The following is a 144,179-nucleotide window of genomic DNA, read 5'->3' as shown; positions in this document are numbered from 1 at the left end:
AATCAACATCATCAGAGGTCAGAACTACCTGGTGAAAGAAGACACCCTGAAGAAGGATCCACAATTATTCAAAGGCATCGACAAAGTGAAAAACAAGAAAATCGATGAGTCAATGCAAGCCAAACAACAGAAACACTAAGGAATTCCATTCCATTCCAGTCCAGAACCCAGTCCTGTTGTTTCTGGAGTCAGGTCACAATTACAGCAACAACTTTATTTTCCCACTTGGCTATCTGTTCATTTAGTTAATTACAATTTTGTCGACAAGCTCTTTGAATCCAGTTGTCTGGTCCTCAAGCCAGCTCCGGATGGAAGTCAATTCCACCTTCTGCAAGGCTGAAACCAATAAATAACCTTAATCTAAAAATGCCAGCAGACCAGGGCTCGTCCAGGACTTGAACCCGGGATCTCTCGCATGTTAATTAACCATACTCCCAAAGCGAGAATCATACCCCGAGACCAACGAGCCACTGACAGGTCAAGCTTTATTAGCTGCTGTGGAATTTCACTGGAACCCCCCAGCCAATCATCCATTTTTTTTCAGATCAAAGCAACATCCTGCAAATGCTGAAATAAAAACAGAAAGTGCTGGAAATGTTCAGCAGCTCTGGCAGCATCTGTGCTGTGAGAAACACAGTTAACGTTTCAGGGCACTCGCCTTTTGTTTCAGCCATCCTTTCAGACTGCTTCTGTCCATCCAATCTCACTTTCTGTTCTATCCACATTCTAACCATTCACTACGTTGCTACATTTTTCATGAATTCCTCATTTCTTTTATTAATGACAATTTTGTATTTCTGGCCTTTGCTTCAGACACCACCACAAGTGGAATCATGTCTCCATCTACCCAATCAAACCACTTCGCTGCATCCTCACATTGCAATGTTTCTTTAACCCTGACAGACTGTGGAGTTTCTGCTGCTTGATTGCAGTTCTTGCTTCCCGCCAGTAGATGTCACCTCACTCCAATACTGTGAAGTTTACAAATCTGAGAGAGACACAACAGGAAATAATTGTTCACATTATAATGAATGTGTGGGATTTAGAAATACTAGGAGTGGAGACGAGTTATTATTGCACTCTGCTATTACATCTTTTATAATGGACTCCAGCATTTTCCCCACGACTGATGTCAGGCTTACCGGTATATAATTCGCTGTTTTCGTTCTGCCTCTTTTTTTAAATAGTGGAGTTACATTAACTACCGTCCAATCCATTGGAACTGTTCCAGAGTCGAGAGAATTTTGAAAAAAGACCAGAAATGCATCTGCTATTTCAAGGGCCACTTCCTTAAGTACTCTGGGATGTAGATTATCAGGCCCTGGGGATTTATCGGCCTTCAATCCCATCAATTTCCCAAACATTCCCTCCTAATACTGATTTCATACAGTTCCTCCTTCTCACTAGACCCTATGTTCCCCAACATTTCTGGGAGATAATTTGTATCCTCCTTTGTGAAGACAGATCAAAAGTATGTATTTAATTGGTCTGCCATTTCTTTGTTCCCCATTATAAATTCCCCCGTTTCTGACTGTCAGGGGCCCACATTTGTCTTCACTAATCTTTTTCTCTACACATATCTATAGAAGCTTTTGCAGTCAGTTTTTATGTTCTCTGCTAGCTTACTCTCATACTCTATTTCCCCCTTCTTAATCAATCCTTTTGTCCTCCTCTGCTAAATTCCAAACTGCTCACAATCTTCAGGTTTGCTGCTTGTTCTGGCCATTTTATATTTCTCCTCCTTGGATCTAATACTTTCCTTAATTTCTTTTGTAAGCCACAGTTGAGCCACCCTTCCTGTTTTACTTTTGCACAGACAGGAATGAACAATTGTTGTAATTCATCCATGCGCTCTTTAAATGCTAGCCATTGCCTATCCACTGTCAACCCTTTAAGTAACGTTCCCCAATCTATCATAGCCAACTCCCGCCTCATACCTTCATAGTTTTCTTTGTTTAGATTCAGGACCCGAGTCTCGGAATCAACTCTCTCACTCTCCATCTTAATGAAGAATTTTATCATATTATGGGCGCACTTCCCCAAGGGACCCCACACAACAAGATTGTTAACTAATCCTTTCTCATTACACAATATCCACTCCAGGATGGCCTGTTCTCTAGAGGTGTTATACACCTCTATCAATTCTCCACTCAATCTCCTTTGAGAAAGGCAGAATAATCCTAGCTTTTCCAACCTAACCTTGTAACTAAAATCCCCCATCCCTGGATCCATTCTGGTAAATCGCCTCTGCGTCCTCTCAAGGACCCTCACATTCTTTCTAAAGTCTGCTGAGCAGAACTGGAAGCCACACTCCAATTGGGGCCTAACCAGAGTTTTATAATGGTTCAGCATAACTTCCCTGCTTTTGTACTCAATGCCTCTATTTATAAAGCCCAAGATCCCATATGCTTTGCGAACCACTCTCGCAATATGACTTGCCTCCTTCAAAGATTGATGCACATGAACCCCAAGTCCCTCTATTCCAGAACACTCTTTAGAACTGTGCCATTAAGTATATATTGCCTCTCCCTATTCCTTATGCCAAAATACATCACCTCACACTTGTCACTATTAAATTCCATCTGCCACCTGTCTGCCCATTCTGCTAGCCTATCACTGTCCTGTTGCAGGCAGTTCATATCATCTTCACTGTTTGCCGCTCCTCCAGGTTTGGTGTCATCGGCATATTTTGAGATTCTACTCTGTATTCCAAGATCCAAGTCACTTACCTTGAGCAAAAAAAGCAGTGGTTCTAACACTGACCCTTGGGGAACACCACTGTCGACTATCCTCCAGTCTGACAAAGAACCATTTAGTAAGACTCGCTGTTTTCTGTCCTTAAACCAATTTTCTATCCAATTGGATACTGACCCTCCTATACCACGAACCTCAATTTTGTTAACCGCCCTTTTATGTGGTACCTTGTCAAACGCTTCCTTAAAATCCATATAAACAACATCCACTGCATTCCCTTCATCAAGCTGCTCTGTTAGTTCATCAAAGAATGCAGTTAGATTAGTCAAGCATGAACTCCCATTTATAAATCCATGCTCACTCTCCTTAATTAACTCGAACCTCTCCAAGTGACTGTTGATTTTTTACCCTGATTATTCTTTCTAAAACCTTACCCACCGCTGCTGTTAATCTAACTAGCCTGTCGTTACCCGGACTGTCCTTACACCCTTTCTTGAATAAGGGTGTCGTATTTGCCACTGTTTAATCCTCTGGCACCTCCCCCGTATCCAGGGAAGATTGGAAGATTATAGCAAGCCCTTCCGTTATCTGCATCCGCATTTCCTTTCGCAACCTGGGATGTGAGCCATCCGGACCAGGTGATTTATCTTCCCTAAGCACAGCCAGCCTTTTTAGTACCTCCCTCTCCTAATTTGTACTCTCTCCATTGCCTCTACTTTCTTCACTTCAACTGATATTTTGTCAAATTCCACTTCCTTAGTGATCACTGATACAAAGTACTCATTAAGTAGATTAACATTGCCCTGCACCTCTAAGCTGATATTATCCTTTTTGTCCCTAATAGGCCCGACTCAACCTCTTACTACCCACTTATCATTTACATGCTGCTCGAAGATTTTTGGGTTTCCTTTCATGTTGACTGGCAGTCTATTCTCATAGAAATAGAGAATAAGCAAATATAGAAGATGTAAGTATTTCCCATCCTTGATGAGGTGGAATTTTTTATGTTGTGGGTGGTAATGTCTTGGCCCACGAGTGTGGTGGAAGCAGAGACAATCAATGATTTGAAAAGTAAATTGGATGGATACTTGAAGGAAAGAAACTTGCAGAAGGAAAGGGATCGAGCTGGTGAGTGGAACTGACTAGATTGCTCCTGGGAGAGCCAGCATGGACGTGATAGGCCAAATGACCACCTTCCAAGTTGCAAATGACTCTGTGTTGTTTCTCAAATTCAATCCACTGGTGCTTGGGAAATAATCTCAAAGTAAATTGTGCAATTGGAAAATCAGAACCAAGGCAAGGGACGCATAAGGAAGTGAAATTGCTGAAACCCGGGATTGAACCAGGGACCTTTAGATCTTCAGTCTAATGCTCTCCCAACTGAACTATTTCAGCCCTACATTAACGGAGGCTTGGTGTCCTTGTTTTGGAAGAAAATACATACATTCAAGTTTTCCAAAAAATTAAAGAACACAACATGTGAGTAACATTCCCCATTGCTTTCTCAGTACTGATGGATTGTGAAGCGGGAGACAGCCAGAAGTGCCACTGAGCCGCACAGACCCCGAGCTGAGAATGAAACGAGATCAAATTCAATCTTTCATAGTGAGATGCTGCTGAGAGGTAAGAGTCCTGAATCAAAGCGAGACTTGCTCATTTGAAACACTCCCTGTACTCTCTGCTCATGAAGCCTTACAAAAGGGAAAAACAGAATGGCACTCAAACTCACAACCCTGCCATTAAAAGTCTCATGTTCGACTGACAGAACTGTCACTTCTACTCGGTCTCTTATTGGATGGATGCACCTCCAACGCAGGGATGGCATTCAAATCCTCCCATGGGTCCACATGTCAGACTGAGTTCCATGTTGTCGACTCAAGCAAAGGAAATCTGCTCACTTCCAAAACTATCAGCGAATTGAAGCTGATTACAATCAACATCATCAGAGGTCAGAACTACCTGGTGAAAGAAGACACCCTGAAGAAGGATCCACAATTATTCAAAGGCATCGACAAAGTGAAAAACAAGAAAATCGATGAGTCAATGCAAGCCAAACAACAGAAACACTGAAGAATTCCATTCCATTCCAGAACCCAGACCTGTTGTTTTTGGAGTCAGGTCTCAATTACTGCAACAACTTTATATTCCCACTTGGCTACCTGTACATCCAGTTAATTACAATTTTGTCAACAAGCTCTTTGAATCCAGTTGTCTGGTCCTCAAGCCAGCTCCGGATGGAATTCAATTCCACCTTCTGCAAGGCTGAAACCAATAGATAACCTTAATCTAAAAATGCCAGCAGGCCAGAGCTCATCTGGGATTAGAACCTTGGATTTCTTACATGTTAATCAACCACTTTCCCTAAGCGAGAATCATACTCCTAGACCAACGAGCCACTGATCAGTCAGGTTTCTTTTGCTGCTGTGGAATTTCACTGGAACCCCCCAGCCAATCATCCATTTTTTTTTCAGATCAAAGCAACATCCTGCAAATGCTGAAATAAAAACAGAAAGTGCTGGAAATGTTCAGCAGCTCTGGCAGCATCTGTGCTGAGAGAAACACAGTTAACGTTTCAGGGCACTCACCTTTTGTTTCAGCCATCCTTTCAGACTGCTTCTGTCCATCCAATCTCACTTTCTATTCTATTCACATTCTAACCATTCACTACTTTACTACATTTTTCATGAATTCCTCATTTCTTTTATTAATGACAATGTTGTATTTCTGGCCTTTGCTTCAGATACCACCACAAGCAGGATTTTAAAGGATAAGATGTAGTTTTTAAAAGTCACTTCAATCTTACTCGAGTCTATACAAAGAAGCCAAGTAAATCTTGATAAAAAGTCATATACATTTAGAGATCTTTTAAAAGCACTTCAATCTTGTTAATAAAAAGTCAGATGTAAATTTAAGAACTCTGATCAGGCCATGCTAAAAACTTACATACAATTAAGAAATAAAATACAACATTTAAAATGTCTGAACTCCTTTCTGAAAGTTGACCCCTGCTGCTGCCGGTGTCTTCCTGGAATAGTGGAGCTGTTGTGTCAACAGAAAAGTCCTTCCCGAGCGGCCCTGAGCCTGTTGGTACCGGCTTTAATCCAACCCAGGTAAAAATCAGGATACATTGTGGGCAATGAGCCCAAATTGCTGAACTACAGGTCCCTGTCACTTTAAAGAGTGGGCTGGTGCGATTATGATCAGAGGCTCCTTCTAAGCACATTTCTCACCACCACAACTTCCAGATGCTTGTGTTAGTGTGTGCATGTACCGGCAGTTGCAGTGCTGTTCAGACCCTCAATAGCAGTGAAAGTCTCAGAGTTCACCGCTATTGGGGCTGTAAAATCCAGGCCAATATCTCACAGTCCTGTTAGATCTGCTCTCCCTCTGTACAAAATCAAACTCCACACATTGTCTTTCACTCACTCCTGTTTCCAGCCCTGATGGTGCAGAAATCCCCTCTCAAAGGTACACAATCCAGTTGATTTCTGATCAAATACCTCCTTCCTCATTCAATAGAGGAAACAGAGACATGAACAGGAGTCAGGTGCAAGAAAGTTTCACCAACAGAGCAAAGAAAGGCACCAACAAAAGTCACACCTACTTTCCAAATCATTTCACTGGAATATTCTTTCACTTGTTTTGTCGGATGACTGCAATAAATCTGAAAATGAGCACCATGAGGTTTGTGTTCACTAGTCATTTGTTCTCCTGTGTTTGTCTGTCAGGTTTGCAATTCAATTTGTATTGGATTTTGAAGAGAATCTCTTTTCAGATGATTGCACATCGTACTGTGTTTGAAGCAACCAAATTGTAAAATGGAAGAGAATGAATGTTTCAATACCTGTGTGACCAGATTCTTCCAATGCTTTTCAACAGCTAGATTGATGATGCTTGCAATCTGTATCCTGTGGAGAATGGGAGTGGAGAATAAAAACATGGTGCATGAACAGGACAGACTGTGTAAAATGGGAGCACAGAAATACTGCCACCTCATTGAAGGTTAATGAGATTTATTCTAAGTCAGACACCTGTCCACAATGAACAAGTGAATACATTAATTGTCCACTTTCAATCTAAATGGGACTGAGGTTCCAACAGAGAAGTTTTCTGGAAAATTCCTGCTTCAGTTTTAAAATTGATGAACTGGAACATCTTATACTAACTTTCAAATAACTGTAGTGATTGTATAGTTCTCATAGTGGAGAGGAGTTGTTTATAAATATAAGCAGAAAAACACATTTGTGGATTGGTGAATGAGCTTTATCTTTCTGAAATGTATTTGTCCATTGGTTGCAGGTCACTGGAAATTCTTTTTTACATTTCAATTGTAGCAGCAGCAGTTAGCAGCAAAATGTCTGATTAATCAGAATAGTGGGCCTGAGAAACACTTAAACAGCCGAGACCCTGTAAAACAGAACTCCAAGTAATAGTTTAAATAAGGCACTGAACTGACAGAGCGGTAAAGGCCGGCTCAGGTCAGGAAAAAATACCCAACCCGAACCCGACAGAACCACATTGGACCCAAGCCCGACCCGGCCCGAGTATCTCCATTTATTCCCTCGCCCGAACCGAGCCGCGCCTTACCCGACCACCGGAATGTTCACTTTATCTACCTCCCAATTACGAATCTGCAGGAAGCTGCAGCATGAGCGCAATGACATCATAGAGATGCTCACTTGCTCACTGAGCAGACTCAGAGTTTCCCTCCTTAATGACCCGGACTCCCGGCTTTGGTTGGCTTTTCAACTTTTGACACTTATTAAACTCAACTTCCCAGCAGAGTTAAATGTAATACTTACTGTGTGTGTCACACCCGGACTCAGTCCAACCTGGACCCAGCCTGACCTGAACCTGGCCTGACCCTACCCGAGTCCAAAAGCCAGACCCGGAAGAGCGACCCGACATGACCCGAACCCGACACAGGTCGTCGGGTCACGTCGGGTTCAGGTCGGGTGGCAGGCCTTTACAGAGTGGAGGTCAGATGAGGATTGAATTAATTTCAATCACTGAATTTAAACAAGAAGTAAATCTGCCAGGAATGGAACCCTTTGCTTGATTTGTGAGCTTGTGGCACAACGGTAGCGCGTCTGACTCTGGATCAGAAGATTGCGTGTTCAAATCACATCAGGCTCAGTTACGTTTTACAGCAGCTCAAGTTCCTGGATTTGATATCAGAAAAGAGTTCAATCTGTTGGAATGTTCAGTGATTGGTTGAATTTCAAGATCAACTTTAATAGATTAAAGTCCTGATTTCTGGTTCCGTTCCATTTCCATGCTCAGTTCTTATTTCACACTGTTTTATATCAGAACAATGTTTCAGGGATGTGATGTGTCCATTGTTTGTACAATTGCTCTGTCACCCAGTGTGAGAAATAAAACACAAATCGCACAGCGTGCGGCTCAAACCCATACCTGGCTCTGTCTATAGGCCACTTAGTTCTGTTGGTTAGGACGCAGTGTTGATAACAACAAGGCTGTGGATTTGATCCCCATGTGCGCTGTCACATGGTCAGTCATTAATTTGACACATTTTTGTAACACTTAAAATCCAACTTTTAGATGCAAACAAGTTTACATAAAATGTCAGAGGAAACTTATTTTGAATAACATCCATTGTATCTTTGTCACTGGTCTGGAGTAACACAGAATTCTTTCCAATTATCTTCCATTTGCTGATAAACGTTGAACTCGTGGCCTGTTCTCGTTAATGGTCACGAGCAGCAAAAACAGACAGAGTGAGTCTGACCACCCAGAGATGTGGAAAAGGCTTCAGTTTGCAACATGTGCAGCAAATCAAATGTTCACCCTGCCCCGAGAGAGTGAAAAACTGGGGAAAAGGACACATGGAGATAGAGAATAAGCTGCAGCAGACAATGTAAATATTTCCCATCCTTGATATCTCTCTATTCCAATCCAACCTTCAGAGTTGGGTAAATAAGATCAGTGTAAATTGTGCAGCTCAAGAGTCAAAACCAAATGGCGATGCAGAATAAAGGAGAACTGCCAAAACCCCAGATTGAACCAGGGATCTTCAGTCTAACACTCTCCCAACTGAGCTATTTCAGTCACACTGACTTGGGATGATAAGTGGCAAGTAACATTCGCACCACACAAGTACCAGGCAATGAATATCTCCAACAAGAGAGAATCTAACTATCTCCCCTTGACATTCAATAGCATTACAATCACTGAATCCAGCACTATCAACATTATAGGGGTTACCATGGGGAGCCATACAAATAACGTAGCTACAAGAGCAGGTCAGAGGCTTGGAATCCTGAGGTGAGTAATTACAGTGCAGCTGTTGGCTCCACCCCAGGGGCTGAATTTGTTCTGTAAACCATGAAGCAGCTTCCTCTCAAATCCCAGGTTTATCAATAAATCCTCTTACAAAAGCCCCAAAGTGTGATATATTCCTCTCACTCATCCATGACTCTTGACTCCCCAAAGCCTGTCCACCATCCACAAGGCACAAGTCAAGAGTGTGATGGAATACTTTCCACTTGCCTGGATGGGTGCAATTCCAACTCAAGAATCTCAACATCGCCAGGCCAAAGCAGCCCGCATGATTGGCACCCCATCTGCAAACATTCACTCCCTCCACCATCGACGCACAGTTGCAGAGTGTGTACCGTCTACAAGATGCACTGCAGCAATGCACCACGACTCCTTAGACAGCACCTTCCAAACCAGTGACCTTTACCACCTAGAAGGGTAAGGGCAGCAAATGCAGGGGATACCACCACATGCAAGTTCCCCTCCAAGCCACACACCATCCTGACTTGGAACTATATCGCCGTTCCTTCACTGTCGCTGGGTCAAAATCCTGGAACTCCCTTTCTCACAGCACTGTGGGTGTACCTACCCCACATGGACTGTAATGGTTCAAGAAGGCAGCTCACCACCACTTTCTCATGGGCAATAAATGCTGGCCGAGCCAGCGATGCCCACATCGCATGAATGAATGAATGAAATCGTGAAGTATCCCTTGTGTCATTGTTTTGGTAGAAAATATAACCCTGGTGGAATTGCCCCTCCCAATCACACCTCACTTCATAGAACATAGAAAATGGAGAAAATTTATGGCACAGAATGAGACCATTTAGCAATCGTGTCTGTGCCAGCTGAAAAAGAGCGATCCAGCCCAATCCCACTTTCCAGGTCTTGGGAATGGGATCTGAACAGATCTCAGAGCTCACATTATGTGAATGTTCTGTTGAAGTATTGGTGAGCTGATATACCAGGGGAGATTCACACTGTTAGACACAGTGTGAAATACATTCAAGTATTTATAAAACATTGTAACATGTGAGTAATATTCCCCATTGATTTCTCAGCACTGATGGATTGTGAAGTGGGAGACAGCCAGAAGTCTCACTGATTCACACTGACCATGAGCTGAAAATGAAATGAGATAAAGTTCAATCTTCAGCAGCGAGTTGCTGCAGAGAGGTAAGAGTCCTGAATCAAGGAGAGACTTTCTCATACTGCTGTTGAATTTCATTTCAAACACTCCTTGAACTCTCTGCCGAGGAATTCAGAGCTGGAGGATGCCTGTAAAATCAGCCTAAAAAGGAAATAAAAAACACCCATCGTGGGGCTCAAACTCAAAAACTTGTGATTCAGAGTTTCATGCTTTCATCGACTGAGCTCACCAGGCCTGAGACAGTGTCCCCGTCCTGTCTTTTATTGGACGGTGCAGCTGTTGCCTCCACCCCAGGGACTGAATTTGTTCTGTAAACCATGAACCAGCTTCCTCTCAAATCGCAGGTTTATCAGTAAATCCTCTTAAAAAGCCCCAAAGTGTGATATATTCCTCTCACTCAACCAGAATAAAAGTTGCATCTTTTGCTCTTTTTACCTTCCAAACATTGACTTCTATTTTTCTCAGCATTTATTTCTCTCTCTTTTTTATATTGGGCATTTCCTAATAAACATTTCATTTCAATTATTTATGAAGGATGAAATGAACAGAAGAGATTTTCTGCAATGGTACCAGGGGTGTGGGACAGAGTGAGTGGTTCGGATCTGGATTACACTGCCTGAGAGTGCTGGAGGCAGATTCAATCGTGGTTTTCAAAAGGGAATTGGATAAACACCTGAATAGAGAAAATTTGCAGGGTTACAATGAAAGGGCAGAGGAGTGGAATTAGCTGATTTGCTCTTGCAAAGAGCTGTCATGGACATGATGGACTGAATGGTCTCCTTCTGTCCTGTAACCATTTGATTCCTTGATTCTAACTCTGTCAAAGTTGTTCTGAACTTGCTCTGCTCCAAGGAGAACAACCCCAGCTTTTCCAGTCTGAAGTTATGAGCAACCATGGGGAACCCACTGTAAACCTTCCTCCAGACAGAAATACAACTGTTCACCACTACACTGTGACCCAGCTGTTCACAAAATACACCAATGATTCGGATGTGGGGACCAAATGTAGTATTTCCAAGTTCGCAGATGACACAAAACTAGGTGGGAATGTGTGTTGTGAGGAAGATGCAAAGCGGCTTCAAGCGGATTTGGACAGACTTAGTGAGTGGACAAGAAAGTGGCACATGGAATATAATGTGTAAAAATGTGAGGTTATCCACTTTGGTAGGAGGAACAGATGTGCAGATTATTTCTTAAATGGTAAGAGATTAGAAAGTGTAGATGTACAAAGGGGCCTGGGTGTCCTTGTCAATAAGTGACTGAAAGCTAACATGCAGGTGCAGCAAGCAATTAGGAAGGCTAATGATATGTTAGCCTCTATCACAAGAGGATTTGAGTACAGGAGTAGTGAAGTCTTGCTTCAATTGTATATAACCTTGGTTGGTCTGCAGTTTGGAATACTGTGTGCAATTTTGGTCCCCTTACCTTAGGAAGGATATCATTGCCATAGAGGGAGTGCAATGAAGGTTCACCAGACTTGTTCCCGGGATGGCAGGACTGTCCTATGAAGAGAGATTGGAGAAACTGGGCCTGTATTCTCAGGAGTTTCATAAGAATGAGAGGTGATATCATTGAAACTTACAAAATATTTAAAGGGATAGACAGGGTAGATGAAGTTTTTCCTCCGGTTGAGGAGTCTAGAACCAGGGGACACAATTTCAACAGAAGGGGACAGCCACTTAGGACAGAGAGCAGGAGAAATTTCTTTACTCAGAGGGTTGTGAATCTTTGGAATTCTCTACCCCAGAGAGTTGTGGAAGCTCAGTCATTGAGTATGTTTAAAGCAGAGATTGACAGATTTCTAAATACAAATGACATAGGGGATATGGAGATAGTGTGGGAAAAAGGCATTGAAGTGGATGATCAATCATCATCATATTGAATGGCGGGGTGATCTCAATGGGCTGAATGGCCTACTCCTGCTTCTATGTTCCTATCAGTCTGCTAATTTCATATCCATGCTGTCATTGTCCCTTTTATTCCATGGGCTTCAGTTTTACTCGCAGTCTAGTATGTGACATCATCAAGAAGGTTTTCAATAAATTAAATAAGGAGAAATTGTTTCCAGTGGCAAAAGGGTCAGTAACCAGAGGATGTATTTATCAGGTGATTGAGAAAAGAACCAGAGGCGAAATGAGGAATGATTTTTTATACAGTGATGTGTTGTGATCTGGAATGCACTGTCTGATCAGGACTTGAAAGCAGATTCAGTAGTAACTTTGAAAAGCAATTGGGATAAATACTGGAAGGGAAAATGTACGGATTACAGGAAAAAGCTAAGCAGCAGGACTAATTGGATAGCACAACCAAAGAGACAGCACTGACACAATGGACCAAATGGTCTCCTTCTTTGGGTATCAGTCTGTGGTTTTATGAACATCATGTTGATACAATTCGCTGAGTTGGAAGGGAAGTGAACCCAGATTCCGGGTATTCTAAACACCAGACCCAAACCAACTGAACAAGCCTGTTGTTTAATCTCTGTTTTTCACACCAGCTTCTCCTCGCTCTTTCTGTGTTTCCAGCCTGGTCTGTTCCTCTGACCTTCATTCCTGACACTTTATTGAGAACGGCCAATTGGAATGGAATACATTGAAATGGATTTTTCTGTCGGCGGCTGACATGGAGGGCAGTCTTCGCACATCCACACGGCAAGAAGGCATTTAAGTATTTATGAGTCCAATTGTCAGCAATTTTATTCACTGGATCCAATTGAACTAATAGCACACGGGAACCACGGGGCTTCAGAGCCACGCCTGGTTAAAGGAGGTGACTGGGAGGTGGGAGCTGAGTGTTGGCTTCACTGGGAAGCTGTCGGGTGAGGTAGCATAACTTGGCAGCAAGGGTGGAGGGGGAAAGGGCATCCGGAATCACTGTCAGGAGTGGGAGCCAATGTGCCAGCTCTGCAGGGGGAGCTACACCAGGGTGCCATTGAGGCAGTGCCACCTCAATGAGGGTAAATGTGAGTGGGTAAAGAGTGAGGTAAATGTGGCTGGGTGTTGTTTACTGTGAAGGCCTTGCACTCAGGGAGGGGCAACCTGTCATGGGCCTCATTCACCCTGGATTCGAGGCTCCCATTGAGGAGGAGTAGAGAGGGAGGGAGGGAAGGGCAGGCACCAGCAGGGACACCACAGCAGCTTGGGTGCCCACAGGAAGGCCAGCCTCGAACAGGAGGCTGGAGAAGGAGGCAGAGGAACACGTCAGCCAAGGTTCAACTACCTACAGATGTCCGAGTGACAGTGTCTCCACAGACTGCACCTCTCCACGGAGGTTGTCACTGATCTCTCTGCCATGATGCAGCTGTGCCCCATTGGACTTGGTGGGCACCTGATGCCGGTGTCACTGAAGGTCACTGTGCCACTGAACTTCTGGATGACCAGATCATTGCGGGGATCCACTGGAGATATGTGTGGAATCTCACAGTCTGTGGTGAATCAGTGCATCAAGGAGGTCACCAATGTCCTCTTCAGCAGGGCCGGTGAATATGTGCACATCGATCCAAACAGTCACGCTAAGAGTGCTATAGGATTCAGGGCCATCGCTGGATTTCCCCAGGTGTAGGGTGTCATTGACTGCACCCATGTGACCATCAAGGCTCCTGCAGACCAGCCAGCACCCTTCAACAGGAAGGGCTTCCATTTGCTCAGTGTGTAACTGGTCTGTGACCATCACAAATGGATCCTATAGGTGTGTGCACAAATCCCGGGAAGCAGCCACAACGCCTGCATACCAAGGCAGTCGCAGGTGCCAGAACTTTTCCGTGGCCCCATGCGCTTTCTGAGATGGATCCTTGGAGACAAGGGCAACCCAGTGAGAACATGAGTACTGACGTCTGTGAGGAACCCACACAACGATTCAGAGGAGAGGTACAAAACCTGCTGCGGGTCAACCCGAGTGACCATCAAGGAGGCCATTGGTCTCCTGAAGATGAGATTGAAGCGCCTGGATTGTTCCAGTGGAGTCCTTCAGTATGTCCCGGCGAGGTTCTCGTATATTGCGGTGGTTTGCTGTGCACAGCACAATCTGGCATTACAGAGGGGTGAGGTGTTGACTCGTGAGGAGATCATGGAGTGTGATGTCTCCTCTGATGATGAGGATGTGGAGGAGGACGCTGCTCAGGCAGTGCCAGATGAAGGACCTCAGGCACAGCAGGAAAGCCACCATGAGATACACACAAGGGAGACATGAGACACCCTTATACATTCACGTTTCCTTTGAGCCTTACCACCTTCTGGAACCAAGTCAATAAAGTCTTAGCTTTGATCATCCCTGTTGTCACCTCCTTCCTTCTGCACTACAGCGCCCAGGTACACATCGCACAGTGGCAAGGCCGAAGCTTTGTGAACTCAGGGCTTGGTCCCTCACTTCCAGCCCCTTGGGAGGAAGGGTTTAAATGAAGTCCCAAAGGGCATCAACAATTAGAAGGAGACAGAGTGAGAGAACATCATTTCTTTATTCTGTGTGACACCAAACACAACCCTATCCATCTGGAATGTACATTCACCCGTGAACCCCTCAGTGAATCTAGGTGCTCTTCTTAAATCTTTTCCGGGTGCTCCTACGTGGTGCTCCCCCTGCTCTGGCAGCTGAGGTGGAGACAGGCTGCTGACCTTGCTGCCCCATGGCTTGGGATGACATTGGTGGCCGTCCTCTGGCTGCCTGAGGCCTGGAGGGCCCCGGCACACTAAGGGCCTCCTGCACAGGTACAGGGACCCCCCTCTGTCATCGAGGATGATGGAGGCACTTGCATCACTGGTGTGACTGGCAGAGGGACTTTCGAGCTACTGTCCACACCAGGAGCACCCTGAGAGGAGACCCCAGATGTAGCAGCCAGCTGCTCCTCCCCCTTATAAGACACACTTGTACCTCCCTGCTGACCTGAGAGGGACGTGGACCTGGTGGAGAATTCAGGTGCCTCGTCCCCCCTCTCACCTTGTCACCGCTGGATGGAGCTCATGGACAAAGTGATGGAGTGCAGGTCTGCGAACATCTCTGGCAGCCACTGATTGATCGGCTGGATCTAGCTCTACATGAGAGTCACCAATCTCTCAATGGAGGAAGCCAGACACACCCCCATCAGAGACAGTGCAGCACCCAAGGCCTGGATGGACTCCTCCACCATCCTTGTTTGGGTACACATAGCCTCTGGCAACTCTGCCAGATGTTACCTGACCTCTCGCTGCAGCTGCGGTATTTCCCGTGTTGCTGGTGACACCAGAGGCATGTCATCAGCCTGAGGCTCAGTGTGGGCCTGGCCTCCCACAGACCACCAACTGTCAGTGGCCTCGGCTGTCACAGCCTCCGTCAGCTGCCCGGGCCTGTCTGTGATGTGCTCATCAGTTTGCGTGAGCGTTTCTGTTCTGGTGGAGGGTGCAGGGGAATTATGTGACGTGTCCGGCTGTCTCCCAGTCTCTCCAGCGCTTTGCTTTTGTCGTTCATCCGGGCCTTCATGAGAAAACAGGGACATTGAAGGGTTACGGTCTGCCCATCGTGACATTCCAACCACCCCTACTGTGCAGCTCCATTGATGCAGTGGTGAACAGATGAGCAGTGTGGCTCCTTTGCAGCGGATGCTCCCTTGTGCCCCAGGAGATGTTCACTCACTCTCTTGGGTAGATGCCCCTGTCTCTCCATCAGCTATGGAGCTGCTGCTTTGCTGCCCTGCCTGTTCCATGGCCTCCTCCTCCATCGGGATGAGGACACGGAGATAAGGCACTCCACCGCCAGTCTTGACACGCTCTTTCCAATTGTGGGATGTCTTCTCCTGCAGACACAATGATGAACAAAGTTAGTCTCCCAGCGGGGACAAGCCCAACATCTCTCATGGTGATAGTCCAGCAGTCCATGATGTGGACACACATATGCCTCCTGCATGCGGCCCCTCTCGAGGGACTGTGTGAGGTTATATAATGACTGACGTGTGCCTCTCCTGCTGCCCTTCCCCAATACACATGACTGGGTGGTCACTCCCTTTCCACTAAACATTCCCTCTCACTCTGCCACATGCAATGTCCAAAGGGTCCAAAGTGTTTTGAGTTGTCGCATGAGCAACCTGGATCAGGTCATTGACCCACTTCCTGCACTGGATCCATGTCCTGGGTGTGAACCCATGGCTGCTGACCTCACCTACTATCTCCAGCCAGCTTTGCTTGGTCAGGTGGACAGGTCTCCACCTCCCATCCCTGGGGAAGAGGATCTTGCACCTTTCTCTTGCCACCTGGAGGAGAACCTGCAGGGAGGCATCGCTAAACCGTGGCACCATGGTCACTGCAGGCTCGCATTCAGCTCCTTACCCATCAGGCAACAGAGGCAGCACAGCGGGTCCTGGGGCATCAGAGGCAGCAGAACTGGTCCTGGGACAGCAGAGGGCTCTCAGGAAGACACTCCTTTAAACCAGGCAGCAGTGAATGCAGGGCTGGCAGCCCTTTAAATATGGTGCCAGCACCTGCCGTTGTGTCAGATGTCAGTGCCATCGGCACCTCGTTCCCTGCCTCTGGTCCTTGTTTACATAGGCCCCACGCCTCCCCTTCATTAATTTGTCGGCTGCTCCGTGATCGGAGTCGGTCGGCCACATTTCACTCGTGTGGTGACGACACCCGCTTCCGGTGCCTCTGCCGAGAGCCGCACCGTTAGTTTAAAATTCAGCCCATGGGGTCAAGAGTGGAAAATCTCCCCTCTGATTCTCTCTACTTAAACTGATGGAGACACCAAATTAAAACTGATGAAACCAGGGATTGTATCCTGGTTCTTCAATCTAGTGTTCTCCCAACTGAGCTATTCCATCCTCACTGTGAGCTCATCTTCATTGGAGACAAATATAACTCCAGGCGGAATTTCCCCACCCGTTCATTCCTCACTTCAGGGGAATGGGACCCGACCAGATCGCGGAACTCAGATTATGTTAATGTTCTGCTCTTGATATCTTCATATTATTTTGCATTTCAGCCACTTTTAATCAGGTTCACGGACAAATTCTTCTATCATCCCTTCTCCCACATTCTCTCTCTCTCATTCATTCTTTATTCCTCACAATCCAGAAAGGGTTAGGAATCAGAGCTCACGCCCAAACCCTCTGCACACAGACCTCTGTCTGTCACCCTGTTTGCTCCAAGATCCAAGAGACCAGTCAATAAATTATACTCTTCACAAACACAGTGTTGGACACAGTTAAATACACTGAAGTCTTTTGAAAAAGTTCATCTTACAGGCTGTGTTACTGAGCCCACAGAGCAGGACAGGCCCAGGCTCCAGCCCCAGCCCCACCTGGGCTGTGTTAGCTGATGTCACCTGGTGTGATACTGAGCCACATGGAGCAGGAAAGGGCCTGGTTGTATTCATGGCCTGTGTTGAGTTAACTGAACCCACCCGATGTTGTAGGAGCCACACAGAACAGAATGGGCCCAGGCTCCTTCCTCAGCCTGAGGGATGATAGTTCATCTCACACGGTGTTGTACAGAGCCCCACACAGAACAGAAAAATCCCAGGCTCCATCCCCGGCCTGTGGTATTTTACTTCATCACACCTGGTATGGTACGGAGCCCCCAGAGCAGGAAAGATCCAGCTTCCATCTCCGGCCTGTGCTGAATTAGCTGATCTGACCTGGTTGGCACTGAACCACAATCAGGGGAGGATGGGCCGAGGCTCCCTGGCCTGTGGTGTGTTAGTTATTCTCATTTGGTGAGGTACTGAGCACTATATAGAGCAGGAAGGGCCTGTGCTCAGTGAGCTGATCTCACCTTGTGCCTTCCTGAGACCCACACACAGAGCAGGACAGGCTTAGGCCTCATCCCCGGCCTGTGCTCAATTAGCGGATCTCAGCCAAAAGATTTTGATAAGGTTCCACACAAGAGGCTTCTCTATAAGATTAAAGTCCCTGGTATCAGTGGTAATATATTGATCTGGATTGGGAACTGACTGGCACGACGTAGGCAGAAAGTAGTTACAGATGGATCTGGATCTGTTTGGAGACCAGTTGCCAGTGGGGTCCCACAGGGATCGGTGTTGGGTCTGTTGCTCTTTATTATTTTTATTAATGATCTGGATGTAGGTGTAGGGGGCACCATCTGTAAATTTACAGATGATTTGAAGATCTGTGCGAGTGTTCAGACTGTAGACGATGCTCGACTGTTTCAGGCTGATCTTAATGTGTTGGGAGATTGGGTTCATGACTGGTAAATGATGTTTAATTTGGGTAAGTGCAGTGTTATTCATGTGGACAGGGCGAATGCTCAACATTCATACACCCTTCAGGGAAAAACATTAAAGCAGGTGGAGAAAGAAAATAATTTTGAGCAGAGATCTGGATGTTCTAGTGCACAGATCTCTAAAGTTACAGCAGCAATGCTGTGAAGTGATAGTTGGAGCAAATAGAGGGTTGGGCTGCATTCAGAGGATAATTGCATATAAGATGGGGCATATTCTTTCATGGGATGTGAGCGACACTGGCAAGGCCAGAATTTGTTACCCATCCCTAATTGTCCTTGACAAGGTGGCGGTGAGCTGCCTTCTTGAATTGCTGCACTCCATGTGGTGTAGGTACACCCACAGTGCTGTTAGGAAGGGAGATCCAGGATTTTGACCCAACATCAGTGAATGAACAGCGATATTGTTGCAGATCAGATGGTGTGTGACTTGAAGGGGAACTTGCAGATGGTGGTGTTTCCATGCATCTGCAGCCCTTGTCCTTCAAGGTGGTGGAGGTCTTCGGTTTGGAAGGTGTTTTTGAAGGAGCCTTGGTGAGTTGCAGCAGTGCATCTGATAGATGGTACACACTACTGCCACTGTGCGTCAGTGGTGAAGGGAGTGAATGTTTAAGGTGGTAAATGGGGTGACAATCAAGGCAGCTGCTTTGTCCTGAACAGTGTCGAGTTTCTAGAGTATTGTTGGAGCTGCACTCATCCTGGCTTGTGCCTTGTAGATGGTGGACAAGTTTTGGAGAGTCAAAAATCACAAAATTATTACAGTGCAGAAGGAGGCTATTCGGCCCATTGTGTCTGCATAGAATCATTGAACATAGAAAGTTTACAGCACAGGCAGGCCAAAAATCGGGCAACCCAGCGGAATCCCATTGTCCAGCATTTGGACCGTAGCCCTGCAGGTTCAGGTACTTGAGGTGCACATCCAGACTCCTCTTAAATGAGTTGAGGGTTTCTGCCTCAACTACCCTTATAGGCAGTGAGTTTCAGACACCTCGCACCCTCTGGGTGAAAAAACGGTTCCTCATCTCCCCTCTAATCGTTCAACGAATCACTTTAAACCTATGCCCCTTAGTCATTGACCTCCCTGCTAAGGTAAATAGACCCTTCCCATCCACTCTATCCAGACCCCTCACAATTTTATACATTTCAATCAAATCTCCCCTCAAAAAATTGGATTAAGGGCAGAAACAAGCAAGTTGTAGTAAATGGTTTCTTTTCAGAGAGGGGATGGTAGACAGTGGTGTTCCCCGAGGGTCAGTGCTGGGATCACTGCTTTTCTTGCTATGTATAAAATATGTGGATCTTGGAATACGGAACAGAATCTCAAAATTTGCTGACGATACCAAACTTGGAGGTGAGGCAAACAGTGAGGATGATATGAACCGCCTGCAATAGGACATAGATAGGCTAGCAGAATGAGCAGAGAGGTGACGGATGGAATTTAATACTGTTAAGTGTGAGGTGATGCATTTTGACAGAAGGAATAGGGAGAGGCAATGTATCCTGAATGGCACAGTTCTAAAGAGTGTTCAGGGACAGAGGGACCTGGGGATGCATGTGCATTGATATTTGCAGGTAGCAGGGCATATTGAGAGAGTAGTAGTAAAATATATGGCATCTTGGGCTTTATACAAACATACAAGCATATGAACATATGAATTAGGAGCAGGAGTAGGCCACTCGGCCCTTCCAGCCTGCTCCGCCATTCAATAATTTCATAGCTGAACTGATGACCCACATTTCCAGCTACCCCTGACCACCCCCTTGTTTATCAAGAATCTATCTACATCTGCCTTAAAAATATTCAAAGACTCTGCTTCCACTGCGTTTTGAGGAAGAGAACTGCAAAGACTCACAACCCTCTAAGAGAAAAAAATTCTCCTCATCTCTGTCTTAAATGGGCGACCCCATATTTTTAAACAGTGACCCCGAATTTTAGATTCTCCCACAAGAGGAAACATCCTTTGTACATCCACCCTGTCAAGACCCTCAGGATCTTATGTGTTTCAATCAAGTTGCCTCTTACTCTTCTAAACTCTTGCGGATACAAGCCAAGCCTGTCCAATTTTTCCTTGTAAGACAACCCACCATTCCAGGTATTTGTCCAGTAAACCTTCTCTGAACTGCCTCCAATGCATTCACATCCTTCCTTCAATAAGGAGACCAGTTCTGTAGACAGTACTCCAGATGTGGTCTTACCAATGCCCTGTATAGCTGAAGCATAACCTCCCTACTTTTGTATTCAATTCCCCTCGCGATAAACACGAGCATTCTATTAGCTTTCCTAATTACGTGCTGTACCTGCATACTAACCTTGTGCGATTCATACACGAGGACACCCAGATCCCTCTGCATCTCAGGGCTCTGCAATCTCTCACCATTTAGATAATATGCTTCTTTTTTATTCTTCCCGCCAAAGTGGACAATTTCACACTTTCCCACATTTTACTCCATTTGCCAGGTTGTTGCCCACTCACTTAACCGATCTACATCTCTTTGTAGCCCCCTTATAAGAACATAAGAAATAGGAGCAGGAGTAGGCCATTCAGTCCCCAAAGCCTGCCCCACCATTTAATAAGATCAGGGATGATTTGCCCCAGACCTCAACTCCTGTTTCGTGCCAACTCCTCATAGCCCTCAACTCCCCAATATTTCAAAAATCTATCTACCTCCTCTTTAAATGCTTTCAGTGATTTAGCCTCTCTGGGTAGAGAATTCCAGACATTCACTACCCTCTGAGAGAAGAAATTCCTTTGCATCTCAGTTTTAAATGACTGTCCCCTTATTCTGTAACTATGTCACCTAGTTTGAGATTCCCCCACTAGTGGAAACATCTACCCTGTCAAGCCCCCTCAGAATCTTATACATTTCAATAAGATCACCCTTATTCTTCTAAACTTTAATGTATAAAGGCCTAACTTGTTAGCCATTCTTGATAAGTCAACCCCTTTCTCCCAGGAATCAGCCGAGTGAATCTCTTTTGACTGTATCCAATGCCAATATATCCTTTCTTAAATACGGGGACCAAAACTGTACACAGCACTCCAGGTGTGGCCTCACCAACACCCTGTACAGCTTTAACAAGACTTCCCTATTTTTAAACTCCAGCCCCCTAGCAATAAAGGCCAAAATTCCATTTGCCCTCTTAATTACTTGCTGCACCTGCATGCTAACTTTTTGTGTTTCAATCACAAGAACACCCAGATCCCTCTTTTTTGGAGTCTCTGTCCATTTATATAATAGTCTGCATTTTGATTCTTCATACCAAAGTGTATGACCTCACACTTTCCGACATTAAACTCCATCTGCCAAGTTTTTGCCCACTCACTCAACCTATCTATATCCCCTTGGAGATTCCTTATGTCTTCATGACAACATGCCCTACCTATTTTTGTATCATCAGCAAATTTGGATATATTACACTCTGCCCCCTCCTCCATGTCATTAATATAGATAGTAAATAATTGAACCCCAAGCACTGATCCTTGTGGCACTCCACCAGTCACATCCTGCCAATGAGAAAATGGCCCATTTATGCCTACTCTTTGTTTCAAGGAATTGGTAACTCGTGTGTGCATCATCACTTCAGGAAGTGATGTCATACAGTATGTGACAGAGTAGGAGATGGGATGATCCCCGGTAAGATGTGCCTGTAATACTCTCCTGTAAATTGTATATAGTATTGTCAGTCTTCAATAAAAAAGTCAAATTATTTGTTGGCGTTGATCAGTGTGTGATTGGTAAGTCTGTGTGAAGAACGAGGGTTGGCAACATGTCTGTACATGGACACCAGTGTCCACGTTAAAACAGTTCGGTCCGTGACTGATAATTTCAGGGATGAGAAATTTCCCATTGGCTTCTTCTTCCAGACCAGTCTGACTTTCAATCAAATCGCAGCCGTCAGTTTCACAGCTGACAGGTCCTGAGAGCAGAGACAACGTTTCAGAACCTCGGACAAGTTCGGAGCTTTCCGGCAGTTCTGATTTCATTTAAAAGCCCTCCAGAAAAACCCGAGCTTGTCCGAGTTTCGGAAGTGCTGTCTCTGCTCAAAGCACCTGTCAGCTGTGAAACTGACGGCTGCGATTTTTAAAAAAAGACTAACCATAAAGCTGAGAGTTCTCGCTCTCTGCAACTGTCCGAGAGAGGGAGAGAGAGAGAGAGGAGAGTAAGAGGGAGAGAGGAGACCGGGGGTGGGTGTCGGCAGAGAGAGAGGGGCAGAGAGAGAAAGGACAACCTGAAAGGTTTACCCCGTATCCTTAGATTCTGATCCATGGTTCTGGACTCACACCCAAATCCCATGAACGAATAAAAAAAGTCACAACTGTGATTGGCTCTTGTAGCGGACTCTGGTTAATAGACAATATTCGGAGCGCCGGCCCCAGACTGTTTAACACTGACTGAGCTGAGAAAATACAACTCACCCCCGAGAATCCGCAGCACAGACTGAGCGGAAAGGAAAACCTATCCTGGGAACTCTACATTCAGGGAACAGTTTGTCCTGTGAATATGCAGAATTGAATATTGTGGAAGAGAGATTGTATTAAAGGGGAGGGCGGGTTAGTCTGAAGCCACTGTGTTTGTGGGTCCGCTCTCATCGCCGGATTTCAGAGTCATTCTTGTGTAAAATCAAATGATTTTCCAGTCAAAGAACCGCCCTGCTCCCTGCTCAGCCCCAAAGTGGGAATTCGGGATCATTTTTTTTTATTTCAAGATTTCAGTTGAAAAGTAGAGAACATGTCAGCGAGGGGTGAGAGAGGGCGGTCAGTGCAGCAATAAAACCAGGTGAAATGGAAAATGGAGTCCTCAATCCTAGTGAAAGCTTTTCCACAGCAAACATACTGGAGTGAGAGACAGGAAAGATCTAGTCTGGAAGTCTGGAGTGTCTGAATTTCAATGGAATTGGAGAGTTTGTGAGGAGAGAGAAACACAGAGAGACAGCAGGAGCCGGGAGCTGACAGCAGCTTGTCTCCGCCCTGTCCTCTCTCTGCCTTTAAGTTGCTCTGTGCCGCCATCACCGGCTTCATTTCTGACCCAGTTCACATTGACAGAGAGAATTTGTGCAGAGTCCCGGACATGACCGATCGTGCAGCCGCCCAAACGGCTCCTCCAGCCGCCGCCCAAGTCAAGACCCCCAAGAAGAAGGCGGCGGCTCCCCGGAAAAAGCCAGCCGGTCTCCCGTTGGGCGAACAGATCCTCAAGATTGTGCCGGCTTTCAGCGATCGCAAGGGGATGTCCCTGGCCGCCATAAAGAAGGCTCTGGGTAGCAGCGGTGTCGATGTGGAGAAGCTCAGGACCCAGATCAAGCAAAGTATCAAGAGGAATGTGAACAAAGGCTCCCTGGTGCAGAGCAAGGGACAGGGAGCCCCAGCTCCTTCAAAATCAGCAAGAAGGAAAACCCAGGGAAAAGTGGGAAAGAAGGTGAAGAAACCAGCAGACAAGAAATCTTTAGTGAAGAAACCAGCAGACAAGAAATCTTTAGCGAAGAAACCAGGCGACAAGAAATCTTTAGTGAAGAAACCAGCAGACAAGAAATCTTTAGTGAAGAAACCAGCAACCAAGAAATCTTTAGCGAAGAAACCAGCAGACAAGAAATCTTTAGTGAAGAAACCAGCAGCTCAGAAATCTTTCGTGAAGACACCAGTAGACAAGAAATCTTTAGTGAAGAAATCAGCAGACAAGAAATCCTTCGTTAGAAACCAGCAGACAAGAAATCATTGGTGAAGAAACCAGCAGCCAAGAAAGTGACAACAAAGAAAGTAACAGCCAAGAAAACGAGCAGCAAGGGGCGGCAACGCCAAATAAGGCGGTGAAGAAAGCAGCGCTTCAGAAAAAGTCTGCTGCGAAGAAGGTCAAAAAAGGCAAGAGTGCGGCGGGCGGAAAGGCGCTGAAGAAAGTGCAGACATGGAAGAGCAAGGTCAAGCCGAAAGCAGCGAAGGCTCAGAAAGCAGGGTCTGGAAAGAAGTGAAAGAGCGCGGGAAACTTGTAAACATCTGAACACAAAGGCTCTTCTCAGAGCCACCCACATCTCTCAGGAAAGAGCTGATCCCCTGATCAAATAATCCCTGTCCCGGCCCCGCCTGCAGATTCCACATGGAAATGATTTGGAGTAAATCCAGGATCCCTGGTGACTCGCTGACATCCCCTCCACCCAGCCCTATCCCCACTCTCTGTAATAAAACAGAAGGATGTCCGGCCCTCACTCGAACTGGAGATGTGTTCGGTGTAGTCTCAGTTCACAAATTCAGGGGGAGAGTCCTGTAAGGTAGCTCGGTCACTCTGACTGAAACCGCCAGTTCCCCGGGGCTGCAGCCACTGACACTGCGGGGAGAGAATCCCCGACTCTATCCCGTCGCCGGGGGAACAAACAACTTTGTGTCCGGAGAAGAGGGAGGGCCGGGGAGAAGGTACATCTTAAAGCGCTGCAGTGGACTCAGCTCCTGTGTGTGCACAACTCTCACTGATTCCGTCCTCTGGGAACATTGCGGTCGAAACAGATCTGGTTAGGAGAGAAACACACAGTCCGAGAATGGCCTCTTTCTTCCTGCATTTACTCTGTTCTGGGAGCAGATTCTCATTGAGAAGCGGTGCTCAGATCACCAGAGAGAAAAAAAACACAATTCAAACTGTCCAAATGAAAAACAGAGAATTAACACGGACACTTCCATTATTAAATTAATTCATCAGCTCCGAACCAGTTCCCGTTAATGTACCGGGATAATCTCGGGATTTATCAAATCGAAGGCAGCGGGATTCATTAAATTGTTGATTCTACACCCTGTAGTTCACTTCTTCACTTAACTGGAGGGGGAGATGTGTGAGCAGAGAAACAGAGCGAAATCCAGAGAGGGAACTGAAAAGACACCTGGACAGATGTGAAACAGGTCAATCCACTGTTCCAATAACTCCATCTCTGATTCCCTCATGACAGTAACCAGTCCTTTCACAGTGACTGTGGGTGGCTCTGAAAAGAGCCTTTGGTTTATTTGATGACATTTTGGCCGCTTTACTTTTTCTGGGAGCTCTGAGCGCTGGTTTTCTTGGGCAGCAGCACGGCCTGGATATTAGGCAGCACACCGCCCTGAGCGATAGTCACCCCTCCCAGCAGCTTGTTGAGCTCCTCGTCGTTGCGGACGGGCAGTTGCAGGTGTCTGGGAATGATGCGGGTCTTCTTGTTGTCCCGGGCCGCGTTGCCGGCCAGCTCGAGGATTTCAGCGGTCAGATACTCGAGCACAGCAGCCAGATAGACCGGGACTCCGGCACCCACACGCTCAGCATCGTTACCCTTTCTCAGGAGCCTGTGAACACGGCCCACCGGGAACTACAGTCCAGCCCGGGAGGAGCGAGACTTGGCCTTGGCCCGAGCTTTCCCGCTGGTCTTTCCTCTTCCAGACATTTCCTCAATCTCACAAATACTTTCACAAAGAATGGTTAATTTCCTTAGCATTAATAATAACCAATAGGCGGTCAGGATGGCCGAGCGGTCTAAGGCGCTGCGTTTAGTTCGCACTCTCCGTGGGAGGCGTGGGTTCAAATCCCACTTCTGACACCTTGTGTTTTGACTGCACTGGAGGCGTTTGGGAGCAGCGGTGAAGAGCAAAGAGAAAGCAGGAAAGAACATGGACAAGCAAAATAACAATGGACCCAAAGATGTTGCATCAAAACATTAGAGTGAGAGGCAACCAAGCAACCAGCAGGGCACAGAAAAGATCAAAAATGTAACCTTTGTATCGGGGTGGAAGATGTTGCCAATATCCTTAATGAATAGTTTACTGTCTTCTCAAATGAGAGGGTGATGCAGATATTGTTGTGAAGGAGGAGGAGTGTGAAGTATTGGACGTGATAACTTAAGGAGAGAGGAGGTCTTAATTGGATGAACATCCTTGAATGTGGATAAATCATCAGGACCAGATGAAATGTACCCCAGGCTGTTGAATGAAGCCAGGGAAGAAATAGTGGAAGGTCTGACCATCGTTTTCCAGAGGATTGGAGGTCTTGTCACATTGCAATAAAAGCAAAATACGATGCAGATCAAGCATGGCTGAGCCTTGAGAGTAGAGAAACAGGGCTGAATTCCCTGAACCAGTGCTACAGCTTTCAGAATAGAAGGAGCCGATACAAACCTGATGGGTTCCACTTAAACAAAAGAGCTGGAGGTGTTGACAGTCAGAACAGATAAAATGTGCAGGAGTGTTTGAAGCAGATTCTGTGTGGTTACTGTAGTTGTACTATGGAGTTATTTCAAGGAGGTGATTCTGAATGTCATGGATCAACGTGGACCCACCCAAGGCAAAGGTCACTGAAAGTGGCAACGCATGTGGATAAGGTAGTCAAGAAGGCATACGGCATGCTTGCCTTCATCGGTCGGGGCATAGAGTATACAAATTGGCAAGTCATGTTGCAGCTGCACAGAACCATAGTTAGGCCACACTTAGAATATTGCGTGCAATTCTGGTCGCCACACTACCAGAAGGATGTGGAGGCTTTGGAGAGGGTACAGAGGAGGTTTACCAGGATGTTGCCTGGTCTGGAGGGCATTAGCTATGAGGAGAGGTTGGAAAAACTCGGATTGTTTTCACTGGAACGACGGAGGTGAAGGGGCGACATGATAGAAGTTGACAAAGTTATGAGCGGCATGGACAGAGTGGATAGTCAGAAGCTTTTTCCCAGGGTGGAAGAGTCAGTTATTAGAGGACATAGGTTTAAGGTGCGATGGGCAAAGTTTAGAGGGGATGTGCGAGGCATGTTTTTTACACAGAGGATGGTGAGTGCCTGGAACTTGCTGCCAGGGGAGGTGGTGGAAGCAGATACGATAGCGACGTTTAAGAGACATCTTGACAAATACATGAATTGGAAGGGAATAGAGGGATATGGGCCACGGAAGTGCAGAAGGTGTTAGTTTAGGCAGGCATCAAGATCGGCGCAGACTTGGAGGGCCGAATGGCCTGTTCCTGTGCTGTACTGTTCTTTGTTCTTTGTTCTAAGCTTCCCTGTGGTCCAGCCTGGTTGAATGGAACTGAAGCAAACAAATCATCCAGAAGAGGAAAAGATATATAAGGCCATGAAAGCACAGAATTCAGATGGATGCAATACCAGATGGTATGGCAAGAGTGTAAAACAGCAACAGACTGGTGAATAAAGCTTTCCCATTGAATAAGACAAGAAAAGAGAAGGGTAATAATAGTGTCAGAGGTGAGTTGTGACACTATTCACATTCCACCTTGATCTGAATAGGACTGTTGAAGGGAGTGATTGAGAAGAATAGAGGAGAAATGAAAAGAAAGGAGAAATAAACAAAAGGTCTTTTGATTTTAGAATGCTTGTTTTTGGAAATGACAGACTGTAAAGTGTGTGTGTCAGAAGATATAAAGCGAAGTTGGGTGTGACAAGATCACAGGAAAGTTGTGCCCTGAGACAAGGTGTGTGTTGACAGGAAAGCTGCTTTCTTTTGCACAAAATGTAATTTATTCATATAATTTGTGCAATTACATTGTAAAGCAGTTCAATTTTAATATTACATAAGGTACAATACAGATCAGTTTCCTTCAATAATGTACATGAGGTATCTCACTATCCCTGCCTGCACAGGTTATATTTACAGTATTTACATGACACATCAAACATTCTCTGGTGCACACAGCCCGCGGGGTTTTACACAGGTTCCAGCCCCTCGCTGTACTAGGGCCTTAGACTGTCACCTTTCTATTGAGACTCCATGGTGGCTTCCCCAAGCTTTAATGCCATCCCACAGCACATAGTCTTGAATGATGGAATGTGCCAGTCTGCAACACTTGGTCATGGACAGCTCTTTGCACTGGAATACCTGTCCCACGGCCGGGCTCGTTCTGAACAGAGATCATTTCAAATGAACATTTCCTAAATCCGTGCTTTCTCTCTCACAATAAAGAGAACAGGATGTCTGGCAGATTCAGTGTGAGACAATAACACTGCCGGGTAAAGGCCGCTTTCCAACTCCAATCTTAACACAGGAGATTCCCCAAACAGCTGCAGTAAGTTGCTGTAAACTGCTGGAAGCGGATGTGTGTGGAAATGGTGATGTTACTGACGAGGTTTCTTAGTATAGAATGGACTATGTTTAGGTGGGAATATTACTGAGTGTTAATTGTAGTGGGACCATATTTAAAAACTCTGGCTTTCTGGAAAGCCTTGACTATGAAGGTTGAGTCTAGAAGGGTTTGTGTGGAAAGCTGGGTTTCGGTTCAACTGTTAATAAAGGGTTTGAAATTGGCAACTAGGAGGAAACTGGAGGTGGAGCTGAAAGATGATGGGCCGTTCTCTCTCTGTCTGTCACTCTGGGTGTCTCCTTCCCTCTCGCTCTCTGTTTAATCTTCACTCTTGTCTCCTCCCCTCCCTGCTCTCACTCTGCCTTTCTCAGCCAGGTCCGGGCGGCCTGGAAAAAAAAGGAAGCTGACGGAATCAGTCTCTTTTGTTGTGCACTGATTTGAGGCAAGAATTATCATGATGGCTGTTGTGGGGAAGAGACGGTCGCCCACCTCCTCCTGAAATGTGTCTTTGCAAAGCAGGTGTGGAAAGGGATGCAGTGGTTTTTGTCGAGGTTCATCCCAAGCAGCTCTGTAACACAGGAGTCTGTGCTCTACGGGCTGTTCCCAGGGACGCACACCAAGACAAACATCAACTGCTGCTGGAGGACTATCAATTTGGTGAAAGATGCCCTTTGGTCTGCCCGAAACTTGCTGGTCTTCCAGCGCAAAGAGTTGTCCACCAGCGAATGTTGCAGACTGGCACATTCCAAGGTCCAGGACTACGTGCTGAGGGACGCACTAAAGCTTGGGGCAGCCGCAGCAAAGGCTCAATGGGGAAAGACCACAGTGTAAGGTCCCCCCACCAAGCTGAGCGGAGGGGCTGGATCCATGGGAAACCCCTCGAACCGTATCGGGAAAATTTTGTGTGCTGTAAATGTAGAAATGTATATGGCATGACAATGAAATGGACGAGTTGTGAGGCAACTCGTGATTGTATAGAAGGAAACTGATCACCTTTGCACTGTTTGCATTTTTTGACTTGATGCTGTTTTAAACTGTTTGGGAATGTAATTTTTACAGATTTTTATGAATAAAGTATATTTTGGAAATTAAAAAAAAAAGTCTGGCAGTATACCAGAGTATGGTCCTGGCTGGCAGCATATTAGAATCCATGAGGAAAGGCATCATCACCCTCATCTACAAGCGGAAGGGGGAGGGGGCAGAAATCAGAAATTGGCGGCCAATCTCACTGCTTAACATCGACTACAAGATTCTGTCAAAAGTCATCGCCAGTCGAGTCAAGTCTGCTCTGGAGTTGGTGATTCACCCTGATCAGACCTGTACTATACCAGGCAGGAAGATCTCTGATAGTCTCGCGCTACTCAGGGATACGATCACCTATGTACGGGACAGGAGGGTGGACACCTGCCTCATCAGCCTGGACCAGGAGAAGGCTTTTGACAGGATATTGCACACCTACATGATGGACGTACTTTCCAAAATGGGGTTTGGGGAGGGAATCTGCAATTGGATCAAACTGCTCTGCACAAACATCAGTAGCGCAGTCTCAATCAATGGGTGGGAATCAGAAAGTTTCTCAATCCAATCTGGAGTCAGACAGGGCTGTCCTCTCTCCCCTGTCTTGTTTGTTTGCTGTATTGAACCCTTTTCTGAGTCTATTAGGAAGAATGCGAGTATCAGCAGGGTAACAATCCCAGGCAGTGGAGGCACTCAGGTTAAAACCTCCCTGTACATGAATGACGTCGCCGTTTTCTGCTTGAACCCGCTGCCTGTGCGCAGACTGATGAGCATCAGTGACCAGCTCAAACTGGCCTCGGGAGCCAATGTTAAACACGGCAATAGCGAGGCCATGTTCTTTGGGAACTCAGCTGACCGATCCTTTGTCCCCTTCACCATTCGGTCAGATGACCTGAAGGTGCTGGGGTATGGTTCGGAAGGGCCGGGGCATGCACCAAAACCTGGAAAGAGCGAGTAGCCAGGGTACAACAAAAGCTGAACATGTGGGAGCAGCGATCTCTCTCCATTGTGTCAGGTTACTGTACGTGGTGCAGGTCTGGCCCATACTGCACTCCTGCACTGTGGTGATCACCTGAGCCATTTTCCGCTTCATCTGGGGATCCAAAATGGACCAGGTCCCGAGGGACACGATGTTCAAACCTCTGGGGAAAGGCAGGAAAAATGTCCCCAACATCGCCCTCATCCTGATGGCTACCATTGTGTGTGGCTGTATCAAGCTGTGTGTAGACCTCCAGTACACAAACTCCAAGTGTCACTCCGTGCTGAGGTTCTATCTGTCCCCGGTGTTGCGAAGGATGGGCCTGGTCATATTGCCGTGGAACGCTCCATCCAGTTGGACTGTGCCGTACGTAACACCTATCCTTCATGGAAAAGTTTCTGTGGAAAAACACATTTGACCACCAATGCATTAGGCAGTGGTCTGCACGGAATGTTCTCAAGGCCCTATGGGAAAAGAAGATGGTGGATCCTGTTGGATGGTTCCCTGAGCAGACTTCCAAAGTCATTTGGCGGAATGCCCCATCACCAGAACTTTCAAACAAGCACCAAGATGTAGCTTGGCTGGTGGTGAGAAGAGCCCTCCCCATCAGATCCTTCCTGCATGCCCGAAGTCTCACCCCCTCCACACAATGCCCTCGAGGTGGCTGTGGTGGGGAAGAGATGGTTGCCCACCTCCTCCTGGAATGTGTCTTTGCAAAGCAGGTGTGGAAAGAGATGCAATGGTTTTTGTCGAGGTTCATCCCAAGCAGCTCTGTAGCACAGGGGTCTGTGCTCTATGGGCTGTTCCCAGGGACGCACACCGAGATAAACATCAACTGCTGCTGGAAGACTATCAATTTGGTGAAAGACGCCCTTTGGTCTGCACAAAACATGCTGGTCTTCCAGCGCAAAGAGTTGTCCACCACCGAATGTTGCAGACTGGCACATTCCAAGGTCCAGGACTACGTGCTGAGGGACGCACTAAAGCTTGGGGCAGTTGCAGCAAAGGCTCAATGGGGAAAGACCACAGTGTAAGGTCCCCCCACCATAGTGAACTGAGGGGCTGGATCCATGGGAAACCCCTCGAACTGTAGCCAGAAATTTTTGTTTGCTGTAAAATGTACATGGCATGAGAAATGAAATGGAAGGGTTGTGAGGCAACTCACTCCTGTATTGAAGGAAACTGATCTCCTTTCTACTCTCTGTATTGTTGGACTTGGTGCTTTTTGGAACTGTTTTGTAATGTATTTTTTTTACAGATTTTTATGAATAAAGTATATTTTGGAAATTAATAAAAGAAAGTCTGGCAGAGGTAAAGGAGGGAAAGGACTGGGCAAAGGCGGAGCAAAGCGGCACTGCAAAGTGCTTCGTGATAATATCCAGGGCATCACCAAACCAGCAATCCGCCGCCTGGCTCGCCGTGGCGGGGTCAAGCGAATCTCGGGTTTGATCTATGAGGAGACTCGCGGGGTGTTGAAGGTTTTCCTGGAGAATGTGATCAGGGATGCGGTCACGTGCACTGAACACGCCAAGCACAAGACGGTCACTGCCATGGATGTGGTGTACGCTCTGAAACGGCAGGGCCGCACAACTCGACCCTTTCCAGCAAACACACAACAAAGGCTCTTCGAAGAGCCACCCACCGTCTCACAGAGAGAGCAGTGAGCTGGAAACGGGAGATGGGATCAGCTGTTCAGAACTGTCTGGAATAAATCTGTGCTGTGTTCGGGTAGAAAACTGGAATCCCCAAATTTGACATTTCATTTGTAGCAAGGATATGCAGTGGATTTGATTTTCTGAACGGGCTGTGTATACAGTGCCCGAGACTCTCCAGTTAGTTATTTCCCCAGTCGACACATGCCTTCAGTGAAAAGCCACATCACTCCTCCAGAATCACTCATTGTTTTCATAGAATTTCAAAATGATTTCGCTGCAATGAGGGAATCCGGGAGTTTTGCAGCAGCCGTTGAATCGGTCACTATAACCAGACCCACTTGTGATGTTATTTCCCCCGAGACGGTGTTTCCTGCACTGAAACTGACAGGGTTTGTGAAACTGATCAGTTTCAGCTCAATCATTCAGGGACCTGGAATTCCCGCAGTTTGAGCCCGCGCTCATTTCTGATTGGTCACCCTCTTCCCAGTCGCATTTCTTAACCAATCGCAGAGCCTCGAATTAGGGAAAATGCAGCAAATCATTGGCTTAAATTGTCGAAATTGGCAGAACGTTTGCATTCGAAAAAGGCGCCAATTTCAGTGTTGGCAAAAAGCGAATTACTGGAAAATCTATTTAAAGTTGTTCGTAAAATATTTTCCACCAACCTTTAAAAACCTTTCTTTATTCCGCTATTATTGCCACAAATTCCTGGCGCTATTTTACGCACAGCTTTAACCTGTCATTTTTTCCCCCACTTCTTATCTGTAACCGGCGGTAAAAGACTCCATTCAGCAATCCTTCAGGGACCAATAACTCAAACTCGGTGTGGAAAGGAATAAATTAGACTATTGGTAATTCCCTTTCACTCAGGGATCAGGGGGACAGTGAGAAGCCACTGAAATAGTTGCTCACAAACATTTTAAATAGTTCCAATTCTGTTCTCTTACTGACATGCTGGAATCAGACTGTAATCAGCCCTTTCACAGAGACTGTGGGTAGCTCTGAAAAGAGTCTTTGGTCTATTAGATGACATTTTGTCTGCTTTGCTTTTTCTGGGAGCTCTGAGCGCTGGTTTTCTTGGGTAGCACCCCGCCCTGAGCGATGGTCACCCGTCCCAGCAGCTTGTTGAGCTCCTCGTCGTTGCGGACGGCCAGTTGCAGGTGTCTGGGGATGATGCGGGTCTTCTTGTTGTCCCGGGCCGCGTTGCCGGCCAGCTCGAGGATTTCAGCGGTCAGATACTCGAGCACAGCAGCCAGATCGACCGGGGCTCCAGCACCCACATGCTCAGCATAGTTGCCCTTTCTCAGGAGCCTGTGAACACGGCCCACCGGGAACTGCAGCCCAGCCCGGGAGGTGCGAGACTTGGCCTTGGCCCGAGCTTTCCCGCCGGTCTTTCCTCCAGACATTTCCACAATCTCACAAATACTTTCACAAATGGATAATTTCCGCAGCATTTACTTTACTTAAAGACTGAGAACTCTCCTCAATGGTCGGTACTTAATTCCATTTGCCTATATTCTTCACCGGTCAGGTCACTGACCAACAGAAGAGGGCGGGACTTACCCGCCACGACATCAGAAGCAGAGAATTTGTCAATTTCAAAAAGCCCGCCAATTTCATTGCCGGAAAGGAGCGGATTAAAATAAATGTCATCCTTAGTCAAAGATTTAAAGTCCCATCTCTTGATTTTGTATTATTCAACTTGTAAAATGTTATTTAAATTGTGACTCATTCTACAATCGCTTTCAAACTGTCCCGGGTGGGGACTGCATTGGCCTGAAGTGAAATACTCAGTTTAGTTTTCAATCAGAGCCCAGTGTCCTTCTCTGAAAAGAGGAAGCCGGATCAAGTCCTCAAACGGCCCTTAAATTGCTCTGTAATAATCCCATCCCAGGCTGTTACACTGCGGAGAGTTGCTGTTAATAAAATGATTACTCAGTGAAGGGATTAAGGTCTAATCCTTACCGCTGAAATCAGCTGTTAATGCGGTCATTCAGGGGCTGTGAAAAACCAGAATAAGAGCAGCTTTAAGCAAAAAAAGTGAAGGCGGGTGATCAGATTATGGGTTCGTGTTCGGTTAATAACAGGAGATACAAACACAGCAGTGGGATCGTTATTATATTATACATTGTCTTAAAGTGATTTCATAGAGATGTCGGATGCAGCTTTTTCAGAGATTGTTGGTGGCTCTTAAAAGAGCCGTTGTGTTTGGGATGTTTTTCAGTCCATTGTGCAGTTTTACTTGGAGCTGGTGTACTTGGTCACCGCCTTTGTCCCTTCTGACACGGCGTGCTTGGCCAGCTCCCCGGGCAGCAGCAGGTGCACGGCGGTCTGGATCTCCCGGGAGCTGATGGTTCTGCGCTTGTTGTAATGGGCCAGGCGGGAAGCCTCACCCGCGATGCGCTCGAAAATATCGTTCACAAACGAGTTCATGGTGCTCATGGCCTTGGAGGAGATGCCGGTGTCGGGATGAACCTGCTTCATCACTTTGTAGATGTACATGGAGTAACTCTCCTTCCTCCGCTTCTCGCCGCCCTTTGTTGACGGTTTATTTAAGGTTTTCTTGGCGCCTTTCTTAGGAGCTGCTTTCTTCTCTTTTTTTTATTTCCAAAACAGACTTTATTCATAAAAATCTGTAAAAATTACATTGCCGAACAGTTTCAAACAGCACCAAAAAATACAAACATTGCAAGGGAGATCAGTTTCCTTCAGCACAATCATGAGTTGCTTCATAACCCTTCCATTTCACATTTGTCATGCCAATTACATTTTTACATTTACAGCAAATGAAAATTTTCCCGATACAGTTCGAGGGGTTTCCCAGGGGTCCAGCCCCTCAGTTCAGCTTGGTGGGGGGACCTTACCATTTTCAGTTTCAGATACAGAAATAAACCAAATCCCTTCCGAGTGCGGATTAAATAGACAATCCCACAGCTTAATGCTAATGAGGGATGGGAGAAAGTAAAGATTGTGATTGGGTGATTGGCAGTGATGTCACAATATTTTCATTTCTATTACATTTCCCAAAGACTCTCTCCAACCCCAGTTTCCACTGAAAAATCCACCGGGAAATGACGCCTGGCTGCGAGGGTCTCTTATTCTCAGCAGCTTCTCGCATTCCGGCCTCTAAATTGAGCGGAAATATTTATTCAGGCAGTTCCAACAGCTCAGAGCCGACATTGGGTTAGAAACCAGAAATGGGAATACGGGTCACAAACAAGGAGTTTATGCTGAACCTTTATGAATCTCACTGGTTATCGGCCTCAGCTGGAGCATTGTGTCTAATTCTAGGTTCCACATTTTAGCAGGGGTATCAAGGCCTGAGAGAGAGTGCAGAGGAGATTGACTAGAATGGCACTCGAGATGCGTGAAAGGATAGCAAAGCGAGGATCGTTCTTCTTGGTGCAGAGATGTTAATGTAATATTTAATAGTTGTGTTCTACATTCTAATGGGTTGAAGAGGAACTGTTCCCACTGGCAGAAGGGTCTGTAACCAATGGACACAGAATTGTTAAAAGAATCAGGGGAAGATCAGGTGATATTTTAACACGCGTTCTGATGATCAGAAATGTACTGCTTGAAAAGGGAGGTGAAAACAGATTCAATAATAACTTTCCTGAGGGAATTGGATCATTATTTGATGGGGAAATTACAGGGCAATGTGAAAATGACAGGGAGGTGGGACTGATTGGATAGATCTTTCAAAGAGCAGCACAATTGTTCAAATGAACTCTTTCTGTGTTGTAAAATTGTGATTATTGCTGTTCAGAAACATCCTGACACATCCTGAAACATCATGTCGCCTTTCAGTTCACCAGTTTTAAACACCTGGAACTGAGCTTAGTATTTTATTGGCTGTGATTATAACATCAGAGACCAAAAGACAGCGGCACAGTCCCAAAATCCACAGAAAGACTCAATGTATTGCTCCATGTGAGCGATGCTGTTAGAGCAGTGAGCATAGCTGCCTTCCAAACAGCTGGAATAAAAACAAAAATGCTGGAAATACTCAGCAGGTCAGGCAGCATCTGTGGAGAGAGAACAGAGTTAATGTTTCAGGTCAATGACCTTCCAAGCAGCTGTGCCCGGGTTTGATTCCCAGCCATTACAGTTTGGCGTTCCTTAAATTCCTCAGATGAGAAACTGAAAGATAGGAACTGAGTTGGGTGCTGTCTCAAAGGAATTTTGTTTCCCAAAGCAAGAAGTGTATAATTTGAATAAACATATTTCCAACACTGATTTCCTTCAAATTAAAGTTCAATTGAACTCTGATTTTGCTCCTTTTTATTGATAATTATTATTTGACCTGAATCATACAGTGGACTCAGAATAGAATTACTCGGATTCATTTTCCCACAGCTATTCCCGTTCCTTATAAAAAAACAATTCCTGGATTCTGGAAGCTGTGGATTGGAGGGTAACAAACATATCCACACTACTCGAGAAAGGAAGGAGAGAGAAAGCATGGAACTAAAGGCCAGTTAGCCTGACATCAGCAATGGGGAATATGCTACAATCTATTATTACAGACATGGTAAATGGTGATGTGGAATATCAGAATATGGTTGGGCAGAGTCAACATGGATTTATTAAAAGGAAATTGTCAATGATAAACTTATTAGAATTTGTTGATGTTGTAACTGCCAGGGTAGATAAGGGGAACCAATGGATGTAGTCCGTTTGGATTTTCAAAAAGCATTCAATAAGTTATCAAAACAAGAGGTTATTACACCAATGTAGGTCCCATGCGATTTGGGGATAATATATTAGTATAGATTGAGTAGTAGTTAACAGACAAAAAACAGAGAGCAGGAATAACCGAGTCATTTTCGGCAGGAAAGCTGTACGTAGTTGGATACTGCAAGGATTGGTTCTCGGGACTCAGTTATTTACATTCTGTATCAATGACTTAGATGAGGTGACCGAATGTCATCTACCGATTAGGCACACTACAGCCTGCCGGACTGAACATTGAGTTCAATAATTTCAGAGCATGACAGCCCCCCACTTTACTTTCATTTTTAGTCATTTTTAGTTATTTTTTCTTCCTTTTTTTTGCATTCCTTTTTACATTTTTTACAACCTTTTTTTGCATTTATTTCATTTCATCTTAGTTTGTTCAGTTTGATTACCCACTGTTTTTTCAGGTTGTTTTTCTTCAGGTTTGCACTTGCTGATGTTCAATATTCAGTATATTCACACCTAATCTGGACTAATGCTTTGTCTTTCAACACACCATTAACATATTGTTTGCCTTTGCTCCGTGACCTTTTGGTCAGCTATGTGGCCTAGTCCAATCTGCACCTTCTCCTTTGTTATCTCTTGCCCAACCCCCACCTCACTTGTTTATAATCTGTGACTTTTCTAATATTTGTCAGTTCCGAAGAAGGGTCACTGACCCGAAACGTTAACTCTGCTTCTCTTTCCACAGATGCTGCCAGACCTGCTGAGTGAATCCAGCATTTCTTGTTTTTGTTTCAGATTTCCAGTATTTTCCTTTTATATTATTGTAATGTTATCCGTGTTTGCCGATGATATAAAGTAAGGTGGCAAAGTAAACTGTGAGGAGGATGCAAAGGGGGAAAAAGGGATTTAGAAAGACTAAGTCTGTGGGCAAGAATGTGAGAGATGGAATATAATGGGGAGAAGTGTAAAGTTACACACTTTGGCAGGAAAACAGCAATGCAGAACATTTTTGAAATTAGTGAGAGACTGGGAAATGTTTACATTCAGAGGGACCCGAGTGTCCTTGTCCAGGAATCACTGAAAGTTAACGTGCAGGTACTCAACCAATGATATGTTTGTCTTTATTGCAAAGAGATTAGAGTATGAGTATTTATTGCAATTATACAGCGTGAGATCACGCTTGGAGTGCTGTGCAGTTTTGGTCCCCTTTTCTAAGGAAGGATATACTTGCCTTAGAGGGAGTGCAGAGACGTGCCACTAGGCTGCTTCCTAGGATAAGGGGATTGTCCTATGAGAAGAGATTGAATAGACTAGGCCTCTATTCCCCAGAATTCAGAAGAGTGAGAGGTGATCTCACAGGCAGATAAAATGCTCAGTGGCTTGACATGGTAAATGCTGGGAGGATGTTTCCTCTGGCTGGGCAATCTCGAATGTAGGGTTACAGTCTCAGTATAAAGGGCTTGATCATATTTGACTGAGAAGAGGAGATTTTTTTTTCAGTCAAAGGTTTATGAATCTTTTGAATTCTCTACCCCAGAGAGCTCTGGATGCTCAATCATTGTGTATATTCAAGAGAGATCGATAGGTTTTTGGATACTAAGGGAATCAAGGGGGCTGTGCCAGTGTGGTAAAATGGAGTTGAGGTAGGAGATCAGTTGTTATCTTATTGAATGGTGGAACTATTTCGATGGGCAGAGTGGCCACTCCTGCTCTTATTTCTTAGATAAGAAATACAGCACTGAAACAGGCCCTTCAGCCCACCGAGTCTGTGCCGAACATCAACCACCCATTTATACTAATCCCACTAATCCCATATTCCCACCAAACATCCCCACCTGTCCCTAAATTTCCCAACCACCTAACAATACTAGTGACAATTAAAATGGCCAATTTACCTATTAACCTGCAAGTCTTTTGGATTGTGGGAGGAAACCGTCGCACCCGGAGAAAACCCACGCAGACACAGGAAGAACTTGCAAACTCCACACAGGCAATACCCAGAATTGAACCCGGGTCCCTGCAGCTGTGAGGCTGCGGTGCTAACCACTGCGCCACTGTGCCGCCCCATGTCAACTTTCATTCCCTCCCAAGGATTGTTTTATTCTTCAAAAAGAGAAATACTGCAGCCGCTAGAAATCTGAATAACAGAAGATTCTGGAAACACTCAGCAGTATCTGTGGAGAGAGGAAGGGAGGAGCAATGTTTCAGGTCTATAGAAGGATCACAGAACTGGACCACTAACCCGAGCTTCTCTTCTCCACAGTTGTTTCTGGACTGGCTGAGTGTTTTCAGTATTTTAGCTTTTTTTCTTTCTATATGTTATCTCTTTCCCTTTTGACTGTTTGCTGTGAAACTTTCAGCATTGTGCTCAGTTCTTTGTGTAGTTATGTTTTCTTTATTTGACGTAATGCAAATAGTATCCTGAAAAATCAGACAGAAATACTGCGCAATGTAGTGTAATATATAACAGGGCACATTTACAAATATCAGATCAACGTAGTAAACATTTTTTATTCAGAATTGATTACTTTTATTTTCAGCATAAAAACGTGAAGCAATATGAGTTTATTACAAAGTTTATTACCTCACATTCCCTGTTTATTAACCCTGACAGACTGTGCCAATTTCTGCTTCTATTTTGCAGTTCTCACTTTCAGCTAGCAAATGTCAGCAATCTGTGATGCAGTGCAGTTTACAGATCAGACAGTCAGTCACAACATGCAATAATTGTTCAGATTATGGAGGACAGGTGGGATTTAGAAATACTGGGAATGGAGACAAGTTGTTATTACACTGAGTTTGCCCAAAGATTAGAGACACCATTGTGGCAAATCAGTCTGTTGTCCTGTACATGAGAATGAGAACCATTCTTTATTTGTGGCTATCTGTCAGTCTCTATTACTGAGTGGGAGTGTGGTATTCATGCAGCATTGGTCAGTCTCTGGTACAAAGTGTGATATTCACGCTGAATGTATAAGGCTCTGGAACTGTTTGTGTGTGTGGAATTCATTCTGTATCTGTCAATCTCTGGTACTATATATGAATGTGGCATATATGTTATAGCTCTGTGTCACTGTATGTGTGTGTGGGTTTCATTTGATATCTGTCAGCCTCTGTTTCTGTACATGACTGTCAGATTCATACTGTGCCAAAATGTCCCTGTTGCTGTATGTGACTGTGTGATTCATTCTGTATCTGTCATTCCCTGGTATTATGTGTCCGTATAGACTCATTCTGTATCCCAGTCACATGCACTATATTTGAGAGTGCGATTAATTCTGTACCTTTAAGTCACTGGTATTATATGTAAGTGTTGGATTTCTGTTGGATCTCTCAGTTATTGTTTCTGCTGTGAATTTGGGATGAACATAACATCTGTCAGTCTCTGGTACTGCCTGTGAGTGTGTGTTTTGTTCAATATCTTTCAGTCTCAGGTATTGTCCGCGTGTGTACTTTTTGTTCAATATTTTCAGTTTCTGGTACTGCCTGTGAGTGTAGGTTATGTTCAATGTCTGTCAGTCTCTGGCACTGCCTGTGAGTGTAGGTTATGTTCAGTATCTGTCAGTCTCTGGTACTGCCTGTGAGTGTGGGTTTTGTTCAGTATCTGTCAGTCTCTGGTACTTCCTGTGAGTGTGGGTTTTGTTCAGTATCTGTCAGTCTCTGGTACTGCCTATGAGTGTGGGTTTTGTTCAGTATCTGTCAGTCTCTGGTACTGCCTGTGAGTATAGGTTATGTTCAGTATCTGTCAGTCTCTGGTACTGCCTGTGAGTGTGGGTTTTGTTCAGTATCTGTCATTCTCTGGTACTTCCTGTGAGTGTAGGTTATGTTCAATGTCTGTCAGTCTCTGGCACTGCCTGTGAGTGTAGGTTATGTTCAGTATCTGTCAGTCTCTGGTACTGCAAGTGAGTGTGGGTTTTGTTCAGTATCTGTCAGTCTCTGGTACTTCCTGTGAGTGTGGGTTTTGTTCAGTATCTGTCAGTCTCTGGTACTGCCTGTGAGTGCGGGTTTTGTTCAGTATCTGTCAGTCTCTGGTACTGCCTGTGAGTGTGGGTTTTGTTCAGTATCTGTCAGTCTCTGGTACTTCCTGTGAGTGTGGGTTTTGTTCAGTATCTGTCAGTCTCTGGTACTGCCTGTGAGTGTAGGTTATGTTCAATGTCTGTCAGTCTCTGGCACTGCCTGTGAGTGTAGGTTATGTTCAGTATCTGTCAGTCTCTGGTACTGCCTGTGAGTGTGGGTTTTGTTCAGTATCTGTCAGTCTCTGGTACTTCCTGTGAGTGTGGGTTTTGTGCAGTATCTGTCAGTCTCTGGTACTGCCTGTGTGTGGGATGCATTCAGTAGCCATTAATCGCTGGGTTAGTTTGTCATTCTGGATTCACTCTCCACAGAATTACATAGTATTTACAGCACAGAGACAGGCTTTTCTGCCCAAGTGCTGGTAGTTCCAATGAGGTTACTCCAACCCTATTTCATCTAATCCTATCAGCAAATCTCTCAAATTGTTTCTGCCTCATTTAATCATTTAGCTTGACGTTAAATGTAACAATGCTCAGCAGCTCAAGTGCTGTTAAAGCAGGGTACAGAAGTTTCCCCTGAGTTATTTATTTAATTTATTACTGACTATTTCATATCGACAGCTTTGGACTCCACCACAAGTGGGAAACATCTCTACCTCTACCCGAACGAAACCCTTCATATTATGCAATGCTTCTATTAGGTGACCACTCAGAGAAAAGAGCCCAGGCTTGTTCAATAGTATGAACTCCTGTGGAACATATAGTTCGGTTTGCATTTATGGAATAAATACTGTATCTCAGTCTGAAACTGTATGTGATTTTAGATTGGCATATAATGTGTAGCTCAGGCTGCAATAAATAACTGAGACAATATCTTTCACTCTAACACTATAGTTTTGTGGAGTGCTATGTTATCTGTCATTCAGTCTGTTCTGATAGAATATATAATGTTACCTTTAAGTCTGAGGCAATGGGGGGCAGGTACAGGGTCCGGGGGTGCCCAATGGGGGCGGTTGGAGCTTTGAGGGTGGCCCTGCATGGGGAACAGGGTGCCTAATCAGGAGGAGCCCCCCGCAGCCCGCAAGAAAGACGCCTGGTTTTATCAGGCAGGGTTCTTGGTGCCTTTGCCACACTGCTCCCCGCCCCCAACCCAACCAAGGATAAAATACCTGCAGCAGAGAGAGGAGGCCCGTAAGTGGCTGTTAATTGGCCAATTAAGGGCCTTGATTGGCCTGGGGCAGACAGGCTGTTTCTCCCCACCCCCGTTCCCTGTAATATTGCAGTGGGTGTGGGAGGGGGTCAGAAAATTTCCATCAGATTGGAAGTTGGCAAATGTTACACTGCCTTTCAGGAAAGGAGGGAGAGAGAAAACTGTGACCTACAGGCCAGTTAGCCTAATATCAGTCCTTGGGAAAATGCAGGAAGTCTGAACAATGCATTGAGAAAAGCATTCAAACAAGTCAACATGATTTTCCTGAAGGGAAATCTTGTTTGACAAATTTATGAGAGTTTTTTGAGGATGTAACTAGCAGGGTAAAGGGAAACTAGTCATATTCCTGGATTTCCAAAAGGCATTCAATAAGGTGCTACATAAAAGGTTAATAGAGAAGATAAGGGACTCATGGAATTGTGGGTAATATATTAGCATGGATAGAGGATTGGTTAATGGACAGGAAGCTAAGAGTGGGTATAAACAGATTGGCAGGCAGTGAATAATGGAGTGTTGCAAGGATAAGTGCTGGGGTCTCAGCTATTTACAATCTAAATTAATGACTTAGATGAAGAGACAGAGAGTAATGTATCTAAGTTTGCTGATGATACAAAGGTAGGTGGAAAGGGAAGCTGTGGGAGGACATAGAGAGGCTGCAAAGAGATATAGACAAGTTCAGTGAGTGGGCAAGAAGATGGTAGATGGAGTATAATGTAGGGAAGTGTGAAGTTCTTCACTTTGGTCATAAGAATAGAAAAGTAGAATATTTGATAAAAGGTGTGAAACTTGTAACTATTGGTGTTCAAAGAGACTTGAGTGTTCTTGCACAAGGAATACAGAAAGTTAGCATGCAGGTACAACAAGCAATTAGGAAGGCAAATGGCGTGTTGGCCTTTATTGCGAGGGGATTAGAATACAGGAATAAAGAAGTTTGCTACAATTGTACAGGATTTCGGTGAGACCACATCTGGAATACAGTGTGAAGTTTTGGTCTGCACACTTAAGAAAGGATATATGTGCATTGGAGGCGGTGCAGCAAATGTTCACTAAATTAGTCCCTGGGATGAGGGGATTGTCCTATGATGGGAGGCTGAGTAAATTGGGCCTATACTCTGGAGTTTAGAAGAATGAGAGGTGATCTCATTGAAACATACATAATTCCGAAGGGGCTGGATAGGGGAGACACTGAGAGACTGTTTCTGCTGGTCAGACAATCTAAAACATGGGGACACAGTCCCACGATAAGGGGCTGATCATTTAGGACTGAGATGAGGAGAAATTACTTCACTCAAAGGGTTGTGAATCTTTGGAATTTTCTACTCCAGAGGATTGTGGATGCTCCATCATTGAATACATGTAAAGCTCCGATAGACAGATTTTTGATCTCTCAGAGAATCAGGGGATAAGGCGAGCAGGCGGGAAAGTGGAATTGAAGCCTAAGATCATCCACGATGGTACTGAATGGCGGAGCAGGCTCCACGGGCCACATGATCTACTCCTGCTCCTATTTTGTGTGTTTTTGTGTTCTGACTACTTCTGCTGTCGGTGATTGTGGAACTGATGTCTCTGCTCTCTGTGAGTGATACTGTACTTACTGTGTGTGAGGAGCTGGCTGCACTTCCCCTTGTGTCGAGGAATCACTATATTTATTCAGCTTCCTCAAGTATTGCCTGTGGAAAGAAAAAGTATTAATTATAATTCAGGAAGAGATGTGGTGGAAGTTACAAGAGAGACCAAAACAATTTTTCAGTGAATAATCATTGTGAACAAGCACAAAGGAAAGCCAGCAATACAAACAGAATCAGTGTCTGATTCCACTGCAGTCCTGCAGCCTCCAGCTATTGCATCCCAGGGGCTTTGGCCATTTTACAACAATTAAATAACATCCAGAAACAATCCACTGGGCCATGAATGGGACTGACCGACGGAACAGGGACTTTTACACAGGTCAGATTTCCTGTTCCCGCTCCCATGGTCTAACCGTTCAAATGAAACCAAACAGCCGCTGTTTAAAATGTGTCCTTCACACTTCTCACCTGATGCCTATAACAGTGTAACTCTTTGTGTAACTCCCCACATCCTGACTGTCCGCATCTGTTTCCACACTTCACTGTCCAATAACAACAAACTGTGGGAACAGGCTATATCCCTCTCATTCCGCTAGCGCGGACATGATGGGCCGAATGGACGCATTCTGTGCCGGAAGTTTTCCACGTTTCTGGCTGAAGTGCTGCAGAAATCTGGGCCTGCGCTCCCCTCCTCCAGCACTGCCTGTGAGCGGAAGAAGATGGTTTAAAACAGCCGCGAATGGAGAGATCCCGGTCCCGGGGGAAGGGAGCAAACAGCAGCCACCTTCCAGCAGGACATCGCTTTGGGAGTATGTCCGCAGATAGACTCAGAGATCAGCATCGAGTCCGGGGCAAGTTCAGGGGCAGGCGGGGGCTGTTTGTAGGAGGTGGAGTGGATCTGAAACTGGTCTCGGAACATGGAGTGAGTGGAGAGGCCATTCTCCGGTAGTTTGTGGACAAGGGGATGGAGACAGAATTGGAAGAAACTTATTGTAGTGGAGTGAAACAGTGACAATATTTGTGTTGCGGCGGTTCTTTTGTGGGTATCCATAATGATTATTATTTGAGGGATTAAATTCATTATAACTCTATATCTTTGATCTCACCTGTATTTTAGTTACACACATACTTTTGTTCAAGCAGGGAAATGATTGAATGAACCAGAATAAATGGGCTATTTCCTCCACCCAAGTTACAAGGAAGAGTGCCACCAGCTCCTTCTCACACACAATACGTACATTATCACTCACAGAGCGCAGAGACACAGACAGGTCATCAGTTCCACAGTCTCAGACAGCAGAAATAGTTCCAGAGACACATTTTCAATCCATCAATCAAATAGAGCAGGAAAGACAGACGTTGTTTCTATGTCACCCCAACTCATTACCACTGACAGGTAGATACATAAATCCCAGTCCAACATCTCACCCACTATCAAGTTATCAGTGTGTCAATCCCACAATAGTGCAACCTCAGCTACAAATTAAACACACAGAGAACTGACACGTGGTTCCTGTTTCAAAGTTACAAAATTAACCTCAATAATGTGCTCTGAGATTCAAGTTAAATACCAGCCCAATATTTACACAGGTTATGAGTTTATTATCAGTATTAATTCCCATCATGTTTCCAGACAGATACATTAGACTCAAGTCCATAATCAGATTGAGAGATTCTGAAATATCGTATAACCTGAGATCCAAACTCAGATTCCAGTTTAAAACTCATCCAGATTGTGAAACTAAAAGATACATTATAAATTTGATCAGTATAGTCTGAGCTCTAAATTACATACCAGTCCTGAAACCTCGTACAGTGGCAGATGGAAGATACTGTACAATTCCAGACTGAGCTCATTTTACATGCAAGTCCAAGATTCTCCCTCAGACTGAATGGCACTGATCAAATTGATCAGTACAGCCTGAGTTACACTTGCACACCAATCCTGTATCAGATTGTAGGATACATTATCTTTCACCATTGTGTTCACAGTGACAGATATTTAATACAAAGCAAAACCTCAAATATATTGTCTGCTTAAAACCTACCACATCAGTGGCCTGTTGCTGTGCTGACATTTTATGGAGAATAAATCCAGACTTGCCATCAGTCCCAGGGACGGAGGATTATATAATGAATCCCACACTCACACAGAGTACCAGATACTGACAGATAGAGAGTGATGCTGAAACACATGCTCAGTGCCAGATGCTGAAAGATATAGGTTGATTACTGCACTCACTCACAGTACTTCAGCCTGAGTCATCTGAAGCAACCTAACACACACAAAATAGCAGTGAGAGAGTAAGAAAGAGTCCAAAACTCACATAGAGGACCAGACACTGATAGATACAAACTGAAAACTACACACACATGGATATAAGATTGGCTAACTCACAGGAAACAGAGAGTGGGGACAAATGGGGCATTTTCAGATTGGAAAACTGTAACTAATGGAATGTCACAGGGATCAGTGCTGGTGCCTCAACTATTTATGGTCTATATTAATAATTGCATGAAGGCACTGAATGTACTGTTGCCAAATTTATGGGTGGTACAAAGATAGGTAGTAAAGAAAGTCGTGAGGAGAACATAAAGTGTCTGCAAAGAGATATAGATAGGTTAAATCAGTGGGCAACAGTTCGGCAGATGGAGTATAATATAGGAAAATGTGAGATTGTCTACTTTGGCAGGAAGAATAGAAAAACAGAATATTACTTACATAGAGACAGACTGCAGAATGCTGCTGTACTGAGGGATCTGGGTGCCAGGTGCATGAATTACAGAAAAGTTAGCATGAAGGTATAGCAAGTAATTAGGAATGCAAATGGAATGTTGGAATTTTTAGCAAGGGGAATGGAGTATAAAAGTAGGGAAGTTTTGCTGTCACTGTACAGGGCATTAGTGGCATCCCAACTAAAGTACTCCATACAGTTTTGGTCTCCTTACTTAAGGAGGGATATACTTGTATTGGAATCAGTTCAAAGAATGTTCACTAGGCTGATTCCTGGGATGAAGGGTTGACTTGTGAGAATAAACTGAGCAGTTTGGGCCTCTGCTCACTGGAGTTTAGAAGATTGAGAGGTGATCTTATTGAAACCTATAAGATTCTCAGTGGGCTGGACAGGTAGATGCTGGGAAGATGTTTCTCCTTGTGGGGGAATGTAGAATTATGGGCCACAGTTTCAAGATAAGTGGTCTCCCATTCAAGAAAGAGATGAGGAGGAATTTCTTCTGTCAGAGGGTTGTTCATCTTTGGAATTCTGTTCTCCAGAGGACTGTGGAGGCTGGGTCATTGAATATATTCAAGGCTGTGATAGACAGATTTTTTGATGTACAAGGGAGTCATTGGTCAATGGGCACAGGCAGGAAAGTGGAATTAAGGCCTCACTCAGAACAGGCATGATCTTATTGAATGGCAGAGCAGGATTTATGGGCCACATGGCCTTCTGGAAGCGATCCTGAGTGTCATTGTCGATATCTGCCCTTGGTGACAGGAGGTTCCCAAGGTATGAGCAGTGATCCACATTGTCCAGTGATTCGCCGTGGATCTTAATAGTCGGGGGCAGTGTCGGGGAGCAGGCTGGCAGAGGACCTTAGCTTTCCGGATGTTTTGCTTCAAGCCAATTCTTTCATACGCCTCCATGAATGCATCGATGAGGGTTTGAAGCTTGGCCTCTGAGTGTGCACATATGCAAGCATTGTCAGCATACTGCAGCTCGATGACAGATGTTGGAGTGGCCTTGCTTCAGGACTGCAGGCAATGTAGTTTCAATAGTTTCCCACTCGTCCTGTCGAGTAGATCTGCTTACACGAACTAAAGAACAGCTGATGGACTGAAAGAGTGCAGGAAATACAGCAACTTGCTGACAGCCACGACATGTGTGGATTCTTCAGCACCGTGAAGACCATTTATGGCCCAAATTACCAAGGACCTACCCTACTGAGAGTAAAGAATGGAGTGACACTGATCAAGGCCAGAGAGGCAGTCAGCTTTCGTTGGAAGTAGCACTTTGAAGATCTTCTCAATCGCAACTCAGTCCTTGATGCAAGTGCCACATTCCACAGCATGTTACCCACCATGACGTCAGCACAATCCCAGCCCAACAGAAATTGAAAAGGCAATCTAACAGGTAAAATAAAAATGAAGGCCACCGGCATAGATGGAATTCCCTCTGAAAATCTAAAATACGACAGAGAAGAACACTTAACACAAATACATGGTCTCATTTCCCTCAGCTGGAAGGACAAGAGCATGCCAGGGATCTCTGAGATGCTGTCATTGTGATCATCACCAAAAATGGTGACAAGACCGACTGTGGTAATGACAGAGGGGTATCCCAGCTGTTCACTACAGGGAAGGTCATCACAAGAGTCCTTCTCAACTGTCTCCTCCCCGTGGCTGAAGATCTCCCACTGGAATCACAATGTGGATTCTGTCCATCAAGAGACACAGTGGACATGATCTTCACAGCAAGACAATGCCAAGAAAATGTAGGGAGCAGCAGCAACCTTTCTACCTGGTCTTCTCTGACCTGACAAAGGCCTTCGACTCTACCAACCAGGAGGGATTATGGAACGTCTTCCTCAAATTTGGCTGCCGGAAAAATTCGTCACCAACCTCCAACGACTGCATGATGACGTGCAAGCTGAAATCCTTCCCAACGGACCTACCACTGACCCAATCCCAATGCAAACTGGGGTCAACTAAGTCTGTGTCATCGCACCAACGCTATTTTCAATCTTCCTCGCACCAACACTCCGCCTCAACTCCTCACAGTCAAACACAGCAACAGAGACTGACAGATACAGAATGGATGTCATGCTCAAACACAGTACCAGAGTCTGACAGATACAGTGGTGCAGTGGTTCGCACTGCAGCCTCACAGCTCCTGGGACCCGGGTTCGATTCTGGGTACTGCCTGTGAGGAGTTTGCAAGTTCTTCCTGTGACCGCGTGGGATTTCGCCAAGTGCTCCGGTTTCCTCCCAGCGCCAAAGACTTGCAGGCTGATAGGTAAATTGGTCATTGTAAATTGCCCCTAGTGTAGGTTGGGATTACTGCAGGGTTAGTATAAATAAGTGATTGTTGGTGGGCCGAAGGGCCTGTTTCAGTGCTATATCTCGAAATAAATAAATACGGAATAAATCCATACAGCACCAGAGACTGAGAACAGCTGAATGACAGAACACATTCAAACACAGGAGCAGAGAATAAAAGAAATGGAATTGATTGCACACTCACATGCAATCGCAACGACACAGAATCATCAATAAGCGTCCTTTCAACAACATGCAGAACATTTCCAGAGAGCTTGACACAGGGAGCGGCTCTTTCAATGTAAACTGCAGCTGGAGAGAGTCTTTGTGAAACATACTTCCCGATTGCAGTACGAATGTTTGTGATTGGCTGCAAAGTTTGAATGTGATTGGATGGTGAAGGACACCAATTATAGTATTACAATATAAACCCATTGTGACATCACTCCCAATCACCCAATCTCAATCTTTACTTTCCCCCATCCCTTATTAGCATAGAGCTGTGGGATTGTCTATTTAATCCGCACTCGGAAGGGGTTTGGTTTATTTCTGAGTCTGAAATTGAAACTGAAGATGGTTGAGGAGAAGAAGAAAGCAGCTGCTAAGAAGGGCGCCAAGAAAACTGTGAGTAAACCATCAGCAAAGGGCGGTAAGAGGCGGAGAAAGTCGAGGAAGGAGAGTTACTCCATCTACATCTACAAAGTGATGAAGCAGGTTCACCCCGACACCGGCATCCCCTCCAAGGCCATGAGCATCATGAACTCGTTTGTGAACGATATTTTCGGGCGCATCGCGGGTGAGGCTTCCCGCCTGGCCCATTACAACAAACGCAGAACCATCAGCTCCCGAGAGATCCAGACCGTCGTGCGCCTGCTGCTGCCCGGGGAGCTGGCCAAGCACGCGGTGTCGGAAGGGACAAAGGCGGTGACCAAGTACACCAGCTCCAAGTAAAACTGCACAATGGACTGAAAAACATCCCAAACACAACGGCTCTTTTAAGAGCCACCCACAATCTCTCTGAAAAAGCAACAACATCATCTCTCTGGTTTTGATTTGTTTTGTTTTTTTATACGAAGAGTCTGGAACTTTATAATTGCCTTTCTGATCTCTTTTAACCCCATGGATTCTGGGTGATTTCATCAGATCTTTGTGTCTCTACTTAATAATGCCGCGTAAATTAATTACTGATCACTGACCCCATGTACGCTTTGATCTCGGACTATTCTCCGTCCTTTTTGAAACAGTCTGGAAGCGGCGGCAGAAAGTCTCATTCACAGCATTCTGGAAGCGGACACATTTCAGGTCAATCTTTGTCAAGATACCGCATCACTGATTCTAGATTGAACCTATTTGTGGGAGACAAAAGCGGAGAGAAAGTGTTTTATTGTCAGGAGTTGAAATGTGAGACTGAGGTTTCCTACAACAGCGGGGTTTCTAGAAAATGTACTTATTAATTATTGAGGCCGAGCTTGAACAAGGGAAACAAGTGACTGATCTGTCAGCTTATTGACGAAATAGTACAACAGCGAAAATGAACGCGCGTCCGAGATCAAAGCGAACATGGGGTCAGTGATCAGCAATTAATTTACACGGCATTATTAAGTAGAGACACAAAGATCTCAACAGTGAAAGTGAATCACCCAGAATCCATGGGGTTAAAACAGAGATCACAAAGGCAATTGGAAAGTTCCAGACTCTTCATGAAAAAATCAAATTGATACCATAGAGATGATGTAGCTTTTTCAGAGAGATTGTGGGTGGCTCTTAAAAGAGCCGTTGTGTTTGGGATGTTATTCAGTCCATTGTGCAGTTTTACTTGGAGCTGGTGTACTTGGTCACCGCCTTTGTCCCTTCCGACACGGCGTGCTTGGCCAGCTCCCCGGGCAGCAGCAGGCGCACGACGGTCTGGATCTCTCGGGAGCTGATGGTTCTGCGTTTGTTGTAATGGGCCAGGCGGGAAGCCTCACCCGCGATGTGCCCGAAAATATCGTTCACAAACGAGTTCATGATGCTCATGGCCTTGGAGGAGATGCCGGTGTCGGGGTGAACCTGCTTCATCACTTTGTAGATGTAGATGGAGTAACTCTCCTTCCTCGACTTTCTCCGCCTTTTGCCTCCCTTTGCTGACGGTTTCCTCACAGTTTTCTTGGCGCCCTTCTTAGCAGCTGCTTTCTTCTTCTCCTCAACCATCTTCAGATCCAATTGCAGACACAGAAATAAACCAAACCCCTTCCGAGTGCGGATTAAATAGACAATCCCACAGCTCTATGCTAATGAGGGATGGGGAAAGTAAAGATTGTGATTGGGTGATTGGGAGTGATGTCTAAACGGTTTTATATTGAAATTGCCTAATTGGTGTCTTCCGCCATCCAATCAGAATAAATATTTGCAACCAATCACAAACACTCTTACTGCAATCCGTAAGTATATTTCACAAAGACTCTCTCCAGTCCCAGTTGATAGTAAAACAGCCGCTCCCTGTGTAAAGCTCCCTGGAAATGTCCTGGCTGTTGTTGGGAGGACACTTTTTGACTGATTCTGTGTCGTTGTGTCTCTGCTATTGCATGTGAGTGTGCAATTAATTCCGTTTATTTTACTCTCTGCTCCTGTGTTTGAGTGTTTTATGTAATTTGGTAGCTCTCAGTCTCTGGTTCCGTGTCAGTGCGCCATTTTCCCACACTCTCTTGGCCAGTCTGGACATACCAGTGGAAGCCTTTCCCATGTGCTTGTTGACTTCTGCATCGGGAGACAGGTTACTGGTGATAGTTGAGCCTGGATAGGTGAACTCTTGAACCACTTCCAGAGCGTGTTCGCCCATATTGATGGATGGAGTATTTATAATGTCCTGTCCCATGATGTTCGTTTTCTTGAGGCTGAAGGTTCGGCCAAATTCGTTGTAGGCAGCCGCAATGCTGTCAATGAGTCTCTGCAGACACTCTTCAGTGTGGGATGTTAATGCAGCATCGTCAGCAAAGAGGAGTTCCCTGATGTGGACTTTCTGTACTTTGGTCTTCGCTCTTAGACGGGCAAGGTTGAACAAACAGCCATCTGATCTTGGAGGAAAATTCCTTCTTCTGAAGACTTGAACGCATATTAGAGCAGCAGGGAGAAGAAGATCCCAAACAGTGTAGGTGCGAGAACACTGCTATGCCCAGACTGGCCAAGTAAGTGTGGGGAAATGGCACACTGACACGGAACACAAAAGTCCAAGTATATCAAGCCTGTGTCCTCAGTACTTTGCTCTACGGCAGCGAGGCCTGGACAACGTATGTCAGCCAAGAGCGACGTCTCAATACATTCCATCTTTGCTGCCTCTGGAGAATCCTTGGCATCAGGTGGCAGGACCGTATCTCCAACACAGAAGTCCTTGAGGCGGTCAACATCCCCAGCATATACACCCTACGGAGCTAGCGGCGCTTGAGATGGCTTGGCCATGTGAGCCGCATGAAAGATGGCAGGATCCCCAAGGACACATTGTACAGCAACCTCGTCACTGGTATCAGAACCACCGACCATCCATGTCTCCACTTTAAAGTCGTTTGCAAACACGACATGAAGTCCTGTGACATTGATCACAAGTCGTGGGAGTCAGTTGCCAGTGATCGCCAGAGCTGGCGGACAGCCATAAATGCGGAGCTAAAGTGTGGTGAGTCGAAGAAACTTAGCAGTTGGCAGGAAAAAAGACAGAGGCTCAAGGGGAGAGACAACTGTGTAACAGCCCCGACAACCAATTTTACCTGCAGCACCTGTGGAAGAGTGTCGCTCTAGAATTTGCCTTTATAGCCACTCCAGGTGCTGCTTCACAAACCACTGACAAGCTCCAGGCGCTTACCCATTGTCTCTCGAGACAAGGAGGCCAAAGAAGAAGAAAAGAAGTCTCCAGTGCTGTGTGGATTCATTCTGTATCTATCAGACTCTGGTACTGTGAGTGTGACATCCATTCTGTACCTGTCAGACTCTGATACTGTGAGTGTGACATCCATTCTGTATCTGTCAGTCTCTGGTACTGTGAGTGTGACATCCATTCTGTATCTGTCAGTCTCTGGTACTGTGAGTATGAGGAGATGAGGTGGAGTGTTGTGGCAAGGATGATGGAAAAGAGCATTGGTGCGATGACACAGCCTTGCTCGACCCCAGTTTGCATTGGGATTGGGTCAGTGGTAGGTCCGTTGGGAAGGATTACAGCTTGCATGTCATCATGCAGTCATCAGAGGATGATGATGACTTTCTCTGGGCAGCCAAATTTGAGGACGTTCCATAATCCCTCCTGGTTGGTAGAGTCGAAGGCCTTTGTCAGGTCAGAGAAAACCAGGTATAAAGGTTGCTGCTGCTCCCTACATTTTCTTGGAGTTGTCTTGCTGTGAAGATCATGTCCATTGTGCTACTTGATGGACAGAATCCACATTGTGATTCCAGTGGGAGCTCTTCAGCCACGGGGAGGAGGCAGTTGAGAAGGACTCTTGTGATGACCTTCCCTGTGGTGGACAGCAGGGATACCCCTCTGTAGTTACCACAGTCAGTCTTGTCATCTTCTTTGAAGATGATCACTATTACAGTGTCTCGGAGATCCCCTGTCATCCTCTCCTCCTTCCAAATGAGGGAAATGAGACCGCGTATTTGCATCAAGAGTGCTTCTCTGCCATATTTTAGAATTTTGATGGGAATTCCATCTATGCCAGCGGCCTTATTGTTTTTTAGCTGTCAGATGTCCTTTTCAATCTCTGTCAGCCTGGGATTGTGCTGACAGCACGGTGGGTAGCATGCTGTGGAATGCGGTCAAGAGCACTCGCATCAAGGACTGAGTCACAATTGAGGAGATCTTCAAAGTGCTACTTCCAACGAGTGCTGATTGCCTCTCTGACCTTGATCAGTGTCACTCCATTCTTTACTCTCAGTAGGGTAGGTCCTTGGTAATTTGGGCCATAAATGGTCTTGACTGTGCTGAAGAATCCTCACATGTCGTGGCTGTCAGCAAGTTTTTGTTGTTCCAGTGTTCTTTCAGCCCATCAGCTGTTCTTTAGGTTGTATGTGTAGATCTACTCTACAGGACGAGAGGGAAAATATTTAACCTATGTTGCCTCCAGTCCAGATGTAAGGCCACTCCAACCTCTGTCATCAAGCTGCAGTATGCTGACGATGCCTGCGGATGCGCACACTCAGAGGCCAAGCGTCAAACCCTGATCAATGCATTCACGGAGGTGTTTGAAATAATTGGCCTTAAGCAAAACATCCAGAAGACAAAGGTCCTCTACCAGCCTGCTCCCCGACACTGCCCCTCAACTATCAAGATCCACAGCGAACCACTGGGCAATGTGGATCACTGCTCATACCTTGGGAATCTCCTGTCACCAAGGGCAGATATCGACAATGACACTCAGCATCATGTCCAGTGTGTCAGCATAGCCTTCAGTCCTCTGAGGAAAAGAATGTTTGATGACAAAGAACTTAAATCAGAGACCAAGCTCATGGTTGACATGGCTGCAGTGTTACCTGCCCTCCTGTATGTGTCAGAAACATGGATACTGTACAGCAGACATCTCAAAGCCCTGGAGAGATATCACCGGTGGTGATTCCACAAGATCCTGCAAATTCAGTTGCAGGACAGGCGCTGCAATATCAGTGTCCTCTCTCAGGCCAACATCCCCAGTATCCAGACACTGGTCATGGCTAGTCAGTTATGTTGGACGGGCCACATCATCCCCATGCCTGACGCCAGAGTCCCAAAACAAGCTTTCTACTCTGAACTCCATCAGGGCAAGAAGCTACGAGGAGGGCAGAGGAAACATTACAAGAATTTCCTTCAAGACATCCTGAAAAGACCTGACATCTGCACTGATTCATGGGCATCTCTTACCTGAGACCACCCAAAATGGAGAAGAAGCATCCGCGAAGGTGCCAGCCAGTTTGAAATTTGTCGACATGCCCAGGAAGCAACCAAATGCAAAGCGTGGAAGGAGTATTTGGAAATTGGAGAATCCCATTCACCCACCTCACCAAGCACCATCTGCCCCACCTGTGGCCGAGTGTGTGGATCAAGAATTGGACTATTCACTTGCCTAATGAACCACAACCCTGGAGTGGAAGAAAGTCATCCTCATTCCTGAGGGAGTTCCGAACAAGAAGTTTAGTGTGACATCCATTCTGCATCTGTCAGTCTCTGGTATTGAATATGAGTGTGGGATTCATTCAGTATCTGTCGGTCCCTTGCACTGTGTTTGAGTGCAGTTTTCAGGCTGTATCTATGAGTATCTTGTGTGTGAGTTTTGTATTCATCTGCATCTTTCAACCTCGAACACATTATTTGAGTTTTGCAGTCATTCTGAACTGACCCTTGGTAATGTATGTGTGTTTGAGGGTGATTGTCTACCTGTTAATCTGTTGTCCTGTACATGAGCGTGAGATTCATTCTGGAAAACTCTATCCCTGTTCTTGTTGTGTGTGTGTGTGATTCATTCTGTATAACTCTATCTCTGTTCTTGTTGTGTGTGTGTGTGATTCATTCTTTATGCTCCATCTCTGGTATCACATTTATGTGTGGTATCAATTCCATTTCTGTCATTTCTGGTACTGTATGTGAGTGTTTATTTCATTCTGTAACTGTCAGTCTCTGGCACTGTCTGCATGTTCTGGATCCATTTTGTAACTATCAGTCTCTCGCAGAGTGTGAATGTGGAATTAATTCTCTCCATCTCTAGTGTCATGTGTAAATTTGGAGTTCATTCTGAATTGGTCATTGGTACTGGATCTGCCATTCTCTAGTACAGTTTGTGAATGTGGGATTCGTTCTGTACCTGTCACTCACTGGAACTTTGTGAAAGTGTGCAATACATTCTGTATCTGTCGGCCTCTGGTAGTGTGTGTGATTGTGGGATGAATTAATTAGCAGTCAGTGGTGCTCGATGTGAATGTGGAAATCATTCTGTAACTCAGTCTGATATTGTTCTGTGAGGGTGGGAATCACATGTATCTTTCAATCCCTGGTGCTGTGTGTGAGCATGGGATTCATTCTGTACCTGTCAGTCATACTGTATGTATCTGTGGGATTTATTCTGTACCTTTCAGTCGCTGGTATTTTGTACGAAAGTGGGATTAATTCTGGATCCACTGCCACACACTGGTTGAGTGTGTGTGTGTGTGTGTGTGTGTGTGTGTGTGTGTGTGTGTGTGTGTGTAAGAAGATAAAAAGATACAAAATAGGAGCAGGAGATGGCCATTTGGCCCATCGAGCCTGCTCCGCCATTCAGTAAGATCGGGGTTGTTCTGATTGTGGCCTTGACTCCACTTTCCTGCCTGCGCCCATGACCATTGACTCCCTTGTAGATCAAAAATCTGTCTATCACAGCCTTGAATATATTCAATGACCCAGCCTCCACAGTCCTCTGGAGAACAGAATTCCAAAGATGAACAACCCTCTGAGCGAAGAAATTCCTCCTCATCTCCTTCTTGAATGGGAGGCCACTTATCTTGAAACTGTGGTCCCTAATTCTACATTCCCCCACAAGGAGAAACATCCTCTCAACATCTACCTGTCCAGCCCACTGAGAATCTTATAGGCTTCAATAAGATCACCTCTCAATCTTCTAAACTCCAGTGAGTATAGGCCCAACCTGCTCAACTTTTTCTCATAAGACAATCTAACTTCCCAAGTATCAGCCGAGTGAACCTTCTCTGAACTGATTCCAATGCAAGTATAGCCCTCCTTAAGTAAGGAGACCACAACTGTGTGGAGTACTTTAGTTGGGATGTCACTAATGCCCTGTACAGTTACAGCAAATCTTCCCTACTTTTAAACTCCATTCCCCTCTCTAAAAATGCCAACATTCCAGTTGCCTTGCTAATTACTTGCTATAGCTGCATGCTTACTTTTTTGTAATTCATGTACCTGGACACACAGATTCCTTGGTAATATTCTGTTTTTCTATTCTTCCTGCCAAAGTAGACAATCTTACATTTTCCCATATTATACTCCATCTGCCTAACTTTTGCCCACTGATTTAACCTAGCTATATCTCTTTGCAGACACTTTGTGTCCTTCTCACAACTTGCTTTCCTACCTATCGTTGTACCATCCATAAATTTGGATTTACACTCGGTCCCTTCATGCAAGTTATTAATAAAGACCATAAAGATTGAGGCACCAGCACTGATCTCTGTGGCACTCCATTAGTTACAGTTTGCCAATTTGAAAATTCCCCAATTATCCCCACTCTGTTTCTTGTGAGTTAGCCAATACTATATCCATGTGCGTGCAGTTTTCAGATTGTGTCTATCAGTGTCTGTTACTCTGAGTTTTGGACTCTTTCTCAATCTCTCAGTGCTACTATTTGTGTGTTAGGTTGCTTTAGATGACTCAGGCTGAGGTACTGTCAGTGAGTGCAGTAATCAACCTATACCTTTCAGCATCTGGCACCTAGCATGGGTTTCAAAATCACTCTCTATCTGTTAGTGTCTGGTACTCTGTGAGAGTGTGGGATTCATTATATAACCTTCCGTCACTGGGACTGGTGCAAGTCTGGATTTATTCTACATAAAAATTCAGCACAGCAACAGGCCACTGATGTGGTAGGTTTTAAGCAGACAGGTAGATATATAAATCCTGTTTGAGGTTTTGCCCAGTATTAAATAGTATCTGTCACTGTGAACACAATAGTGAAATATAATGTATCCTACAATCTGATACAGGATTGGTGTGCAAGTGTAACTCAGGCTGTACTCATCAATTTGATCAGTGCCATTCAGTCCAACTCTGAGTGAGAATCTTGGACTTGCATGTAAAATGAGCTCAGTCTGGAATTGTACAGTATCTTCCATCTGACACTATATGAGGTTTTTGGACTGGTACGTAATTTATAGCTCAAACTATACTAATCAAATTTATATTGTATCTTTTAGTTTCACAATACGGATGAGTTTTAAAGTGGAATCTGAGTTTGTACCTCTGCAATCTGATTATGCACTTGAGATTTGTATCTAATGTATATGTCTGGACACATTATGGGAATTAATACTGATAATAAAGTCAAAACCCGTGTAAATATTAGGCTGGTATTTAACTTGAATCTCGGAGCACTTCAGTGAGGTTATTTCTGTAACTTTAAAACAGCAACCATGTGTCAGTTCTATGTGCATTTAATTTGTAGCTGAGGTTGCTCTGTTGTGGGATTGACACACTGATAATTTGATAGTGGGTGAGAATTTGGACTGGGATTTGTGAATCTACCTGTCAGTGATACTGAGTTGGGGTGACATGAAAACAACGTGCGTCTCTCCTGCTCGATTTGATTGATGGATTGAAAATGTGTCTCTGGATCTGTTTCTGCTGTCTGAGACTGTGGAACTGATGACCTGTCTGTGTCTCTGCACTCTGTGAGTGATAATGTGCGGACTGTGTGTGAGAAGGAGCTGTGACACTCTTCCATGTAACTTGGTGGATGAAACATCACATTTATTTTGGTTCATTCAATTATTTGTCTGTTTGAACAAAAGAATGTTGATAATTCAAATACTGGTGAGGTAGAAGATACAGGATTTTAATGAATTTAATCTCTCATAATAATTATAAACGCCCACAAAGGAAGCCCAGCCATACAAATATTATCATTGTTTGACTGCACTGCAGTAACAGGTTCTTCCCATTCTGTCTCCATCCCCTTGTCCACACACAACCCGCGAATGGCCTCTCCCTTCCCCCACTCACTACATGTTCTGGGACCAGTTCCTGCTCCACTCCGCCTCAAACAAACAGCCCCCGCCTGCCCCTGAACTAGCCCCGGACTCGATGCTGATCTCTGAGTCTATCTGCGGACACGCTCCCAAAGCGATGTGCTGCTGGAAGGAGGCTGCTGTTTGCTCCCTTCCACCGGGACCGGGATCTCTCCATTGGCGGCTGTTTTAAACCATCTTCTTCCGCTCACAGGCAGTGCTGGGGGAGGGGAGCGCAGGCGCAGATTCCTGCAACAATTCCGCAAACAGAAACATGGAAAAATTCCGGCGCAGAATGAGGCCATTCGGCCCATCATGTCCGTGCCAGCGCAAAGAGAGCGATCCAGCCTCATCCCACAGTTTGTTGTTATTGGACAGTGAAGTGTGGAAACAGAAGCGGACAGTCAGGATGTGGGGAGTTACACAAAGAGAATCTATTATCGGCACCAGGTGAGAAGGGTGAAGGACACATTTTAAACAGCGGCTGTTTGGTTTCACTTGAACGGTTAGACCATGGGAGCGGGAACTGGAAATCTGACCTGTGTAAAAGTCCCTGTTCCGTCGGTCAGTCCCATTCATGGCCCAGTGGATTGTTTCTGGATGTCATTTAATTGTTGTAAAATGGCCAAAGCCCCTGGTATGCAGTAGCTGGGGGCTGCAGGACTGCAGTGGAATCAAACACTGACTCTGTTTGTGTTGCTGGGTTTCCTTTGTGATTGTTCACAATGATTATTAATAGAAAAATTGTTTTGGTCACTTTTGTATCTTCTACCACATCTCTTCCTGAATTATAATAAATACATTTCCTTTCAACAGGCAAATACGTGATGGAAGCAGAATAAATGTCGTGATTCCTCGACACGAGGAAGTGCAGCCAGCTCCTCACACACAGTAAGTACAGTATCACTCACAGAGAGCAGAGACATCAGTTCCACAATCACCGCCAGCAGAAGTAGTCAGACCGGCACTGATCCCAAGTTCCAGAGACCAACAGTCAATGCAACAGTCACACAGAGCAGGAAAGATTGAACTTGTTTCCATTTCACCACAACTCAGTCCCACTGACACGTCGGTACATCAATCCCAGTCCAAAATCACACCCACTATCAGATTGCAAGGCACTGTGTCACTCTCACAAGAGAGCAGCCTGAACTACAAATTCAATGTCAGATGGAACAAATAGTACCTGAGTGTAAAATAGAGAATTAATCTCAATAATGTACCCAGACTGCAGACTGAGCTCCATGTCACACACCACTCCACAAATCGCACAAATAGTCAGAGTGGAAGACACAGTATTAATTCCATTACTGCAAACTGAATGAACCTGACCATTACATACCAGGACATAAAACATATTGTAAGATGAAAGGACACAGACCTGAAATGTTAATTCTGTTTCTCTCTCCACATATGCTGCCTGAACTGTTGAGTATTTTGAGCATTTTTGTTTTTTTAAATTTCATATTTCCAGAATCTGCAGAATTTTGCTTTTATTTTAGAGTTAAAGAAACATTGCATTGTGAGGTGAGAGTGACTGCCCTTGACATCAAGGCAACCTTTGACCATTAATGGCACCAAGGAGCCCCAGCAAAACTAGTGTAAATGGGAATCATGGCAAAACTCTCTGCTGTTTGGAGTCATACCTAGCACTAAGGAAGATGGCTGTGGTTGTTCAGGTCAATCATCTCAGTCTCAGGACATTACAGCTGGAAATCCTTAGGCTCGTGTTCTAGGCCCAACCATCTTCAGCTGCTTCATCAATGACCTTCCCTCCATTACAAGGCCGAAAGTGGGGATGTTCACTGATGATTGCGCAATGTTCAGCACCATTCATGACTCCTCAGCTACTGAAGCAGCCCGTGCCCAGATGCAGCAAGACCTGGACAACATCCAGGCTTCGGCTGATAAGTGGCAAGTAACATTCGCGTCAGATAAGTGCCAGGCAATGACCATCTCAAACAAGAGAGAATCTAATCATCTCCTCTTGATGTTCAGTGGCATTACCATCACTGAATCCCCCACCATCAACATTTGGGGGCGGGGGGTGTGGGGGGGAGGGGGTTACCATTGACCATAAACTGAACTGGACCAGCCACATAAATGTCGTGGCTACAAGAGTAGGTCAGAAGCTAGGAACTCTGTGGTGAGTAACTTACCTCCTGTCTCCCCAAACCTATCCACCATTCACAAGACACAATGCAGGAGTATGATGGAATACTCTCCACTTGCCTGGATGAGTGCAGCTCCAACACTCAAGTAGCCTGCTTGATTGCCCCCAAGCACCACCTTCAACAATCACCCCATTCACCACTGATGCACAGTGGCAGCAGTGCGTACCATCTACAAGGTGCACTGCAGCAACACACGAAAGCTCCTTTGACAGTACCTTCCAAACCTGGAACTTCGACTACTGAGGAGGACAAGGGCAGCAGTTGCAAGGGAACACTACCACTTGCAAATTCCCCTCCAATTCACAGATCATCCTGACTTGGAACTATATCGCCATTCCTTCATTGTCGCTGGGTAAAAATCCTGGAACTCCCTTCCAAACAGCACTTTTGGTGTTCCTACATCTCAAGAACTGCAGCGGCTCAAGAAGGCAGCTCACCACCACTTTGTCAAGGGCAATTTGGAATAGACAATAAATGCTGGCATAGCCAGTGATGCCTACATCACACTAACAAATGAAAAAAGTGAGGAAATAGTGAAGGGCTTTTATAGAGTACATGGAGACATGCTTCCACTTGTGGTGGCATCTGAAACAAGAGCCAAAACATAAAATCGTCATTCATAAAACCAATGAGGAATTCATGAAAAATGTATTTACGCAGTGAATGGTTCGAATCTGGAATTTGTTATCACAGGGAGAGGTTGGGGTGAATAGTATCGATGCACTGAAGGGGAGGTGGAACAAATGAACAATTGTATGTGGAGAAAGGAATCGAGGGATATACATATCGGGCTTCATTTAAAAAAATTTTTTGCAAGTGAAGCAGGATGGCTGGAAATATATGTAGAGCATAGAGCAGTTGGGACGATCCCAGTCCAGTGTTTTGTCTGGATGGATCTGCCCAGAACACTTGCGATGCAGGAGCTGGGAGCTTCAGTACTTCAGTGGAGGCAGATAATGACACCGGTTTTCATTTGTGGATGTTCTTAATGATTATTGATTGAGAAATTAAATTGACCTCTTTGATATTATGCACCGCATCTGTTCTTGAGTTATCAGATATATTTTTTTCTTCATACAGGCAAATACTTGAAGATATTGTGATGAATGTGATGGTTGCTGCACTCGAGGCACAAGGAACAGTGCAACCAGCTCCACTCACACACAGTAGGTACATTATCACTCAGAGTGCAAAGGTACAGATAGTTCATCAGTTCCCTGGTCTCAGATTGCAGAAATAGTCAGGCTCACATTGATCCCAAGTTCCAGAAACACATTTTCAATCCAACAATCAAACAAAGCAGGAGAGAAAGAAGTTTTTTCCATTTCACCCCGATTGAGTCCCACTGACAGTCAGATACTTCAATCCCACGTCAAAATCACACCCACCAGCAGATTGAAATGCAATGTGTCAATCTAACAAAGAACAAAGAACAGTACAGCACAGGAACAGGCCATTCGGCCCTCCAAGCCTGCGCCGATCTTGATGCCTGCCTAAACTAAAACCTTCTGCACTTCCGGGGTCCGTATCCCTCTATTCCCATCCTATTCATGTATTTGTCAAGATACCTCTTAAACGTCGCTATCGTACCTGCTTCCACCACTTCCCCCGGCTGCAAGTTCCAGGCACTCACCACCCTCTGTGTAAAGAACTTGACTCGCACATCCCTCTCAACTTTGCCCCTCGCACCTTAAACCTATGTCCCCTAGTAACTGACTCTTCCACCCAGGGAGAAAGATTCTGACTATCCACTCTGTCCATGCCGCTCATATCTTTGTCAACCTCTATCAGGTCGCCCCTCCACCTCCGTCGTTCCAGTGAAAACAATCCTAGTTTATCCAACCTCTCCTCATAGCTAATGCCCTCCAGACCAGGCAACATCCTGGTAAACCTCTTCTGTACCCTCTCCAAAGCCTCCACGTCCTTCTGGTTGTGTCGCGACCAGAATTGCATGCAATATTCTAAGTGTGGCCTAACTAAGGTTCTGTACAGCTGCAGCATGACTTGCCTATTTTTATACTCTATGCCCCGACCGATGAAGGAAAGCATGCCATATGTTCTTGACTACCTTATCCACCTGCGTTGCCACTTTCAGTGACATGTGGACCTGTACGCCCAGATCTCTCTGCCTGTCAAATTTAATGCAGACTGAGCTAGCAATTAAATATCAGATAGAATTGGCACACGCTACTGATTGAATGGCACAGAATCTAACCTAGTGATGTACCCTGAGATTTAAATTAAATATTATACCCAAAGCTCACACCCATTCATTATAAAGGATGTTTAAACATCCCCATAGTGTACCCTGAGATACAAGTTGCATACAAGTACAACATTCATTGCAGTGAATGTTTCAAAGGTGCTGAAAGATATTGTAAGCTGAGACACAAATTAGGTACCAGTTCAGACCTCGCCCACACTGTGAAATTGAAAGAGACAGAATCAATTCCATCAGTGTAGATTGATATAAACATTACATACCATTTAAAAAGTGATGCAATATCAAACTAAAATACAGTATCAATTCCACCAGACCCCCACCACCCTCTGGCTAAAAAGTATTTTCCTCATCTCCCCTGTGATCTTTCTGCCAATCACTTTGAATCTATTCCCCTAGTCACTGATCCCTTTGCTAAGGTAAACAGGCCCTTCACTTCAATTCTATCCAGACTCCACAAATTTTGTACATGCCAGTCAGATCTCCCCTCAGTCTTCTCTGTGCCAAGGAGAATAGCCCCAGCCTATCCAATCTTTCCTCAAAGCTGCATTTTTCCAGTCCCGGCAACATCCTCGTAAATCTCCTCTGTACCCTCTCTAGTGCAATTACATCCTTTCTGTAATGAGGTGATCAGAACTGCACACAGTACTCAAGTTGTGGCCTGACTAATGATTTATACAGTTCCAGCATAACCTCCCTGCTCTTATATTCTATACCTCAGCTAATAAAGGAAAGGATTCCATATTGTCTTCTTACCACCTTATCGACCTGTCCTGCGACCTTCAGGGATCTGTGGTCATTTACTCCAAGGTACCTCACTTTCTCTACATATCTCAGCATTTTCCTCTTAATCGTGTATTCCTTTGCCTTGTTTGACCTCCCCAAATGCATCACCTCACACTTCTCTGGATTGAATTCCATTTGTCATTTTTCTGTGCATCTGACCAGACCATGAAGATCTCCCTGCAGCCTGCAGCTATCCTCCTTGCTATTTATCAAACAGCCAATCTTTGTGTCATCTGCAAACTTCTTGATCATGCCCCCTACATTTACATCCATGTAGACGACATCAACTGCACTACCCTCATCTATTATTCTTGTTAATTCTTCAAAATTGCAATCAAGTTGGGCAGACAAGATCTTCCCTTAACAAATCCATGCTGACTATCCTTGATTAATCTGTGCCTTTCTAAGTGACATTTTATCCTGTCACTCAGAATAGATTCAAATAATTTGCCCACTACTGAGGTTAGACTGACTGTCCTGTAATTATTCGGTCTATCCCTCACTCCCTTTTTAAACAGAGGTACAATGTTCACAGTCTTCCAATCCTCCAGCATCACACCTGTATCCAGTGAGGTCTGGAAAACGATGGTCAAACCTTCTGCTGTTTCCTCTCTTGCTTCTTTTAACAGCGTGGGGTACATTGCATCCATCCCAAGTGATTTATCAACTTACAAATATGCTATTTGTATTTCCTGTCACTAATATGTCCTCTCTCCCTCTATTGATCACATCCAATACTTCATACCCTTCTTCCTTAACTCCAATATCTGCATCATCACCCTCTTTTGTGAAGACAGATGCAAAGTATTTATTAAGAACAGTGCCAACATCTTCTGCCCCTGCACATAGGTTACCTTCATGATCTTTTCTGTGCCCTACTCTTTCCATAGTTATCATTTTTCTGTTAATGTATTGATAAAACATCTTTGTGCGAACCTTGATTTTGATTGCCAATATTCTTTCATGCCCTCTCTTAGCTTTCCTAATTTCAATGTTGATTTCCCCCCTCCACATTCGATACACCTCTCGGCTTTCAGTAGTATTGAGTTCTCTGAGTCGGGCATAAGCTTTCCGTTACTGCCTTATAATACTACCTTATAAGATCCATGGGGCTCTGGATTTGGCCTTCCCACCCTTTTTCTTTGTGGGAACATATTGACTCTGAACCCCTGGAATCTCCCCTTTGAGTGCTTCCCACTGCTCTGACATTGATTTACCTTCAAGTAGCTGTTTCCAGTCCACTTTTGCTAACTCACTCCTCAGCTTAGTAAAGTTGGCCTTGCCCCAACTGAGAACTTTAACACCTGTTCTATCCTTGTCCTTTACATAATTATGTTAAAACTGACTGAATTATGATCACTACCACCAAAATGCTCTCCCACTGCCACTCCTTCCACCTGTCTATCTTCATTTCCTAAAACTACATCTAAAACTGCACCCTCTCTTGTTGGACTTGCTACATATTGGCTAAATAAGTTCTCCTGAATGCACCTCAAGAATTCTGCTCCCTCAATTTCTTTCACACTAAAAGTATCCCAGTTCATGTTGGGGTGGTTAAAATCCCCTACTATTACTGCTCTATTGTTCTTGCACTTCTCAGAGATTTGCCTACATATCTGCTCTTCTATCTCCTGTTTGGGGGTCTATAGCACACTCTCAGCAGTATGATTGCCCCTTTTTTGTTCCTCAGCTCAATCTATACGGCCTCATTTGATAAACCTTCCAACATATCATCCGTCTTCACAGCTGTAATAGTTACTTTGAGCAAAACTGCCACCCCCCCTCCTTTCTTATCCTGCTCCCTATCACATCTGAAAACCCTGTAACCAGGAATGTTGAGCTGCTATTCCTGTCCCTCCTTAAGCCATGTTTCTGTAATAGCTGTGATATCATACTGCCACATGTCGATTTGTGCCCTCAGCTGATCTGCTTTATTTTCTATGCTCCCTGCATTGAAAAAGATATGCTTGAGCACTGCCAAACTCTTTTTAAATTTTCTAACCTTTGTTTCCTCTTTCTTCCAGACTCATCCATTAATTTTCTGCCTTCCATGCCTTCCGGTTCCCATCCCCCTGCTAAATGAGTTTAAACCCTCGCCAACAGCACTAGCAAAATGTCCCACAAGGAACTCTGTCCAGGCTCTGTTCAACTGCAATCCGTGTGACCTGTCCAAAGAATCTAAAGCCCTCCCTCCTGCACCATCTTTCCAGACACACGTTCATCTGTCGTATCCTTTTATTCCTGTACTCACTTGCACGTGGCACTGGGAATAACCTGGAGATTACTACTTTTGATGCCCTGCTTGCTAATTTCTTACCTAGCTTCATAAATTCTGACTGCAGGACAACATCCTTATTTCTACCGATGTTGTTGGTTCCGATGTGGACCACAAATGCTGGCTGTTCACCCTCCCCCTTCAGGATGCTCTGTAACTGCTCAATGACATCCTTGACCCTGGCACCAGGGAGGCAACACACCATTCCTGGATTCACGTCTGTGGCCACAGAAATAGCTGATTGTTCCCTTCACTATTGAATCATCTATCACTATGGCTTTTCCAATCTTCCCTGTACCCACCTTTGCAGCTGAGTCACCCATGGTGCCATGGACTTGGATCTGGCTGCACTCCCCTGGTGAAGCATCACTGTCCTCCGTATTCAGAACTGAAAACCTGTTGGAGAGTGAGATGCACTCGGGGTGTCCTGCACTTCCTGCCTGATTCTTTTTGACTGCCTTGTGGTCACCCATTCCCTCTCTCCCTGCGTACTCTTGAGCTGTGGGGTGACCACTGTGGGCGGCACAGTGGCGCAGTGGTTAGCACCGCAGCCTAACAGCTCCAGGGAACCTCGTTCGATTCCGGGTACTGCCTGTGTGGAGTTTGCAAGTTCTCCCTGTGTCTGCGTGGGTTTTCTCCGGGTGCTCCGGTTTCCTTCCACAAGCCAAAAGACTTGCAGGTTGATAGGTAAATTGGCCATTATAAATTGTCACTAGTATAGGTAGGTGGTAGGGAATGTAAGGACAGGTGGGGATGTTTGGTAGGAATATGGGATTAGTGTAGGATTAGTATAAATGGGTGGTTGATGTTCGGCACAGACTCGGTGGGCCGAAGGGCCTGTTTCAGTGGGGTATCTCTAATCTCTCTCTAATCATGAACATGCTTTCCATGTAATTCTCCTCATGAATGCACAGCAGTGTCTCCAGCTGCTGCTCAAGTTCCAAACCCAGAGCTCAAGCAGCCGCAATTGACAACACTTACTTGCACAAATGTTCTTTTTTATTTCCAAAATATACTTTATTCATAAAGATCTGTAAAAAATACATTACAAAATAGTTCCAAACAGCACCAAGTCAAAAAATACAAACAGTGCAAAGGAGGTCAGTTTCCTTCAATGCAGGAGTGAGTTGCCTCACAACCCTTCCATTTCATTTTTCATGCCATATACATTTTATGGCAAACGAACATTTTCCCGCTACAGTTTGTGGGGTTTTCCATGGATCCAGCCCCTCAGTTCAGCTTGGTGGGGGGAGCTTACATGGTGGTCTTTCCCCATTGAAGGGGATAAAGGATCGGTCAGCCCAGTTCCCAAAGAACATGGCCTCTCTCTTGCGTGGTTAACGTTGGCTCCCAAGGCCAGTGCGAACTGGTCGCAGATGCTCATCAGTCTGCGCACAGACAGCGGGTTCGAGCAGAAGGCTGCGACGTCATCCATGTCCAGGGAGGTTTTAACCTGAGTGCCTCCACTGTCTGGGATTGTCACCCCTCTGATGCTCGCATACTTCCTAATAGACTCAGCAAAGGGTTCAATACAGCAAATAAACGAGACAGGGGAGAGAGGACAACCCTGTCTGACTCCAGATTGGATCGGGAAACTTTCTGATTCCCACCCATTGATTGAGACTGTGCGACTGATGTTTGTGCAGAGTAGTTTGATCCAATTGCAGATTCCCTCCCCAAACCCCATTTTCGAAAGTACGTCCATCATGTAGGTGTGCGATATCCTGTCAAAAGCCTTCTCCTGGACCAGGCTGATGAGGCAGGTGTCCACCCTCCTGCCCCGAATGTGGGTGATCGTGTCCCTGAGTGGGTAAAGTACAGGTCTGATCAGGGTGGATCACCAACTCCAGAGCAGACTTGACTCGACTGGCTATGACTTTTGACAGTATCTTGTGGTCTACATTAAGCAGTGAGATGGGCCGCCAATTTCTGATTTCTGCCCTCTCCCCCTTCCCCTTGTAGATGAGGGTGATGATGCCTTTCCTCATGGATTCTGACATGCTGCCGGCTAGGAGCATACTGTCGTATACTTCCAGCAGGTCCGGGCCGACCCAGTCCCACAGGGCCAAATACAGCTCAACCGGTAAGCCGTCGCTTCCAGGAGTTTTATTTATCTCGAAGGATTTGATGGCCTTAGTCAGCTCATCCAGAATTAGCGGTTTGTCCAGTCTCTCCCTCCTGCTGTCATCTAAGACCTCTGTGATAGATGACAGTAAGGACTGGGAGGCTCTGCTGTCTGTGGGCTTCGCGTCATACAGCCCAGCATAAAAGGATTTGCTGATCCTTAGTATGTCGGACTGCAAAGATGTTACCGAGCCATCTTCTTCCTTGAGGCTGCTGATAACAGAGCTCTCCCTGTGTATCTTTTGGAAGAAGTAACATGAGCACATCTCATCCTGCTCAATGGAGCGGACTCTGGACTGGTGAGATGATCTTGTAGGCCTCCGTGGCAAAGAGCGAGGCCTGCTGGCTCTTCACCTCATGAAGGTCCTCCTTGACCTTGACCCCCATCGACTGAAGCCAGAGCAGATTTTGCATACTTTTCTGGAGTCGTGACATTTCCATCTGTCTATCTCTCTCGCCCTCTGAACCCCTTTGAAGATAAAGAACCTCTTGATGTTCTCCTTGATCGCTTCCCACCAGTGAACTGGAGACTCAAAGGTGGGGTTTCACGGTCCTCCAACCATTGTAATCCCTTTTGAGTTCCTCAACATTCTCTGGGGTTAGCAGTGTCGCATTGAGCCTCCATGTCCCCCTGCCAACCCGCTGGTCATCCTGTAAGTGAAAATCAGCCAGTAAAAGGCAATGCTTGGAGAAAAACACCGGCTTGACGTCGGTGGATCTGACCGTGAAAACACGGGACACAAATAGGAAGTCAATCCTGGAATGGGCAGACCCGTCCGTTCTTGACCATGTGTATCTATGCTGCGCTCTGTCTGCAGGTTTGCTGAAGACGTCGTGCAGTTTGGCATCTTTTACTGTTTCTATTAAGGATCTGGACATAGCATCCAGTTTGCTGTCGTCTCTGCCGGATCATCCAGGTGCATCGATGATGCCGTTGAAGTCACTGCCTAGGATGACCGGCCTGGATGTCGCCAGCAGCATTGGGAGATGCTGGAAGACGGTCAGCTGCTCGCTGCATTGAACCGGGGCGCAGACGTCAATCAACGAGAGCGGAGTATTGTTGTACATTACATCTGCTACGAGGTGATGACCGCCAAATGGTTCTCCAGGACACGGGAAGCATCCAGGAGCTCCCACATAGCACAGGAGGTGGACTCTCGAGGTTGAAGCCCCCCTGCCATTCCTTTACGTTCACTCTTTTTCGGCTGCCGCATACGATGATGGGCCAAGTGGTCTCTTTCTCTGCCTTAAACCTTCTATGATTCTATGATTCTATGATGCTCACTAACATTATCCCTTTTTCATACACAGCACCACAGAGAGAGAGAGAATCAGTCCGACCATTCGTAACAGTGTGTCCATATCACACTGTATTACACATTCTCATGTATCATCAGAGACAGTATTAGTAACACAATAAAGTGCATACATATCATCCTAAATAATGGTATCCCAAACATATGTACAGCATTGGAGAGGGAGTGTCAATAGTGCATTTTCTATTCGTGTGTCCATATCACACCCAATAACTGGATCCCACGTTTTTATAGAGCACTAGAGACAGAGCTGAAAGTGAATAAGTGAGAGAGAGAGAGAGATCCCCATCAGCAGTTACAGGCTGACCTGGAAGCCTCATTTTATCTTGAAAGATCCGTGGGAGACAGACGGTGCAGTCTCATCTCTAACTGATATTGTATCAGAAACATACACATTATTATTCCTAGACTCTGGGTAACAGTTAGAGAGTGAGGTGAACAATGTTCCAAATTTAACGCTCTTGACCCTGTTGATCTCTGTAATCTCTCAGCTCACACCGCTCGATATGACTGTCAGTGAAGGACAGTTTCAATGTGATGACATTAATCTGGGACTGTTACTGTCAGATATTAACTCCTGCGCGATCGCAGCAAACACAACGACTCCCTCGGAGGATTGCTTTGAGAAGACGGGTGAATGAAGAGCAAACACACTGCAGGGAATGATCTCAAACTGAGCTTCAGAAAGGGGGAATCCCCCAGCTTGAAACGTTCTCTGACCTTTCCCCACAGCCCCAGTTCCTTTGCTCAAACTCGGAGAAAACTGAACTGGGGAAAGTTCCAGTTTATTTTTGTCAGTTCCGATGAAGGGTCACCGACCCGAAACGTTAACTCTGCTTCACTTTTCACAGATACTGCCAGACCTGCTGAGTGGTTCCAGCATTTCTTGTTTTTATTTCAGATTTCCAGTATCCGCAGTATTTTGCTTTTATTCCAATTTATTTTTTTTGTAAATGAGTGGGGAAAGAAGCGCATGCGCGATGCGCCTCCTCCAGCCGTGTCCTTCTGCGTCATTTAATTAGTGAGCGGAAGAAGTTTGTTTGAAACAGACTGGAATGGAGACTTAGAGCCCCGGGGTAAGTGAGTAAACAGCAGTCTCCTTCCAGCAGCACATTGCTTTGAGAGCCTGTCCGCAGAGGGGCTCAGAGATCAGCATTGACTACGGAGCAAGTTCAGGGGGAGTTGGGGGCTGTTTGTAAGAGGCGGAGTGGAGCAGGAACATGGAGTGAGCGCGGAAGGAGAAGCCTTTCTCAGGCTGTTTGTGGACAAGGTAACGGAGACAGAGCAGGAAGAAGCTGCTGTTGAAAATCATTGTTGTTTTCTCTCCTCAAACCTGTAATGCATGTTCATGGTTTAGCTCCAGTTTCACACTGTGTTGTTATTGAGCAGTGAATAGAGGGAACAGAGCCAGACAGTAGGGATGGGGACAGTTATGCAAACAACACCTATTGCTGGCGCCAGGTGAGTAGTGTCAAGGAAACATTTTAAACAGCAGCTGTCGGTTTCCGTTGAACGATTGATCCAAGAGAAGCAAGGAAATGGCAGATACTCTGAACAAGAATTTTGTATCTGTCTTCACAGAAGTAGACACAAAAAACATCCCAAGAATAGTAGAAAATCAAGGGGAGTAAGGAGGGGGGATCTTAAAACATCACCATCGCGAGAAAAACATGTTTTTGGAAAACTAATGGGACTAAAGGTTGACAAGTCCACTGGATCTGATGGCCTACATTCTAAGGTTTAAAAGAAGTGTCTGCATAGATAGTGGATGCATTGGTTGTAATCTTCTTAAATTCCCTAGATCCTGCAACAGTTCCAGTGGATATTAAACTGCAAATGTAATGTCCCTGTTCAAGAAAGCAGTAAAGAGAAAGCAGGCAACGATAGGCCTGTTAGCCTAATGTCTGCCATTGAGAAGATGCTGGAACCAATGATTAAGTCAGTCATCGCAGAAAACATAGAAAAATTGGAGCAGGAGTAGGCCATTCGGCCCTGCTCTGCCATTCAAAAATGATCAAGTCTGATCATATAATTCAGTACCCTCTTCCCGCTTTCTCCCCATATCCCTTGATCCCTTTTGTATTAAGAAATATATCTATCTCCTTCTTGAATATATTTAATGACTTGGCCTCCAATGCCTTCTGCAGTACAAAATCATGAGAGGTAGAGACAGGGTGGATAGCAAGAAGCTTTTTCCCAGAGTGGGGGATTCAATTATTAGGGGTCATGAGTTCAAAGTGAGAGGGGAAAAGTTTCGGGGGGGATATGCGTGGAAAGTTCTTTACGCAGAGGGTGGTGGGTGCCTGGAACACGTTGCCAGCGGAGGTGGTAGACGTGGACACGATAGCGTCTTTTAAGATGTATCGAGACAGATACATGAATGGGCAGGAAGCAAAGAGATACAGACCCTTAGAAAATAGGCGACATGTTTAGATAGAGGATCTGGATCGGCGCAGGCTTGGAGGGCCGAAGGGCCTGTTCCTGTGCTGTAATTTTCTTTGTAGAGAATTCCACAAGTTCATCACCCTCATCTCGGTTCGAAATGGCATACCCATATCCTGAGACCGTGACCCCTGATTCTGGACTCCCCAGCCATCAGGAACATCCTCCCTGCATATAGCCTGACTCGTGCAGCTAGAATTTTATAGGTTTCTATGAGATTCCCTCTCATTGTTCTAAACTCTAGTGAATATAGGCCTAGTCAACCCAATCTCTCCTCATTGTCAATCCTGCCATCCCAGGAATCAGCCTGGTAAATCTTCTTTGCACTCCCTCCATGGCAAGAACATCCTTCCTCAGATAAGGAGACCAAAACTGCACACAATACTCCAGATGTGCTCTCACCAAAGCCCTGTATAACTGTAGTAAGACTTCCTTGCTCCTGTACTCAAATCCGCTTGCAATGAAGGCCAACATACCATTTGCCTTCCTAACTGCTTGCTGCACCTGAATATTTGCTTTCAGCGACTGGTGTACAAGGACACCCAGGTCTCTTTGCACCTCCCCCTTTCCCAATCTGTCACCATTCAGATAATTATCTGCCTTTCTGTTTTTACAACCGAAGTGAATAACATCACATTTATCCAAGTTATACTGCATCTGCCATGCATTTGTCCACTCACCCAACTTGTCCAAATCACATTGGAGCCTCTTTGCATACTCCTCACAACTCAGTTTCCTCCCCAGCTTTGTGTCGTCTGCAAACCTGGAAATGTTCCCTCACCCAAGTCATTAATATATATTGTGAATAGCTGGGGCCCAGGCACTGATCCCTGTAGTACGCCACTCGTCACTGCGTGCCACCTGGCAAAAGGCCCGTTTATTCCTACTCTCTGTTTCCTGTCTGTCAAGCAATTCTCAATCAATGCCAGTATATTACCCCCAATCCCATCTGCTTTAATTTTGCACACGAACCTCTTATGTGGGACCTTATCAAAAGCCTTCTTAAAATCCAGATACAACACATCCCCTGGTTCTCCTTTATCTATTCTACTAGTTCCATCCTCAAAAAGCTCCAGCAGATTTGTTAAGCAAGATTTCCCTTTCGTTAACCCATGCTGTCTTTGTCCAAACCCGTTTATGCTTTCCAGGTGTTCTGCTACCACATCCTTGAGAATAGACTCTCGCACTTTCCCCACTACTGATGTAAGGCTAACTGGTCCGTAATTCCCTGTTTTTTCTCTCTCTCCTTTTTGAAATAATGAGGTTACATTTGCCACCCTCCAATCTGTGGAACATTTAGAAAATTATAATACAATCATGCAGAGTCAACATGGATTTATGAAAAGGAAATCAAGTTTGCAAACATTATTAGCGTTCTTTGAGGATGTAAGAAGCAGGGTAACTGAAGGGGAAGCAGTAGATGTAGTGTATTTGTATTTTGAAAAGGCATTCGCTAAAGTGCCATGCAAAATGTTACGACACAAGGTAAGAGCTTGTGGTGTTAACGGGTAATATATTGTTTATTTTATTTATTTAGAGATACAGTACTGAAACAGGCCCTTCAGCCACCATCAACCACCCATTTATACTAATCCTACATTAATCCCATTACCCTCTCACATCCCCAACTTCCCTCAATTCCCCTACCACCTACCTATACTAGGGGCAATTTATAATGGCCAATTTACCTATCAACCTGCAAGTCTTTGGCTGTGGGAGGAAACTGGAGCACCCGGCGAAAACCCACGCGGTCACAGGGAAAACTTGCATACTCTGCACAGGTAGCACCCAGAATCGAACCCAGGTCGCTGGTACATGCTTACCAACAAGAAACAGAGAATTAGGATAAATGTGTCATTTTCAGGTGTGCAAACTGGAACTCTTGGAGTGCCACAGGGATCAGTGCTGGGGCCTCAACTACTTCCAGTCTATATTAATGATTTGGATGAAGGGATCGAGTGTATTGTAACTAAATTTGCTGTTGATACAAAGAAAGGTGTGAAAGCAAGTTGTGCAGAGGACACAATGAGTCTGCAAAGAGATAAAGACAAGTTAAGTGTGTGGGAAAAATTTGGCATTTTAAGTATAATGTGGGAAAATGTGAGGTTATCCACTTTGGTATGATGTCGAGAAAAGAAGAATATTATTTAAATAAGGAGAGACTGCAGAATGCTGTGGTATAGAGGGATCTGGGTGTCCTCTTATATGAATCACAAAAAGTTAGCATGGAAGTACAGCAAGTAATTAGGAAGACTATTGGAATTTTGGCCTTTATTGCAATGGGGATGGAGTAGAAATGTAGGGAAGTCTTGCTACAACTGTACAGCGTGTTGGTGAGACCACACCTTGAGTGTGTATACAGTTTTGGTCTCCTTATTTCAGGAGGAAAATACTTGCATTGAAGGTAGTTCAGGCAAACATCACTGGCTTGATTCCAGGGATGAAGATGTTGTCTTATGAGGAACGTTTGACCTGGTTGTGCTACACTCATTGGAGTTTAGAAGAATGAGAGGTGATCTGATGAAACATATAGGATACTGAAGGGGCTTGACAGGGTATTTACTGAGATGATGTTTCCCCTCATGAGGGAATCAAGAACTAGGGGGAACAGTTTCAACATAAGGGGGCACCCATTTTCGATGGAATTGAAGAGGAATTTCTTCTCTCAAAGGGTTGTTGTTCTTTGGAATTCTCTACCCAAGAGGATGGTGGAAGCTGGTCATTGAATATATTCAAGGCTGAGTTAGACTGACTTTTGATTTACAAGGGAGTGAAGTGTTATTGGGACAGGCAGGATAGTGAAGTTGAGACTATGATCTGATCTGCCATGATCTTATTAAATGTTGGAACAGACTCGAGTGGCGGAATGGCCTAATCCTGCTCCTAGTTATTATGTTCTTGCATTATAATGCCAGGTGGAATTAAAAACTTGACTTGTGCAAATATCCCTGCTCCAGCAGGTATTCCCATTCATGGAGCAGTGCAGATGTTGGGTTGTTCCTGGCTGCCACTAAATTGTTATAAAACTACCAAAGAAAACCTGATCAGCAGAAGCTGAGTGCTGCAGTGGAATCAGACACTGACACTCTTTGTATTACTGATCATCCTTTGTGGTTGGTCATAATGATTATCAATTGAAATAGTGTATTCATGTCTTTTCGAGCTTCCACCTCAATTGATCTTGAGTTACAAGAGATATTTTTCTTTCTTTCTGTCAGCAAATACTTGAAGGAACCAGAAGGATTGTGATGATTCCCCGGCACAAGGATATGTACAGTCCACTCCTTCTAACACAGAGTAGGTACATTATCACTCCCAGAGCTCAGAGACACAGACAGGCCATGAGTTCCACAGTCACAGAGAGCAGAAGCAGTCAGGCTCACACTGATCCCAAGTTCCAGAGACACATTTTCAATCCAGCAGACAATCAAACAAAGCAAGAGAGGCAGAAGTTGTTTCCAATTCACCCCAACTCAGTACTGCTGAAAGCTAGGTACATCAATCTTAGTTCAAAATCACACCCACTATCATATTGAAAAGCACCGGATCAATCCCACAAGAGTGCACCCTAAGCTACAAATTAAATATGAGGTAGAGCAGCTGATGGAAAGGTACAGAATGAATCCGAATAATGTAGCCCAGACTGCAGGCTGAGTGACAGATTACAATGTAGTACAAACATCTGATGCAGTATCAAAAGGAAAGTTACAGTATTATGTCAATTAGTGCACACTGCACTGCACATTACATACCAATCCAATAATCTCTCCAAGAGCTGTACTGAATGATATCTTATCAATTGAATGATTCTGATTATACTGAGCATGCCATGTGTGAGTTTGAAATATATGTTGTCATTCACAAATGTGTTCATACAGTTACAGACTGAATACTAGTCCAAAAAGCTCAAACCACAACTCAGTAATACACACAGTTAAAATGTGCAGTGATCTATATTTTAAAATACGAGTGAGACAAGAAAATGGTGATACATTATGGCATTAAACAAATAGTTCTCAATACCATCCCATAGATACATATTAAGTACAGGTACAGAAGAATTCCACACTCATACAGCACCAGCGTCACATAGATACAGAATGTACACTTGCAGACGTAACCAGCAGCTGAGAGGTACAAAATTAATCCCACTGTAATGGACTGTCCAAGAGACAGACACATAAAAAATGAATTGTAACGCATATTTCGTACCAGAGACTGCCAAATGCAAAATGAGCCGTGGATATGCACACGCAGACTGTCCCAGAAACTGACTGAAACAGAATGAGACCCACACTCATACGCGGTACCAGAGGCTAACAAGTAAAGAATAAATACAATATACACTTCCAGTACCAGAAAATAATATATGCATAACAGATATCACTCACGTACATTAGCAGAGATTGACAGACAACAGAATGAATCCCACAATCTCATTCAGTACCAGATACTGACAGGTACAGAATGAATCCCATACACACTGTACGAGGCACTGAAAAACATAGGAGGAATTGCACATTCACATACAATAGAAAACACTGACAGATACTTAAGGAGTCACATGCTCACAGTCAGTACCAGATACTGTTGAAAAGAGAGTTAATCCCACACTTGCATTCATTGCGAGAGACTGACAGATACATAAAGGATATCGACACTCACATGGAGTAACAGAGACTGACATGCAGAACTTGAACCACACATATGCATAGTACCAAAGTCTGAAAGATATTGAGTCAATCCCATAATCAGATACAGTGTCAAAGACTGACAGGCACATTCGAGTTCACGTGGCTAGAATACCAGAGATTTTCACGTACAGAATGAACCTTATTTCTCATTCAGTCTGGATACTGATAAATGCACAATGAATCCTACAATCATACTCGATATCAAGTTCAGACAGACACCATATATATTCCCCTCTTATTCACAGTATCATAGACTGACAGGCACAGAGTAAGTCACAAAATCAATTAATTTCAGAGACCATCAGATAGAGAATTAATCTCACTCTCACAGAAAGAACCAGAGATTGACAGGTATACAGTGAGACCATAAAATGACTCACATACAATGACAGACACATAATTAAAACCACTGGCATATATAGTACCTTAGACTGACGCATCGAGAATGAACCATACAGTCACATTCTGACTGTAAGATTGATGCATACACAATGAATCTCACACTCACATTTAGTTCTGGACACTGACAGATACCGAATGATATCCATATTCACCCACAGTAGCAGATAGATACAGAAGCTGCCACACATTCACATACAATACTCATGATTGACATACAGAATGAATCAAATAATCACATTTAGTTTCATAGACTGACACTGAAATAATCTCACACTCAGACACAGTACCACAGACAGATAGATGTAGAATTGTACTCGCTGTCACATAATGTACCAGAAAGTGTGTCAAAATTAATCTCATACAGTACAAAAGATGGATTGAATTTGTCCCACACTCAATGTAATAGGTTTTAAGCAAGTGAAGCGGGGGTGGGGGGAGGTGGGGAAGAGAAGAAAAGGGAAGGTGTGTAATAGGGCAGAGGGCAGGAGAGATTAACTGACAAGGAGGTCATGGGGCAAAGGCAAAGGGAGTGTGCTAATGGTGTAGTGAAAGACAAAATATTAGTGCAGAGAGAGTGCTAATGACAGAATAATCAATAGTTCTGTCCAAAAGCACATACTTGAAAAACCAAGTTTCAGGCAGGCACATGGTTAAAAAAAAAAGATAAAATAAAATAATAAAAAGGGTTGAGAGCCCTGTCAACCACAGTGAGGGGGAAATCGGAAACGAAGTTGATGAAATTTTCCAGTTCGGAGCGGGAGCAGGAAATGACACTGATCCAGTCATCATTGTACCGGAAAAAGAGCTGGGGGTGGGGTCCTGAGTAGGACTGGAAAAAAGAATGTTTGACATACCCCACAAAAAGACAGGCATAACCATTTACAGAGATAGGGCACAAAGAATCATCATGGAAAGAGGCATGAGCTTCAAATCCAAAGCTGAAGTGACAGGATCAGAGGAACAGCTGTTTGTTCAGCAGTGTGGACTTCGGTCAGATCTGTAAACAAGCAGTTCCACAACAAAGGGAGAGAACTCAAAAATTAGAGTTCTGCCTTTCAGGAATATTGCCGGGAAGCACTTTTTCACACAAAGGGGAGCGGGAACCTGGAATTCTCTCCGAAAAATAAGATAAACCAGAGGGTCAATTGACAATTTCCAACCTGAGATTGAGAGATGTTTATCCAGTGACGGTCTGAGGGTTTATGAAATCACAGCAGGCAGCTGGAGTTAAGAGACAGGTGAGCCAGGATCTAATTGAAAGGTGCAGCAGGCTCGAGGGGCTGAATGGCCGACCCCAATTTCTATGTTCCTATGGCTGCAACAGGGCAGAAACAGCTGCGAACATACGTTGCATTTCACATTTAACAGCAAAAATAACAGCAGTCAGGAGCTGAAAAGGGAAAGATGACCCCTCGATGACCTGAGAATAAGTACAGAATGGCCTCCTTCAGAACTGGTGATTTTATCAGGATAAGATGGCGAACATTAGAAATTAGTCCAACGGGAATCGCCATCCTCCGCCTCCAGGAATTGGACAATATAATGCTGGGATGTGGGAGTTTGGTTTGGGCAGGGGGTTGGCTGTGACACCATGAACACTCCCTCTCCACCTCCTCACTCCATCACCCCACCCCCTTCCCCTCTCCATGGGACCCCGGCATCATCCGATCCACAGATACTTTCCAGCAGACATCGCTGGGGAGTGACCGGACTCCTGGTTCTCTGTCTCCATTTTCCCTGTCCCACCCATGGCCACTGAGGCTCCTCTCCCCCCACCCACCCTGAGAGCAAGTAACCCACCTTGTCCATAAATTTAAACTGGAAAAGTGTCTCGGAAAGAGCAGGAGCAGAGGGGAGGCTGTAACCTATAAGAGAGGATTGTGTTCCTGTATCCCCAACCCTTTTTGCCATGTTTCCATTCAATGTCCACACTCTTGGTCTGTCCCTGGAGACCTGTCAAATCACGATTCTCTCCAGGGAATTTCTAAAGATATTTCCCCCATCCCTCCAGGATTGGCCTGGAGTCTCCAGCACTCCCTCCATTGCAGTACTTTCTGAAATACTACCCGTGCCATGTAATAGTAAAGAGAGACAGAGGGGAACGAGACAGATCAACAGGATGTCTGGCAGATTCAGTGTGAGACGGTAACACTGCCGGGTAAAGGCCGCTTTCCAACTCCAATCTTAACACAGGAGATTCCCCAAACAGCTGCAATAAGGTGTTTGTAAACTGCTGGAAGAGGATGTGTGTGGAAATGGTGATGTTACTGAGTAGGTTATTTGTTATAGAATGGACTGTGTTTAGGTGGGAATATTACTGAGTGTTAATTGTAGCGGAACCATATTTAAAAGCTCCGGCTTTCTGGAAAGCCTTGACTATGAAGGCCGAGTCTGGAAGGGTTTGTGTGGAGAGCTGGGTTTCGGTTCCACTGTTAATAAAGGGTTTGAAATTGGCGAACCAGAGGAAACTGGAGGTGGAGCTGAAAGATGAGGGGCCGTTCTCTCTCCGTCTGTCACTCTGGGTGTCTCCTCCCCATCTGCTCTCTGTTCAATCTTCACTCTGTCTCCTCCCCTTCCTGCTCTCTCTCTGCCATTCTCAGGCAGGTCCGGGCGGTCTGTGTAAAGTAGAGCCTGCAAGAGTCTGCTTCTTATATTGTGTAGTGACCTGAGTGAAGAATCATCATGTCTGGCAGAGGTAAAGGAGGCAAAGGACTGGGCAAAGGCGGAGCAAAGCGGCACCGGAAAGTGCTTCGTGATAATATCCAAGGCATCACCAAACCAGCAATCCGCCGCCTGGCTCGCCGTGGCGGGGTCAAGCGGATCTCGGGTTTGATCTATGAGGAGACTCGCGGGGTGTTGAAGGTTTTCCTGGAGAATGTGATCAGGGATGCAGTCACCTACACTGAGCACGCCAAGCGCAAGACGGTCACTGCCATGGATGTGGTGTACGCTCTGAAACGGCAGGGCCGCACTCTCTACGGATTCGGCGGTTGAACAATTTGACCATTTCCAGCAAACACAAAACAAAGGCTCTTCTCAGAGACACCCACCGCCTCACAGAGAGAGCATTGACCGAGAAATGGGAGCTGGGATAGGCTGTTCAGAACAGTTCAATCAATCTGAAATATTTCAGATTTCCAGCATTCGCAGTATTTTACTTTTAATTGTTTGTTCAATCAATCTGCTGTGTTCGGGAGGAAAAAAACTGGAATCCCCGAATTTGACATTTCATTTGCAGCAAGGATGTGCAGTGGATTTGATTTTCTAAACGGGCAGTGTAAACAGTGCCCGAGACTCTCCAGTTAGTTATTTCCCCAGTCGACACACGCCCTCAGTGAAAAGCCACATCACTCCTCCAGAATCACTCATTGTTTTCATAGAATTTCAAAATGATTTCGCTGCAATGAGGGAATCCGGGAGTTTTGCAGCAGCCGTTAAATCGTTCACTGGAACCAGACCCACTTGTGATGTTATTTCCCCCGAGACGGTGTTTCCTGCACTGAAACTGACAGGGTTTGTGTAACTGATCAGTTTCAGCTCAATCATTCAGGGACCTGGAATTTCCGCAATTTGAGCCCGCGCTGTCCAGAGCCCACTTCTGATTGGTCACCCACGTCTCATTCACATGTCTTAACCAATTGCCGAGCCTCGAATTAGAAAATACAGCAAATCACTGCCTTAAATTGGCAGAAAGTTTGAATTCGAAAAAGCCGTCAATTTCAGTGTCGGAAAGAAGCGAATTAATGGTAAATCTGGCGTTAGTTTAAAGCTGTTCGTAAAATCGGGCCAGGACTTTGTGCTGATAAAAGCGGAATAAAAAAAGCTTTTGATGGATTATATATATTACGAAGTTTTAATCTGTAATTTTTTTGTCTACTTACCTGTACATGGCGGTAAGACTCTATTCAGCAATCTGTAACGGGACAAATAACTCACTCTGTGGAAGTAATAAATTAGACAGGCTTTGGGGTGACAGTGAGAAATCACTGAAACAGATGCTTAAACATTTGAAATAGTTCTCATTCGGTCCTGTTACTGGCATTCTGGAATCAGACAGTAACCAGCCCTTTCACAGAGACTGTGGGTGGCTCTGAAAAGAGCCTTTGGTTTATTAGGTGACATTTTGGCCGCTTTACTTTTTCTGGGAACTCTGAGCGCTGGTTTTCTTAGGCAGCAGCACGGCCTGGATATTAGGCAGCACCCCACCCTGAGCGATGGTCACTCCCCCCAGCAAATTGTTCAGCTCCTCATCGTTGCGGACGGCCAACTGCAGGTGTCTGGGGATGATGCGGCTCTTCTTGTTGTCCCGGGCCGCGTTGCCAGCCAGCTCGAGGATTTCAGCGGTCAGATACTCGAGCACAGCAGCCAGATAGACCGGGGCTCCGGCACCCACACGCTCAGCATAGTTGCCCTTTCTCAAAATCCTGTGAACACGGCCCACCGGGAACTGCAGTCCAGCAAGGGAGGAGCGAGACTTGGCCTTGGCCCGAGCTTTGCCGCTGGTCTTTCCTCTTCCAGACATTTCCACAATCTCGCAAATACTTTCACAAAGAATGGATAATTTCCGCCGCATTTACTTTACTTACAGACTGAAAACTCTCCCCATTGGCCGGTACTTAATTCACCTCATTTTCTTCACCAATCAGGTCACTGACAACAGAAGAGGGCGGGGTTTACCGCCAAAACATCAGAAGCAGAAAATTTGTCAATTTCAAAAAGACCGCCAATTTCATTGTCAGAAAGGAGCGGATTAAAATAAATGTCATCCTTCGTCAAATATTTAAAATCCCTTGTCTTTATTTTGTTTTATTCAACTTTTTCCGTCACGAATTACAGACGCGGGTTTAAAATGTTATTTAAATTGTGGATCTTTCCACAATTGCTTTCAAACTGTCCCGGAAGGTACTAAATCCCTGTTCACAGCATTTCCCTGAAGGGAAACATTCAGTTTATCTTCAATCAGTGTCCTTCTCTGAAAAGAGGAAGCAGGATCGAGTCCTCAAACTGCCCTTAGTCTGCTGTGTAATAATCCCATTCCGGGCAGTAACACTGCGGAGAGTTACTGTTAATAAAATGATGAATCAGTTCACATTTCAGGAATAGAGTGAAGGGACTGAGGTCTGACTCTTGCCGCTGAAAGCAGCTGTTAATGCGGTCATTCAGGGGCTGTGCAAAACCACAATAACAGCTTTAAGCAAAAAAGTAAAGGCGGATGAGCGGATTATGGGTTTGAGTTCGGTTTATGGGACAGCAGATAAAAACACAGCAGTGGGACATTTATTATGTTACACATTGTCTTAAAATGATTTCATAGCGATGTTCGGATGCAGCTTTTTCAGAGAGATTGTGGGTGGCTCTGAAAAGAGCCGTTGTGTTTGGGATGTTTTTCAGTCCATTGTGCAGTTTTACTTGGAGCTGGTGTACTTGGTCACCGCCTTTGTCCCTTCCGACACGGCGTGCTTGGCCAGCTCCCCGGGCAGCAGCAGGCGCACGGCGGTCTGGATCTCCCTGGAGCTGATGGTGCTGCGCTTGTTGTAATGGGCCAGGCGGGAAGCCTCACCCGCGATGCGCTCGAAAATATCGTTCACAAACGATGCTCATGGCCTTGGAGGAGATGCCGGTGTCGGGGTGAACCTGCTTCATCACTTTGTAGATGTAGATGGAGTAACTCTCCTTCCTCGACTTTCTCCGCTTCTTGCCGCCCTTTGCTGACGGTTTACTCACAGTTTTCTTGGCGCCCTTCTTAGGAGCTGCTTTCTTTTTCTCCTCAACCATCTTCAGTCTCAATTTCAGACACAGAAATAAACCAAACCCCTTCAGAGTGCGGATTAAATAGACAATCCCACAGCTCTATGCTAATGAGGGATGGGGGAAAGTAAAGATTGTGATTGGGTGATTGGGAATGATGCCCCAATGATTTAATATTGTAATTCGACATTTAGTCTCTTTCGCCATCCAAGCAGATTAAATATTTGCAACCAATCACAAATCCCCGTTCTGCAATCAGGAAGTATATTTCACAAAGACTCTCTCCAGCCCCAGTTTATATTGAAAGAGCTGCTCCCTGTGTGGAGCTTCCTGGAAATGTCCTGGCTGTTGTTAGGAGGACACTTATTGACTGATTCTGTGTCGTTGTGTCTCTGCTATTGCATGTGAGTGTGCAATTAATTTCATTTTTAGTCTAGGCTATTGTGTTTGAGTGTTTTATGTAATTTGGTAACTCAGTCTTTGGTGCTGTATGGATTCATTCTGTCTCTGTCAGATACTGTGTTTGAGTGTGAGGAGATGAGGTGGAGTGTTGCAGCAAGGAAGATGGAAAAGAGCATTGGTGCCGATGACACAGCCTTACTTGACCCCAGTTTGCACTCGGATTGGGTCAGTGATAGATCCGTTGGCAAGGATTACAGCTTGCATGTCGTAGTGCAGTATGTTTGAGGAGGACATTCCATTATCCCTCTCGGTTGGTAGAGTCGAAGGCCTTTGTCAGGTCAGAGAAGGCCATGTATAAAAGTTGCTGCTGCTCCCTACATTTTCTTGAAGTTGTCTTGCTGTGAAGATTATGTTCACTGTGCCTGTTGATGGACAGAATCCACATTGTGATTCCAGTAGGAGCTCTTCAGCCACGGGGAGGAGGCAGTTCAGAAGGACTCTTGTGATGACCTTCCCTGTGGTGGACAGCAGGGATACCCCTCTATAGTTAACACAGTCGGTCATGTCAACTTTTTAAAAAGATGATCACAATTACCGCATTGCGGAGGTCCCCTGACATGCTCTCCTCCTTCTAGATGAGGGAAATGAGACATGTATTTGTGTCGAGTGTTTCTCTGCCATATTTTAGAATTTTGATGTGAATTCTATCTATTCTGGCAGTCTTATTGTTTTTTGGCTGTCCATCTCTAACGTCATGTGTGAATGTGGGATTCATTCGGTACCTGTCACTCACTGGTACTTTGTGTAAGTGTGAGATACATTCTGTATCTGGCAGTCTTCGGTATTGTATGTGAGTGTGGAATACATTCTGTCAGTGGCACTGTGTGTGAGTATTTGATTCATTCTGTCAGTCTCTGGAATGTTATGTGATTTGGGACTTAGTCTGAATCTGTCAGTGGTTCTGTATGTGTGGAATTCAAGGTATATCTGTCAGTATCTCAGTGTGTGTGTGAGTTCATTCTTTATCTGTCAGTCTCTGGTGATTTATGTGAGTTTGGCAGTCACTGAATCTGCCAGGTACTGTAGGAGTATTTGAGAATGATTTTGTATGTGTCAGTCTTTGCTACTACATAGGAGTGTGGGATTAATTCTGTATCTGTCAGCCTTTGGTAGTGTGTGTGATTGTGGGATGAATTAATTCGCAGTCACTGGTGCCCAGTATGAATGTGGAAATCATTCTGTAACTCAGTCTGATATTGTTATGTGAGGGTGGGAATCACGTGTATCTTTCTATCCCGGGTGCTGACTGTGAGCATGGGATTCATTCTGTACCTGTCGGTGGTACTGTATCTATCTGTGGGATTAATTCTGTACCTTTCAGTCACTGGTATTGTGTATGAAAGTGGGATTAATTCTAGATCCGCCACACATTGGTTGTGTGTGTGTGTGTGTGTGTGTGTGTGTGTGTGTGTGTGTGTAAGAACATAAGAAGATACTAACGAGGACAGGAGTAGACCATTTGGCCCATCAAGCCTGCTCTGCCACTCAGTAAGATCATGGCTGTTCTGATTGTGGCCATAACTTCACTTTCCTGCCTGCCCCCATAACCATTGACTCTGTTGTCGATCAAAAACCTGTCTATCGCTGCGTTGAATATATTCAATGACACAGCCTCCACAGTCCTCTGGAGAGCAGAATTCCAAAGATGAACAACCCTCTCAGAGAAGAAATTCCTCCTCATCTCCTTCTTGAAAGAGAGACTGCTTATCTTAAACTCTGGCCGCTAATTCTATAATCCCCCACAAGGAGAAACATCCTCCCAGCATCTACCTGTCCAGCCCACTGAGAATCTTACAGGTTTCAATAAGATCACCACTCAATCTTCTAAACTCCAGTGAGTATAGGTCCAACCTGCTCAACTTTTTCTCATAAGACAATCCAACATCCCAGCAATCAGTCGAGTGAACCTTCTTTGAACTGATTCCAATGCAAGTATATTCCTCCTCATGTAAGGAGACCAAAACTGTATGGAATTGGGATGTCACTAATGCCCTGTAAAGTTATAGCAAAACTTCCTTACATTTAAACTCCATTCCCCTTGCTAAAAATGCCAACATTCCATTTGCCTTCCTAATTACTTGTTATACCTTCATGCTAACATTTTTGTAATTCATGTACCTGGACACCCAGATTCCTTGGTACAGCAGCATTCTGCAGTCTCTCTCTATGTAAATAATATTCTGTTTTTCTATTCTACCTGCCAAAGTAGACAATCTCACATTTCCCCATATTATACTCCATCTGCCAAATGTTTTCCCACTGACTTAACCTATCTATATCTCTTCGCAGACACATTGTGTCCTCCTCACAACTTGCTTTCCTACATATCTTTGTACCATCTACAAATTTGGCAACAATATACGTGGTCCCTTCATGCAAGTTATTAATATAGACCATAAATAGTTAAGGCCCCAGCACTGTACCTGTGGCACTCCATTAGTTACAGTTTGCCAATCTGAAAATGCTCCATTTATCCCCACTCTCTGTTTTCTGTGAGTTAGCCAATCCCATATCCATGTGTGTGTAGTTTTCAGTTTGTATCTGTCAGTGCCTGGTACTCTATGTGAGTTTTGGACTCTTTCTCAATCTCTCAGTGCTACTATTTGTGTGTTCGGTTGCTTTAGATGACTCGGGCTGAGGTACTGTGAGTGAGTGCAATAATCAACCTATACTTTTCAGCATCTGGCACTGAGCATGTGTATCAGCATCACTTTATCTGTCAGTATCTGGTACTCTGTGTGAGTGGGGGATTCATTATATAACCTTCCGTCCCTGGGACTGTTTGCAAGTCTGGATTCATTCTGCATAAAATGTCAGCACAGCAGCAGGCCACAGATGTGGTTGGTTTTAAGCAGACAATATGTTTGAAGTTTTGCCAAGTATTAAATAATTGAACATAATAGCGAAAGATCATGTATCTTTCAATCTGATACAGGATTGATGTGCAAATGTAACTCAGGCTGTACTAATCAATTTGATCAATGCCATTCAGTCTGACTCTGAGGGAGAATCTTGGACTTGTGTGTAAAATGAGCTCAGTCTGGAATTGTACAGTTTCTTCCATCTGACACGATGAGGTTTTAGGACTGGTATGTAATTTATAGCTCAGACTATACTGATCAAATTTATAATGTATCTTTTAGTTTCATAATCCGGATGAGTTTTAAACTGGAATCTGAGTTTGTATCTCAGGTTATACGATATTTCAGAACCTCTCAATCTGATTATGCATTTGAGATTTGGACTTGTATCTAATGTATATATCTGGACACATTATGGGAATTAATACTGATAATAAACTGATAACATGTGTAAATATTGGGCTGGTATTTAACTTGAATCTCAGATTATATTAGTTTAGTTTAGAGATACAGCATTGAAACAGGCCCTTCGGCCACCGAGTCTGTGCCGACCATCAACCACCCACTTATGCTAATCCTACACTAATTCCATATTCCTACCACATCCCCACCTGTCCCTATATTTCCCTACCACCTACCTATACTAGGGGCAATTTATAATGGCCAATTTACCTATCAACCTGTAAATATTTTGGTCATGTGGGAGGAAACCGGAGCACCTGGAGGAAACCCACGCAGACACAGGGAGAACTTGCAAACTCCACACAGGCAGTACCTAGAATTGAACCTGGGTCGCTAGAGCTGTGAGGCTGCGGTGATAACCACTGCACCGCCCTTAATTCTGTAACTTTGAAACAGCAACCATGTGTCCGTTCTATGTGTATTTAATTTGTAGCTGAGGTTGCACTATTGTGGGATTGACACACTGATAATTTGATCGTGGGTGAGAATTTGGACTGGGATTTATGAATCTACCTGTCAGTGGTACTGAGTTGGGGTGACATGGAAACAACGTCCGTCTCTCCTGTTCTGTTTGATTGATGGATTGAAAATGTGTCTCTGGAACTATTTCTGCTGTCCGAGACTGTGGAACTGATGACCTGTCTGTGTCTCTGCGCTCTGTGAGTGATAATGTACGGACTGTGTGTGAGAAGGAGCTGGTGACACTCTTCCTTGTAACTTGGGTGGAGGAAACATCACATTTATTCTGGTTCATTCAATTATTTGTCTGTTTGAACAAAAGTATGTTTATAACTAAAATACAGGTGAGATAGAAGATACAGGATTTTAATGAATTTAATCTCTCGAATAATAATGAGCCCCCACAAAGGAAGCCCAGTCATACAAATATTATCATTGTTTGACTGCACTGCAGTAACAGGTTCTTCCCATTCTGTCTCCTTTCCCCGTCGACACACAGCCTGAGAATGGCCTCTCCCTTCCCCCACTCACCCCATGTTCCGGGACCAGTTGATTCTCCATTCCGCCTCTTACAAACAGCCCCCGCATGCCCCTGAACTTGCCCCGGACTCGACGCTGATCTCTGTGTCTATCTGCGGACACGCTCCCAAAGCGATGTGCTGCTGGAAGGAGGCTGCTGTTTGCTTCCTTCCCCCGGGAACGGGATCTCTCCATTCGCGACTGTTTCAAACCATCTTCTTCCGCTCACAGGCAGTGGTGGGGGAGGGGAGCGCAGGCGCAGATTCAGGCAGCAATTCAGCAAACAGAAACATAGAAAATTTCCGGCGCAGAATGAGGCCATTCGGCCCAACATGTCCGTGCCAGCTCAAAGAGAGCCATCCAGCCTGGTCCCGCAGTTTATTGTTATTGGACAGTGAAGTGTGGAAATAGAAGCGGACAGTCAGAATGTGGGGAGTTACACAAAGAGAATCTATTATAGGCACCAGGTGAGAAGTGTGAAGGACACATTTTGAACAGCGGCTGTTTGGTTTCACTTGAACGGTTAGACCATGGGAGCGGGAACTGGAAATCTGACCTGTGTAAAAGTCCCTGTTCCGTCAGTCAGTCCCATTCATGGCCCAGTGGATTGTTTCTGGATGTCATTTAATTGTTGTAAAACGGCCAAAGCCCCTGGTATGCAGTGGCTGGGGGCTGCAGGACTGCAGTGGAATCAGACACTGACTCTGTTTGTATTGCTGGGTTTCCTTTGTGATTGTTCACAATGATTGTTCATTCAAAGATTGTTTTGGTCTCTCTTGTAACATCCACCACACCTCTTCCTGAATTATAATAAATACTTTTTCTTCCTACAGGCAAATACTTGAAGGAAGCAGAATAAATAGAATGATGCCTCAGCAGAAGGGGAAGTGCAGCCGGCTTCTCACACACAGTAAGTACAGTATCACTCAGAGAGAAAAGAGACATCAGTTCCACAATCACTGCCAGCAGTACGAGTCAGACTGGCACTGATCCCAAGTTCCAGAGACTAACAGTCAATCCAACAGTCACACAGAGCATGACAGACTGAAGTTGTTTCCATTTCACCCCAACTCCGTCCCACTGACAGGTAGATACATCAATCCCAGTCCAAAATCACACCCACTATCAGATTGCAAGGCTCTGTGTCACTCTCACAAGACAGCAGCCTGAACTACAAATTCAATGTCAGATAGAACAGACAAACAGGACCTGATCGTAAAGTACAGAATTAATCTCAATAATGTAACCAGACTGCAGACTGAGCTACATGTTACACACCACTCCACAAATCTCACAAGTGGTCAGACTGGAGGATACAGTATTAATTCCATTACTGCAGACTGAATGCACTGTTATCTACCAGGACATAAAGCATATTGTAAAATGAAAGGACACAGACCTGAAATGTTAATTGTGTTTCTCCCTCCACAAATGCTGCCTGAACTGCTGAGTATTTCCAGCACATTTGTTTATTTCATATTTCCAGCATCTGCAGACTTTTGCTTTTATTTTCGAGTTAAAGAAACATTGCATTGTGAGGTGGGAGTGACTGCCCTTGACATCAAGGCAGCCTTTGACATGTATGGCAACAAGGCAGCCCTAGCAAAACCAATGTAAATAGAAATCGGGGCAAAATGCTCTGCTGTTTGCAGTCATACCTAGCACTAAGGAAGATGGCTGTTGTTGTTCAGGTCAATCATCTCAGTCTCCGGCCATTACAGCTGGAATTCCTTAGGCTCGTGTTCTCGGCCCAACCATCTTCAGCAGCTTCATCAACGACCTTCCCTCCATCACAAGGCCAGAAGTGTGGATGTTTTCTGATGATTGCCCAATGTTCAGCACCATTCATGACTCCTCAGATACTGAAGCAGCCCATGTCCAGATGCAGCAAGACCTGCACAACATCCAGGCTTGGGCTGATAAGTGGCAAGTAACATTGGCATCAGATAAGTGCCAGGCAATGACCATCTCAAACAAGAGAGAATCTAATCATCTCCCCTTGATGTTCAATGGCATTACCATCACTGAATCCCCCACCATTAACATTGACCATTGGTTACCATTGACCAGAAACTGAACTGGACCAGCCATATAAGTGCTGTGACTGCAAGAGCAGGTCAGAGGCTAGGAATTCTGTGGCGAGTAACTGACCTCCTGTTTCCCCACATCCGTCCACCATTCACAAGGCACAAGTCAGGAGTGTGATGGAATACTGCCCACTTGCCTGGATGAGGGCAGCTCCAACAACACTCAAGTAGCCTGTTTGATTGCCCACATCCACCACCTTCAATATTCACTCCATTCACCACTGATGCACAGTGGCAGCAGTGCGTACCAGCTAAAAGATGCACTGCAGCAACACACCAAGGCTTCTTCGACAGTACCTTCCAAACCTGGAACCTCTACCACCAACAAGGACAAGGGCAGCAGATGCATGGGAACACTACCACCTGCATGTTCCCCTCCAAGCCACACACCATCCTGACTTGGAACTATATCACCATTCCTGCACTGTCGCTGGGTCAAACTCCTGGAACTCCCTTCCAAACAGCACCGTTGGAATTCCTACATCTCAAGGACTGCAGCAGCTCAAGAATGCAGCTCACCACCATTTTGTCAAGGGCAATTTGGAATGTGCAATAAATGCTGGCATAGCCAGTGATGCCTACATCAGACGAACAAATGAAAAAAGTGAGGAAATAGTGAAGGGCTTCTATAGAATCCATGCAGATATGTTTCCTCTTGTGGTGTTGTCTGAAACAAGAGCCAAAAATATAAAATCGACATTCATAAAACCAATGAGGAATTCATGAAAAAGGTATTAATGTAGTGAGTGGTTAGAATCTGGAATTTGCAACCACAGGGAGAGGTCGAGGCGATAATATCGATGCATTTAAGGGGAGGTGGAACAACTGTATGGGATGAAAGGAATTGAGGGATATACATATGGGGCTTTATTTTTCTTTATTTGTGCATATGAAGCAGGGTGGCTGGAAATATGTGTCGAGCATCGAGCAGTTGGGACGATCCCAGTGCAGTGTTTTGTCTGGATGGATCTGCCCAGAATACTTGTGATGCAGGAGCTGGGAGCTTCAGTACTTCAGTGGAGACAGATACTGACACTGGTTTTCATTTGTGGGTGTTTTTAATGATTATTAATTGCGAAATTAAATTCACCTCTTTGATATTTTGCACCTCCCCTGTTCTTGAGTTAAGACATATTTTTTCTTCATACAGGCAAATACTTGAAGGAATCGTGATGAATGTGATGGTTGCTGCACACGAGGCACAAGGAACAGTGCAGCCAGCTCCTCTCACACACAGTAGGTACATTATCACTCAGAGTACAGAGGGATAGACAGTTCATCAGTTCCCTGGTCTCAGACTGCAGAAGTAGTCAGGCCCACATTGATCCCGAGTTCCAGAGACACACTTTCAATCCAACAATCAAACAAAGCAGGAGAGAAATAAGTTGTTTCCATTTCACCCCAATTCAGTCCCATTGACAGTCAGATACCTCAATCCCAGGTCAAAGTCCCACTCATTAACAGATTGAAATACAATGTGTCAATCTAAATATAATGCAGACTTAGCTATCAATTAAATATCAGATAGAATTGGCACACAGTATTGATTGAATGGCACAGAATCTAACGTAATGCTGTACCCTGAGATTTAAATTAAATACCATACTCAAAGCTCACATCCATTCATGATAAAGGATGTTTAAACATCCCCATAGTGCACCCTGAGATACAAGTTACATACAAGTTCAACATTCATTACAGAGAAAGTTTCTAAGGTGCTGAAAGATATTGTAACCTGAGACACAAATTAGATACCAGTTCAGAACTCACCCACACTGTGAAATGGAAAGATACAGAATCAATTCCATTAGTGTAGATCACTTTAAATCTGTTTCCCCCAGTCACTGACCTCTCTGCTAAGGTAAATAGGCCCTTCACTTCAACTCTATCCAGGCACCTCAAAATTTTGTATGTTTCAATGAGATTTCCCCTCAGCCTTCTCTGTGCCAAGGAGAACAGCCCCAGCCTATCCAGTCTTTCCTCATAGCTGCATTTTTCCAATCCCGGCAACATCCTCGTGAATCTCCTCTGCACCCTCTCTAGTGCAATTACATCCTTTCTGAAATAAGGTGATCAGAACTGCATACAGTATTCGTTGTGGCCTGACTAATGATTTATACAGTTCCAGCATAACCTCCCTGCTCTTAAATCTATACATCGGCTAATAAAGGAAAGGATTCCATATGCCTTCTTACCACCTTAACGACCTGTCCTGCTACCTTCAGGGATCTGTGGATATTTACTCCAAGGTCCCTCACTTCCTCTACACCTCGCAGTCTTCTCCAATTAATTGTGTATTCCTTTGCCTTGTTTAACCTCCCCAAGTGCATCAACTCACACTTCTGAATTGAATTCCATTTGCCATTTTTCTGTCCATCTGACCAGACCATGAAGATCTTCCTGCAGTCTACGGCTATCCTCCTTGCTATTTACCACACAGCCAATCTTTGTGCCATCTGCAAGCTCATACCCCCTACATTTACATCCGTGAAGACTACATCAACTGCACTACCCTCATCTATCTTCCTTCTTAATTCTTCAAAATTTCGATCAAGTTGGTTAGACAAGATCTTCCCTAAACAAATCCATGCTGACTATCCTTGATTAATCTGTGCCTTTCGAAGTAACATTTTATCCTGTCCCTCAGAATAGATTCCAATAATTTGCCCACTACTGATGTTAGACTGACTGGCCTGTAATTATTTGGTCTCCCTCACTCCCTTTTTAAACAAAGGTACAACGTTAGCAGTCCTCCAATCCTCCATCACCACACCTGTATCCAGTGAGGTCTGGAAAATGATGATCAGCTCTTCTGCTATTTCCTCTCTTGCTTCTTTTTAACAGCCTGAGGTGCATTCCATCCGGCGCTCGTGATTTATCAACTTTCATATACACTAATCCCATTAATATGTCCTCTCTCCCTCTGTATGGATCACATCCATACTTCACACCCCTCTTCCTTATCTACAATATATGCATCTTCCCCCTCTTTTGTGAAGACAGATGCAAAGTATTTATTCAGAACAATGCCAGCATCTTCTGCCCTACACATAGGTTACCTTTTTGGTCTTTTCTGTGCCCTATTCTTTCCTTATTTATCCTTTTACTCTCAATGTATTGATAAAACATCTTTGGGTTCACCATAATTTTGATTGCCAATATTCTTTTATGCTCTCGCTTAACTTTCCTAATTTCAATGTTGATTTCCCCCCTCCACATTCTATACTCCTCTCGGCTTTCTGTAGTATTCAGTTCTCTGTGTTGGGCATAAACTTTCCTTTACTGCCTTATTATACCCATAAACTCCTTGACATCCATGGGGCTCTAGATTTGGCCTTCCCACCCTTTTTCTTTGTGGGAACATGTTGACTCTGAACCCCTTGAATCTCCCCTTTGAATTCTTCCCACTGCTCTGACACTGATTTACCTTCAACTACCTGTTTTCAGTAAACTTTCGGTAAATCAATCTTCACCTTAGTAAAGTTGGTCTTACCCCAATTGAGAACTCTAACTCCTGTTCTATCCTTGTCCTTTCCATAATTATATTAAAACTGACTGAATTATGATCACTACCACCAAATTGCTGTCCCACTGCCGCTCCTTCCACCTGCCGCTCTTCATTTCCTAAAACTAAGTCTAAAACTTCACCCTCTCTTGTTGGACTTGCTACATATTGGCTAAAAAAGTACTCCTGAATGCACCTCAAGAATTCTGCTCCCTCAATTCCCTCTACACAAAAAGTATCCCAGTTAATGTTTGGGTGGTACAAATCCCCCACTGTTACTGCCCTATTGTTCTTGCACTTCTCAGATATTTGCCTACATATCTGCTCTTCCATCTCCCTCTGACTGTTTTGGGGTCTATAGTACACTCCCAGCAGTGCGATTGCCTCTTTTTTGTTCCTCAGCTCAATCTATACGGTCTCATTTGATAAACCTTCCAACATATCATCCCTCCTCACAGCTGTAATAGTTTCTTTGACCAAAATTGCCACTCCCCCTCCTTTTTTATCCCCTTCCCTCTCACTTCTGAAAACCCTGTAACCAGGAAGATTGAGCTGCCATGCCTGTCCCTCCTTTAGCCATGTTTGTGTAATAGCTATGATATCATACTGCCGTGTGTCTAACTGTGCCCTGAGCTCATCTGCTTCATTTGCTGTACTCCTTGCATTGATTTAGATATCCTTGAGCACTGCTAACATTTTTTGTTTTGAATTTTCTAATCAGTGTTTCCTCTCTCTTCCAGACTCCATTAATTTTCTGCCTCCCATTTTCATTTCTGATCTGACTCTACCTTCCAGTCCCCATCTCCCTGCCAAACTAGTTTAAACCCTCCCCAACAGCACGAGCAAAACATCTTGCAAGGAACTCCGTCCTGGCTCGGTTCAGGTGCAACCAGTCCAACCTGTCCCAAAAATCGAAAGTCCTCCCTCCTGCACCATTTTTCCAGCCACACGTTCATCTGTCTTATCCATCTATTCCTGTACATTCATCTGTCTTATCCATCTATTCCTGTACTCACTTGCACGTGGCACTGGGAGTAATCCGGAGATTATTACTTTTGATGTCCTGCTTGCTAATTTCTTACCTTGCTCCCTACGTTCTGACTGCAGCACAACATCCTTATATCTACCTATGTTGTTGGTTCTGATGTGGACTACCACTGCTGGCTCTTCACCCTCCCGCTTCAGGGTGCTCTGTAACTGCTCAATGACATCCTTGACCCTGGCACCAGGGAGCCAACACTCCATTCCTGGATTCACGTCTGTGGCCATAGAAACACCTGATTGTTCCCTTGACGATTGAATCACCTATCACTATGGCTTTTCCAGTCTTCCCTGTACTCCCCTTTGCTGCTGAGTCACCCATGGTGTCATGGACTTGGCTCCGGCTGCACTCCCCAGGTGAAGCATCATTGTCCTCTGTATTCAGAACTGAATACCTGCTGGAGAGTGAGACGCACTCGGGGTGTCCTGCACTACCTGCCTGATTCTTTTTGACTGCCTGGTGGTCACCCATTCCCTCTCTCCCTTCATACTCTTAAGCTGTGGGGTGACCACATCTATAAACGTGTTATCTATGTCCAAAGAACAAACAACAGTACAGCACAGGAACAGGCCATTCGGCCCTCCAAGCCCGCGCCGATCTTGATGCCTGTCTAAACTAAAACCTTCTGCACTTCAGGGGAAGGTATCCCTCTCTTCCCATCCTCTTCATGTATTTGTCAAGATGCCTCTTAAACGTTGCTATCTTCCCTGCTTCCACCACCTTCCCCGGCAGCAAGTTCCAGGCACTCACCACCCTCTGTGTAAATAACTTGCCTCGCACATCCCCTCTAAACGTTGCCCCCCTCGCCTTAAACCTATGTCCCCTCGTAACTGACTCTGTCACCCTGTGAAAAAGCTTCTGACTATCCACTCTGTCTCTGCCACTCATAACTTTGTCAACCTCTATCATGTCGCCCCTCCACCTCCATTCTCAGTTTTGGGAAAAATAGAGTATATGACTGTATCAGTAAATGGGAAAAGTTAAAATATGTTGTGACCAGTGGAGACGTGTGATGAGAATAAACAGATCCTCCTCTGATTTCAACTACGCAAGCATTTGTGGTTTGGCTCTGTAGCTTAGTTGGTGAAAGCACCTATCTAGTGAATAGAAGAGCCTGGGTTCAACTCCCAGCAGAGCCTTATTTCACATTCGTGATATGCTTTCGAAGTTTCCTTGTCAATCATTTACATCTCTGTTTTGTGAACTTGAACTTGGAATTCAAATTACATGATGAATTTCAGTCACAGGAGAAAACAGCCTTTGTGAAGGATGTGAGTTGGGAATGGCTGTTCCTCCTTGTCCAGAAATTCAGTGCTGATACGCCAAAGGCAACTTCTTTGATACAAATTTGTTCACGGTTACATTCAATCTGGAAAACAGCTCGACATTAATCTCACTGAACGAAAGTGTGACTGCGTAGTCTGTTTCAGAGTGTTGGTCTCGTTATGTGTTGCTTTTAACCGAGACTGGGGACATGACGCGAGTGGGAGGGTTGATCCGAGGTTTGGAATATTTGTCAATCAGGAACAAGAAAAATCAAAGGAACCAAATAAGAAAACCTATGTCTCGTGGGTATTGAGAGACGGTGAGAAGATATTAAACTTTGTTCCATTCAATCCGGCTGCGATGAACTTTGAATTTTTCCGCCTTTTATAAACATTATTTGAAGGGTCTCTGTAACAATGTTCAGTGTTGATGAGAGTGGGGTCTGGGTGAGCAGCTGCTGAGTGTGACAGGGTCAGGACTGGATGCAGGAAGTTCTCTGACACTCTCTCTCCCTCTCTCTCTGATGGCTTTGAGTTGATTTTCAAGTGTTTGAATAAATGAAGGAAGTTCCCTCCACCCATTTGTTTGGACAGACAGTGTAGTATAAGGATGTAAAGGGTTAATGCTGAAGATCGTGGGATCAACCCCTCCCACTGTCAGAGAGATGATGCAACTGTCACATGAGATGAGGTTTGGGAGAAGAGAGAGCAGCACCAAGGATGCTAGCTTAAGAGGTTTGATGAATGTGTATATAGTATTGTGTAAATTAGAAAAGAGTTCTTCGTTCTTTCAGCAGGAAATGTGTCCAGAAAATATTCAGGAGTCGGAATGCAGATATTAACTCCAAGTGACAGTTCTGGGTTCATTTAACAAAAAAAAGGTAGCGAATAATATTGCTCACTGATTGAAATCCCCCAGTGAGGAGACAGTTAAACAGGTGATCTGTTGGGGCATCCTTCGATCCAAGGTTTCGGCAGCATTTAATCTCCCTTTTTGGTGAAATTCTCTGTTATTTGCATCTTTTTTTAATCAGCTTTCATGGGTGAGTGAAAAACTCAAAAAAACTTAACAGTTCCATTCTTCCTTCTTCCCATCAGTTTCTCTTTTCTGTCTCAGATCAATATAATGATGAGAATCCCAATTTAATCTGCTGTTTCTGGTGTTTTATCCATTCCAATCAAAATTCAACATTCCAATCAAATCTATTTGTTATTCCACAGTGTCTCTCCATGTGTTTTATTCTGTTGTATTCTCTCACAGTCTGTTTGATGATCAATTTTACATCTCACTCTCTGTTCTGGTGAAGATCAGAAGCAGTCTTATCTGTTTGCACCACCCGACAAGTCGGCCTGAGGCAGATAATGGGAGGCATCGATAATGTGGAGTTAGGAACATCGAAACATAGGAGCAGGAGTCGGCCATTCAGCCCATCGAGACTGCCCCACCATTCAATATGATCATGGCTGAACATCCACTTCAATGCCCTTTTTCCCATACTTTCCTCATATTCCCTTATGTCATTTGTATTTACAAATCTGTCAATCTCTGCTTTAAACATACTCAACGACTGAGCTTCCACAGCCCTCTGGTGTAGAGAATTCCAAAGATTCACAACCCTCTGAGTAACAACATTTCTCCTCATCTCTGTCCTAAGTGGCTTCCCCTTATTTTGAAATTGTGTCCCCTGATTTTCGACTCCCCAACCAGGAGAAACATCTTAGTTGCATCTACCCTGACTGTCCTTTCAGTATTTTGTGGGTTTCAATGGGATCACCTCTCATTCTTCAAAACTCTAGAGAAGACAGCCCCAGTTTCCCCAATCTCTCTTCATTGGACAATCCCACCATCCCAGGAACAAGTCTGATGAACCTTCGTTGAACTCCCTCCATGGCAATAATATCCTGCCTAAGGTAAGGAGACCAAAACTGTACACAGTACTCCAAGTGCGGTCTAACCAGGGTTCTATACAATTGAAGCAAGAATTCACTACTCCTGTACTCAAATCCTCTTGTGATAAAGGCTAACATACTATTAGCCTTCCTAATTGCTTGCTGCACCTGCATGTTAGCTGTCAGTGACTTATTGACATGGATACCAGGTCACCCTTATATTCTATACCTCAGTTAATAAAGGAAAGGATTCCATATACCTGCTGAACCAGCTTATTAACATGTACTGCTACTTCAGGGTTCTGTGGACATTCACTCCAACGTCCCTCACTTCCTCCACACCATTCAGTGTTTTCCCATTAATTGTGGATTCATTTGCCTTTTCTGACGCGTGCTCTCGCTGTTCCCTGCTCTCCGAGTGAACTCTTGCTCCCTCTCTCTCCTGGGCTCTTTCTGCTCCACTCTGCTCTCACTGTTTTCCACTCTCTTAATGTATCAATATTTGTTTGCCTTGTGTTTAATTTAAAATATGGATTAACTGTATTTTACAGTTGTAGGTTTTATTTGGTAGTCCTGTACAAGTTGTGGATTGGTATTTAATATTTAGCTCTGTGAAAACGATTGTGAATGAAAATATAACTTTCAATCTTATACATGGGCTGGTCTGCAAGCTCCAAGTCCTTCATTTTGTAGTAATGGAATTGATACTGTATCTTTCAGTCTTAATCTCTGTGGGATTTTTGAACTTGTATGTAATGCATAACTTGGTCTAACGTTCCGATGTACATTATTGGGATTCAAAAGATGATAGGAAATAGGGGCATTAGGCCATTTAGCCCATCGAGCCTGCTCCAACATTCAAACAGATCGTGACTGATCATCTACCTCTACGCCATTTTTCCTGCTATCTCCATATCCCTTGATCTTGTTAGTATTTAGAAATCTATCGATTTCTGTCTTTAATATGTTCAATGATTGATCTTCCATAGACCACTGGGATAAAGAATGCCACAGATTTCCCACCCTCTGAGTAAAGAAATTCCTGCTCATCTCAGTCTCAAATGGCCTGCCCTTATTCTGAGTCTGTGTCCCCTTGTTCTAGACTCACCAGACAGAGGAAACATCCTATCCATATCTACCCTGTCACACCCTGTAAGAATTTTGTAAGTTTCAATGAGATCACCTTTCATTCTTCGAAACTCCAGAGAATTTCGGCCCAGTTTCTGCAGTCTCTCATCATAAGACAATCCCACCATCCCAGGGGATTAGTCCGGTGAATCTCTGTTGCACTCCCTCTGTGACAAGTCTATCATTCCTTCAATAAGGAAACCAAAATAGTACAGAATACTCCAGGTGCAGTCTCAGCCAGACTTTATACAATTGAAGCAATACATCTTTAACCATGTACTTAAATCCCCTTTCAATAAAGCCAACATACCATTTGCCTTCCTAATTGCTTTCTGCACCTGCACACTAGCTTTTAGTGTCTCATGAACAAGGACACCCAGGTGCCTTTGGACATCGACACTTCCCAACCTCTCACTATTTAAGAAATACTCTGTCTTTCTGTTTATTCTCCCAAAGTGGAGAAATTCACACTTATTCACATTATATTCCATCTGCCATGTTCTTTCCCATTCACTTACCCTGTCCAAATCCCCTTGAAGCCTCCTTGCATTCATTCTGTACCTTTCAATCATGTAAATTTTGTCTGTTCTGTTTCAAGTTTTATATTTAAAATGTAACCATGGTGACAGAGTTTATTTAGATCTGATAGTGAGTTTGTTTTTGGACTGCGATTGATGTATCAACCTATCAGCTCTACTGAATTGGTGTGAAATAGAAACAACTTCTGTCTCTCCTGCTGTTGTTTGACTGTTGGATTGAAAATGTGTCTCTCGACTTTGGGATCAGTGTCTGTCTGACTACTTCTTTTGTTTGTTCCAGTGGAACTGATGAGCTGGCAGTATCTCTGTGCTTTGGGAGTGATCCTGTACCGACTGTGTGTTGGAACGAGATCACTGCACTTTTCCTTGTGTCAAGAATCACCACATCCATTCAGGTTCCTTCATGTATTTTCCTGCAGGAATGAAAGAAATGGTGAGGTAGAAGATACAAAAGCGATCAATGTAATCATCCCAATAATAATCATTATGAACAATCACAAAATGAAAACCAGGAACACAAACAGTTTCAGTGTCTGACTCCACTGCAGTACTGCAGTATTCAGCTTCTGTTTACCAGGTGTTTGCAGTGGTTTTACAACAAGTTTGTGACATTCAGAAACAACACAAGCCCTGCACTGCTCAATGACTGGGACTGTCCGATAGAGCAGTGACCTTTACACAGTCACATTTCTATTTCAACAGAAAACAAGCAGCCACTATTTGAAATGTGCCTTTCACACTTCTCACCTGGTGTCTGCAATAAACGCTCGTTATTTTGCGGCTATTTTTCCGCCACTGTTCACGATCCAACAAACAGTGAGAGACTGGAACTAAAGCAGGAAAATTCCCTCTTCTTTGGGTGGTGAAATTGTCAGTGATTTTCAATAGTGATTTCTTCCCATTGTGTCTCCCTGAGCCTGTACAGACACTGTCCGAGAATGAACTCTCCCTTCCCCGTGTCCCCGGCTCACTCCATGTTCCGGGAGCAGCTCCTGCTCCACAGTGTCTGTTCCAAACACTCCCCGACTCCCCCTCAAGTTCCCACCACTCAATGCTAATCTCTGAGCACATCTGCGGACACGCTCCCAAAGCAGTGGCTGCTGGAAGCAGATGCTGTTTGTTCCCTTCCCCCGGGCCCGGGAAGTCTCCATTAGCAGCTGATTTGAAGCATCTTCCCCTGATTGAGTGAATGGCCTCACAGACTGGGTTGGGGAAAGGCTGCGCATGCGCTCCACTCCTCATAGTGACGTCCCACTGGGGGCGGGGCAACACCGTGCGTGCGCAGATCTTTGCAGCAATTCAGCATTCAAACATCAATGGGAACTTTCCCCATTTCACCCTCATCAAAGTCCCAAAGAAAGTGAAGAGGGGCTTGGACTGGAGGGAGGGAGGGGCGGGGTAGGGGGAACCTAGAAACCAGAAAGCTGCCCACTTGCCCCATTTAGATGCTCAATTTGTGGTCATTCCCTGCAGGGGGTTTGTTATTATTGAGCCCCTCCTGGTAAAACAATCCGATCGAAAGAGGGGAGAAAGGAGGGAGCCGGTGTGTTTGCTGGGACCTTGCAGAATTCATTTCAGCAGCAAAAGTCCCGGGTTATATTAACCCGAGTGAAACACGCTGTCAGTGAGAGGAAAACCGAACAGCCCTTTTCATCTTTTCATTGGAAACAAAGTAGAGCTGGAAGTGCGGCGAGCAGAGCAGACACACAAGCTCAATGACAGGAGAGCTCGGCCGTCCCTGAGTTTCAGCTCCCGGCTCTTACATTTCCTCATCCACACTGTCTTTACTGTGGATGTTCAGGGGTTCCTTGTCGGATCTGAGGACTGTATCCATTAAACATTCTGAGTCAGGAGATCCACACACTCTCTGTTATCAAGATTTATGGGCAGGAATGTTTCAAAACATTGTCTATTAAATCATTGTATTATTCACAGAACTAATGAGGCAATCGGTTCATTATTCAGGCCTTGAACTTGGTTTGGGTAGACCGAAAACTGAGAGGTTCAGCACCTCTCCAATCCTTCACTATTGGCCGTGTGGCCTAATGGAGAAGGCGTCTGACTTCGGTGTATTTAACGAGGTTATCAGAAGATTGTAGGTTCGAGTCCTGCTACGGTCATTTTGGGAGATCAGTGTTTCGCACCGCAGCCTCACAGCTCCAGCGACCAGTGTTCAGTTCTGGCTTATGTCTGTGCGCAGTTTGAGTTCTCCCTGCAACTGCGTGTTTTTCCTCGCACAGACAAAGACTTGCAGATTGATTGGGAAATTGACCATTGTGAATTGCCCCGAGTGTTGGCAGGTGATGGGGGATGTGGTCGGGAAAATGGGAATAATGCTGGATTAGTATAAATGGGTGGTTGTTGGTCGGCAGAGACTTGGTGGGCCGAAGGGCCTGTTTCAGTGCTGCAACTATTAATAAATAACTGAGTTTTTGATGAAATAACAGAAAAGGTTGATGAAGGGAAAGCAATGGATGTTGTCGATATGGATTTTAAGAAAGCGTTTGACAGACTACCACAGAAAAGGCTGGGTCACAAAACTGAGGTTCCAGGAATAGGAGGGTCAGTATCTGCTTAGATTAAAAAATGTATGAAATATCAAGAAAAGCGAGTTGTGGTATTTGGTTGTTTTTCAGAATGGAAGATGGTGAACAGTGATGTCCACAAGGGTCAGTGTCAGGACCACCATATATATAAATGACTTGAATATTGGAATCACAGAATTGTTACTGCACAGAATGAGGCCATTTGGCCCATCGTGTCTGCACTGACTCTCCAAATGAGCAATTCACCTCATGTCATTTCCCCGTCCTCTCCCCATTATCCTGCACATTCTTCCTTTTCAGATAACAGTCTAATTCCCCTATGAATGCTTCAATTAAACCTGCCTCCATCACATTATCAGGCAGTTCATACTTTAACCACTCGCTGTGTGAAAAAGTTTTTCCTCATGTCTCTTTTGCTTCTTTTACCAATTACTTTAAAGCTGTGCCCTCTCATTCTCGATCCTTTCACAAGTGGGAACAGTTTCTCCCTATCCACTCTGTCCACACCCCTCATCATTTTGAATACCACTATGAAATCTCCTCTTAGCCTTCTTTTCTCTCAGGAAAACAGTCCTAACTTCTCCAATCTATCTTCAGAACTGAAATTCCTCATCCCTGGAACCATTCTCATGAATCTTTTCCATAGTCTCTCCAATGCCTTCACATCTTTCCTAAAGTGAGGCACCCAGAACTGGACTCAGTACTTCAGCTGAGGCTAGTGTCTTATACAAGTTCAACATGACCTCTTTGTTCTTGTACTCTATGCCTCTATTACTAAAGCCGCGGATACTGTATGCTTTATTAACCGCTCTCTCAACCAATGACTTATACCCCCAGGTCCCTCTGCTCCTGCACCCCCTTTAGAATTGTACCTTTTATTCTATATTGTCACTCCATGTTCTTCTGACCAAAATGAATCAATTCACATTTCTCTGCATTGAGCTTCACCTGTCATCTGTCCTCCCATCCCACCAACTTGTCTATGTCCTTTTGAAGTTCTACACTATCATCCTTACAGTTCACAATGCTTCCAATTTTCGTATCATCCATAAACTTTGAAATTCTGCCCTGTACACCAAGGTCTAGGTCATTAATATATATCAGGAAAGGCAAGGGTCCCAACACTGACTCCTGGGGAACTCCACTACAAACCTTCCTCCAGCCCGAAGAACATCCATTGCTCACTACTCTTTGTTTCCTGTCACTCAGCCAATTCCATATCCATGTTACTACTGTCCCTTTTATTCCATGAGTTATAACTTTGCTCACAAGTCTGTTGTGTTGCACTGTGTCAAACTCCTTTTGAAAGTCAATAAAAGCAAAATACTGCAGATGCTAAAAATCTGAAATATAAACAAAAAGTGCTGGAAATACTCAGCAGGTCTGGCAGCATCTGTGGAGAGAGAAATAGAGTTAATGTTTCAGGTCAGTGACCATTCAGATGCTGCCAGACCTTTTGAAAGTCCATGTAGACCACATCAACCCTCTCTGTTACCTCATCAAAAAACTCCAGCAGGACAGTTAAACATGATTTTCCCTTAAGAAATCCATGCTGGCTTTCCTGAATTAACCCACATTTGTCCATGGGACTATTAATTTTGTCCCGAATTATTCTTTCGAGAAGTTTTCCCACCACCGAAATAGAACTGACTGGGGAGTGAGACGAGGTGAGTTGCTTTAGCAGAGAGCCAGCATGGGTTCGTCAGGCCGAATGGCCTCCTTCTGTGCTTTAGCCATTCTACGATTGTATGATTCCAGCAACAAATGTTGGTGGAGAGGCAGTGATGCAGGAATGGGTTGACAGAAAGGGGAAAGTCTGCGCTGGTCTGTGTTTGCAGCATTTGCAGCTTGTGTTCGGGTTTGTGAATAAAGGTAATTTGGAAGCTGTGTTCCAAATTGAAGTGTTTACTGGAAGGAAGAAATTGATGTAAACAAAGAGTAAAACGTGTTAAGATGAAGCGTGGTGTGATTGTGGATAGCAGTAAATATTGTGTTGGTGAATTATTTGTGTTAATAAACATCCACTGCACCCTCTGCTGCAGGCTGCTGTTTATATCCAGCTGTGTATTAGTGCTGCGTGTTAGCGAGATAAATGTTTGTTTCAACGCTGTTTATAAAGCAATAGCATTGCACTCAAACAGTCCCAGACACAGCAACACACGCACAAAAGCAAAATACTGCGGATGCTGGAAATCTGAAACATAAACAGAAAATGCTTGAAATAGTCAGCAGGTCTGGCAGCATCTGTGGAGAGAGAACAAAGTTAATGTGAGCTAAGGAAACAGACCTGAACTCTTAACTGTTTCTCTCTGCACAGATGCTGCCAGACCTACTGAGCATTTCCAGCATTTTCTGTTTTTATTACAGCAACACCTTTGATCAGCAGTAGCGGTGATAGTGCGAACCAGGGGGCAGCTGGGAAGGTACGTTTCACTATTAAGTACTTACCTGGCGATTCGGCGGACGCGGACACGGGGACTGCTGGGTAAGTGAACTTATATATTCGGGCAGTGGCTAAACCCGAAACACTACACGTGTAGTGTCTCCCACCCATCCTCCTCCTCCAACCAAAAAAATGGACTCTTGTGTGGAGGGTTTGGTAAGGTAAGGTTTTCCTTTATATTTTTTTATTCTCTGTTGTCAATTTAGAGCAGAGGGGATGGAAGCTAGTGCAGTTGCATGCTCCTCTTGCAGGATGTGGGAGGTAAGGGTCACCACTTGTGTCCCTGCTGACGTCACCTGTGAGAAGTGCACCCAACTCCAGCTCCTCGCAGACCGCGTGAGGGAACTGGAGCTGGGGCTGGATGAACTTCGGATCATGCGGGAGGCAGAGGGGATGATAAAGAGCAGTTATAGGGAAGTACTGACACCGAAGTCGCAGGATAAAGGTAGCTGGGTGACCGTCAGGGGAGGGAAAGGGAATAGGCGCATAGTGCAGGGATCCCCTGTGGTTGGCGGGGGGGGGGACCTACCAGGGGAAAGCCACAGTGGCCAGGTCTCTGGCACTGAGCCTGGCTCTGCGGCTCAGAAGGGAAGGGTGGAGAATAGGAGAGTGATAGTGATAGGAGATTCAATGGTTAGAGGAACAGACTGGAGATTCTGTGGTCGCGAACGAGACTCCCGGATGGTATGTTGCCTCCCGGGTGCCAGGGTTAGGGATATCTCGGATCGAGTCTACAGGATTCTTAAGGGGGAGGGGGAGCAGCCAGAAGTCGTGGTACATATCGGTACCAATGACATAGCTCAGAAAAGGGATGAGGACCTGAAAAGCAAATATAGGAGTTCGGTTGGAAGGTGAAAGGCAGGATGAGCAGAGTAGTAATCTCAGGATTGATACCGGTGCCACGTGCTAGTGAGGCTAGAAACAGAGAGCGAGTGCAGCTGAACACGTGGCTACAGAGCTGGTGTAGGAGGGAGGGCTTCAGTTATGTGGATCATTGGGATACCTTCTGGGGAAGGTGGGACCTGTACAAGAAGGACGGGTTGCATCTGAACTGGAGGGGCAGCAATATCCTGGGCGGGAGGTTTGCTAGAGCTCTTTGGGAGCTTTTAAACTAGTTTGGCAGGGGGATGGGAACAGGAGCTATGGATCAGTGGATGGGGTAGCTGTTGATCACGCAGATACTGAGTGCAGAGAGTCTGTGAGGAAGGTTAGACACATGGCAGGGCAAAGTTGCAGCCAGTATGATGGGTTGAAGTGTGTCTATTTTAATGCAAGAAGTGTCAGGAATAAGGGTGATGAACTTAGAGCATGGATCAGTACTTCGAGCTACGATGTTGTGGCCATTACGGACACTTGGAGATCACAGGGGCAGGAATGGATGTTGGATGTTCCCGGGTTTAGATGTTTCAAAAGGAATAGGGAGGGAGGTAAAAGAAGTGGGGGAGTGACATTGTTAATCAGGGATAGTATCACAGCTGCAGAAAGGGAGGTCATCGACGAGGGTTTGTCTACTGAGTCATTATGGGTGGAAGTCAGAAACAGGAAAGGAGCAGTCACTTTATTGGGATTTTCTATTGACCCCCTAATAGCAACAGAGACACGGAGGAACAGATTGGGAGGCAGATTTTGGAAAGGTGCAGAAGTTGCAGGGTTGTTGTCATGGGTGACTTCAACTTCCCGAATATTGATTGGAACCTCCTTCGTGCAAATAGTTTGGATGGAGCAGTTTTTGTCAGGTGTGTCCAGGAAGGTTTCCTGACTCAATATGTAGATTTCTTTTTTTATTATTTCCAAAATATACTTTATTCATAAAAATCTGTAAAAATTACATTGCCAAACAGTTTCCAAACAGCACCAAAAAATACAAACATTGCAAGGTAGATCAGTTTCCTTCAATACTGTCATGAGTTTCTTCCCAACCCTTCCGGCCTGACTCAAGATGCAGATTTTTTTTTCCAAAATATACTTTATTCATAAAAATATGTAAAAATTACATTGCCAAACAGTTTCCAAACAGCACGAAAAAATACAAACATTGCAAAAGAGATCAGTTTCTTTCAATAATGTCATGAGTTTCTTCCCAACCCTTCCGTTTCACAATTGTCATGTCAATTACAGTTTTACATTTACAGCAATTGAGAATATTAACGATACAGTTCGAGGGGCTTCCCATGGTTCCAACCCCTCAGTCCAGCTTGGTGGGGGAACCTTACACTGTGGTCTTTCCCCATTGAGCCTTTGCTGCGGCTGCCCCAAGCTTTAGTGCGTCCCTCAGCACGTAGTCCTGGACCTTGGAATGTGCCAGTCTGCAACATTCGGTGGTGGACAACTCTTTGCGCTGGAAGACCAGCACGTTTCGGGCAGACCAAAGGGCGTCTTTCACCGAATTGATAGTCCTCCAGCAGCAGTTGATGTTTGTCTCGGTGTGCGTCCCTGGGAACAGCCCGTAGAGCACAGACTCCTGTGTTACAGAGCTGCTTGGGATGAACCTTGACAAAAACCACTGCATCTCTTTCCACACCTGCTTTGCAAAGGCACATTCCAGGAGGAGGTGGGCGACCGTCTCTTCCCCACCACAGCCAACGCGGGGGCACTGTGCGGAGGGGGCGAGACTTCGGGTGTGCATGAAGGATCTGACGGGGAGGGCCCTTCTCACCACCAGCCAAGCTACGTCTTGGTGCTTGTTTGAAAGTTCTGGTGATGAGTCATTCCGCCAAATGACTTTGACGGTCTGCTCGGGGAACCATCCGACAGGATCCACCGTTTCCTTTTCCCGTAGGGCCTTGAGGACATTCCGTGCAGACCACTGCCTGATGGACCGGTGGTCAAAGGTGTTTTTCCGCAGAAACTGCTCCACGAAGGATAAGCCGATTAGAGGGGAGGCGATGTTGGATTTGGTGCTTGGCAACGAACCAGACCAGGTGGCAGATCTCTCGGCGGGAGAACATTTTGGTAATAGTGATCACAACTCCCGGACCTTTACTATAGTCATGGAGAGGGACAGGAGCAGACGGGATGGGAAAATATTTAATTGGGGGAGGGGGAATTACAATGCTATTATGCAGGAACTGGGGTGCATAAATTGGGAACAGATGTTCTCAGGGAAATGCACGACAGAAATGTGGAGGTTGTTTCGGGAGCACTTGCTGCGACTGCTGGATAGGTTTGTCCTGATGAGGCACGGAAGGGATGGTAGGGTGAAGGAACCTTGGATGACAAGAAATGTGGAACAGCTAGTCAAGAGGAAGAAGGAAGCTTACTTAAGGTTGAGGAAGCAAGGATCAGACAGGGCTCTAGAGGGTTACAAGGTAGCCAGGAAGGAACTGAAGAATGGACTTAGGAGAGCTAGAAGGGGACATGAAAAAGTCTTGGCGGGTCGGATTAAGGAAAATCCCAATGCGTTCTACAATTATGTGAGGAACAAGAGGATGGCCAGAGTGAGGGTAGGGCCGATCAGGGATAGTGGAGGGAACTTGTGCCTGGAGTCGGAGGAGGTAGGGGAGGTCCTAAATGAATACTTTGCTTCAGTATTCACTAGTGAGAGGGACCTGGTCGTTTGTGAGGACAGCGTGAAACAGGCTGATATGCTCGAACAGGTTGATGTTAAGAGGGAGGATGTGCTGGAAATTTTGAAAGACATGAGGACAGATAAGTCCCTGAGGCCAGACGGGATATACCCAAGGATATTAAGGGAAGTGAGGGAAGAGATTGCCGCGCCTTTGGCGATGATCTTTGCGTCCTCACTGTCCACTGGAGTAGTACCAGAGGATTGGAGGGTGGCAAATGTTATTCCCTTCTTCAAGAAAGGGAATAGGGATAACCCTGGGAATTAAAGACCAGTCAGTCTTATGTCGGTAGTGGGCAAAATATTGGAGAGGATTCTGAGAGACAGGATTTATGATTAGTTGGAAAAGCATAGTTTGATTAGAGACAGTCAGCATGGCTTTGTGAGGAGCAGGTCATGCCTCACAAGCCTTATTGAATTCTTTGAAGATGTGACAAAACACATTGATGAAGGAAGAGCAGTGGATGTGGTGTATATGGATTTCAGCAAGGCGTTTGATAAGGTTCCCCATGGTAGGCTCATTCAGAAAGTAAGGAGGCATGGGATACAGGGAAAGTTGGCTGTCTGGATACAGAATTGGCTGGCCCATAGAAGACAGAGGGTGGTAGTAGATGGAAAGTATTCAGCCTGGAGCTCGGTGACCAGTGGTGTTCCGCAGGGATCTGTTCTGGGACCTCTGCTCTTTGTGATTTTTATAAATGACTTGGATGAGGAAGTGGAAGTCTGGGTTAGCAAGTTTGCCGATGACACGAAGGTTGCTGGAGTTGTGGATAGTGTGGAAGGCTGTTGTAGGTTGCAACGGCACATTGACAGGATGCAGAGCTGGGCTGAGAAGTGGCAGATGGAGTTCAACCTGGAAAAGTGTGAAGTGATTCATTTTGGAAGGTCGAATTTGAATGCAGAATACAGGCTGAAAGACAGGATTCTTGGTAGTGTGGAGGAACAGAGGGATCTTGGGGTCCATGTCCAAAGATCGCTCAAAGTTGCCACCCAAGTTGATAGGGTTGTTAAGAAGGCGTATGGTGTGTTGGCTTTCATTAACAGGGGGATTGAGTTTAAGAGCCGCGAGGTTATGCTGCAGCTCTATAAAGCCCTGGTTCGACCACACTTGCAATATTGTGTTCAGTTCTGGTCGTCTCATTATAGGAAGGATGTGGAAGCTTTAGAGAGGGTGCAGAGGAGATTTATCAGGATGCTGCCTGGACTGGAGGGCATGTCTTACGAAGAAAGGTTGAGGGTGCTAGGGCGTTTCCCATTGGAACGAAGAAGGATGAGAGGTGACTTGATAGAGGGGTACAAGATGATGAGAGGCATAGATAGAGTGGATAGCCAGAGACTTTTTCCCAGGGTGGAAAGGACTATCACCAGGGGGCATAATTTTAAGGTGATGGAGGAAGGTTTCGGGGAGATGTCAGAGGTCGGTTCTTTCCACAGGGAGTGGTGGGTGCGTGGAATGCACTGCCAGCGGTGGTAGTAGAAGCAGATACATTAGGGACATTTAAGCGTCTCTTGGATAGGTACATGGATGATAGTAGAATGAAGGGTATGTAGGTAGATTTGATCTTAGAGTAGGTTAAAGGTTCGGCACAACATCGTGGGCCGAAGGGCCTGTACTGTGCTGTACTGTTCTATGTTCTATAACACAGGTGTTGGGAGGCTCAGCTTGGCTACGCAATGTTACAAGGACGCTGAGTAACGCCATCGACAACGGGACAGAGAAAAAAACACACAGAAAACTAATAGACTGTGAGGAAGCAAAAGTGAGGAACAGAGAGAGAGAGACAGACAACGAAACTGAGATGGAGAAACAAGGCATTTGTATGATTGTGTTCTCCCTGTTGTGTAACGGTATTTCCTGTTGTGTAAATATGTTTTCTGTTGTGTAAAGATGTACCCTGTTGTTGTGTAAAGGTTTCCCCTGTTATTGTTTTATTTTCTGTTGCTGACCGTCTCCTCACTGTGACCATTTGTCCTGGTTTTATTGTGGCCAACATCACCATCTGGTGGTGGAGAGGAGGCTCTGCAGGAAGGGGTTGACAAAGTGGGAGAGACTCGGCTGGTCCGTGTTTGCAGTTTGTCTTCGTGTGAGCACAAGTGACTTGTTACTGATTGATGTGTTCACTAGAAGGAAAAAGCTGATTGCAATCGAGTGCATCTTGTTATTATGGGGAAACACTTGATGTTGTGAAAGTGAACTGTTAGTGTTACTACCAAACATAAATAGCAGAGAATGGTTTCAATCCATCGACTTCCGCTGCGCCACTCTGCTAACTGCTGTTTTCAATTTTAGCTGCCTGTTAGTGAAATATGTTCATTTCCCCAATGTTTTTATAAAAATAGGATTGGAGTCGGATTTCTCAAGAATCTCAGCAACACACGTGCTGACGGACTCACCCTCACTGCACAATGACACAAGGACACAGAGTAACAGCACCGACAATGAGGCAGGCAGAGAAAGACACACAGAAAACCAGGAAGATATTATCAGGACCCAGAAAGGAACAGACAGAGAAAGACACACAGAAAACCAGGAAGATATCATCAGGACCCAGAAATGAACAGACAGAAAAAGGTACTGAGCAAACCAGCAAGAGACAGTGAAATAAAAGCAAAATACTGCGGATGCTGGTAATCGGAAATAAAAACAAGAAATGCTGGAACCACTCAGCAGGTCTGGCAGCATCTGTGGAAAGAGAAGCAGAGTTATCGTTTTGGGTCAGTGACCCTTCATCGGAACGAAGAGTTAACGTTTCGGGTCAGTGACCCGAAACGTTAACTCTGCTTCTCTTTCCACAGATGCTGCCAGACCTGCTGAGTGGTTCCAGCATTTCTTGTTTTTATTATAAGAGACAGCGAGAGACTGATGAACACCACTTGGAGGGAGCACTGAGGGTGGCAAGGGCACAGAATGTAGTCTGGCTGGGGGATTTCAATGTCGATCACCATGAGTGGCTCGGTAGCACCACTACTGACCATGCTGGCCGAGTCCTAACGGACAAAGCTGCTCGATTGGGTCTGCAGTAGGTGGTGAGGGAACTAACAAGAGGGAAAAACATACTTGACCTCATCCTCACCAATCTGCCTGCCGCAGTTGCATCTGTCCATGACAGTATTGGCAGGAGTGACCACTGCACAGTCCTTGTGGAGATGAAGTCCTGTCTTCACATTGAGGATACCCTCTATCGTGTTGTGTGCCACTACCACTGTGCTAAATGGGATAGATTTTGAACAGAACCAGCAATGTATAACTGGGCATCCATGAGGTGCTGTGGACCATTAGCAGCAGCAGAATTGTAGTCAACCACATTCTATAACCTCATGGCCCGGCATATTCCCCCACTCTAACATTACCAGCAGCTGGGGACCAACCCCAATTCAATGAAGAGTGCAGGAGGGCATGCCAGGAGTAGCACCAGGCATACCTTGAAATGAGGCATTAGCCTGATGAAGCTACAGCCCAGGACTACTTTCATGCCAAACAGCAGAAGCAGCATGTAATAGACAGGGCTAAGTGATCCCACAACCAACGGATCAGATCTACACCCTGCCACATCCAATGATGAATGGTGGTGGACAATTAAACAACCAACAGGAGGAGGTAGCTCCACAAATATCCCCAACCTCAATGATGGGGGAGCCCAGCACATCAGTGCAAAAGATAAGGATGGAGAATTTGAAACAATCTGCAGCCAGAAGTGCTGGGTTGATGATCCATCTCGGCCTCCTTCTGAAGTCCCCAGCATCACAGATGCCAGTCTTCAGCCAATTCGATTCACTCAACGTGATATCAAGAAACGACTGAAGGCACTGGATACAGCAAAGGCTATGGGCCCTGACAATATTCCGGCAATAGTACTGAAGACCTGTGCTCCAGAACTTGCCGCGCCCCTAGCCAAGCTGTTCCAGTACAGCTACAACACTGGCATCTACTCGGCAATGTGGAAAATTGCCCAGGTATGTCCTGTACACAAAAAGCAGGACAAATCCAACCCAGCCAATTGCTGCCGCATCACTCTACTCTCAATCATCAGTTTAGTGATGGAAGATGTCATCGACAGTGCTATCAAGTGGCACTTGCTTTGCTATAACCTGTTCAGTGACGCTCAGTTGGGTTCCGCCAGGGCCATTCAGCTCCTGACCTCATTACAGCCTTGGTTCAAACAAGGACAAAAGAGCTGAACTCAAGAGGTGAGGTGAGAGTGTCTGCCCTTGACATCAAGGTAGCATTTGACTGAGTATGGCATCAAGGAGCCAGAGCAAAACTGGAGTCAATGGGAATCAAGAGGAAAACTCTGCACTGGTTGGAATCGTACCTAGCACAAAGGAAAATGGTTGTGATTGTTGGAGGTCAATGATCTCAGCTCCAGGACATTACTGCTGGAGTTCCTCAGGGTAGTATCCTCGGCCCAACCTTCTTCACTACTTCATCAGTGACCTTCCTTCAATCATAAGGTCAGAAGTGGGGATGTTCACTGATGATTGCAAAATTTAGCACCATTCGCGACTCCTCAGATAGTGAAGCAGTCCATGTAGAAATGCAGCAAGACCTGGACAATATCCAGGCTTGGGCTGATAAGTGGCAAGTAACATTCGCACCACACAAGTGCCAGGCAATGACCATCTCGAACAAGAGAGAATCTAACGATCTCCCATTGACACTCAACGGCATTACGATCGCTGAATCCCCCACTATCAACTTCCTGGGGGTTCCCATTGACCAGAAACTGAACTGGAGTAGCCTTATAAATAGTGTGACTACATGAGCTGGTCAGAGGGTAGGAAGCAGGCGGTGAGTAACTCACCTCCTGACTCCCCAAGCCTGTCCACCATTTACAAGGCACAGGTCTGGAGTGTGATGGAATACTATCCACTTGCCTGGATGGGTGCAGCTCCAACAACATTCAAGAAGCTTGACACCATCCAGGACAAAGCAACACGCTTGATTGGCACGCCGTCCACAACATTCACTCCCTTCACCACTGACGTACAGTGGCAGCAGTGTGTACCATCTACAAGATGCACTGCAACAATGCACCAAGGCTACTCAGGCAGCACCTTCCAAATCTATATCCTCTACTGCCTAGAAGGACAAGGGCAGCAGATGCATGGGAATACAACCACCTGAAAGTTCTCCTCCAAGCGACACATCATCCTGACTTGGAACTATATCGCCATTCCTTCCTTCACTGTAGCTGGGTAAAAATCCTGGAACTCCCTTCCTAATAGCACTGTGGGTGTACCTACCCCACATGGACTGCAATGGTTCAAGAAGGAAGCTCACCACCACCTTCTCATGGGCAATTAGGGATGGACAATAAATGCTGGCCTGGCTGGTGACGTCCACATCCCATGAAACAAATAATTAAATACAATAACAGCTCATCTCAATTCCTAGTATTTCTAAATCCCACCAGTCCAACATAAGCTGAACAATTATTGCATGTTGTGATTGACGGTCTGGTCTGTAAACTGCACTGTATCACAGATTGCTGACATTTGCTAACTGGAAGTGAGAACTGCAAAATCGGGACAGTAGTTCACATAGTCTGTCAGTGTGAAAGAATCAGGCAATGTGAGGTAATAGAATTTGTCTGTAAATGTTACACTCATATTGCTTTATATTTTTATATTGAAAATAAAAGTAATCATTTCGTGAAAATAGTGACATGTTGTCCAAACTTTGGAAGCCAGTTGTTTTCGTCTTGCACTCAGCAGGGCAATCCGCAAGAATACCAATTTAAGGGAAAACAACAACTTTCTTCTGTATGAGAATAGAGTGCTGATTGGTTGGCAAGTGAACTCTGATTGGTCGAGGCATTGCCATTCAGAATGCATCAGTTTATGGTAACTGACAGATAACTGCCCAGCTTTGTTTGAAATTTAAACCAGGCAGCTTGACTCTGATTGGTCAAGGCATTGTCCTGTGGAATGAGCCAGTGAATGGCTGTCACTTATTTTGTTTCGCTGAAACTGGCACAACATGCGTGCATGTTCTTTCTGTCTGCAAAGAACAGGGCCCTGTGTATTAATATATGCAGCTGACAGGACACACCAATGCACCACACTGCAAGCCCTACTGACAGTCTTAAATCGGTTGTCAGTGTAATTCTTAGCACACTGAGAATTATTTAGCAAATGTTGTCCTATTGTGGAATCACATCTCATGTTGGATACTGTGTTTTGAGTTTTGCAAGCACGGGTTGGTTGGGTAGGGCCCATTGCGAACAGAGGAAGGGACATGTTATTTGATACAATCCGCCAGTTTTGGGATGTACGGTCTAGAAACCTAGCATCACACTGGTATTGAAATTCATATATCACGTTACTTATTTGTGTGATAGGCAGGACGTCTCTTTTGCTTGACAGCAGCATCCTGTTAGTGGCGAACACCACACTTGTTGCTCCTGCATAGTAACAGCAGGAAACAGCTCGCTTCACCTGTTACTCACATACTGGGGATATATTACCCTTCCAGGGTAATTTGAGGGAGACTGGGCACTTTTCAGGGCTCAAAATGACGTGCTTCAGTCCGTTTATAAGTTTGTGCGATATACAGTGAGAAATGATCTGATCAGTGTAGCCATTGTAATGCAGGATGTCTTTGATTCGCCCTATTTCAGCATCAAGCTTGCATGGTGAGCAAATGGCTCAGCCCTATTTATGAGGTTGTCGATAAGACCTATCTTATAGCGCGTGGAACTGTAATAATCCCAATGCGTGTATTGACCAGTGAAGGTAGGTTTGCGGTAGACCGTGGTAGAAAACCCCTTAGCAGATTTCTCAACTAGTACATCAAGGAAAGGGAGCTCATTTGACAGCTCCATTCCAAAGGTGAATTTGAGTGTAGGATGGAGCCCATGAAGACGTGCAAGGAAATTATTTCATGCAGCTGCGGATTCAAATTTAGCAAACGTATCATCTACATATTGGAAATATGCAAGAGGTCGGAGGTTAGGTGTCATTCCCTTAAAAACAGGTTTGTCATGGAATCCAACAAAGATGTTTGTGAGAGCTGGGCCTAGAGGGGATCCCATGGCAACACCAGCGATACATGTTGTCAATAAAACTGAACCCAACTGTGCAAGTTGCCGAGTTCATAAGTTCAATGAATACGGATTCACGCAATGGTGACGGGTCTAGATCACCATGATATAGCACTGCAGTGCAAATATCTATGGCTTCCTGTAGTGGTACATTGGTGAATAGGCTAGCAATGTCAAATGACACATGGACACGACATTGCTATCGATATGCAAGTCCTGTATGGTCTTCGCAAATGTGAAGGAATCCTTCACCGTGTTTGTGGAGAACTTGCTCAAAAACTGGTTGTAACAATTTGCCCAATCATTTGGCAAATTCATTTCAGGATACTATTTACATTACTTCAAATAAAGAAAACACAACGACACAAAGAATTGAGCACAACGCTGAAAGTTTCACAGCAAATAGTCAAATGGGAAATGGATGAAATACAGAAAGAAAAAGCCTAAAATACTGAAAACACTCAGCCAGTCCGGAAACAACTGTGGAGAAGAGAAGCTCGGGTTAATGGTCCAGTTCTGTGACCCTTCTATAGACCTGAAACATTGCTCCTCCCTTCCTCTCTCCACAGATACTGCTGGAACTGCTGAGTGTTTCCAGAATCTTCTGTTATTATTCAGATTTCAAGTGTGTGCAGTATTTCTCTTTTTGAAAATAAAATATTCCCTGAGAGGAATGGAACTTAACATAAAAAAATAGGAGTCGGCCATTCGACCCATCGAAATAGCTCTGCCATTCAATAAGATCACAGCTGATTTCCTGCATCAACTCCAGCTTACCACACTAGCACAGATCCGTTGATTCCCTTAGTATCCAAAAACCTATCGATCTCTCTCTTGGATATATCCAACGATCATCTACATCTCTAGAGTCACAGAGAGATACAGCACTGAAAAAGGCCCTTCGGCCCACCGAGTCTGCGCCGACCAACAACCACCCATTTATACTAATCCTGCACTAATCCCATATTGCTACCACATCCCCACCGACCATATATTTCCCTCCCACCGACCGAAACCAGGGACAATTTATAATGGCCAATTTACCGACCAACAAGTCTTTTGGCAAGAAACCGGAGCACCTGGAGAAAACCCACACAGACACAGGGAGAACTTGCAAACTCCACCTAGGCAGTACCCAGAATTGAACCCGGGTTGTTGGAGCTGTGAGGCTGCGGTGCTAACCACTGCGCCACTGTGGCGCCCATAATGTGTGATCTCACCAAGGCTCTGTCTAATTGCAGTCAAACTTCTTTATTCTTATAAAAACTCTTCACAATGTTGAACACAACTATTAACTGCCATTCTGCTCCAAGAACAAGGACCCCAGCTTCACACACCCCAGACCCCTATTCTTTCCACATTAGCTGAATTCCTGCATTTCTGATACCATTCCAGTAAATCTCCTCTGCACCCTCTCTGAGGCCTTGACATTCCTGCTAAAGTGTGGAGCATGGAATTAGACACAACGCTCTAACTGAGGCCTATAACCACTGAGATTTCTAAAGGTCCAGCGTAAATTCCTTGTCTGTGTCCCGTACTCCCATTTCTGGTTTCTGACTCAATGTCGGCTCTGAGCTGTTGAAACTGCCTGAATAAATATTTCCACCCAACAAAGTGCTCGGAATGTGAGAAGGGACAAAGTGAGTGACCAAGTACATCAACTCCAAGTAAAACTCCACCGTGTAGTGAAAACACTCGAAACACAACGGCTCTTTTAAGAGCCACCCACAATCGCTCTGAAAAAACTGCACCAACATCTCTCCAGAATTGGTTTATTTCATTGGTTTTAATGCTCAGTAACTCTCTGGACCTTTCTCACTGTCTTTGTGTTTTCTGTTTCAATCTGGTATGGAGTGTCTGGGAAGATGAGTTTCAATGCCTGGGAGGAGCTTTGTGGTTTTGCTGCAGAAACACAAAACAAAGTCTCTTTTCAGAGTCACCCACCGCCTCATCGAGACAGCAGTGACATGGGAACGGGAGCTGGGGTGTGTTTTATGCCGGAAATATCACTTAATGATTTATGTTGTGCTCTCGTTAGATTCCAATCTCTGAATTGAGCCTTTCCACCGCACCAGGGTTATGGGGAGAGTTTTCATCGTTTCTTTTCTAAACGTGCAGACGATGTTATAAAGTTGCTGATTTATCCAGATGGTGGATTCTCCCCTCACAGTGAAAAGTAACATCACACCTTCACATCTGCCCATTGTTTTATAATTGAATAATTAGTCAAATGGAATTATTTGTGATGTTATTTCCCCCGAGACGGTGTTTCCTGCAGTGTAACTGATCAGTTTCAGCTCAGTCATTCAGGGACCTGGAATTCCTGCAGTTTGAACCCGCTGTCACCCCAGCCCACTTCTGATTGGTCACCCTCTTCTCATAAAGTCAGTGACAGCACATGAGGAGGCCATTCGCCCCATCAAGTCCATGTCGGGTTTCCAATCTGTTCAGTCCCGGACTTGATCCCCAAAGCCCTGCAGAATCCCTTTGGGTCAAAATGACTGGGACAGGACTCGAACCTGCAATCTTCTGCTAACCGAAGTCAGACGCCTTATCCATTAGGCCACACGGCCATTAGCTTACATGAATGATTCAATCAGAGAACCTCGAAGCACAAAATACAAAAAATCATTGGTTGAACCTGTCAACCTGGCAGAATATTTGAATTTGTGAAAGCCGCCAATTTCACTTTGGAAAAGAAGTGATCGACTGGAAAAGTACATAAAAATCTATTTTCCCGTAGCGGTTTAAATAAACTTTTAAAACATAATTTTGCTTTTACCTACTCAAATTGCTGGTGCTATTTTATGAACAGCTTTATTTTGCCAATTTTTGTCAACTTCTCATCCGTAACTGACAGTAAAAGACTCCGTTCAGCAATCTTTCACACGACAAATAACTCAAACTCGGTGTGGAAGTAATAAATTACAGACTATTGGTAATTCCCCTTCACACAGGCTTCAGGGGGACAATGAGAAGCCACTGAAATAGTTGCTTCATTCTTTTAAAAGGTTCCCATTCTGTCCTGTTACTGACGTGTTGGAATCAGATTTGTATTTAACAAGTTATTTCTGTGAAAACAAAATCCTCAACAGACCAGCTGGGAATCTAGGAATCACTGTAGTAAAATAAAAGGCTTTTGATTGAGAAGATGGAACCTTCTCACCAGCAGCCGGGTTACATTCCCCTCACATCCTTACACAGTGAGCTGCTCTTTCCCTCGAGAAATAGACAGCAGCAGTTGGAAGTTCAGTAAAAGCATCGGTTCATTGAGACAAGTTTCTGACTGACAGGTGGTGCTGAATATTAATACAAGAAGGTCCTGGAATGGGAAACAAGTGTCCAGAGTGGGGTCTGAAATCAGGACAGGGAACTGGCCAGCACTGACACAGATCATTTCATTATTACATTGATATCTGACTGTCTATAAGGAGAAGCGAGTTAAACACATGATGGTGAAAGGAATGGAAGATGACGCTGGTTGTTCCAGATGAAGAGGGATGGACAGAGGTGTGGGTACTGCAGACTTCAGACAGTAATCAGCCCTTTTAGATACTGTGGGTGGATCTGAAAAGAGCCTTTGGGATAGGGAAAAAAGCTCTTTGTTTAAAAACCCTCAAATAGCGACCTTGTAATTGGTCAGCTTACTAATGTTTTAGTTAGTGTAATTTATTAATAATTACTAATTAGAAAGTGCTGTTTGGACAGAGTGTAAAGCTGTGAGTTGATGTGTGAGGGACTTCACTGACTAGGGGAAAGAGGTGCTCTTTGGTCTCTCTTTTCTTTTCTGCCTTTTCAGCCTCCATGGTACAGGGGAAGAAGCTGATCGGTGAGTAACTGGTAAATTATTCTACTTATTACACGAGCAATAATGAGTTTGTAAATCTAAGTAATGGCAGGGCAGCTCGAAAAGTAAAAGTTCGAAATTGGGGGAAGGCAAATTTTACAAAACTGAGAGGTGATTTGGTGGATGTGGACTGGATACAACTACTTGAAGGAAACCCCAAGGATGTTTTCTCAGTCCATTAAGAGCAAGAGGATAACTAAGGAAAGGGTATGACCTATCAGAGATGTACAAGGGAACTTCTGTGTGGATCCAGAAGATGTGGGCGGGGTTCTTAATGAGTTTTTTGTCTCTGCCTTCACAAAGGAGAGGGATGATGCAGACATTGGAGTAAAAGAAGAGGAGTGTGAAATATTAGATACAATAAGCATAATGAGAGTGGAAGTACTAGAGCGTCTGACATCCTTGAAAATGAATAAATCACCAGGGCCAGATGGTTTGCATCTGAGGTTGTTAAAGGAAGCCAGGGAGGAAATAGTGGATGCGCTGAGGATCATCTTCAAATCCTCACTGGATATGGGGGAGGTGCCGGAGGATTGGAGGTCTGCGAACGTTGTACTATTATTTTAAAAGGATGTGAGGGATAGGCCAAATAGTTATAGACCGGTCAGTCTGACCTCGGTGGTGGGTAAATTATTAGAATCAATTCTGAGGGACAGGATAAACTACCACTTAGAAAGACATGGATTAATCAGGGATAGTCAGCATGGATTTGTTAAGGGAAGGTCATGTCTGACTAACTTGATTGAGTTTATTGAGGAAGTAACAAGGAACATTGATGAGGATCGTGCGGTGGATGTAGTTTACATGGATTTTAGTTAGGCATTTGATAAGGTCCCACATGGCAGACTGGTCAGTAAAATGAAAGCCCATGGGATACAGGGGAATGTGGCAGGTTGGATCCAAAATTGACTCAGTGGCAGGAAACAAAGGATAGTAGTCAACGATGTTTTTGCGAATGGAAAGCAGTTTTTAGTGGCGTTCCACAGGGCTCAGTGTTGGGTCCCTTGCTGTTTGTGGTATATTTTAATTATTTGGAATTAAATGTGGGAGGTATGATTGGGAAATTTGCTGATGACACAAAAAATGGCCGTCTAATTGATGGTGAGGAGGATAGCTGTCGACTTAAGAATGATATGAATGGATTAGTTGAGTGGGCGGAAAAGTGGCAAATGGAATTCAATCTGGAGAAGTGTGAGGTAATGCATTTTGGGAGGGCAAACAAAGTAAGGGAATACACAATAAACGGGAAGATATTGAGAGGGGTAGACGAAGTGAGAGACTTTGGAGTGCATGTCCACAGGTCCCTGAAAGTGACAGGATAGGTAGATAGAGTGGTGAAGAAGGCATATGGAATGCTTTCCTTTCTTGGTCGACAAAAGCAGGGATGTCATGCGAGAACTGTTTAAAACGGTGGTTTGGCCACAGCTGGAGTATTGCGTACAGTTCTGGTCATCACATCACAGAAAGGACATAATTGCTGTGTAGAGAGTACAGAGGAGATTTACAAGAATGATACTGTGGGTGGCTCTGAAAAGAACCTTTGGGTATTTGATAAAATCCTGGCAGATTGCCTTGGTTTTGGTGCCCGGAGCGCTGGTTTTCTTGGGCAGCACCATGGCCTAGATATTAGGCAGCACCCAGCCATGAGTGATGGTCACCCCTCCCAGCAGCTTGGTGAGCTCCTTGTCATTCTGGACAGCCAGCTGTAGGTGTCTGAGGATGTTGCGGGTCTTCTTGTTGTCCTGGGCTGCGTTACTGGCCAACTCGAGGATTTCAGCGGTCAGATACTCGAGCACAGCAGCCAGATAGACCGGGGCTCCGGCACCCACATGCTCAGCATAGTTGCCCTTTCTCAGGAGCCTGTGTACACGGCCCACCGGGAACTGCAGTCCAGCCCGGGAGGAGGGAGACTTGGCCTTGGACCGAGCTTTCCCGCCGGTCTTTCCTCTTCCAGACTTTTCTTTTCCAAAAATATACTTGAGGACATTCCGTGCAGACCACTGCCTGATGGATTAGTGGTCAAAGGTGTTTTTCCACACAAACATTTCCACGAACGCACAGTCCAACTGGATGGAGCGTTCCGTGACACTGTGACCAAATCCATCCTTCGCAACACCGGGGTCAGATTGAACCTCAGCACGTAGTGACACTTGGTGTTTGCTTACTGGGGCTCTACGCACAGCTTGATGCAGCCACATACTAAGGCGGCCATCAGGTTGAGGGCGACTTTGAGTACATTTTGTCGCCTTTATCCAGAGGTTTGAACATCGTGTCCCTCTGGACCCTGTCCATTTTGCATCTTCAGATAAAGCGGGAAATGGATCGGGTGACCGCCACAGCGCAGGAGTGGGGTATGGGCCAGACCTGTGCCACTTACAGCAACAACGTGAGCACCTTGCACCTGATGACCAGGTTCTTACCCGTAATAGAGAGAGAACGCTGCTCCCACATTTTTTTTTAATTTCCAAAATATACTTTATTCATAAAAATCTGTAAAAATTACATTGCCAAACAGTTTCCAAACAGCACCAAAAAATACAAACATTGCAAGGGGGATCAGTTTCCTTCAATACTGTCATGAGTTTCTTCCCAACCCTTGTTACATTTGTGATATTGTCCAGTGTTTATTTGCGCAGTGTCTCACTGTCTTTTGCACAACTGCCTTGGCTAATTTCAAGTCATATAATGTTCTGGTTGCTGGTTTCATGTTGTACATCAGGTCGGTTCTGCTTTTTGCTTCAATCAGAGATGTCATCTCTGCTGAGTGGGTGGGGAAGAGACAGTTGCCCACCTCCTTCTGGAATGTGTCTTTGTAAAGCAGGTGTGGAAAGAGATGCAGTGGTTTTTGTCGAGGTTCATCCCAAGCAGCTCTGTAACACAGGGGTCTGTGCTCTGCGGGCTGTTCCCAGGGATGCACACCGAGATAAACATCAACTGCTGCTGGAGGACCATCAATTCGGTGATAGACACTCTTTGGTCTGCCCGAAAGTTGCTGGTCTTCCAGCGCAAAAAGTTGTCCACGACCGAGTGTTGCAGACTGGCACATTCCAAGGTCCAGGACTACGTGCTGAGGGACGCACTAAAGCTTGGGGTAGCCGCTGCAAAGGCTCAATGGGGAAAGACCACTGTGTAAGGTCCTCCCGCTATAATGAACTAAGGAACTGGACCCATGGGAAACCCCTCGGGCTGTATACACCAAATATGGTTTTGCTGTAAAATGTACATGGCAGGTAAAATGGAATGGAAGGGTTGTGAGGCAACTCACTCCTCTATTAAAGAAAACTGATTTCTTTCACACTTTTTGGAATGTCATCGAGTCATGGAGAGATACAGCACTAAAACAGGCCCTTTGGGCCACCGAGTCTGTGCTGACCACCAACCACCCATTTACACTAATCCTACATTAATCCCATATTCCCTACCACATCCCCACCTTCCCTCAATTTTCCTACCACCTACCGACACTCGGGGCAATGTACAATGGCCAATTTACCTATCAACCTGCAAGTCTTTGGCTGTGGGAGGAAACCAGAGCACCCGGCGGAAACCCACGCGGTCACAGGGAGAACTTGCAAACTCCACACAGGCAGTACCCAGAACTGAACCCGGCTCGCTGGAGCTGTGAGGCTGCAGTGTTTTTTTCCAGATTTTTATGAATAAAGTATATTTTGGAAAAACAAAATTCTTAATGAAGTAGGCGCAGTCGATGGGTGCACCTCCTTCACTATCTTTCACCGCCACCCTAACGGTGTTACACACCCCCTGGCCTGGAGCTCTGGTGTTGGTTGCAGCCATTTTTACTTGACGTTTTCCTGGGACAAGTACTAAATCCTCAACTGACAGGGAAACCACCACCACGGTAGATCTCCAATCCCAAAGGGCGAAATGCCCTAAATACGGTGCTGAAACCACCTCCCTCCCCCAAAAAAACACAAAAACAGCACCTGTATTATCAAACGCCACTGATCACGGTCTCTCCCCTGCCAGCTAAGTCCACGCATTGAGGTGGAGAAGTGCGTACTTGGAGCTGCGAAGAAACGAGCACGAGTGTTTATAGCAAAAAATAATTGGGAGCTGAAACACTGTCCAGCAACAGCTAGTAAATTCTATTTTTGATTCATATAATCAGGGGTGAGTGCAAAAGCAGACCCCCAACTATCACAAATTCTGCAGTTGAGTATCCCACATTTGAAGACATCACAGGCATCAGCAAACCCACAGTACAATAGGTTAGCCTCATCCTGGGAGAACTTTTTTCTTTATTTCCAAAATATACTTTATTCATAAAAATCTGTAAAAATTACATTCCCAAACAATTTAAAACAGCATCAAGTCAAAAAATACAAACAGTGCAAAGGTGATCAGTTTCCTTCTATACAATCATGAGTTGCCTCACAACTCTTCCATTTCATTGTCATTTTACATTTACAGCACACAGAATTTTCCCGATACAGTTCGAGGGGTTTACCATGGATCCAGCCCCTCAGTTCAGCTTGGTGGGGGGACCTTACACTGTGGCCTTTCCCCATTGAGCCTTTGCTGCGGCTGCCCCAAGCTTAAGTGCACCCCTCAGCACGTAGTCCTGGACCTTGAAACGTGCCAGTCTGCAACATTCCGTCACAGACAACTCTTTGCACTGGAAGAGCAGCAAGTTTCTGGCAAACCAAAAGGCATCTCCCGCTGAATTGATAGTCCTCAAAGCAGTTGATGTTTGTATCAGTGTGCGTCCCTGGGAACAGTCTATGGAGCACAGACTCCTGTGTTATCAAGCTGCTTGGAATAAACAATGACAAAAACCACTGTATTGCTTTGAACTTTTTTTTTTATTTCCAAAATATACTTTATTCATAAAAATCTGCAAAAATTACATTGCCAAACAGTTTCAAACAGCACCAAAAAATACAAACATTGCAAGGGAGATCAGTTTCCTTCCATACTATCATGAGTTTCTTCACAACCCTTCCATTTCACTATTGTTATGCCAATTACAGTTTCACATTTACAGCAAAAGAAAATATCAACAAAACAGTTCGACGAGTTTCCCATGGATCCAGCATCTCAGTTCAGCTTGGTGGGAGGAACCTTACTTTGTTTTTCAAAATATACTTTATTCATAAAAATCTGTAAAAATTACATTGCCAAACAGTTTCCAAACAGCACCAAAAATACAAACATTGCAAGGGAGATCAGTTTCCTTCAATACTGTCATGTGTTTCTTCCCAACCCTTCTGTTTCACAATTGTCATGTCAATTACAGTTTTACATTTACAGCAATTGAGAATATTAACGATACAGTTCGAGGGGTTTCCCATGGATCCAGCCCCTCAGTCCAGCTTGGTGGGGGAACCTTACACTGTGGTCTTTCCCCATTGAGCCTTTGCTGCGGCTGCCCCAAGCATTAGTGCGTCCCTCAGCATGTAGTCCTGGACCTTGGAATGTGCCAGTCTGCAACATTCGGTCGTGGACAACTCTTTGCGCTGGAAGACCAGCAAGTTTCGGGCAGACCAAAGGGCGTCTTTCACAGAATTGATAGTCCTCCAGCAGCAGTTGATGTTTGTCTCGGTGTGCGTCCCTGGGAACAGCCCGTAGAGCACAGACTCCTGTGTTACAGAGCTGCTTGGGATGAACCTTGACAAAAACCACTGCATCTCTTTCCACACCTGCTTTGCAAAGGCACATTCCAGGAGGAGGTGTGCGACGGTCTCTTCCCCACCACAGCCAACGCGGGGGCACTGTGCGAAGGGGGCGAGACTTCGGGTGTGCATGAAGGATCTGACGGGGAGGGCCCTTCTCACCACCAGCCAAGCTACGTCTTGGTGCTTGTTTGAATGTTCTGGTGAGCCGCAAACTTTTTTTTTTATTTCCAAAATATACTTTATTCATAAAAATATGTAAAAATTACATTGCCAAACAGTTTCCAAACAGCACCAAAAAATACAAACATTGCAAGGGAGATCAGTTTCCTTCAACAGTGTCATGAGTTTCTTCCCAACCCTTCCGTTTCACAATTGTCATGTCAATTGCAGTTTTACATTTACAGCAATTGAGAATATTAACGATACAGTTCGAGGGGTTTCCCATGGATCCAGCCCCTCAGTCCAGCTTGGTGGGGGAACCTTACACTGTGGTCTTTCCCCATTGAGCCTTTGCTGCGGCTGCCCCAAGCTTTAGTGCGTCCCTCAGCACGTAGTCCTGGACCTTGGAATGTGCCAGTCTGCAACATTCGGTGGTGGACAACTCTTTGCGCTGGAAGACCAGCAAGTTTCGGGCAGACCAAAGGGCGTCTTTCGCCGAATTGATAGTCCTCCAGCAGCAGTTGATGTTTGTCTCGGTGTGCATCCCTGGGAACAGCCCGTAGAGCACAGACTCCTGTGTTACAGAGCTGCTTGGGATGAACCTTGACAAAAACCACTGCATCTCTTTCCACACCTGCTTTGCAAAGGCACATTCCAGGAGGAGGTGGGCGACCGTCTCTTTCCCAACACAGCCAATGCGGGGGCACTGTGCGGAGGGGGCGAGACTTCGGGTGTGCATGAAGGATCTGACGGGGAGGGCCCTTCTCACCGCCAGCCAAGCTACGTCTTGGTGCTTGTTTGAAAGTTCTGGTGATGAGGCATTCCGCCAAATGACTTTGACGGTCTGCTCGGGGAACCATCCGACAGGATCCACCGTTTCCTTTTCCCGTAGGGCATTGAGGACATTCCGTGCAGACCACTGCCTGATGGACCGGTGGTCAAAGGTGTTTTCCCGCAGAAACTGCTCCACGCAGGATAGGTCATACGGCACCGCCCAACTGCATGGAGCGTTCCGCGGCAATGTGACCAGGCCCATCCTTCGCAACACCGGGGACAGATGGAACCTCAGCACATAGTGACACTTGGAGTTTGCGTACTGGGGATCTACACATAGCTTGATGCAGCTGCACACGAAGGTGGTCATCAGGATGAGGGCCACGTTGGGTACATTTTTCCCGCCCTTGTCCAGAGATTTGAACATCGTGTCCCTCCGGACCCGGTCCATTTTAGATCCCCAGACGAAGCGGAAAATGGCTCGGCTGACAGCCACGGCGCAGGAGTGGGGTGTGGGCCAGACCTGCGCCATGTAGAGCAACAACATGAGCGCCTCGCACCCGATGACCAGGTTCCTATCCACAATGGAGAGAGATCGCTGCCCCCACATGCCCAACTTTTGTCGTACCTTGGCTACTCGCTCCTCCCATGTTTTGGTGCACGCCCCGGCCCTTCCGAACCATATCCCCAGCACCTTCAGGTAGTCTGACCTGACGGTGAAGGGGACAAAGGATCGGTCAGCCCAGTTCCCAAAGAACATGGCCTCGCTCTTGCCGTGGTTAACTTTGGCTCCCGAGGCCAGTTCGAACTGGTCGTAGATGCTCATCAGTCTGCGCACGGACAGCGGATTCGAGCAGAAAACTGCGACGTCATCCATGTACAGGGAGGTTTTGACCTGAGTGCCTCCGCTGCCTGGGATTGTCACCCCTCTTATGCTCGCATCCTTCCTAATATACTCAGCAAAGGGTTCAATACAGCAAACAAACAAGACCGGGGACAGAGGGCAGCCCTGTCTGATCCAATTGCAGATTCCCTCCCCAAACCCCATTTTGGAAAGCACGTCCATCATGTAGGTGTGCGATATCCTGTCAAAAGCCTTCTCCTGGTCCAGGCTGATGAGGCAGGTGTCCACCCTCCTGTCCCGTACGTAGGCGATCGTATCCCTGAGTAGCGCGAGACTATCAGAGATCTTCCTGCCGGGTACAGTACAGGTCTGATCATGGTGGATCACCAACTCCAGAGCAGACTTGACTCGACTGGCTATGACTTTGGACAGAATCTTGTAATCAACATTAAGCAGTGAGATGGGCCGCCAATTTCTGATTTCTGCCCTCTCCCCCTTCTGCTTGTAAATGAGGTTGATGATGCCTTTTCTCATGGATTCTGACATGCTGCCGGCCAGGAGCATACTCTCGTATACTTCCAGCAGGTCCGGGCCGACCCAGTCCCACAGGGCCGAGTACAACTCGACCGGTAAGCCGTCGCTCCCGGGAGTTTTACTCGTCTCGAAAGACTCGACGGCCTTTGTCAGCTCGTCCAGAGTTAGCGGCTTGTCCAGTCTCTCCCTCCTGCTGTCATCTAAGACCTCTGTGATAGATGACAGGAAGGACTGGGAGGCTCTGCTGTCTGTGGGCTTCGAGTCATACAGCCCAGCATAAAAGGATTTGCTGATCCTTAGTATGTCGGACTGCGAAGACGTTACCGAGCCATCTTCTTCCTTCAGGCTGCTGATAACAGAGCTCTCTCTGTGTACCTTTTGGAAGAAGTAACGCGAGCACGTCTCATCCTGCTCGATGGAGCGGACTCTGGACCGGAAGATGATCTTGGAGGCCTCCTTGGCAAAGAACGAGGCCTGCTGGCTCTTCACCTCTTGGAGGTCCTCCTTGACCTCGACCCCCATTGACTGCAACCGGAGTAGATTTTGCATAATTTTCTGGAGTCGGGACACTTCCCTCTGTCTCTCTCTCGCCTTCTGAACACCTTTGTGGATGAAGAACCTCTTGATGTTCTCCTTAATCGCTTCCCACCAGTGAACTGGAGACTCAAACAGGGGTTTCACGGTCCTCCAACCATTGTAATCCCTTTTGAGTTCCTCAACGTTCTCTGGGGTCAGCAGTGTCGCATTGAGCTTCCACGTCCCTCTGCCAACCCGCTGGTCGTCCTGTAAGTGACAGTCGGCCAGTAAGAGGCAGTGGTCGGAGAAGAACACCGGCTTGACGTCGGTGGATCCGACCGTGACAGCACGGGACACAAACAGGAAGTCAATCCTGGAACGGGCAGACCCGTCCGATCTTGACCATGTGTATCTGCGCTGCGCTCCGTCTGCAGGTTTGCTGAAGACGTCGTGTAGTTTGGCATCTTTAACTGTTTCTATTAGGAATCTGGACGGAGCGTCCAGTTTGCTGTCGTCACTGCCGGATCGTCCAGCCGCATCGATGATGCAGTTGAAGTCACCGCCTAGGATGACCGGCCTGGACGTCGCCAGCAGCAGTGGGAGCTGCTGGAAGACGGTCAGCCGCTCGCTGCGTTGCACCGGGGCGTACACGTTGATCAACCGGAGCGGAGCTTTGTTGTACATCACGTCTGCTACGAGGAGGCGGCCGCCCACCAACTCCTTAACTTCGGAGATGGTGAAGTTACCTCCCCGCAGCAGAATACCCAGGCCGGAGGAACGGCAGTCATTACCCCCCGACCAGATCGATGGCCCGTGGGACCACCATCGCGACCACTGCCTGTAGGTGCTGAGGTGTGGTATTCCACACTCCTGCAGAAACAGTAGGTCAGCTTTGACCTTGGCAAGGTAATCCAAGGTTGAAACACATCGCGTAGTAGATTTAATGCTACGCACATTAATGGAAGCAATTCTTACACCCATTTTTTACTAAAAATTAGTTGTTGCTTCCCATCCCGTTTGTCCTCGCTAGTCCCAGTCCTTCCCCTTCGGGATGTTCCTGCATACCCATCGTATGCGCAAGCAGTTTCACGTTGGTTGGGCTCAGAAACCCCTCCTGATTTTTCATGCAGGGTTTGTGCCGCTCGGGTGACATCGGGGGGGTCTTGTAGGCAGAGAGGATTGGATTGTCCTCAGCTGCTTCCATCTGTTCCTCCTCGAAAACATCACAGCTCCCGGTCTCCAGGAGCTCAGGTGCGCCAGACGTGTCTTTGCTCCCGGTGTCCCGGAGCTGAGATGCGTTGGACACGTCGTTAGGTGTGGGGCATTGGGGTTGGGGCACGCCGGGCCCATCACAGCTTCCAGTGCCCGGGGGCTGGGATGCTCCATCATCCATCTCGGAGTTCTGCCGCCTCTTTTGAAGGGGCTGTCGCTCCAGCATTTCCCCGTCCAGTGAAGAGGAGTTGTTGCAGTCTGATTCAGAAGAGAGCCTCCTCTTGCCACTGGTTTGGGTGGTGGCTTTGGGATGTTTTTTCTTTGTGGTTTTCCTCTGGACCACTTGCCACTGACCTGTTTGTCCATCTGCTGCCTCCTCCTCCATTGATTCTGTCTGTGGAGGAGGGGTTTCCGGGCGCTGGATAGGTGCTGGGTCGTTGGTTTCAGCTGCCTCCCCTTCCTTCTCAAGTTGAAGTTCCTCGCTGCGGAGAAGGTTGCTGGTCTCCTTTCGAACAGCGGACGCCTTCGTCGAACCTTCTCCCGGCCTTTCCTTGGAGCTTGCCGCCTGAGCATAGCTGAGGCAACGTTTGGGGCAGGTCTTGTAGAGATGGCCTGCCGCACCGCACAAGTTGCAACACTTAGTCTGCTTACAGTCCTTGGTCTGATGGCCTTCCTCCTTGCAGTTCTTGCAAACAACCGTGCTGCAGTTGACTGCCATGTGACCAGATTTGCGACAGGTGCGGCAAACTCTGGGCTGCCCAGCGTAGACCAAGAAGCCTCGACTTCCCCCGATAGTGAAGGTGGAGGGAGGGTGGATGATGGCTCCTCTGGGATCTACCTTCAAGGTCACCTTGACCTGCCGCTTGCTGGTCCAGTTGCCAAAGGGGTCCTTGACATCAGTGCTGCTGCCGGCCACCTCGACGTACCTGGCGAGAAAGGTGAGTACATCCACCACCGGAACATGGGGGTTGTAGAGGTGAATCGTCACCACCCGGTCCCGTTGTGACGGAAGCGTGAAGAGCGGCTCCGCCGTGAGGATCGACAGTGGCGCCCGGTCCCCTTTCTCCTTGAACGCCTTCAGAAACTTGATGCATCCCGCCACGTTCCGGAACGTCACGTCGAAGTATCCACTGCTGGGGAATTCCTGCAGGCAGAAGAAGTCCGTCGCTTGAAATCCGCAGCAATCGAAGAGAATTTTCTTGATGAAGAAGGTGCGATCGACCGGTGCATCTCCTTCCTTGTCCTTCACGACCACCCGAACAGTGTTGCGCATTCCCTGGCCCGAAACGCGAAAATTGGTTATAGCCATTTCAATCAAAGTTCCCCCAGGATCAAAAGGCAATGATCATGGTCTCTTCTCAATCAAATAAGCACTGATAAGAACAGATACTACACTTGCTGCAGATGTGTTTGCTCTGGATCACACTGGCATCCAGGAGCTCCCACATGCTGCAGCTGTGACACATCACCTGTCCTGTCATCCTGAACGTGTTTCAATTAACTACTTAATTATTTTATTCAATTGTTTATTTTATTGTATATTTTATTAAGCTTACTACTAGTTTGTTTACTATTTTAAACATTAGGACTAAAATGGACCTTAATCACTTACCAGATACTCATCAAACATGCAGCTTTTTCCAAACCAATCAACTACCTGCTTGCCTGTGATGTCACAGCTTACCAGATCCTCACCAAACAGCTCCTTCCACTGCACCGAAGCAAGAACCAAATCCTGTAAACTCACCCCAGCGGCTCTCTGTTTCCCTGCTCTCACTCTCCATTGTGATGTCACTCCTTAATTTTTTTTACCCCTGCTCTGCTCCTCTCTCTCTCGCTCTGTCTCTGAGTCGGTGCTTTTAACACACTTGTGAACTCTCTGTTCCGTTGTGCTCTTCTGTCTCTGGTCCAAAATCTGACTCTGGTGGGATTTGAACCAATAACCTTTGAAAGACTTGTTTATCATTATTTCGAAATCCAACACGCTATCCATTGCGCCACAGAGCCGCACTTGTTATGAATGACATCACCAAGGCCTTTGATCTTGTCAGCAGAGACGGACTCTTCAAACTGCGATGGAAACTCGGCTGCCCTCCTGAACTCTTGGGCATCATCTCTTCTTTTCACGAGAACATGCACAGTTCCATCAGTTACAATGGAGCAACATCAGACACTTTCAAGATCAGCAGTGGGGTAAAGCAGGGCTGCGCGCTGGCGCCAACTCTCTTAGGAACAGAGGAACATAGGAGTAGGCCATTCAGCCCGTCGAGCCTGTTCTGCCATTCAATTCGATCATGGCTGATCATCTACCTCTATCTGCCCCTTTCCCGTGCTATCCCCATATCCCTTGATTTCCTGAGTATCAAGATTTCTAACAATTTCTGTCTTGGACATGCTCAATGATTGAACTGCCACAGCTCTCTGGGGTAGAGAATTCCAGTGATTCACCACCGTCTGAGTGTAGAAATTCAACCCTATCTCAGTTTTAAATGGCCTACTCCTTATTCTGAGACTTGGTCCCCTGATTTTAGACTCACCAACCAGGGCAAATATCCTATCTACATCCACACTGTCACACACTGTAAGAATTTTATCAGTTTCAATGAGATCACCTCTCATTCTTCGAAACTTTAAGGAATACAGGCCCAGTTTCAGTCCCACCATCCCAGGGATTAGTCTGGTGACCCTCTGTTTCACTCCCTCTATGGCAAGTATATCCTTCCTTAGATGAGGAGACCAAACTAAACAAAATACTCCAGCGCGGTTTCACCAAGGCTCTATACAATTGCAACAAGACATCTTTACTCCCGTACTCAAGACCCCTCGTGTGAAGGCCAACATAACATTTGCCTTCCTAATTGATTGCTGCACCTGCACAAGAGCTTTTAGTGTCTCATGAACAAGGACACCCAGGTCCCTTTGGGCATCAACACTTCGCAACCTCTCACCATTTAAGAAATACTCTGTCTTTCTGTTTATTCCACCAAAGTGGAGAACTTCACACTTATTCACATTATATTCCATCTGCCATGTTCTTTCCCATTCACTTAGCCTCTCCAGGTTCCCTGGAAGCCTCTCTGCATCATTCTCACAGCTCACACTTCACCTAGCTTTATGTCATCTGCAAACTTGGAAATATTACATTTAATCCCCACATCCAAATCATTTATTTCGGTTGTTAACAGCTGTGGCTCCAACACTGATCCTTGCAGTACCCCAATAGTAACAGCCTGCCATCCTGAGGGGGACCCGTTATTCCTGCTCTCTGTTTTCGGTCTGTTAACCAATTCTCAATCCACACCAGTATATTATCCCCAATCCTATGTGCTCTAATTTTGTTTACTCACCTCCTGTGTGGGACATTACCAAAGCATCCACTGGTTCTCCTTTATCTGTTCTACAGGTAACATCCTCAAAAAACTCAACGGGTTTTTTCAAGCCTGTTTTCCTTTTCATAAATCCAGGTTGACTCTGCCCAATCATATCATTATTTTCTAACTGTCTAGTTATCACATCCTTTATAATTGGTGTATTCTTCTCCATGCTGCTATTGTACACCGATGGGGGTGTTCACCTGTATATCAGAGCTGACGACAAGCTGTTCATCTTGGCAAGACTCCAGTTGGACGTAGAGACTTGGACGTAGAGACTCCACTTTCCATCAACATTGACAACCTCACTTTGGAGGTTGTCAACAGTTCACATACCTTGGATCAACAATCACCAGCAATCTGTCCCTTGATGCTGAAATCAGCACCAGGATTGCCAATGCTGCAGCTGTCATGTCAAAGTTGAGAAGATGGGTGTGAACCGACAGCAAACTGACCGAAAATACAAAACTCCATGTGTACCAGGCTTGTGTTCTCAGCACACTCCTTTATAGTAGAGAAGCATCAACAACTGATACAAGCCAAGAAAAGCAGCTGAACAGCTTCCACCTCCACTGCCTCAGATGGATATTGGGCATCTCCTGGCAGGACAGAGTGCCGAATGAGGAAGTACACCAGCGTGCAGGGATCCGCAGCATGTTTGCCCTTTTGAGTCAGAGGCGGCTCTGTTGACTGGGCCAAATGAATGACAGTCACATTGCCAAATACATGCTCTGTGGTGAGCTTGCGATAAGCACAAGACCAACAGGTCAGGGAAAAAATCAAGTCATTTGGAGAGGTTTGAGTTAATTAAGGAGAGTGGGCATGGATTTATAAATGGAAGTTCATGCTTGATGAATCTAACTGCATTTTTTGATAAACTATCTGAGAAAGTTGATGAAGGGAATGCAGTGGATGTTGTTTATATGGATTTTACAAAAGCATTTTATAAAGTACCACATAAAAGGGTGGTTAACAAAATTGAGGTTCATGGATTAGGAGGGTCAGTGTCCATTTGGATAGGAAATTGGTTTAAGGACAGAAAACAGCGAGTCATATGAAATGGTTCTTGGTCAGACCGGAGGATAGTCGACAGTGGTGTTCCCCAAGGGTCAGTGCTAGAACCATTGCTTTTTTTTGCTACAGATTAATGACTTGGATCTTGGAATATCGAGTAGAATCTCAAAATATGCCGATGACACCAAACTTGGAGGAGTGGCAAACAGTGAGGATGATATGAACTGCCTGAAACAGGATAGTTATCCGCTAGTAGGATGGGCAGACAGGTGGCAGATGGAATTTAATAGTGACAAGTGTGAGGTGATGCATTTTAGCAGAAGAAATAGGGAGAGGCAATATATACTCAATGCTACAGTTCTGAAGAGTGTGCTGGAATAGAGGGACCTGGAGTACATGTCCATCATTCTTTGAAGTTGGCAAGACATATTGCGAGAGTGGTTAGCAAAGCATGTGGGATCTTGGGCTTTATAAATAGAGACATTGAGTACAAAAGCAGGGTTGTTATGCTGAACTCTGGTTCGGCCCCAATTGGAGTGTTGCATCCAGATCTGCTCACCAATCTTTAGAAAGGATGTGCGGATTCTTGAGAGGGTGCAGAGGAGATTTACCAGAATAGTTCCAGGGATGGAGGGTTTTAGTTTCAATGTTAGGTTAGAAAAACAGGGTTTTTTCTGGCTGTCTCAAAGGAGATTGAGGGGAGAATGGATAGAGGTGTCGAAGGCTATGACAGTTTTAGATAAGTTGGCAAGGAAAAATTGTTCCCATTAACTATTGGTACAAGGACTAGGGGATTCAGATTGAAGGTTTTGCACAAGAGACGCAGGTGGAATGTGCGGAAGAGCTTTTTTACACAGTGATTGGTAATGATCTGTAACTCGCTGCCCCCGAGGGTGGAGGAAGTGGAGACAATCGTTGGTTACAAAAGGAATTTCGATGGGCATTTGAAGGAAATAAATTTACAGGGCTAGGGGGATCGAGCAGACGAGTGGGACTGACTGGATCGCTCCATGGAGAGCTGGCCTGTACTTGATGGAGCGAATGGCCTCCTTCTATACCACAAATGACCCAATGATTCGATGAGTCTATGTCACTCTCAGAATCAAGACAACAGAGTGACAGATTTAACACAACATTATAACATATGTTTGGTTTGACAAATTCAATAATAACTCGTCTCCACTCCTAGTATTTCTAAATCCCACACATTCACTACAATGTCAACAATTATTTCCTGTTGTGTCTCTCTCACATTTGCAAACTTCACGATATTGGAGTGAGGTTACATCTACTGGCGGGAAGCAATAACTGCAATCAAGCAGCAGAAACTCCACAGTCTGTCAGGGTTAAAGAAACATTGCAATATGAGGAAATAGTGAAGGGGTTTGATCGGGTTGATGGAAACATGATTCCACTTGTGGTATTGTATGAAGCAAGGGCCGGAAATATAAAATTGTCATTAATAAAAGAAATGAGGACTTCATGAAAAATGCATTTGCTTAGAGAATGGTTATAGAGATATACAGCACTGATATAGGCCCTTTGGCCCACTGAGTCTGCACTGACCATCAACCACCCATTTATACTAATCCTTTGTTAACCCAGAATTCCCTACCACATCCCCACATTTCTCCTATCACCTACCCTGGGGCCAATTTACAACAGTCAATTTATCTATCAACCCACAAGTCTTTCGTTGTGGGAGGAAACCAGAGTACCTTGTGGAAGCCCACATAAACAACTTGCAAACTCCACACAGGCAGTATACAGAACTGAATTGGGGTCATTGAAGTTGTGAAGCTACAGTGCTCACCAGTGCACCACCCTTAGAATGTGGATAGAGTAAAAAGTGAGATTGGATGGACAGAAGCAGTCTGAAAAGATGGCTCAAACAAAAGGTGAAAACCCTGAAATGTTAACTCTGTTCCTCTCTCCACAGATGCTGTCAGAGGTGCTGAGTATTTCCAGCACTTTCTGTTTTTATTTCAGCTTTGTAGGATATTGTTTTGATCTGAAAAAAATGCATGATCGGCTGTGGGTGCCAGTGAAATTCCACAGGAGCGAATAAAAACCATGCCAACGGTGGCTCGTTGATCTAGGGGTATGATTCTCGCTTTGGGTATATAAGTGATTATTATGTGAGAGGTCCTGGGTTCAAATCCCAGACGAGCCCTTCTCTGTTGCCATTTTTAGTTTAAGGTCACCGATTGCTTTCAGCCTTCCAGAAAGCGGAATCGATTTCCAAACTGAGCCTGCTTGAGGACCGGGGAACTGGATTCAAAGAGCTTGTCGACAAAATTGAAATGAACAAAATATACAGATTGTCAAGTGGGAATATAAGGTTGCAACAGTAACTAAAGGCCTGCTCGGGTCAGCAAATGAAACCCGACCCAAGCCTGACAGCACCACATCCGACCTGGTCCGAGTCCTTTCATTTTTTTCCCGTGCCCGAACTGACCACCAGAATGTTCAGTTAAACTTGCTTCCGTTTTTCACTTTTTAAGCTTGTGCAGGTAAGGCAACAAAAACTGTAACTGGACTTGAAAGGTTGTTTCAATGTGCATTAAGATTAGAGCTACGTACCGGAGTTGATGAGCTGAAGATTGTTACCATAGAAGTTAGTGATTGTGAGGTCACTAGTTAAAGAGAAAGTCATGGAGTTGTGCCCAGACAGGTTGTCCCACACTGTATTGATTAAAATATTGCCCGAAGGCTAGAAAATATCATTATACATTCCCTAGACTCCTGCTTTACAGGTTGAAATACTTTCTGCAAGTTTATCCAGAAAGCAGCTGAGATGCAGAGACCAGGAAGGTCTTGAGTGATTAATTATTATAAAATATACATTCTTATATTAAAGAGATTGTGCTCTACCTTCGATGGAATCGCTCACTGCAGACTAGTGCGGAGTGTTTCCCGCCTTGACGTCCTGGCTGTCACTGGATCTTGAGTCCAGGCCTCTGGATTACTGGTCCAGTAATCTTTGAAATTTCTCCCTTGATCTAATATTTTAATCTGGTAAATCAGATTTTACAAAAAAAAATTAAATGATTTAAGACTGCTTCATGTTCAGCAGTGCCAAATGAATAAAGAAATTCAAATATATTCAAAATTATATATCAACTATTAAATACTAATGCCCAGCTTGGAATACAAAAATGCCTCTAATTGTGTTCTGGTCTGGAATGGAATTCTTCAGTGTTTCTGTTTAGCTTGGATTGACTCATCGATTTTCTTGTTTTTCACTTTGTCGATGCCTTTGAATAATTGTGGATCCTTCTTCAGGGAGTCTTCTTTCACCAGGTAGTTCTGACCTCTGATGATGTTGATCGTAATCAGCTTCAATTTGCTGATAGTTTTGGAAGTGAGCAGATTTCCTTTGCTTGAGTTTACAACATGGAACTTAGTCTGACGTGTGGACCCATGGGAGGATTTGAAAGCTGCCCTTGCATTGGAGCATACAGTTGCATCCATCCAAACAGAGGTACAGTAGAAGTGACATATTCAGTTCAGTCTGTCGATCATGGGGCTTTCAATCTCAGGGTTGTGAGTTTGAGCGCCATTTAGTTTTTCCATTTTTTAGGCTTCATTAGCAGAGAGTACAAGGAGTGTTTGAAATGAAATTCAACAACAGTATGAGAAACGCTCTCTTTCATTCGGGACTCTTAACTCTCTGCAGCATCTCGCTGTTAAAGATTGAACTTTATCTCATTTCTTTTTCACTGGGAGTCAGTGCGGCTCAGTGGGACTTCTGGCTGTCTCCCACCTCACAATCCATCTTTGCTGAGAAAGCAATGGGAAATATTACTCATGGCTGAGTAAGCAGAGGACACCGATTTAAGGTGAATGGGAAAAGAATCAAAGGCAACATGAGGAAAAACCTTTTTTATGCAGCAAATGGTTAAGATCTGATATGTACTGCCTGAGAGTGTGACGGAGGAAGATTCAACCATAGCTTTCAAAAGGATATATGATAATTATCTGAAGGGAAAAAAAAATCAGCTTTTCATGGAATACATGAGGATGTGGCATGAGCTGAGTTGCTTGTGCAGAGAGGCAGCACAAGCACGATGAGCTGAATCCCTCCTTTTGTGCTGTAAGTATTCTGTGATCTATGATTCTATACAAAGTGAAACCAACACTCACATATGAGAAACTGACAGGTACAGTGTAAACCCCACACTAACAAACCAGCAAATGCCAGGGACAGAGTAAAACCAACAGTCCTAGACATGAAACTGACAGATACTGTGTGAAACCCAAAAATCACTTATCAGGATTTGGCAGTTAATGTGTAAAAACCTCTCTTCAATATCCATCCTGCAAGGTACAAAGAAAATTAGGTACAAACCCAGGCTCATACTTCGAAGACTGAGAGATAAAGAGCAAAACACAGACTCACCTACAAGAGGCTGACAAGTACAGAGAATAAAATAGAGGGGGTGCAGATTCAAAACACATGCATGTAACGGATACTGATAGGGATAGAATCAAACCCTTTCTCACACATGACACAAAAATTGGTGGTGTCGTAAATAGTGAGGAGGAAAGCCTTAGATTACAGGCCAATATAGATCGTCCGAGGCAGAGAATATAAGAGCAGGGAGGTTATGACGGAGCTGTATAAAATGCTAGTTAGGCCACAGCTGGAGTACTGTGTACTGTTCTGGGCACCACACGAGAGGAAGGATGTGATTGCACTGGAGAGGGTACAGAAGAGAGTCACCAGGATGTTGCCTGGGCTGGAGCATTTCAGCTATGAAGAGAGACTGAAAAGGCTAGCGTTGTTTTCCTTAGAGCAGAGAAGGCTGAGGGGAGATAAGATTGAGGTTTACAAAATTATGAGGGGCATTGATGGGTTAGATAGGAAGAAACATTTTACCTTAGCGGAGGGGTCAATAACCAGGTGGCATAGATTTAAGGTAAGGGGCAGGAGGTTTAGATGGGATTTGAGGAAAAAATTTTACCCAGAGGGTGGTTGGAATCTGGAACGCACTCCCTGAAGAGGTGGTAGAGGCCGGAACCCTCACAACATTTAAGAAGTATTTACATGAGCACTTGAAATGCTACAGCAGACAAGGCTACGGGCCAAATACTGGAAAATGGGATTAGAATAGTTAGGTGCTTGATGGCCAGCACAGACACAGTGGGCTGAAGGGCCTGTTTCTGTACTGTATAACTCTATGACTCTATATCAGAAACTGATAGATCTGGACAAAAGCTGATGTTCACATACAAGTTGTTGAAAGATATGTGGTGAAACTCACATTTTTTTTTATTTCCAAAATATACTTTATTCATAAAAATCTGTAAAAATTACATTCCCAAACAGTTTAAAACAGCATCAAGTCAAAAAATACAAACAGTGCAAAGGTGATCAGTTACCTTCTGTACAATCATGAGTTGCCTCACAACCCTTCCATTTCATTGTCATGCCATATACATTTTTACATTTACAGCGCACAAAATTTCTCCGATACAGTTCGAGGGATTTCCCATGGATCCAGCCCCTCAGTTCAGCTTGGTGGGGGGACCTTACACTGTGGTCTTTCCCCATTGAGCCTTTGCTGCGGCTGCCCCAAGCCTTGGTGCGTCCCTCAGCACGTAGTCCTGGACCTTGGAATGTGCCAGTCTGCAACATTCGGTGGTGGACAACTCTTTTCGCTGGAAGACCAGCAAGTTTCAGGCAGACCAAAGGGCGTCTTTCACCGAATTGATAGTCCTCCAGCAGCAGTTGATGTTTGTCTCGGTGTGCGTCCCTGGGAATAGCCCGTAGAGCACAGACTCCTGTGTTCCCGAGCTGCTTGGGATGAAGATCAACAAAAACCACTGCATCTCTTTCCACAAAGTTAACTCACATAGCAATAGCAGAAACAGTCACAAACCAAAAACTGAAACATACAGAGTAAAAACCCACATTCTCACACCAGAAATTCACGGCTACAAAGTGAAACTGACTCTCTCCTCCCAGGCACTGACAGGTACAAAAGAAAACACGCACGAACATACCAGGAAATGAAATGTAGGAAATAAAACCTGATTATCATGTCAGAGATTGGCATTAATGACAGTTGTGGTACCCAGAATGCTCTGCGCTCCAGAATTTGCCTTGTCTCTGATAAGGAGCAGGCGCGGTAGTGCCTGAGCTCCATCTGCAGCTGGAGCGGAATATTCACAAAGTGCAGGGAGACCGCGCCCGTAGCGGGTGCACACAGCTGGAGCAGGGCATCAAGGCCACAATAGGATGGAACAATCCCGTTTGTGTCCCTGCGGGTGGCGGTGAAGCTTTTCCCTGTGAGGCTTCCCGAAACTGCCCGCCAGCAAGGTCAACTGGTCAGAGAGCGTCTGTAAATGGATAGGAATTGGGGATTGAGCAGGGAGCGTCTCTAAATGAATAAGATTTGGGGACTGGGCAAGGAGCCTCTGTAAATGGATAAGAATTGGGGATTTGGCAGGGAGCGTTTTTTTATCCGTTCGTGGGATGTGGGCGTCGCTGGCTCGATCTCAGCTGCAGTAATGTGTCCAGTTCTGGGCACCAGGTTTCAGAAAGGACATCAAAGCTTTTGAGACAGTTCGGAGGAGATTTACGAGAATGATACCAGAGATGAGGGGTTTCAGTTCTCTGGACAGGGTGGTGAAGCTGGGATTGTTGGCCAAAAATGTCAAGGGGAGATGAGGAGAGATCTTTTTACCCAGTAACTGATTCGGATTTGGAATGAATTGTCTGACAGGGTGCTGGAAACAGATTCAATTATAACTTTCATAAAGGAATTGGACAAATATTTAAAAGTGAATTTCTCCAGGACTATGGGGAAATAGGCAGGGGGTTGGACTAATTGCATCATTTTTTTCACAGATTCAGCACAGGCACAAAAGACCGATTGGCCTCCTTCTGTGCTGTATGATTCTATGAAATAGTGACAGTCAGGGCAAGTCTGTATAAGAAGGAGAAATGGAGACAGGTCAGGGAGAGCACATCACCAAAACTGGGGGATACTACATTGGACAGGGAGGGTCGGAGGGGGAGAGAGCATGTACATACAGTCAGAATCAGCACCTTCAGGGGAGGAGAGAGAGAGGAACCAGTGAGTGTAGAACTGAACCCAGCCAGAGTCAACCTGCTGAAACACCAGTGAGTTCACACTGGGGAGAGATCATTTACCTGCTCCGTGTGTGGGAAGGGGTTCACTCAGTCATCCAACCTCACTGAATATCAACTTGTTCACACTGATCAGAGACCTTTTCAATGTCCTGACTGTGAAAAGAGCTTGAAAAGCAGTAATGATCTGCTGAAACACCAACACATTCACTCTGGGGAGAGGCCGTTCCCCTGCCATGTGTGTGGGAAGGGATTCACTCAGTCATTCAATCTGCTGCAACATCAGCAAGTTCACATGTAACTGCAGGGGTTGGATTCTGCTGTTGTTGCTGCTATTCATCACTTTCAGAGACAAAGTTGGGTCTTACTTTATAACCAGTGTAGTCCAGAGCAAAAGCGTCTTCTTAATGTTGAGATAAACGGGAGAAGAAACCGGGAAGTGGCGGCGAGGATGGGGGAGGTGCTGCACCATCACTTTAATGGTGCACCCTGCCTCCCCCGGGATCCTTGCTGCACGTCCGCCAGGCCTGGCGGCTCTGATTGGGGTCGTGAGAGACCTTGAGACTCGGTGCAGCTGAGGCTGCGCTCACTCCCGCTCAGCTCTGTTGTGATATTTAAAATACGAAAGGCCTGTTGGACTGAGAGCTGATCTGGAATTTAGAAAGCAGCATTACTGGAGGCTCATTGCTGCTCAGCACAATCTCACCCCCGATCCTGGGAATTGTTGATTCTACACCCTGTAGTTCAGTTCTTCACTTAACTAGAGGGGGAGATGTGTGAGCAGAAAAACAGAGCAAATTAAAAAACACAGCTGGACAGATGTGCAACAGGTCAATCCACTGTTACAATAACTCGATCACTGAATCCCTCCTGACAGTAACCAGCCCTTTCACAGAGACTGTGGGTGGCTCTGAAAAGAGCCTTTGGTTTATTAGATGACATTTTGGCCGCTTTACTTTTTCTGGGAGCTCTGAGCGCTGGTTTGCTTGGGCAGCAGCAAGGCCTGGATATTAGGCAGCACCCCGCCCTGAGCGATGGTCACGTCTGCCAGCAGCTTGATGAGCTCCTCGTTGTTGCGGACGGCCAGCTGCAGGTGTCTGGGGATGATGCGGGTCTTCATGTTGTCCCGGGCCGCGTTACCGGCCAGCTCGAGGATTTCAGCGGTCAGATACTCGAGCATTTTGCAGCGCCAACCTCATCACATTTCCGCAACAAATCCATCTTCGTGCATGCGTGATAAAGCATCATTGGGTATCTAGCCACCCCATCCCCCCACCACTTGGCTGGAGGAAGTGGCTGAATGGGAGATTTTGAAGCTGTAGCTCTCCCCCCTCGGCAACTCACTCCAGGCCTCGACGAATGCCCCCTCAGCCGCTCGCTCCAGACCTCGCTGCTCCCCCACCCCCCCCACTCCCCTGGCCAGTTGTTCCTCGCTTCGCACCACCCCACTCTCTGGCCACTCGCTCCAGGCCGTGCCACTTACCTCCTCTCAGCCACTCACTCCTACGTAGCCCTGTCACTCCTTGCGGCCCTCCTGCTTCTACAGGTGGTGCCTGGTGAAGAAATGTGGGAGCGAGTGTCACGGCCACAGCTAGCAGCTGTGGGCTGGGCTGGGACAGGGTGGGGGGTGGGGGTGCGGAGAGCGAACAGCCAGAGTGCGGAATTTCACCAGTAGGGAGGAGGGGGAGAAAGCGAGTTGCAGAGAGGGGGAGAGCGGTCAGTGGGGTGGGAGCTAGTAGCTGCGTTCGGGTGAAGTCAATCCTGGTCAGTTATATAAACAAATCACAATAACGAATTGGCAGCACATTTTATCCTCTGCCCGATTTTCCTTTCCATCGATCGGGGTGCTAATTCACTATCTTCCAATGGAAATTCAATCATAAAATTCCTTTTGTATTTAATAGGATTACTGAAATGTTAAATGGATCTGAGGATGACAGTTAGTATTAGCAAACGCACCCGAGTGAATTAGCACCCCAATCGATGGAAAGGAAAATCGGGGAATGTAGAGAATGTGCTGCCAATTCGTTATTGAGATTCGTTGAGTAATTCGATTCTGCCCAACACTGAAATTGGCGGCCTTTTTGAATTCAACCTTTCTGCCAGGACGACAATTTAAGCCAATGATTTGCTGTATTTTCTAATTCGAGGCTCGGCAATTGGTTAAGACATGCGAATGGGAAGAGGGTGACCAATCAGAAGTGGGCTCTGGATAGCGCGGGCTCAAACTGCGGGAATTCCAGGTCCCTGAATGAATGAACTGAAACTGATCAGTTTCACAAACCCTGTCAGTTTCAGTGCAGGAAACACCGTCTCGGGGGAAATAACATCACAAGTGGGTCTGGTTCCAGTGACCGATTTAACGGCTGCTGCAAAACTCCCGGATTCCCTCATTGCAGCGAAATCATTTTGAAATTCTAGGAAAACAATGAGTGATTCTGGAGGAGTGATGTGGCTTTTCACTGAGGGCATGTGTCGACTGGGGAAATAACTAACTGTAGAGCCTCGGGCACTGTTTACACAGCCCGTTTAGAAAATCAAATCCACTGCACATCCTTGCTGCAAATGAAATGTCAAATTTGGGGATTCTAGTTTTGTATCTCGAACACAGCACAGATTTATTCCAGGCAGTTCTAAACAGCCTATCCCAGCTCCCGTTTCTAGGTCACTGCTCTCTCTGTGAGGCGGTGGGTGGCTCTTAGAAGAGCCTTTGTTGTGTTTGCAGGAAAGGGTCGAGTTTTTCAGCCGCTGAATCCGTAGAGAGTGCGACCCTGCCGTTTCAGAGCGTACACCACATCCATGGCAGTGACCGTCTTGCGCTTGGCGTGTTCAGTGTAGGTGACCGCATCCCTGATCACATTCTCCAGGAAAACCTTCAACACCCCGCCAGTCTCCTCATAGATCAAACCCGAGATCCGCTTGACCCTGCCACGGCGAGCCAGGCGGCGGATTGCTGGTTTGGTGATGCCCTGGATATTTTCACGAAGCACTTTGCGGTGCCGCTTTGCTCCGTCTTTGCCCAGTCCTTTCCCTCCTTTACCTCTGCCAGACTTTCTTTTATTAATTTCCAAAATATACTTTATTCATAAAAATCTGGAAAAAATAAATACATTACAAAACAGTTCCAAAAAGCACCAAGTCAAACAATACAAAGAGTGCAAAGGAGATCAGTTTCCTTCAATACAGGAGTGAGTTGCCTCACAACCCTTCCATTTCATTGTCATGCCATGTACATTTTACAGCAAACAAATATTTTCTGGCTACAGTTCGAGTGGTTTCCCATGGATCCAGCTCCTCAGTTCAGCGTGGTGAGGGGAGCTTACACTGTGGTCTTTCCACATTGAGCCTTTGCTGCGGCTGCCCCAAGTTTTAGTGCGTCCCTCAGCACGTAGTCCTGGACCTTGGAATGTGCCAGTCTGCAACATTCGGTCATGGACAACTCTTTGCGCTGGAAGACCAGCAAGTTTCGGGCAGACCAAAGAGCGTCTTTCAATGAATTGATAGTCCTCCAGCAGCAGTTGATGTTTATCTCGGTGTGCGTCCCTGGGAACAGCCCATAGAGCACAGACTCCTGTGCTACAGAGCTGCTTGGTATGAACCTCGACAAAAACCACTGCATCTCTTCCACACCTGCTTTGCAAAGACACATTCCAGAAAGAGGTGGGCAACGTCTCTTTTCCACCACAGCCACCACGAGGGCCGCGTGTGGATGGGGTGAGACTTCGGGTGTGCAGGAAGGAACTGACAGGGAGGGCTCTTCTTGCCATCAGCCAGGCTACAACTTGGTGCTTTTTGAAAGTTCTGGTGATGAGGCATTCTGCCAAATGACTTTGGACTTCTGCTCAGGGGACCATCCGACAGGATCCACCATCTCCTTTTCCCATAGGGCCTTGAGCATATTCCGTGCAGACCACTGCCTGATGGATTGGTGGTCAAAGGTGTTTTTCCACAGAAATTTTTCCATGAAGGATAGGCAGTACGGCACAGTCCACCTTGATGGAGCATTCCGCGGCAATATGACCAGGCCCATCCTTTGCAACACTGGGGACAGATAGAACCTCAGCACGTAGTGACACTTGAAGTTTGCAAACTGGGGATCGACACACAGCTTGATGCAGCCGCACACAAAGGTAGCCATAAGGATGAAGGCGACGTTGGGTACATTTCTCCCGCCCTTATCCAGAGGTTTGAACATCGTGTCCCTCCGGACTCGGATCATTTTGGATCCCCAGATGAAGCGGAAAATGGCTCAGGTGATCGCCACAGCGCAGGAATGCGGTATGGGCCAGACCTGCACCACGTACAGCAATGTGAGCGCCTCGCACCTGATGACCAGGTTCTTACCCATAATGGAGAAAGATCGCTGCTCCCACATGCTCAGCTTATGTTGTACCCTGGCTACTCGCTCCTTCCAGGTTTTGGTGCACGTCCCAGCCCTACCAAACCATATTCCCAGCACCTTCAGGTAGTCTGACCTAACGGTGAAGGGGACAAAGGATCGGTCAGCCGAGTTCCCAAAGAACATGGCCTCGCTCTTGCCGTGTTTAACATTGGCTCCCAAGGCCATTTCGAGCTGGTCGCAGATGCTCATCACTTTGCGCACAGACAGTGGATCCGAGCATAAAACGGCGACGTCATCCATGTACAGGGAGGTTTTAACCTGAGTGCCTCCGCTGTCTGGGATTGTCACCCCTCTGATGCTCGCATTCTTCCTAATAGACTCAGCAAAGGGTTCAATACTGCAAACAAACAAGACAGGGGAGAGAGGACAGCCCTGTCTGACTCCAGATTGGATCGGGAAACTTTCTGATTCCCACCCATTGATTGAGACTGCACTACTGATGTTTGTGTAGAGTAGTTTGATCCAATTGCAGATTCCCTGCCCAAACCCCATTTTGGAATGCACATCCATCATGTAAGTGTGCGATATCCTGTCAAAAGCCTTCTCCTGGTCCAGGCTGATG

The 144,179-nt window shown here is 45.4% G+C and overlaps 4 protein-coding genes, 5 non-coding genes and 1 pseudogene across 9 annotated transcripts; 6 read left to right on the top strand and 4 right to left on the bottom strand.

Annotated features, from left to right (window-relative positions):
* Positions 1-4,016: 4,016 nt before the first annotated feature.
* Positions 4,017-4,089, bottom strand: trnaf-gaa (transfer RNA phenylalanine (anticodon GAA)). Its single transcript has one exon. It is a non-coding gene; the product is annotated as a tRNA-Phe (tRNA).
* Positions 4,090-25,784: 21,695 nt separating this feature from the next.
* trnal-uag (transfer RNA leucine (anticodon UAG)) lies at positions 25,785-25,867 on the top strand. Its single transcript has one exon. It is a non-coding gene; the product is annotated as a tRNA-Leu (tRNA).
* Positions 25,868-34,232: 8,365 nt separating this feature from the next.
* Positions 34,233-34,550, bottom strand: LOC137363447 (histone H2B-like; the record flags this gene model as incomplete). The annotated part of the gene is made up of 1 exon (XM_068027274.1): positions 34,233-34,550. A coding segment is annotated over one exon (318 nt), but the record flags the coding sequence as incomplete, so codon positions are not given.
* A 3,014-nt stretch (positions 34,551-37,564) lies between these two features.
* On the top strand, positions 37,565-49,460 carry LOC137363440 (histone H2B 1/2-like). The gene is made up of 2 exons (XM_068027268.1): positions 37,565-37,615; positions 49,092-49,460. Exons 1-2 carry the CDS (start codon positions 37,565-37,567, stop codon positions 49,458-49,460), a joined length of 420 nt encoding a protein of 139 aa, XP_067883369.1.
* Positions 49,461-50,321: 861 nt separating this feature from the next.
* LOC137363439 (histone H2B 1/2-like) lies at positions 50,322-78,556 on the bottom strand. The gene is made up of 2 exons (XM_068027267.1): positions 78,545-78,556; positions 50,322-50,690 (listed from the first exon to the last, which is right to left on the bottom strand). Exons 1-2 carry the CDS (start codon positions 78,554-78,556, stop codon positions 50,322-50,324), a joined length of 381 nt encoding a protein of 126 aa, XP_067883368.1.
* A 771-nt stretch (positions 78,557-79,327) lies between these two features.
* On the top strand, positions 79,328-79,639 carry LOC137363452 (histone H4). The gene has a single exon (XM_068027278.1). The coding sequence runs from the start codon at positions 79,328-79,330 to the stop codon at positions 79,637-79,639; it is 312 nt and encodes a 103-aa protein (XP_067883379.1).
* A 2,411-nt stretch (positions 79,640-82,050) lies between these two features.
* On the bottom strand, positions 82,051-120,254 carry LOC137363438 (histone H2B 1/2-like; annotated as a pseudogene).
* Positions 94,856-94,929, top strand: trnat-agu (transfer RNA threonine (anticodon AGU)). Its single transcript has one exon. It is a non-coding gene; the product is annotated as a tRNA-Thr (tRNA).
* trnar-ucg (transfer RNA arginine (anticodon UCG)) lies at positions 100,644-100,732 on the top strand. Its single transcript is given in 2 exon segments — positions 100,644-100,680; positions 100,697-100,732. It is a non-coding gene; the product is annotated as a tRNA-Arg (tRNA).
* A 13,946-nt stretch (positions 120,255-134,200) lies between the features above and the next one.
* Positions 134,201-134,289, top strand: trnap-ugg (transfer RNA proline (anticodon UGG)). The gene is given in 2 exon segments: positions 134,201-134,236; positions 134,254-134,289. It is a non-coding gene; the product is annotated as a tRNA-Pro (tRNA).
* The last annotated feature ends 9,890 nt before the right edge of the window (positions 134,290-144,179 follow it).

This window comes from Heterodontus francisci, unplaced genomic scaffold, assembly GCF_036365525.1.
Source record: "Heterodontus francisci isolate sHetFra1 unplaced genomic scaffold, sHetFra1.hap1 HAP1_SCAFFOLD_61, whole genome shotgun sequence".
In the NCBI taxonomy this organism is placed as follows: Eukaryota; Metazoa; Chordata; class Chondrichthyes; order Heterodontiformes; family Heterodontidae; genus Heterodontus; species Heterodontus francisci.
This window is presented reverse-complemented; position numbering and strand designations above follow the sequence as displayed.

Coding starts and splice junctions, on each gene's coding strand:
- LOC137363440 (XM_068027268.1), top strand. CDS start 37,565: ATGCAAAGGGGGAAAAAGGGATTTAGAAAGACTAAGTCTGTGGGCAAG. Junction 37,616..49,091: donor CTAAGTCTGTGGGCAAGAAT/GTGAGAGATGGA, acceptor AAGATGGTTGAG/GAGAAGAAGAAAGCAGCTGC.
- LOC137363452 (XM_068027278.1), top strand. CDS start 79,328: ATGTCTGGCAGAGGTAAAGGAGGCAAAGGACTGGGCAAAGGCGGAGCA.